This window comes from Aquila chrysaetos, chromosome 21, assembly GCF_900496995.4.
Source record: "Aquila chrysaetos chrysaetos chromosome 21, bAquChr1.4, whole genome shotgun sequence".
Taxonomy (NCBI): Eukaryota; Metazoa; Chordata; class Aves; order Accipitriformes; family Accipitridae; genus Aquila; species Aquila chrysaetos.
In genome coordinates, this window is record NC_044024.1 from 10,519,788 (window position 1) to 10,643,683 (window position 123,896).

At 46.6% G+C, this 123,896-nt stretch overlaps 2 protein-coding genes across 11 annotated transcripts; both read right to left on the reverse strand.

Moving 5' to 3' along the window:
* Positions 1-914: 914 nt before the first annotated feature.
* PLS3 (plastin 3) lies at positions 915-56,335 on the reverse strand. Of its 7 annotated transcripts, none has more exons than XM_029997076.1 (17): positions 56,239-56,335; positions 24,295-24,381; positions 15,501-15,664; positions 12,988-13,117; positions 12,403-12,535; positions 11,008-11,089; positions 10,176-10,341; positions 8,889-9,031; positions 7,527-7,553; positions 7,319-7,414; positions 6,608-6,803; positions 5,857-5,935; positions 5,080-5,194; positions 4,828-4,961; positions 3,809-3,932; positions 3,078-3,202; positions 915-2,249 (listed from the first exon to the last, which is right to left on the reverse strand). In XM_029997076.1, the coding sequence occupies exons 2-17, from the start codon at positions 24,359-24,361 to the stop codon at positions 2,117-2,119; spliced, it is 1,914 nt and encodes a 637-aa protein (XP_029852936.1). In that variant the 5' UTR covers positions 24,362-24,381; positions 56,239-56,335; the 3' UTR covers positions 915-2,116. The 7 variants fall into 7 exon arrangements, with proteins under 7 accessions (XP_029852936.1, XP_029852941.1, XP_029852939.1 ...); XM_029997081.2 differs by lacking the exon at positions 56,239-56,335 and adding an exon at positions 56,163-56,185; XM_029997079.1 differs by lacking the exon at positions 56,239-56,335 and adding an exon at positions 48,449-48,538.
* Positions 56,336-105,516: 49,181 nt separating this feature from the next.
* On the reverse strand, positions 105,517-119,920 carry LOC115333727 (UAP56-interacting factor-like). 4 transcript variants are annotated; one of them, XM_029997074.1, is made up of 9 exons: positions 119,799-119,920; positions 115,560-115,703; positions 112,078-112,220; positions 109,941-110,068; positions 109,003-109,084; positions 108,527-108,567; positions 108,366-108,440; positions 107,580-107,691; positions 105,517-106,822 (listed from the first exon to the last, which is right to left on the reverse strand). In XM_029997074.1, the coding sequence occupies exons 1-9, from the start codon at positions 119,878-119,880 to the stop codon at positions 106,727-106,729; spliced, it is 903 nt and encodes a 300-aa protein (XP_029852934.1). In that variant the 5' UTR covers positions 119,881-119,920; the 3' UTR covers positions 105,517-106,726. The 4 variants fall into 4 exon arrangements, with proteins under 4 accessions (XP_029852934.1, XP_029852932.1, XP_029852933.1 ...); XM_029997072.1 differs by having other exon boundaries at positions 108,527-108,570; XM_029997073.1 differs by having other exon boundaries at positions 109,003-109,087.
* Between the last annotated feature and the right edge of the window lie 3,976 nt (positions 119,921-123,896).

Sequence of the window (123,896 nt, forward strand, 5' to 3'; positions counted from 1 at the left end):
GCCTGGCCCAAAGAGAAGGCCAGGCACCAGCCTGTAATCTGGGTTAATCCACAAACTCATCCCCATTCCATCAGCAGACAAGCTGCAACATGCCTCTTGCACAAAACATACCAAACTGTTTTCATCACTGAAAAAAAAAAAAAAAAAAAAATAATTGGAGGGGGACATCCAGACCAGGTTTATGTAGTTAAGGTCAAAGAAGGTTGTTTACATGACACCAGTCTCACACAAATTTTTCTTGATTTTCATGAAAGCCACTGGTGGTTCTGGGGACTTCTGCACTGTCAGGCCACTGTTTTGGCAAAGCTCACCAGACACCCAGGCTCTCACCCAGGGGCTGCACAAGTGAAGGAACTGGTGCATTGGCAACACCACATCCCGCCAGCACCCACAGCCCTGTTCCAGACTTGCTGGACACAGCAAGGAGGGAAATCCCCCCCCAACAGCCAGTGGCTGCTGGACACCCCCTCTCCCACCACAGCCCCCCAAGACTCAAATCATGCCAGACTCATGTCAGCTGCCACTATACCCCCAGACCTGTGGTTTCTGGAAAAGAGCCTGGATGGCAAGTCCCTGACACAGGGAACAACTTTGCTTCCTCCTCCTGGGTTTTGCCCTAAGGGGGCTCTTCCCCTACACCCGCTGACATCATCTTTGGGCACACAAGACTTCAAGAGCAAGGTTTTACAGAAGCTACCATAAAGGCAAAGCTTCACTAAAACACAGGTTGAGAATAACTGCACTGCCAGTGCCCTTTCTAAAAAACAAGAGCTCCTCAAGCACACCCTGATTCTAGGGTATCTTACAGACGGATCAACGGATCTGGCACAAAACAAAAACATCAACCAAAGCAAAGCTAAAAGCAACTGAGGACAGCCTGCCATGCTGGGTCTGTGTAAATAAGGAAAGAAGCATGTATTTAAATGTTTTTATTTCAACTAATGCTTTGCCACCATATTACATCACTTTGAATAGCTTGGAATAGCAATACGATCTCAAAATATAGCAAACAGCTTGCCAAAGCAAGATAATATTAAATCCTATGGATACAGCATCTTCCTTCTTTGGCGACAACGCTTCCTTTTATCTGTAAAAATAGTTTTATGTTCCAGCACACTTGCTGCTCAGTTTATTGAACCCTGCTGTTTATAACATTTGTCTCTTCCCTGCACAAACCTCCCCACAATGTAGTATGGTTTTATATCCAACAGCATTTTAAATAAAAAAGTTATAGTTTTCATGCAGATTTTTGTAAAAATTATTTTCTAGGTGCACAGAACTGAACCAAGATGCATACAAAAATGCATTCACTTCCATTCTCGGGTGTAACCGTGCCATCAGCAACATGATATCATACATTACTGCGAGAGGTCCAAGGATGGTGGTATTCTCATATATAGTATAACTTTTAAAAAAAACCAAAACAAAATAACAAAAAAACCCCCTTTTTATAAGCAGCAAGAGAAAAAACTGCCATGCTTTATTGGTAAAGTAATCAAAATAGTTAGATGTATAAAAAAAGCACCATGTACAAAGAATACCAGAGGAAGATCCATCTTCCTAATTACACATTTCTCATTTAGCATTGCGAGCTGGCCTGCAGGTCCCAACTTGTACTGTAGCTTTATTTGCAAAGTTAAGGAAGTGGTCAAACCTAGAATATGCTTTGACTGTATGACAGAAATTAAACTGGATTGCAGATAGAAATTACATTTTTTTTTTCCATTACAACTCATACCAACCACCTTATAGCTCTCAGGGGTAAGAAAAACACACACCAAGTATCTGAGAAATAATGGAGTGAAAAACAGCTCCAGAGCAGTATTGCAAGATGCAGGTCTGTTATGAATGCATTTCTATGAGCACTTGGTAAGTTAAACTTTCCTTTGGGAAAAGAGCACGTCTGTTGGTTAAAACTCCTCTCCCTGAGAATTTTGATAAGAGTTTGTCTTGCAAAGCAAAACAAAGTCCTTTGAACTTCAATAGTTCCTAGGCCAACAGCATTTCAACGTGGTCACAGCTGATCTGCTACTCATGCACCCAGGGTGGCAGGTTGGGTTTTTGTTGCGTTTCATTTTTTGTTATTTTTTTTTTTCCTTTATATGGATCAACCCTTTTATACTCGCTTCATTCCTCTGCCCATCAAGCAGGCAAACACGGTCATGACCATCTTCGGTTTCACCTCCACAAGATCTTCTGGAAGAGCATAAACTCTGGCACCAATTCTTCTTGCCATGGACACAGCATACCTATTCACCATGGAAAGATGAGTGGGTGAGCACTGAGACTGCTACCAATAAATGACAAGTCAGCTCCTGCCCTATCCAACACAATTTCACTTATTATCCTCTTTATTAAGATTCAAGATGTACAACAGTCCAATCACACCACATCTGTTTGTTTTAGATACGGTTTTTTGATTTTTTGCTGTATTCCTTTTCCACAGTAGAGGAAAGTGTCTTTAATGCGCAAATTGACCTTTGAATGTCAAGCCCACTTTACCAACAGTTAAAACAAATTGTAATTAATATTTGTTAGGGCTAATAGATAGCATGTATAACCCAGGATTAATCAGTTAACATTTACATTTCCCCTTCTGTTTGCTCTTTAAGAATAATCAAGCGAGACTATTATCTGCAAGAAACTTTGCTGTCATTCTGCCACCGTGGAATAGTCACAGAACACACAGTTCAAAGGCATGTTTTAATAGGCATACTCTAAACTTGACAACCTATGATGATTCAACAAGACATGAGACATACAAGGGCTCAATTTCAAAACCCTCAGCCACTGGCTGAGCACTTCACGTGCCTGAACAAACAGGTGAGAAACAGAATACCATTGCTAAGATCTGCTTGGGCTGTTCTGTGTTTCTCTCAATAAGCAAGAGAGTCCAGCCAACTACTCCCTCCAGCGTTACAGGCAAGGACAGCAATTAGATTTCAAGAAGTGCTGCCTGTCTAAAAGGGATTGAAAACCACAGCAATAAACTACGGTAAAAACACTTGCAGCTTAAGGGCAGCACATAGAAGGTGCACTCTTTCAATGCAAAACAGCTTTTGACAAAGCAAACTTACTTAGCATTATTTTGTTTGTCATCTTCTGATAGATGACCCGTCTTTACAAGGTCATAGTTGATACAACCAGGCTGTATAGCATCAATTAAATCCACAACTGCCAAGCTTGTGCTGATAGTCTTGTCCTAGAGAACACAGGGACAGACAAGTAAAGATGAATGTCTAATCCTTAAAGCATACTTCTCACCTCAATCCAGCTCCTCTACAACGTGCAACAAAACAAGCTTTAAACAAGCGATTTCAAAGCAGCAGTGTTAGTGATTATTCCTAGCTGGACCACAGGGAAAACCAAACTGCTGCTTCTCCTTTGGTAATAGTACAAGATCACTACTCCAGTTTACTGCAAGTGCTCTGAAAATACGAAGCAGTAACTGATGTGCGGGCAGCAGGTCTGCCCCACTGACCAGACCCCAAGGGACAACGTTCACCTACGAATGCTTGCCAGCTCCAGCCCCTATGCTTGCCAGCATCTTAGCCTCCACCTCTGCCCCAGAGCCCAACCACCCTCCCCTCCTCTGCTACCCCATCAGCTCTCTTGCCCCACTGCTATTCCCCACCATGGGCGGTCCTAAAATGTCTCCTTTCTGGTAGCTTGAAGCCACTTTGCTCCCAGCACAGACTGAACCCTGTCCTGTTTAAACCCCTTTCTAAGATGCCCCTGCTGTTCCCCCAGCCAAGGAAATACTTTTTGAGCACCGCTCTCCTTTTGGATGCAAGAGGGGAACCTGCACCTTGAAGTTCTGGATGGATGTGGACTTGCCAGCTTCTTTCAGGGTCTGGTTTACCCAGCTGACTATAATGTCATCATTAGCTTTCTGACCGTCACCCAGGTCCTCAAGGACATTCAGCGTGTACCTGAGAACCAGCAGAGAGAACAAGATTAGGCACAGAGTCTGGGCAAAGCCCTGTTGAGCGTGCAGCCAGGATGCAATGTGAGCCCATGGCAGCTTGGAAAGTCTTCACATAATCACAGCTCGGGTTTTTTGTTTTTGTTTTTGTTTTTAAACTCGTTTAGCAAAAAAGAATCATATATCTTATCTGAAGTGTGATTTCTGTTAAAGCATTTAGTCTTTCTAGACTTTCAAGTCCTTTAATATGAGTTCACAAAAGTGCCTGAGCTCAGGACATTGTTAAACTGTTTCACCCTTGACCATTTTCTCCATAGGGGTAACACATTACTTGAAAGGTGTGGATCAGCTCATGAGTTAGCATTCTGACCTCTAATGCCAAATAAGGAGCTACCATGCTGCTATTTTACACATATATATTATATACTTGCATCACCTTAGAATTCTTCAGAAATAGATAAGAAAAAGGATGATTAACTTCATCTGATATTACGTTTCTCCTTCCCCCCATTCCTATGCAGAAGGGGGTTATAAAGCAGCCCTGTAATGTTTCTCTCTCAATTTCCAATTAAAAATTAGAACATAAAAGTTGTGTAAATGTTCTTGCTTAGGGTTTCTGCATGTGGGCCAGACTCGAGCAGGTGAGATAGAGGTGATCCTGGTCAGCAGGATGTTCACAGATCCACCAGCGGGTTCTCCGGAGGTCTCTGCTCCAGCCTCCTATGTGCAGCAGGATCAGCTCTGCCACAGTTTTGTCCAGCTGTGTCTCAGAAACCCCTCGAGGACAGAGGTTTTACAATCTTTCTGGGTGACCTGTTCCATTGCTGCAGTGCTCTCCCAGCAAAAAAGTTCCCAAAATCTGTACTCCATTCACAAGTTTTACATGTTTGAGACGGTCCTACCTTCTCATCAACTGCCAGACTAAGGCTAGTGTCAGTGTTGGGTTTCCATCATTCAGATCCTGTCCTCCAATGCCAACCAGGGAGAATTTAGCTGGATGCTTTCCCAAGTCTACAGCGTAGTTACAGTTTTCTAGCTACACAGGAAAAGAGTTTAAACAGAAAATCACTCACAAATAAACTCACTTGACTGGATGCCTCACATAGGAATTTTTAGTGTCCATGGCTTCTTTTAAAGTCTTTTGAAATGCTTACCTTTTTCATATTTGCTCCAAGCTTAGGGTACGGAGGCTTGTTAACCTTATTCCAGTCAACAGGAACTTTGATCTTTTCATATAATTGTAGTATTACCAGTGCATCTTGGAGATCGCTAAAGTGGAAAATATTCATTAAGCCTAATGTTTCAAGATTTAAATGCACTCTTTGTCACACCATGAATAATTACTACTCTACAGGTTGCTGCAATTTCAACAACCCTAAAAAGAAAAAAATTCAAAACGTTTTGTAGTTTTCAGGGCAGCAGAAATGCTCTATGCTTAACATCAGCTAGCTACTAAGCTGAAGCAGGTTTTAGCATGGTAGTCATCAACAGATCCAGGGAAGAATTTTGCTACATAGAATCCAAAGGTAGCCACTTCTTTCCACTGACTACAGGGACCCAGAGTATCTTGCCTCTTAACTATGATGTCTTGGTTAAGCCCTAAAATCAGGTGACAAGGAATTTAATTCCAGTTGCTCTAATGCAGTTGCTCAAGCATATATAAATGTACTGGGATCTCAGGGTACCAATTTACACAAGATAGAGGAAAATAAACAAACTGTCTTCAGCCCTTAAAGCCAATTGCTGGTGTGCCAAGTGCTGCCTCAGAAATCCCTAAGCTACAGACTGCAGGGAGGGTACAGTGAGCATCTCCCGCTCTCTACATCACCCTTTCTCAAGCTCTTTGCTCGGCATTGTGGGCAGCAGGACACTGGTATGGGCACATCTCTAGTCTGATCTAGTTGGGTCTCTCCCAAGAGTCTAATGCTTACCCGTAGAGGTGATTTACATGGGGGTTCACACCAAGGGAGTTCATCCAGTTGCGGAAGGTCCGTTCCTCACGCGTCTCTCCTAGATGAGAGAAAAGAGATTCATGCAACTTCTGCAAGCTCAAAGCTGCGCAGGGTTTTCCACCTTGCAAGGCAGGGAGCTTTGAGCAGCATAGCTTATCAGTTAGGTTTTCGAGCAAAAAAAGGGGGTGTTTTTTCTGCCATAATTTTTTTCAAAGGAAGAGGGTTGCCCTGGTATCTAGTTTTGGATATCAGTTTGATTTCTCCAGGCCTCAGAAGAACATGACTTTTGCATTTTCTGCAAGAAAAAGTGGCAGGAAGGTCTTTCACACGGGTATTAGCTAACTGCTGTCTGGGAGCCAGGCAGCCAAAGCCCTAATCCCAGTTCTGCCAAGAATTAGTGCTTCCATGAACATCTCATTGCATTACTGAGCTGCTCCTGCCTATCACAGGAAATGGCAAAACCAAATTCCCAGCCCTGGCACGGGGACTGACAGGCTGCTGGCAGTGCTCCTACAGGTTCAGGCTCCACATCAGGGTCAGAAAGCTGAACAGGCTGTCAAGTACCCTTCTCATCTGCCACAAATGAGTAAACAACCACTGCAGCACTGAAGCCTCAAATAATAGGTGTTACTTCAATGGAGATACCTCCACTGGGCACAGCCTCTTGTGACATAAGTGTTTACTTTAGATTTTTCCCTCCTGCTAATTTTGTGACTGATACGGCCATCACCTTCTAGTAGGGTCCAGTCGATGTCCTGGTTTTCAGGCTTGGTAAGTGCTGGGTACTTGTTGAACAGGTTGGCAACGAAGGCCAGGTTCAGTTTGGGGTTGCCACTGACCACATCAGCTGGTGTGACGAACTGCCGGCAGCCAAGCCGATCTGCCTGCTGAAGCATGTACTCTGCTCTCCGCAAGTCATCCTTTTCCTGCCAGGGATGCAATGGACAAGAGCTGTTATGGAAGAGATCGGGCTACAAAGCAGATGGGAAGTTTCTGATGGTACCTGGGGCAATGTCACAACTCCACTCATTAGCATGAGTCGCTAATCAAACAGAGATGAAACATGCACACTAATTCCTGCTGCTCTGGATGTAATAGTCCTGGTTTGTCTTGGTATTTTTCCTAGCATGGTGCTTTCCAAATTTATATGCTTTCCAACTTTTATGCTTTTTGAACTTGGTGGTTCAAAAGCAGAAGTCCGCATGCTCCCAAATAGAGCAAAACCACAACTGATCTCAATCATGTATGTTAATAGGTGGGTAGTGATCAGGCCTGCAACAACCGCTCATTTAAGCACATACCCAAGGTGCACACATGCCCACTGACACTTTACATGCCCTAGAAATTAAGATACCAGATTACCTAAATGTCACAGGGCAATTATAGGGTACAGGTGCAGCATGATTGTACAGCATGAGGACACAACAGCCTGAATACTTACATTGAAACCCGACATGTTAATATCGATCAGAGGCTCTCCTTCTTTCTGCCCTTTAGGTGCAATTTGATTGAGGAGGTGGAAATAAGCTCTGGAATCCTGAAATGGATGAAAAAGAAAATTCAGGTTTCCCGCACAACAGTGAATACACCGTAACAATTAATTTCAGGTTCATCTTTAACAAGTCACTGTGCATAATTGGCTTATGTACCTTTACTGAATTACCAAAATCTGTAAGCTTAAAAGAGAGCATAATGGCAGAAATCCAGGCAGCAGAAAAGGAAACAGAAAGAGAAAAGGTTAGAAATATTTAAGATTAAAATTATGGAGTTTAACTGTTTGAAAGGTGCCTTTGCTGCAAGCTCTAGTGTCACAGCCTCCTCTCCAACGGCTGGAGGAGGCAGTGACCCCGTGCTGCTCACTCTCATGGCCCCCACACCAGATGCCCCAAGGCAGCCCTTTCTACTGCCACAGCAACAATGAGAATGGCTTAGCAAAGGCAAAGTCCAAGCAAAAAGCTGATTATAAGAAGTCTGAATATCTTCTCCTGTGCCTGCCCATTAGGTAGAATAACTTAAAGGAGAGAGGCCAGGGATGGTCACAAACCAGGAGGAGCAAATAGCTGCAGTAATTAATTATCAACCACAAGTCCTTTTAGTCCTCAGCACTAAGAAGGACCTCAAGCATATCCTGGCAGCCTATGGGTTGCACCAGACAAGCCAACAGCTATCAGCAAAGCTGTAAGTAATTTTGAAGTTGTAAATAAGAGTGACTGTGTGTGTGCACGCATGCACACACACAGGGGACCTCTGAGCTCCCCATGTACCTCATTTGTCAATTTTTTTTTTCCACCCAACAGTCCTTTAACCTGGAATCCACTTCGGTCCTCTTTCTCCTCCTCGAAACTGCTGGGCATGTGAATAAATTCCAGAAACCTGCTGAAACCAGTGTCCAAAAACCCTACACTGACCAGGAGTCACCATCCTCCACTTCTCACTAGTGCTGAGAGAAGACAGCCACCCCCCCACATCTGAAAAACAGCTGTAAGACTCCCTGCTCCCATTTCTACTCAGCCCAGCGTAGAGAATAACAGGTCTTGTTTCCCTTCCTCTCTCCAGCCCATCACATTTTGGCTTAAATGCCATCGCCAGCCAAGAGTGTGTGGAAGTCACGCTCTCCAGGGACGCAGTTAAGCATTTCACCCTGAGTGAGCTGCATGCCATTGAAAAATTATTTCCATAAAAAAAGATGGATTAAGAACATTTGAAAACACATGAGTAATATCAGTTTCCTACTCAATTAAAACGTGAAACAGCTTTGCAGCAGGATCCTACTAGCACTGGAGGAAACATTCAGACAGTTCAACACTGGACTCAACCTCATGGCAAGAGAGAACAGCACTGCGGTACCTTAAATATACCATCCATAAAACCCCTGTTAAGCCCGCTCAGTGTATTAAGGCTAAGCAAGGTCCTGTCCGCAGATGGAGGGCTTCATTTACGCATGCAAACACTGCCCTGGCTGGCTCCCAACCTTTTCCCAGGCACGTGCAGGCCAGGAGAGCTCTCAGTACCTTGATATCTGAGCTGAAGTTATTGATTTTGTGCCAGCCTGCGTTTTCCAAGTGGAAGTTGGCCCATCGTAGGAGCAGCTCTTCTGGGGATAGTTTCATAAGGTCCTCCAGATTTTCACCATCACGAAGTAAGGCAGCCAGTGCTAGAAGAAAAACGCTTGTGAGGGGAATGAAGGAGTTTTCAAGAGCCAAACCTGCATGCCAGAATTAGAGCTGCAGCAATATTTCAGGGGAGGAAGGGGGGGACAATACCAACTACTGATTAAGTCAAAATAATCTGGGTATTAGTGGAGTTTTCCTGAGTTGGTTGTTACACAGAGAAGAGTATGAATGATCTAGAAAACTGTGCAAAAAGTATTTTCTATTTTCTTGTATCACAAAATTCTCTGGATTTTATGTGCAGTCTTTTAAGCTGATGACAGTAAGCTAAATGTAAATGTACTTTTATCTCAATTAAAAAGTGCTTCCAAGCAGTTTCATATGCACTGTTAAAAAAACCCAGAGAAGCCAAAATAAGCACCCTTTGAGCTGGCCGCTGCTTCCCTTGCCATGAATTTTCAATCCAAGCCAAACAATGTTACCACTTCACAACTGAGAAATTTAAATAAAAGACACTGAAGCCCCTCCATCCATCTGGGTGCTCTGATAGCCCATGCACAAATAACAGAGCTCTTTGAATGACTTGAAAATTTTAAATTTTGGAGGCTGTCGTGCAGGACCAAGCAAGCACAAGGGGAGAGCACTGTCAAGAACGAAGTGAGAGCTCAGCTGCACCACTGACAGTAGAAGGAGGATTTTAGGAGAACCAAGTCATTGTGAGCATATTCTCAAAGAGCTGAATCCTTTTTTTTTTTTGAGGAGATGTGCAGTTGACTATAATCTGAAAAGGATGCAAGCAGCTTTTGCCACCTCCCAACACCGTTACATACCTTTGGCCGAAGCACACCGGGAGAGCCTGCCCAGCCTGAGGCATCACAAAGCAACACACTCATTCTCACCACAAGGCTTGAGCCATGATGCATCTTGACTTACAGACTTGTGTTCAGCCAGTTCTCCAAGGCTGACACACATTACCAGGATGGCACAACCCACCCGGCCTGAACCTGCTTCACAGCTATAAACAGGCTGGAGAGCACTCAGCTTGGCACATGCCCTGATGAACGTGAAGACGAGTACCCCCCTTTTCAGCAGAGAGGAGGGGAGGGAAGAAGCAGCGACGGGGCTGGAGCTGACAGTGCAAGCAATGCCATGTTCATGCTTTAAAAGTAATCACTTAGTTTCGCTTACCTTCATTTCTGCTAAGCTCGATGTCGGCAAACAAGCCAATCTTAATGATCTGCCAAAGAAGCCCAAGGACCAGGTGGGGTTTCCCTTCTCTCAAGTCCTCTGCACCAATATTGACAACATGACACCCGATGGCAGATGCAGAATTCAATGCCAGGTTCAGGTTCTCCTGCGAACAGCACAGGTGAGTGAGACACAGCCAGGGGAGATGCTGCTTTGCCTTTCATCCAGCACCAGCGAAGTGGAGAAATTTCCCCCTCGTCCTTGCTCCAACAGCAGCAGCTTGGAGGAAACACTCCCAGCCGCTCTCCGGCTGAAGTTTTAATGGAGCTGTGGTGGCAGCAGGCTGAATCAATAAGAACTGAACTAAGCACGAGGGTTTAATTTCAGCCTCTGGTATTTAGTTTCAGCCTCTGAGTTGCATCTAGAGGTGTCAACAAGAATAAGGCTAGAGAAGTGTTAAGTTATACGCACACACACGCAGAGGCATCCTCGCAAAAACAACCTGTCGTACTGTGAAATGATTCATAGACAACGTCAATAACCATACTGTTTTAAAAAGACAGCACTGTATATAATCACCGCAGCAATATCAGGTGCGCACAGCGTTTCAGCCATTTTACCCATTTTGTCATTAAGTTAGCATTTTTGTCTTTTGAACTGTATTCACAGCACTGTCAACTATGCACAGTACAAAACTGCCTTTAATAATTAAATGTAAGTTATAAAACCCGCTCCTTTCCAGAGTTCCACAATAATGCCTCGAGCCACCATGCTGTTTTCATTAATTCTATCTGAATATGAATTTCAGCAAAAATACAGAAATTTATTATACCTGAATTATGAACGGTGTGAGTTTCTTCTTGTTAATTGCTCTTTCATCAATCGTGTCCGGAACAGAAAGATTGATCATTTTGCTGGTAGGAGGAAAAACAATAATATCTGAACAACATTTAGTATTTAATCTCAATAAAACTCAATGCACTGTTACAATACTCACCACAGTACATTTCCTTTTGCCTGTTTGGTTTTGTGGTGGTTTTTTTTTTTTTTTTAAATCAAGGTTGTGTAAATCAGAAGTTATTATTTACGTTATCAAGAATGTATTTGTAACTAATAGCTAAGCCTGAAACCTTAAACATGTTACTGGCCACTACTGATCTCAGCTACTGTAGCTAAAAGAGCACATGAATTATTCACAGGACAGTCACTGAACTAGCGAAGACTCGCTGCTCTGTTGACATCCACTGCAGATGCTAGTAAGACAACACGCTTCCTCCTATTGTAAAGGTGTACTACTGCTGGCAAGAAAAAACTGCCCCAGAAAAGCACAAACACTTTGAGAGCTCAGTGGGGAGCACGCGAGCGCAATGAACTTTTAGTCAACAGAAAACACGGCAAGTTTTTACTTTACATTATAAGCTACTTCCTACTCAGTTCAGTCTTCACCTGAAGACCTGAATTACTTGAAACTGGGGAAATAAAAAACAAAAAAATTGCAAGCTAAAGAAAAAAAAAAAGAAAACAAATGCAAGGCAATGGGCAGACCACTAAACATCTTTTTTGTATTTATAGAGTGACTGAAATTCTAGGCTGATCCAGTTCTCTGCTATATTAATTCACTTACATTTAAAAAACAAACCAAAAACACAAAACCAAAAGAAATCCCATACATAGAAGGTGGCTGGTGTTTAGCAGCCCTGGGTACCTTCTGTTTTCAGTGTGCAGCAAAGTAAGTTACTAACTTGTGCAGCTATTACCAAAAGCAACAAGAGGATTCCCAGAAAATCCATTTTTGGGTTAATTAATAAGGTCACTAACATTCCCACAGAGGTTACCATCTGTCTAAACAACCAAGAAAATGGCTATTTAACACATCTGCCTTCCCCCAAGCTACCTAGCATCAGGCTGAGTTTGCACCAGGACAACTTCTGCTCCTGCAAGGCACCTTCTCCCCTTCAGCGAACTCAGTCTCAAGCCCAAGCAAAAACACTAGACAAAAATACCAGCTTGTGAAGTTGGCATCAAAGCTGAAGCATCACACAATGACAATGAAAGCCTGGGTGACTGAGGCCCTTTTTATACGTCAAAGCATTATGCACACACACTAGTCAAAAAACCAGCCTAGAACAGGATGAAAAATCCCCTAACTACAGTTTTGGGAATTTATTTTGGTGATTTTTTTTTTTTTTTTTTTTTTTTTTTTTATTCAGGAGCCATCATGACTTACCATAGCACAATCCCATCTCCCACAGCTTTGAACAGGTCATCTGTATTTGGGTTCATTGGAATAACGTGCCTACAGTCGGGATCATTTTCCAGGGCTTTGTTTATCCAGTTTACAAAGGCATATTTTTCTTCCTCTAAGATAACCAATTGTAAATTTAATACAGGTTTTTCATAACATAGCAAAGATTTTCCCAAAAGAATCAGTGTACAATAGCCCAGGGAAATAAAAGCCCCACTATCATTACGACACTATTTTATTAGTCACACAAAGTTTAAAGAAATATGACTTTCACTTCCAATTACCAGAATATTCCTGTTACTTACTCGTTACTCAACAACTTTATTATATTCAAGTGTGGCACAAGGACTTCAACAGCAAGCACAGTTAAAACAAATAAGCACACAATTAATCTACACACTGCTAATCTTGCATTACCCTCTAATTCTGTCCTGATCTCACCTTGACGTGAGATCATTCAGCTATCAGAAAACAAAAGCATAGCACACGGCAAGGCAGTAGAAATCTGCTATTTTTAGCATACAGCCTCCACTCACCCAAGAGAGGAGCTGAAAGGCAGAGCATTACCTGAGTAGGAGTGCTGCGTCCCCTCACTGGAGAGCTCCGAGGTCCCCCCGATCGCACAGATTCCTTCCTTCCTGTTAATTGCTTTTCTGAATGTTTTAGCGATATCGCTGCTTTTCACCTCTTGGAAAATCTACAATTTAAAGTGCTCTGTTAGACAAGAAAAACTTCATAAAATGAAAGGACCACAGAAGCAGCTATTTCTTCTCGACTTTAAAGCAAACCTTGTAGTAAAATCAGCAAATGTGAAGGACCCATCAAGGGTGTAGTGGTATTAAATTTAACATGGATAGTGGGCAGAGAGTCGTCCCACTCTCTCAAACACATATTGCAAGTGCCTGTTGAAACAGAAGCACTAGGCATGAAGTACCTTGCATACATTTACCTTCTCAAGTAGATTTCAAGACACCACAAGAAAAAAAAAAAAAAGTGAAACCTTTGCAGTCTGAGAGCAGGTACACATGCAGCAGTTTCCGCAGGACCAAAGTTGATAAAGCTGTTGTGCAATTTTAACCTTTCTGTGTAAGCCAGATGCTCATGTGACTGTGACTTTAGTTCACACAAAACACTTTGTCCACAACTCAAGAAACAATTCTTTTTAAGTGTGTAACAGTCAAATCTGCAATAATGTGTAACAACGTGCGCTCCAGATAAGGATTCCCCCTTCCCCAACAGCAGGCTTGGGCTGACAAAACACCCTCACGTTTGAGGGCAGAAGAGAAGCTTTAGCACAGAAAGATTACACGTACCATTTGCGCAGGTTGTATATTGCTATTAGTGGCCCTGAGGTCCTACAGCACTGAGCAACTGTTAGAAAAAAATACATTCGATGGCTTGAAAGCCTACTGTAACTCCCTCAAAACCTAACCAAATTAGTTTCAACCACGCTGAAAACACAAATGAAACATATACAGAAACATAACCAGAAAAAGGCAATGAAACAGCACTGTAAAGCAGAACAAAGTGCTTCTGTTAAAAAGAGAGGAGGGGACTTGCCCACCTGGCTGCAGAGGTGTCACTGCAGGGTCAGCCTGCTGGCTGTCATGCCTTACCTTCCCCGTCCCTTAAACACAGGGAAGGTGGAGAGTCAAGATGATGATGCCAGTGCAGTTAAACCATCTCCTGATGGCACACAGAGGTTTTGCTCACCCCAGCAATCAGCTAGAGCTGAGCGAAGACTCAAGAGCCCAAAAGTTTTGGGTTTTCTGGTTGGTTGGTTTAAAACTTAAGGATTTTGATACAGATTTATTTATTTTAAAATTTGCTGGACTAATTACTGGTATTGCATACCCTCTTTGAAAATATGTGCTTTAATGCTGAGGTACCACTAAGTCACTGGCCCCAACTTCAAGTCAGTTCATGTCACCCTTTGTACCATAAACCCCAGCAAAAGTTCTGTTTGTAAAAATCCTACAACTAACCATTGCTTCTACTGTATAGCTTAGTTGCCTGTAAGACATTTCATGTTTACTTGATCATTGATACCATTCAAATGTGACAGAAGAGATTTATTTCTTCTTTCCTAGTGCAAAGTTAAAGTTATGGACCAGCTCAAACCAACAGCTGAAACATGCACCCAGCATGCAAGTGTTCACAAACTGCAAACAAACTCCAACTTACTAGTTGACTCCGAACTCAAAAGTTCAGAGGGTCTGAAAACAATTAAGGAACAGAAGGTGAAGATAAATTAAGAAATATCAAGAAAAATAGTTGACATGAAAACAGCTCCCCCAATGTACTGCAAATACTTTTATTACTCTTTCAGCAGTCAGTCATCAGAGTATAAAAAGGATGAAGGGATGGATATCGAACCAGTATCTCTGAAATAGTGCTGTGCTTTTGTAAAAATAATTAAAAAAAAAAAAATCTCACCTATTTCTACAGAAAAAGACTGAAGGTTAGACCCATCCTCCAGCTTCTCCTATCTCCTTGCTCCTGTTCTTCCCTTTTAAGGCAACAAACGGATCTGAATTTTCCTAGATCAGCATCAAGGACTAATCTCCAAGTGTGTCTTGAAATGCCCTCTCAAGTCTTTAATAATACTTGTAGTCCCATTAAATTGAGAAAGGAAATTATACTGCTTCACTGGGAAAACAAGCATTCATCTATGTGCCTGGAAAAACTGAGTAGCTTCCAGTCAATACTGCAAGTGTGGAGAACTGGAAGTCTTTTTTCCACTTGTCACCTCATGTGGAAATGGTCTTTTGGCCTCCAACAAAGTTTTCATATAAGAAAAGCATGTGGATTCTTTTTGGGTTTTGTTTAAAAACCAACATGTTTCCCCTCTGTCCAAATCTAACAGCTGGCAGTGACAGCACAAAAGACTGGTCATATGCAGAGATCTATACAAAGAACTGATTTTTACATGACAAGTCCTCAAAAGTGATGAGTTTGTAGAAAGAAAACTAGGATTAGGGTAAGTGGCCGAGAAGCCAGGTTCAACCTCTTCTACCCCTTCCTTAGCTTTGTCTAAAAGGGGTCCCCCAGGCTGCCGGAAATTCAGAAATACCACTTACATAGACAAACTCTTCAAAACTAATCTTCCCATCTTTATTCTTGTCGCTGTCAATCATGAGCTTCTGGATGATCTCTCTCACTTTGTATCCGGGGAGAGGCAGGTTGGCTTCCTTGAAGAGCTCGTGCAACTCATAGTCGCAGATGAACCCATTGCTGTTGAGGTCTGAGGAAGAGAAGGGGCAGGAGAAGGTTTTAGAAACATGCCAGTACCCTGACAGGCCCAGGCCCAGACAGCAGAGCAGAAACACAGCCCCACAGCCCCCATGCTCCAAAGTGCTTTATGGAGAGCAGCCTGAGCACTGGGGATGTCGACAAGACATGGAGGTAAGGAGGAATCTCCTAGCATGGCCCATCGTAGCACACCTGTTTTGGGGCTGCATTGCGCAGAGCATTCATCTTTGCTGAAAGCAAAATCCATGCAGGACACAGACACTGTGGCGGGTTGACCCTGGCTGAACACCAGGTGCCCACCAAAGCCGTTCTATCACTTCCCCCTCCTCAGCTGCACAGGGGAGAGAAAATATAACAAAGGGCTCGTGGGTCAAAATAAGAACAGGAAAGATCACTCACCAATTACTGTCACAGGCAAAACAGACTCAACTTGGGGAAAATTAACTCAATTTATTACCAATCAACCAGAGTAGGGTAATGAGAAATAAACCCAAATCTCAGACCACCTTCCCTCCACCCCTCCCTTCTTCCCGGGCACAGCTTCACACCCGGATTCTCTACCTACCCCCGCAGTGGCGCAGGGGGACGGGGAATGGGGGTTACGGTCAGTTCATCACACGTTATTTCTGCCGCTTCATCCTCCTCAAGGGCAGGACTCATCACACTCTTCCCCTGCTCCAGCGTGGGGTCCCTCCCACGGGAGACAGTCCTCCATGAACTTCTCCAACGTGGGTCCTAGCCACGGGCTGCAGTTCTTCACGAACTGCTCCAGCATGGGTCCCTGCCACGGGGTGCAGTCCTTCAGGAGCACACTGCTCCAGCGTGGGTCCCCCACGGGGTCACAAGTCCTGCCAGGAGCCTGCTCCGGCGTGGGCTCCTCTCTCCACACGTCTGCAGGTCCTGCCAGGAGCCTGCTCCAGCGCGGGCTTCCCACAGGGTCACAGCTTCCTTCGGGCACCCACCTGCTCCGGCGTGGGGTCCTCCCCGGGCTGCAGGTGGAGATCTGCTCCGGCGCCTGGAGCATCTCCTCCCTCTCCTTCTTCACTGACCTTGGGGTCTGCAGGGTTGTTTCTCTTACAGGTCCTCTCTCCGGCTGCTGTTTCTCTGTGCCCCGCAACTTTTTTTTCCTTCTTAAATATGTTCTCCCAGAGGCGCTACCACTATCGCTGATGGGCTCCGCCTTGGCCGGTGGCGGGTCCGTCTTAGAGCCGGCTGGTATTGGCTCTTTCGGACACAGGGGAAGCTTCCAGCAGCTTCTTACAGAAGCCAACCCTGTAACCCCCCCCTGCTACCAAAACCTTGCCACACAAACCCAATACACACAGAGCAGGATGCCCACGCCAAAAATACCAAGCCCAAGTAGTACACTATTTGAAGGACACCACCAAGAATACACCAGGCACATGGTAAATAAAACACAGCGCAACCTCAGAGACAGTCCCAGCACAAGCCATGAGATCTCTCTGGCTTTGGGCAATGGCAGCTTTGAAGCAGAGCTGACCAGGATGGCTCTAGGCACACATGACCCAAGTCTGGTGTAAAAGTTTCACAACAGAGCATCTGCATTTTCATAAATGATCTCCGGAGCATTTCTTTTTACATCTAACTGCAGCTGGCTTTGCATGTTAAAAATAGATGGTAGTGAAATACAGCACTTCTTACTTTCTGAACTGAAAACACTAAGTCAGCTCTCCATTTACATTTTTTTTATGATGTTGATAATGATGTTATCCATTTATTGCTGATAGAAAATTGCAGCCAGATATTTTAATGCTGCCCAAGAATGCTCTGCAAGGACACTTGCTTTGACAGTCAAGCACCAAACCACAGCAGCAGTACATGCTTAGTGAAATGCTATTGCCTATTAGATTTGGGAAGAACGAAAACAAGAATCTAGTGTGAATCTGGAGCTTTTCACATCAACAGATCCCAGCCCCCTTGGGGACGTCATCACATCCATTGAATGCACAGGGCAAATCCAGCAGCCCTCGCCTTTCTTTAGGCAAGTGAGGCTTTGCAGCCACCATGGACAACCACAGGTTGGGTGCCTCCTTCCTCAGGCTAACTAGGATGAGCAGACAGTGTGGTTCACAGCACAGCTGGTACCCAGGCTTCAGCAGTCAGGTCCACGAGCAGCCTGATCATTTGAAGCTGTCAGATGGCCCAGATTCACATCCCAAGACATAAGCATGACCCTCCAGCATGTTTGGAGAGGCAGGGATTCAGGGCATGTTGTCCTGTTACTGCCTCAGTAGTGATGTTAAAATCCTTTTGCTGTAGGCAAGTGGTACAGCTGGCCCCGGGAAGTTAATTCAGTGCCTCAGCTGCCATCTCTTCCCCAGGGCTGGGGCTGTAGGGAGATACCAGCCCTGGATTACCACTGCTGGTGGGGCATACCTGGATGGGCTGGGAAGGTAGAGATTTGGCAGTCTCCTATGATCATCATGCAACCACAGGCTCTGCAAATTCAACACAGTGCCTGTACTAAAGACATCAGCTGAGCCCTGTATGGCTAAACAAGAGCAGTCTCTGCATTTAAGCAGCTGTGTTACCCTCTCCTCCATCTCCAGAGCTCCTGGCACTGTGATGGTGCACTGCCAAGCGCAGCTCGCCACCACCGGCTGCCAAAATCACGCCGTGCAGCTTCACCCAGCCACCGTTCTGCCCATATCCCACATGGGAGGATTTTTCTGCTATTTATAAGGCGGCAGCCTCTCTCTACGGCCCTAGAGTTCAATTCCACTCAAGCAACAGCTTCTACTGCCCAAACACCCTCGCAGACTGCAGGCTGCTGCTGGCTCCCCAGGCTGCATCACAGAAGAGCTGCGCCAGCCCCAGTATTTGGTTTTGTTCAAGAGGGAATCCCACACCACAGCCACTGGGGTCAGTGTTTATGCTTAAAGGGAGATACTTTCAAGAATAAAAGAAAACAATCAGGATAGGTCTAAAGTCCTTTTTTTTTTTTTTTTAAGCAAATTTTGAAAGTCAATTTACTTTTAATGAGGTGTCAGTGGTGGTTTTTAGGTTTTATTTCACAGCAATATTCCAGCAAGCAGCATGTCCGCACCACCACTCCAACCTTCCTCATTTTCCAGATCCATATGGGATTTTAAAATTGTTTTTATAAGTTAGCAAGAAAGTGAAATTCAAATGTTTAGTGGCAAACATCCAAAGTAACACAGAACAAAGCTGTACTCCCTCCTACACCCCAGTCCCTAGGTCTCAAACTAAAGAGCAGCATCAATTCCAGTGGATTAATAAGTATCTTAAATGAAATGTCAGTGTTTACAATAATGCTGATGAAATAAAGTGGTTTGGGCCAATGATTAATGACAGCAACAGGCTGCTGTCTGGCCTTTAATTTTAGAATTTTATTCCGAAAAAATATAAGCCTACAAAGGCAAGCTTTATTAAACAGTCCAGCCTGAGATGTCATCAGCAAACTATTTCCCCTCTAGATAAATCACAGCTTCTTCTGTTACAGATTTCTTATTACTAAATCTAACTCCACAACATGCATCTTCTCCCTGCCTCTCAGCCAGTGAAGAAAATCAGACGAGAAGGGATTCGCTAGTTTCCAGGGCCTATGCACCCAAAACAAAGCTTTGCTTTCACCCTCAGCATGCCTACAGCCAACACCCACTGCTTTAGCCTATGCTTGACTGAACCGACCACAATCCTTTGCCATGCTGCCAAATTAAGCAGGTAAATCCAGAAACACCTGTTCATCACTTCTTCCAACCAATCCACCACCTAAAAAACCCCCTAAGTTTTACATCTACCCAAATGTTAGTAGACAAAGGACAGAGAAAAATAAGACTTCAAAATACATATTGTATCCTTGATAGGATCACGGGTGTGATTTTTATTCAGATTTGGTAAAGGTTTTCCTCTTGGTATGTCTAGCTTAAGCATTCAGAAGTGTTTCTGGACCAAGCTTGCATGTACCATGTCTGAGTCTATTCAGAAGTGAAAGGGAAAAGCACAATATATGGTACTTCGTGAGGCAGAAGCGTGTTGGGTGAGACAGCAAGGAACCGAGCTCCAAAGTCCCCATCTCCAATACATTGGAGTGATGCATGGGTAAAAGGATGCTTAAACCTGTTTAGAGCTCAGTTTTACATATGAAGCCCTTCATGTCTTTTAAGGGTACAATCTAATGCAAGGAATTAATCCCCAGCCTTGCATTTATATCGGTTTGCTTGCAAAACAGAAACCACAACTTAAAAACACTGACTGAAATGCAACTGAGGAGTTAACACAGGCCATTGTCTGGTCCATCCACACTTGCTCAGCAGACCTCAATCTCAGCCGGAAAGCATCAAACCTGGCTGCAGGGCAGATATCAGGTATTTACTGCAGTCTGGCTCAACACGTGCCCATTTTGAGGGTTTCATTCACCCCTGCAAAGCAGCATCTTCCCAGTCTTCTGTGTGTGCCTAGCTCAAAAAAGATTCACCTCTGCTCACTGAGGGAAAAAAAAAAAATCAGTAGCTCTGCTGCACAAAGAGCCATCTGAAATGCACACTGACATGTGAGCGCGTGCAACTCGGGAGCATGGCACCAGGAAAGGTGCTGCCCATCAGGAGGGGCTGCACACCAGCAGCTCTCAGCCTCTACATTGGGCTCAGACAGACAGCACATAATCAAGCGTGAAGGATACACACTGTTGAGTAATGTGCCTTAACTCACTCAAAACACTTGGGTCTCAGGACCTAAGTTCTTCCAACTCTTAATGACATCCCAAACACCCACTTGTAAGAGTTACTCTTCCATAGTATCCTGGGAAAAAAAATTAATCACTGATTTACTGCATACATTAAAAGGGCATCTATGTCCCAGACACTTTGGGAGTGGGATTTACAAGCAAGACAGGTCTGTTGGCTCAACTGCAAGACCCCACACCAAGTTACTGGTCTTGCAGTAAAGATGCTCTCATTTCAAGTTTTAGCTTCTTGGCAGCTTTAAGTGTCAAAGCCTGGTGGATGTGCTAGCCCGTGGTTTTGGCTTGGTAGCAGAGTCGAGTAACCCTAACTAGTGATTGACTATGTGATGGAATATGGACTCATTCCTCTCTTAACATGTCAAAAAGCCTTTAGCCCTGTAAACATGACAAATATGCCTGAGAACCCTACTCCACAGGGCAGCTGCTTCCCTTCCTGCTGTCTCTGTTCCCCCTCTGGCATCACAGTCAAATGTACAAAGTAGCAGCATTAAAAAAAAAGCAGTCACCTTTGCAGCACCAGCAAGTTCCATAATTATTTCCAGCATTACTGCAAGCCCACCATATGGTGCCTTGCTGGATGTCCTGCGACAGGGCCAGACTTCAGATGGAAGGTGGTCTACAGTCCCTCTCTAACAAAATCTGAAATGGTATTCAACAGCTGAAGAGGCTGTCAAAATAGAAGCTATCCCAAATGAAATCCTTCGGCGTACAGCCCAGAATTACTAATGGAAGAAAGCAAAATTGCTTTAACAGACAAACTACAGCCTGGATTCATTATAATCTGCCTGATGGAAAGGAAACTACAGCACATCTGAAGTTTCCTATTTCTACTGAAAGTTGCGTGCATGCCAGCTTACTAAACCTGGGAAAGGTCACTGCAGTGATGTACGGCACCATCTTCTGCCCATATGCAGGTGGCGCAGCAAAGCCACAATAAACAAAACCTAAAAGCTGCTTCAAGCTCTGGCTCAGCTTCCTCCTGACAAATACTTAAAATAGCTTAAATAACAGGATGCGAGAGGGGAAAGTAACCCACACGTTTCCTTTTAAGGATATATGCTCAGCAGGACACACTCTAGCAGGATCACAGATCCCTATTTGCCTTAAGCTTAACATTTCAGTGCATTGTTTTACCACCTTGCAGCAGTGAACAAAGTGTTCGGCTGGGTTACAATTTTTAAGTACTTTGTGTTTCCAGAAAAGATGCTTATCTCTGCTATTAGAAGCAGGGAGAAGGAAGACAAACAGAGCAAGTTCGCAGATTTTGTTCTGCCATGCCTCCCCTATGAAGGGCCACTGTTTAGCCAAGTACATACATACACACATCTGTTATACTGAACAAATTCAGAGATCAGCTGAGACTTGGGGCAACCTACTCTTCTCCCACTAACCTGCGGGTCATTCAAAGCCTTGATAGTTCTTATGCCTCACTTCATTACTTTTTTCAGATGTTAAAATGCTTTTCTGAACCACTGCTGTTTACCACTTGGATCACTTCCAATACAAATACCTGGTTATAGGATGCTGGGAGCTGCTTGTCTGAGCTGTAGCTGACTTCAGTGCTAACCTTAAACCATGGTTTCTATCCGTGGACTGCTTCTAGTAAGCAGTAGGTAGTCTATGGAACTCTTGCCTTTTGCTGGCTGTCAGAGAACAGCACACCAGCTGCATGGGAGAGAGGGAAATACCTTCAAGTGGCATAGAAGGCTGGTGGTGACAGAGTGTATAGTAACACACCTCACTGCCTTCCAGCATCACCAGATGTCTCAATCTAGTTCAGCTGCACACAGAAAAGCTGGTCAAACACACACCTTTGAACTCCCATCAACCTACACATCCAGAGCAGCAACTTGCCCCATGCTAGAGTTAAAGCAGGCCTCCAGGAAGCCCATGCAGCTAGCTGCACATTGGAGCAGGGCACATCTTGGTAAGCAGAAACCACCCTGAGAGATACTTCCTCCTCCCCACATCTCCTTTACAACATCCTAGAAGCCAATCTGCTGAGCTTTGCTATAACCATGCTTCTCATCTGCGTTCCAAGTCTTCCAGGTAGCTGGGAGACGAAAGAAAAACTTCATTTTAAATAGCAGCCTTAATCCAACTTTCCTTCGCATTCACTAGAGACGGCATTAGAAGTTGCCAGCGAAAGTCAGTCACCCAGTTAGTGACCAGTTCTATATCCCAGGGCAAATATGGGTCCTTTAAGCAAGAATAAAAGGAATAAGAGCATTAAAGACACTCATGACAGGCGTGTCCCACCACAATGCTTGCAGGCTGTACCATGCCTAAAGCGCACAAAACAGAAGACAGCTGAAAAGGACTAGCAGATCCCATCTCACTTGTGGGTATGTCCTGGCTAATTATCACATTTCTCAATAACACCTAATTTTTGACACTGCTTTTATAATTTAATACCAAACAGGAACCAGAGCGAGCTGGTTTCCTAAAACAAACCAGGATCTGACTTGGGTTTCTCCATGTTTCCAGTGCAAAGGCAGCCAGTCAACCTAATCTTGCCAATTTCCCCCCACACTAATGACAAAAAGCCACCACATTCCAGCCAGGTTAATCATTTTAAGTTTATCCAAGGACAGAACAGGCTGTCTGCATCCCAGCCTTATTGAGGTTTGCGCTCAGAGGCACATTAGGCAGCAAGAAGCACAATAGTCACTCATCTTCCTCTGTGGCAGCTCACTTCCACCTGCTGGAAAAGTCTCAGGAAGAGCGAGACAGGAGAGGGAACTGCCAAAATTGCGCCTTGCTTCAAGTCCCAACAGGGAATACTACTCCATGAGAATCAGTTGTCTTTGAAATTTGTATGTCCCTCTGCAGACTGCAAATTTAGAGCAAGTGAGAGTTTTAAGAGCCACTCTGCTCTAGAGGGCAGTTTACCCGATACAGATGCGAGGCAACTACCAATTTGTATTTATAACCAGTGCTTGAGCGATGCCGATGTCCAGTTAGGAAAATGAAACACTGGCTCTGATCACTTGTGCAACTCATTCCCAGCCAGTGCCAGTCCCGGGTGTGGTTCCCCAGCTGCATTCGCTGACCTCAGTCCACACTGCTGCGGTCCAGCTCCCATCCTGCCCCTCCCTGGCGTTTCTCTGATCCTCCAGTAAACCATATCAGGAAACTAAACCAGCAGAAAACAGTTTTCTCCATGATGTCAGTTTTCTGCCCGTTTCAGCTTCCCAAAGCAGCCTGCCAGAGGCTTCTGCAATGCCAGTGCAGGTGGAAAGCTGGAAGGCAGGCAGAGCAGCTTGGGCTGTGCAACCCCTTGAGCATCGTAGGCTGTTAGGGAGGTGAGAACCAGAGAAGAAACAGAGCCACCAGAGGGCAATGCATATGCACTGCAGCCGCAAAGCATTTTATTATCACTGCAAGTTGTTCCATAATGGCCAGGTAAACAGACACTAATTAGGTTTTGCCTACAAGCTCACCAAACACAGTGCCTCAAATACACCCGCACAAACCAGAAACATAGTACCTACATTTACCATCTGCACTGCTCAGCCAATCTGACAAAACCAACATCATCAGAACCAAGCACTGTGCAAGCCCTGAAGCACTGCCTGGGCTGAAGTAACACAGTACCTGTTTGGATATTTCTTCTGCCATCAGGAACCAACAAAGCCTACCCTGGAGCAACAGGGCAAGGCTGTCTGCCAGTGCTCACTGACAGCCAGACTGCCCATGTCCCTTCCTTTGTGCTCCTTGGCTAGAAGTGACAAGCCAGAAGCAACAAGGCTGCCAAGGGACTCCTTGGCATGGAGAAGATCACGAGAGCAGCAGACTGCCCACATCCTGCTGCCACTGCTGCTCACAGGGCTAGGATAAATTCATTTCAAATGTACAGCAGACAGGAGCGTGGTGCCCTCCTCACTGTGACTTACCAACTTTTGCAAAGGCCTCCTTGAGTTCCTCCAGCTCATCTTTGGAGATTTGCGTGGTGTTGGCCATCTCATTAATTTAGGGAGTACCTAAAGAGAGAAAAAGGACACTGTGTGAAATCAGGCTGCATTCAAATGCATGCAGTTTTGAACAGCAGTATAGTAACAATCAATACCAAGGTCACTACAGTTCTCAAAGCCACGTTTATCTTTCCACTAATAAAACAGATGTGTGAAAGTCAGAAGGCGGCAAATTCACTCCTTAACAAGTCAAAAATCCCATTAGCCTTGTTAATATTTAGCTTTGTGTATTTATTTTATGGGCTATGCTGTTCTGCACACATTAAGGTACCTGCTACCAGTGTGTTCTGCAGGTCAGAAAAGCTCACATCTCCAGGGATTTTCCACAACTTTGAACAAAATCAGAATCCAGAGTTAAAACATCAAAGCAAAATATACTGAACACTCTGCCTGCTGGTCTGCCCCCAAGAGCACACAGCCACCAAACCCAAATAATAAAGATTCTGAACAGTACCTGAAAAAGGTCTTTTCGCACAAAGTAGTATACCTGGTACTGTTTGCAAAAAAGAAATAGTCTGCTTTTCTACAGGAAACTGTTCGAATAAACACCTGCCTATTTCCCCAGAGCCAGTCTCTCAATAAACCATGTAAGCAACAGGCTGTTTGCACTGCCACTGACCCCCTCAACCCTCCTGAGCAAGGCACAGCAGGAACACCGCAAGCAAGTCTGGAACAGCAGGCATCAGCCGCACTCAAACCCCAAGTACACAGAAACTTCGCATTGATCAGACCTGCTTGGTGTTTAAGAAACAGAGAGGATGAAGCATACAGTTCCTACACCCATCTGCTATAATCCTCCTTTCCAAGCACTGATTAGGTGCCACCCAGCCAGCCTGGACAGGAGGCATCACCATAAGGATGGTAAAAGGCCAGTGACGTACCCACGTCCCCCTTACATGACATTCATGACAGCAGCATCAGATGCCCTGTTCGCACTTTGGCCAATACGACCAAGAGAGATCAGTGATTGATGGAACAACGCAAACGGGGGAATCCCTGTGCATGAACAAAAAGGTAGGCACTGACAAGCACATTCCAGCACACGTGCTAGCTCTACCTCAGGGTCTTTAAAACATGGATCTGGGCAGGCTCAGTGCAACTTCAAATGAGACTTGCATTCCAAGATTTTCCAGCTCCCACAGTTAGCTACAATCACCAAGTTGAGAAACAAAAGGTTCCTCCTCTGCCTATGGGAACAGACACAGCTGCCGCCTCCTCTGTAAGCAAAAGGATGAGCAGTGAATTCAGGTTTACAGATTGTCAGAAGGCAGGATCGTGAACAGGCTGGCTCACTGCTCAAGCGACAAGAGGCTCAGTTTCACAAATGCCTGTGCTCTGAGCAAGCCTCTTTTGTCTGAGGCTCCCAGCTGCCTTCACAAGCACTCGTTAGCTTAAGAACACAAGTTTGCCTGTAGCTGTAAATATTCATTTTCTGTAACACTTTACTCAGTCCGGGAAGAAAGAAGTCGTTAGAGATGAGAGCAATGGGCAGGTGTGCCAGCATGGGAAACCAGCTCAGACAGGTGCTAGCAGCAGAGACAGTCAACAAGAAGTTGCATCACTGCAGAGGCAAGAAGGAAAGCACATCAGACCCCACCTCCAAAAACATCTGCAGAGCTGCCAGCAGACACAAGATGTTTAACAGTCAGTAAAAGGTAAAAGCCACCAACAGCAAGACAGCCAACTTTATCATTGGACTTGTACTGCAAGAATGGCGCAGTGGGAGGAATTGTGGCAAAGCTGCATCAGACTGACTGAGGGGGGGAAGCACCATAGTAAATGTTTTATACCATTTCAGAAATAACAAGTTAGGCTAGTTGACCAAGGAAATGCTACCATGCAGGTCCTTGCAAGATGCAGGAATGCTGTGTGCAGCGCTGCCCGTCTTGCAGGACGCCCAGCCTGAGACCTACCCCTGTTCCTGAAGCAGCCCCTTCCCTGCAGCACTCCTACAGGTGCCCCAGCAGCCTGAGCCTCAGTGCCACCAAAACCTGGCTGTTTTTTCCAGGGGATGAAGGAGTTGCTCAGCAAGAAAGTCAGCTCTGAGCAAGCTTGGTGCATGCTACAGGAGGTGGATTTCACAACTGGCAGAAACACTTGGGGAACACTATTGGGAACGGAGACAATTTTGGCTACGCGGGCAGGCAGGTGGCATGAGCTCCAGGCAGGAGAGGCCAGGCCTACGAGACTGAAATTTCAGTCAACCCTCCTTCATAAATTCTGCCTTCTTCCTAAACCTCACTTGCACCTATTCGTTTTCAAACCATGAGGATTTCCTGCAAAAAGGGATTTCCAAAAGCATCATTATCTAACCACTTCATTGAAATTTAATTAGCTGCTGACTATCTCTAACATCTTTAAAAGCAAAACAAGCAGCAAACACCACCATAAGCTGATAGCTTTTAAAAAAGCTGCTCTGTTTGACTTTAACAGGGAAATATTACACTCTGGATATGCCCTGCAGTTGTTTGTGTGGGTCTTCACTTAAAAAAAATTTTCCCTTCCAGCTCCTATGCTGTTCAGCTCAGTCAGTAAGTCTACAAAACAGGTTTACCTCTCAGTTTTCATACTGCTTCCTCCTTCTCTGTTTCTCTGCTTGAGAGGAGAGAGGGAGAATTTGAACCAACAGAGAAAAAGCAGACACCTGACCTTGTTATAGCTGTCTGGGAAGGGGAAAAGTATGTTATAACAAAACAGTGTATGAAAAGGGTAGTGGGCCACAAAGTTACAAGCCAACAGAGACTACTAAGCTCCCAAAGCAATTTTACAGAGGTTTTTTGCAATAGAGAGGTATTACACCAACATTGGCACACTCATCTGGGGGACAGGAGAGCTTTTCAGTTTTTTGTTGTGTGGGGGTTTTTTGTTTGTTTTTAATAGCTGAGTCTAGGGCATTCAAAATCATGTTTTTCATTCAGTTGCATTTTTAAACAAGAGGCTTTGTCTTCACGGACATAAAAAGCCCTTTTATCACACTGGCATAGGGATCACACATCAGCTGCCTCACTCAAAGCCCTGTGGGGACACGGCACCACGCTGCTCACGCCTCACCACGTCACATTCACTTCTACCACAAGCAAAGTCTCTGCCAGGGCACGCAATGAGAGCCAGAGACAAACTCACATTTAAAGACCTATTTTAGAGGGAGGAAGAGAGAACAAGGGGAAAAGAGGAGACAGAAGTGAGCTACTGATCCCACACCCATTTTACACCCTGGTGACAGATGGTCCATCGGTCAATACACAGATAAACAGAGTGTATAAGGAAGCAATTCCTGCTCCACAGCCCGTTTGGTCCTGCCTTCATCCCTCACCCCACAGAAGAAAAGCAAAGGCAGCTCCATAACACACGGCTGCACAAAAGCAGCTTCACAGAAGAGAGTGGCTGGCAGACTGTGCAGCCCGTTTCTGTGCTCTGAAGACTTCACTTTGGGCTGCAGATCAGAGCTGCTTTAAGTGCGTCTCAGGTTTTCGAATATCACTCCCGTCCCAGAGAGGGGCTGTATAAAGTTTCTGTGCAAACAAGTTTTATAGCTTCTAAACACACTGCAGTCACTGAATCGGGATTAGTTTATTTGCTCTCCAGACAGAACTGCAATACAGGCAGGTCAAATAAAGCTGCCCCAGCCCATGTGTTTTAACAGCTGTAAACCACCTGGAGACACACCATTGCAGTGGGGACTGCCACCAGAGGGATGCCTCCTCTGTGGTGCTCAGCACTTCCAGCACAAGTGCCAGAAGCTAACCAGGGCACTTGGTGGATTAACTGCTCAGACAGCAACTTAAAAACACTCAAGCCCAGAGAAAAAGTCCCCAAGATTCTTCCCCAAGAGGAGAAGCCCTGGGAGCTGCATCCTGTACAGAGGATGGGTGGAAATTGGGGGGGGGGGAAGCATCCAGGCATTTGCACATCTCCTTGAAAGCTAGAGGATTAATTCAATTTTGAAAGCACTGGGCAACCAAATATTTCCCAACAGCCACTTGAACACTTCCAACAGAAACAGAGCTGGAATTTGCTGCTGATCCAAATGGAAGAATTTGCTTTCTTAGCAGCTCCGTGTTAGTTTGAAAACCGAGTCGCTCCGTCCCTCCCAGGCCCGCCCTGTTTTAATATCTCTAGAACTGACTGATTAACAGCATCAATTTGTTTACTCAAATGGGCAAATGCAGAGACACATTAAAGTGTCAACAAAAAGGTATTAATATGTACTTTTTTCATCCGATTAAAAAAAAAAAAAAAAAAAAGAGCGAGCTAGGCCTAGTCTGGAGCAGTGACTCACCCCGTATGTATTCCTCTGAAAAAAGGAACCTGTGGTTTTGCTGCCTTTTCATGACAAAGGCTCCAGACATGAGAAGGCAAGTCAGTCAGCATTAACTAATTAAAAATACTTCAAAACCCGCATATCTCTGACCACTAACCCAGCACGTATCAGTCTTCCTTTAGGAATAATGAGCCAGACAGCCAGGCACTCGGTCCCCCCCCAACCCATGGCAAGTGCCAGAGCCCCCGGGCTTGCAGCACAGGGCACTGACGCAGCCACCTTGCTAATTTGGAGGGAATCCTGGTGATTCAGCTGAGGTAGGATCTGGCCCCCAGGCTTCCTGTGGCTCACCCCATCCTCCTCTTCCTCCCTGTTTCGCAGGTAGGGGGCTTGGCCCTGCCAAGAGCCGCATCAGAGAATGGGGTGGCCATCCGCACTCCCCTGCTTCCCTTGCCTCATTCACCCACCCCCCAGCTCCTTTTGCAAGACGTGTGAATCTTGGTCACCACAAAGTCCTTCCAAGCCCACTGCTGCAAGGGCATCTCCCCCACTGCCACGCAGACCCCCTCCGCAGGGCCAGCAGCATCATGCCCATCCTGGCATGGCTGTGCAAGCTTCAGAGCTGCTGGACAGCCTGGGGCAGCCACTCTGCTCAGAGCAAAGCAGCGAGGGAAGTGAGTCACTGGTAAGGGCTGAAAGCCTGAGTTTTCTTTGCATCCCTTCACAGGTGATTGGGATGCCGCAAAGGATGCTGCAGGGATCTCCTGATGCTGCAGGAACCCTCCTCCACAGGCACCGGCCAGCCCTAGGCTCATGCTGCATTTGGAAATGCTTGCAGGCAGGAGAGGGCACACATACTCTCCCATCATCAGGTGCACCCAGCAGCTCTGCTGGCTCCTTTTTTTGGTCCAGTCCAAGCAAAGCCACTGGGGTTTTACAGACAACATCTTCAAACTTGACAGCAACAGGAAGAAGCAAAAGTTTGTGGTGCGCAGTCTTCGTCTGACGAGTCCTCCAAGATAAACACTTACTGCTGCTTTGGGAGGAGACAGGGAGATTTAGGGATTGATGGCCTGTAAATGAAAACCTATCATGCAATCCATCCTCTCCTGCTCATCATCGGTTTGTGTGTTTCAAACAATGTTTTGTTCATCATATTCCTCCAAGACAGCACCCACTCGTTAGGTGTGGTTATTAGCAAACACCAGGTTGCTAGAAGCATATAAGCTTTTATTTTGGCAATTACCTTCCAGGCAGTCACCCATCAGAGGCACAGGCTGAAACCAGACCTTCGCCACACTTTCGTCTTTCCATATAGCAATAGGTGCCATCCTGATAAGAGCAGTGATTAGGAGATGCTACCCCATCCGCAGGGACTGCACCGCTGTGGTGTCCAACACCTTACCAACAGCATGACGCCACTACAAACCACTGTCCCCCGGAAATTACTTTGCTGTTGCTCTTTGCATGAAAGCTGTACTCAGGATCACCTCCATGTTTTGTGTCCGTATCAACTCAGCTGCTTCCCCTGCCTCGGGAGGAAAGGGGCATGCGAAGCTTCGAGTGGGTATTTCTTTGCAGTGCCAGACTTGGGCGAGTAGCTGCATCTCTCATCTGTGGCTCTTCCCTTCAGCCAAGCTTTCCCAGCCCCATGCACACCAGGCTCAACACTAATGAAACTACAGCTCTGCTCTCAAGGTCTGCAGTGCTTTAACTATTGAACAGCACTGGGCTGTAAAGCCTGCAAAGCAATCACCCAAACCCAGCTTTATTTCGTTATTAAGCCAGCTTTCCTCATGCATGCACAGCACCAAACAACTTGCCTCAACAGGCCAATGACCAACTACACACAAATTCAATTTTAATACTGAATTTCTTTAAGCATGTCTTGCTGTTTGAATTTACTACCTCCCACCTCCCAGTTCTCCAGCTTCCTCGAGCTACTGCCTTTACACACAGTACATCCAGTACACACAGAGTACACACTTGGACTCGTCCATGCTGGTTGCGTAGCCCACCAGCTGTTATACAGCCACTTGTTGCATCGCAGGGAAAGGACACAGGACAGCAGATAGTGATTGCCACCTTATGGCTCACCTCTTCCCAATCCCAGACAGAGATTACCTCCAGCTGCTGTTTTTGAAGCATCTCTAAATCAGCAAAAGTCCCATTAGTGGGTTTTCCTTTATATTATTTCAAATCCCTGAAACTGTCATGCTGGGAGAGACAGGCTCCCTGCTACGCTTACTTTCACCTGGGAGTGGACTGTAAGAGTTTGCTCCTGTTGTTACCCAACTCACTGCTGCTGCGGGGGAAAAAATCTGTCAAATCCATCAGGAGCAGACACACATCCTGCGAGTTAGTCACTGCACTTGGCTTGCCAGCAGCTCTCTCCAGTTTTGGAGGCATGCCTCTATAGGGTATCCACCTCTGGACATGCACGTTCCTTCAGCAGGTCCAGGTTAAAAACCCAATTTCTCCTAGCTCCACCTGGGTAGAACAATGCCAGAGATTTTTCTGAGCAGCGCTTGGGTAGGTGCCCAGCAGGGATCTGGGCTGCTCAAAGGCAGGGTCACTCCAACGATATGGGAACAACTGCAGCAAACCAGGTTTGCTATGCCTTCTGCTTAGACTTTAACCACTGCCCCAACATCCATGGGCAGCCTGGACAATCTGATCCTTCACTGTTTGCATGCTGGTCAACATGTTTTCTCTTCCTTCAAGACAGAACCAGATTCGCTAGCTTCAATCATCTTAAATCCTTATTAAAAACAATTGCTGACCCATCGCCAATTCACATGCCTCTGACTCCCCTGCACAGCCAAGGAGGCTTTTTGGGGTGCAGCCACACCTGAGTAACAGTCAGCATGTTCAGCACCCTGACCCAGAACCGAGCTGTAGCCAGTACTCCCAGAAAACCCCAAATCAGCATCAAACCTGCTCACAGCACCAAACAGAAATCAGCCCCTTGCTAAAAGGCCAGGAAAGCCATGTCCTTCAGGGCAGCATCCAGAATACTAAAAGCTGGGGACATGACACAGAAATTTGTAGGGATTTGAGTACACAAATCCTTCTGTCTCGCAGACATAGAAAAACAGAAAGATAGCAAGCAGCTGAGGATGCTCAGCCACGTGATATCCAATTGCCCAAAGGCTGGAGGGGAGCACAAGTCTGAGTAACACAAATGCCTCCACTCCAGCTGCACATGGGAGGGGAAAAAAAAAAAACTTCCCCAGTCCTCAGTGCAGTCCCCCCCAACACATCCCCATCCAGCCCTGAAGAACTGTGAGCCAGAGCTGCCTCTGACACACATTAAGGGGTGACATGCAATCCTGGAGTAGAATAGACGGATGCTTCCTTACCCTCATGACCCAGTGTTTACTATGAGGAGGCTGAACTGACAGAAACATAAAACTGGTTTGGGACTCAAATGGAAGAAAGCAGCACAGAAAGCTTTCTGCAGACCTACACTCTTCTCTGAAGGCTCCTGACGCAGAAGACCAGGGCCAAGTGGATTGGATGGACAGTCAAAGCAGGGGCAGTGCTGACTTTCAAGGAGGAGAGCAGCTGCCTCCTAGATCTTGCAGCTGCACCTGCACATACCCAGCACACTGCAGACTCGCAGCTACGGTGTACCGACCACCTCACTGCTCCAGCTCTTATTACATGTATCTACAGAGTACTTATAATCTGCAGGGCACAGTAGAAACCAGATCAAATACTGTTTGAGACAGCAGTGAATCAGTCCTTAAAAGCCTCTTTGCCAAATACTTCTCCTAAACATTGCATTTTGGCACACCTCCAGTTTTAGCAGTACTCCAGGATCAGAGCACATTTGAGATCACAACCTGCTAGATTGGTTTAACTCACTTTTGAATTTCAATAGTTTGTCCACATCAGTGGAAACAGGAACAGCAATATTCCCTGTTAACTAATTAGTACAACATGAAAACAGGTGATCCTTTCAAGACCTCTCAGGAAAGAAAGAGCTGAACACTCATCCTGCCTGGAACTTGCAAAATCAAGTAACATTCAGAGATAATTTAAACCTAAGTATAAGAAGATAAAAGGGGGGGGGGGGGGGCGGGAGAAGGGGGGGGGGTCAGATGTCAGCTAATGGACTGAGACTCATAAGGCTTAATTTAAATGCCTGGCTCAAGCACAGAAAAATCATGCTAGCCTCAGGAAATTCTTATGCTGACAGCAACTCTTATTCTTGCGTAGTTTCCCAAATAAAGAGCAGTATGAAACACTTCCTTTGGCTTATTCTGTATCTTAACCATAAATGACTTCAAGGAAGGACCCACCTCTTACCACCCATTGCAAAACTCAGCATAAGGCATCCCTCATTTTATGACGGGACTCTCAGAGCAATGGTGGGAAAGTCAACGGGTTCCCCACCTGCATAAGTGAGGAGGGATGAGGATCACAAGGCTGAATTAGTGCAGATTTCATTCCCCAGAAGCAGTTGGGACCTGCTTGCTGAGACCTGCAGGTTACCCTCAACATGCTTTAAGCATGTGTGTCTTGATTTCCCAATATTCAGCCCAAAAGGAGCCCAGTTCCTTACAAGGGTGAGCTGCAGACCTCAGCCTGTGCCCTGGCCTCCAGCAGCTGGATAAAACCCTTCAAAGGCTGAAGGGACTTGAGGCCACGCAGTTCAGACCCACCTCCATCCCCCCAGCACCTCCAGCCTCCACTCTCAAGTAACACCTTTGCTTGGCAGGTAAAGCGACTGATATTCAATATGCCATGATAATGTAAGAAGCGTTACTCAGTCTGTAAAACTTCCCTCCCACCCAGGCGGGGGAATCAACCCAATCCGTAAATTAAATCACAGTACAGTCACTGCTTATTCAATGCCAGCAAACAAGCTCCTGCAAGCCAAATACCCAGCATGACGGTGCTGATCCCTGGCGAGCTGGACAATAGGGAGTTTCAGCGATTAATTTTGGGAGGGTGGGTTTCATGCAACCTTTTAGAAGCTACAGCTCCGGTTGAGTGATTTTCCAGACTGTTTTATCAATTTGAAGGTAAACAGAGCTGTCCTGAAATGGCACAGCCAGGGCTGAAATCCCGGCAGCCTGGCAACTGCTGTCCAGATGATAAACATTCAGAGAAGTGTGTCAATGAATGTTTTCTTAAATAAGAAACAAAACACTAGAAACTACAAGCCATACTCTAAGCATTGGAACTATGTTTCAAAAGTCTCTTAAAAAACAGGAATTTCAGCAACTGATCTCTTACTAGATAGAAAGAGCTACTGATAAAAGAAGAAAAACCTTTCTCCATCCTTCCCCTGCTGCCTGTAATCTTGTTTAGAAAGCACTTGGGAAAAAGGGAAAGAAGTCAAAATAATTTGATTCAGAGCAAGAAAGCAACACGAGACTGCAATAAATCAGTGTTGCTGCATAGCTGCCTTAGTGGCTTTTGGAAGTAGAAAAAGCCCTGTAAATTCAACACTCATTTTCTTTAGAGAAGATGGTACAGATCCTATCTACCCTTAACAAAAGCAGAAACATTAATCTCAAAGATTAATGTGAAATGGCTAGAAGAGCAGGAGAGCTGCTGTCTTTGCCTCCCAGGAGGCTGCCATGACAGTGAAATCACGTTTACTCTGACAGCAGGGTGTTCCCCACACTTCTCTATAATTTAACTTAATACAGGGAGGAGCAATAGGGAGCAAAAGATAGCAGTCGCCTGTCCAAGATCAGGCAAGCTCTACTCCGTGACTCTTGGATTTTGGACAAGCATTAATAATCTCTGCAAAATGCACCCTAGTTAGCAGGTTTCAAGGCGAAGCAGGATCTCCAAGATGCATCCAGCACTCCTGGAGCGGAGTACTAACTTCTCGTTGCATCCCTTCAAGCTGCTTTGCCTCCTCCTCCTCCTCCCTTGCTTTAGCCACTCAGCCAGTGCCCAATACCCTTAGGACAGATGTAGTGGTTAAAGAGATGTGTGCACTGTAAACAGCATGCAACCTCATTGCTACTCTGAATTTCAGGAGGGTGTGAGTCCTCCAGCTCTGGAAATCATTCTTTATAGCCAGATGTTTTGCAGAATAAATGCAGGGTAAGCGTAAAATATAACTAAGCAAAACCTCAAAGCAACACATTCAGTATAAACAAAATCAGGACATGAAGAAGCTACACTAGATGTGTTTTACAGGTTTTCGGACAAGTGTAAGTTTTTTCAGCACAAAAAAATTTCAGCATTTCAGTCCAATACTTAAAAGTACTTGGTATATAAGTGTTTTAGCCAGTAGTGACTGCTAAAGCACTTGAAGAGGGTCTATGCCAGCTTCCAGCATCACTTATAGCACTCTTCACCAGAAAACACAGCCAGCAAGATAAACTCCTCAGTCTGGAAACAAACTCCTGCCAGGCTGTGATGCCACACACTATTCCCACCAGAACAGCAAAGCAGCTCAGCCCCAGCCTCTCAGGGCAAACGACTCCAAAAAGTTAGGTAGCCACCACAGCCAGCAGCCTACAGCCATTTCCCCAAAGTACTCAAGGCTCCTCACACTTTCTGCAAGGCAAAGGTTTAAATATTTAACACTTCTAACATGCAAGTTTAAGCAGTTGTGCTTTTTAAAAGCCTGCTGCAGACAGAGATGGGGTAAGATGTGCCCCAGACTGAGATTTCATGGAAGGAACACCCTCAGTCCTCACTTGAAAAATTAAATACCCAGTGATGCAAAGTCAGTCGCAGCACTTGCTGCTGCTGCTTGCATGCGCTGCTCAGTCAGGTGCACGGATAAATTCCAAATTTAAAACGCATTAAAACCTGAAATTCATCTTTTCTAATAGCCATTTACAGCTATTTTCCTTTATCTACTACAGCATCGGGAATCGCTAGACAGTTTGCAGAGAAAATAAAAGCAAAACAAGTCGTTGCAGGGCAATCTCTGGCATGTGCTTGCATCCATGCAGGCAGCCAGAGCCCCGAGCAGCAGCCAGCAGCGTGTGTGGCATCCTAACGCCAGCCCGCAGCAGAAGACACCTTACCTTTCCTTCTCTCCCGGGGAAGGCGAGTCGCTCCCTCGCCCGGCCCGAGCGCTGAAGCTTCTCTCACGCCCACAGCAGGGATCTGGACAGCCAGCATTCCTCCCACCATCCCCGCCCAGCAAATGGGAGGTCGCTTCCCGAGAGCCACAGAAGGGATGCGGTCGTGTCGCAAAAAGATGCATCAGACAGGCTACGGGACAGGCGGCTTGAAGCATCACGTACAAACGGAGCGGGTATCGGGGGATCCTCCCCCAACAACTAGCTTTTGTTCTTTTATTGCTTGGCACTTGGGAACAGGAGGCAGTAAGATATAAAGCTTTTAGGTAAGCAAACTTTTTTTCTTAAAAAAAACCAAAAAAACCCACAACTCTTTTACCTTTAACGTTTTAAATTAAATGCATTTTGCTTTGCTAGCTCTCGGCTTGTCCAGCCAAAGAGCGACATGGGGCTTGTATTTTGGTTTACGTACTTATTTTATGGATGTCTTTAAAACCACCAGAAGCTCACAAACTGAACAATGAGTATGAAGACCTATTTGGCCTCAGTCCACACTGAAGGAGGATGCTGCCCTATTTCACCCCACAGTTCCTCAAAAAAAAAGAAAAAAAAAAAAAGAAAAAAAACCCGAAAGAGTAGTCTGAATGGGTGGTAAATACAGAGCTGGTCCATATTGTAATGTATTGCATTACTTCAACAATTAATCCCTGCCTGCTCTAGATGAAACACGGGTAGACATCTGCTACCAACCAGGAAGACATGAGCAACAGAAACATCATGTACTATGTTGTTGATGATGCAATGCACAGCAGCAGAATCAATCCCCAAAAAGGTTAAGTGGGATTTCCAAACTATAATCACATATTTCAGAAATTTCTATTCCTGTTAAGTCCATAATGTTTGAGCCCTCCCATAGCTAAAAGGAAAGGATGTAACTTACTAATGAACACAATACTTGAATTAGTAAAGAATTTGAAGAACCCATGACCATTCTAAAAATTAAAAATACTTGGCCAATAGGGTCATTGTTTTTTTTGTTTCTTTTTAAAAATTATGTCAGCCAGGAAGGTGAGTCATTGCCTGGTCCCATTTCTTGGGCATCACCTGAAAATTTAGCTTCCAGCTGTAAAGTTTCAAAAGAGGTATAAAAACCAAACCAAACCAAACCAAAACAAAAAAACCCAACCCCAAACCCACAACCTGCCTGCTTCCTCAGGATGGTAAATATAATGGAAACCAAAATAGAGGGTTTTATGCCCAGAACTGCAGCTGCAACTTAAAAGGAAAGAAGTTGGCTTGAAAAACACTTTTGCACTCCACTGAGATCAGGTTGCCTGCACATCAGATGGGGTTTAGGGGAGAGCAACTTTGACTCTGCTCCAACTTGCATCAGCAACCAGCTTCAGCATTGCATCAGCCCCTGGGTGCAAGGAGCCCATCTGGCTGCTCTGATCCAAACCAGTGACTGTGTCCAGCCCACGAATTCTTGGGGCAAACATGCAACCAAATTGAAGAAACTTATTCCAGGAAGTTTAGTCCCTCCACTTTTCACTCTACATGTGAGAATAAATTCATCCTGTAAGGTTTAGGAAGTGCTGAGGCTTTGGGGCTTGGCAGGTCCTGGGAAGAGAGTGTGCCAAAGCCCAGCTCTCAAAATAGGTTGTGACTTCTATCAACAGCAGAGCCCTTGCAGGAGCAATGTCTGCTTTTGGGAGGGAAACGAAAAACCTCCTCTCCTTGTCTCTGGCATCTGTGTTGCTGGGATAGAAAAGTAGCACCTGCAGGTGTGCAGGTGGCAGATTCACACTGCAGAGGCAGACACCTAAAAGCCACCAGCCCACGCATCTTCAAACCTCTGCTTACTCACTTTTTTTTTCAGGTAAGTGTAATGCATCCTACAGGGCTAATAGCTATTACCGTTCTCTCTCCCAGGATGGGAAAGGGCATTGCTACCCACTGTAGTCACTCAACACAGATCCTCAGTGGCTCCACCGCGAGGAGAAGTTTAACTGATGCACACACTGCACATGTGAAATACCCTTCTTCCACATTTGCAAAGGATCAGCGATAGCCAGTTTGTCCACAGTTTTAAGAGCACTCTGCTCTCCAAATACTCCAAATCCAGTCCTGTCAGTCCAACCTGCAATTACACTCAAACCTAAAATAGCACTTCGGCAGTGCCAGCACCACTCATCTCCGCGTCATGCCCCGAGACTCGCCGTGCTGGCGTGCGGTGAAGGCAGGCAGGGGATGCACAGCAAGCCGGGCACTCCCAGCCCACTTCCTCCAGCACAGCTGGTCACACACCGCTCCCCACGCTCTTCCAAAATAGCAAGTTTTACGGTCAAGCCAGTATACCAGTGTATCTTCCTCTTCCTCCCTCTTTAAGAAAGCCTTCTAGGGAAGCACAAGATGCTGGAGGTGCTCAGAAGTTACTCTGCTCAGGTGACATGTCTGCTTCCCTGCATGGAGCATCAGGATGGAGGTTTACGCACAAGGAGGACTTGCAGCACCGACAGGATCCCTCCAGTGCATCATTGCGCAAGGATGCATCTCCTCCCCAGCTCCAGCTGCCAAGTTTCACTGGGAGGCCACTAATAGGTATTTGCCCTCCAGAGGTTACTCAACAACAGCTGTGGGAGTAGCAGCCATTGCCTTCTAGGTGAAGAGGGAACAGAGGGTAAATCCAGGCATCATCTTGTCCTCTCTCACCACTAGCCCTCAAGAATAGACCCTCTGGCAAAGCTCTGAGGGAGGAAGGGAGCACATGCAACTTGCTGGCCTTTGGCTATAGTGTGCTGTGCAGCCCCACTGCTCTCCCCAGTGAGTCCCACTGCCCAGTAGAGGACAACCACCAGCTCCTGGACACCAGGCTTTCCTGCCCACTCCAGAAGTAGTATTCCACCCCTAGTTAGCAATGCCAAGAGATGCCATGCTAATATTGGAAGCTGTACAAGACAACTAACGAAACCCATGGCAATACGCAAGTCCCTAGGCATGCTACACCAGCCCTAGTGATTTTGGGGAAGGGTTTTGCCTGCAGGCACCTCTAGCTCCTGCCTAAAAAAGCTGTTTGCTGGGATATAGCCAGCTCCACTGTCATCCAGCCAAGGGGGTGTAGGGGATGCTGGCCCCCTCCAGCATTCCCATGCTAGAGAAACCCGCATGGCCAGAGGGCTGGGCCACACCAGCCTCAGGAGATCCCAGAGTATAAGCAGACCTCAGTGGGCCTCCAGGAGTGGCAGAGGTGGCTCCTGCCTCTGCCTGGCCCTGCCTGCTCTGGTGCTGCATATCAAGCATTTTCAGGACCATCCCCCTTCCTTCAAGAAAAAAAAAGGAGGGGGGAGGGGGGACGGGACACAGGACAACAGGACCAAAAGAGTAACTAGCTGAAAGAGAAACTGGGTAACCCAAAGTTTACTCCATCAGAAAGAAAGCCCCACACTTTGAGCGAGGGCTTTAGAGAGCAAAGCTGAGTGGCCAGCTACCATCCTATTTTGACTGGGATCAGTGACCATTTACCATGGGCCAGATGCTCCCCTCCTCCAGTTCTGTCCACATTCTCTTTTAAAGATAAGGATTTTAATGAAATTATGCACAGGTGGACAGAAGCACTCTCCCCTGTGCTTCTTCATACAAATTGAGGTTTTATGCACTTCTTGCCTTCACCTTCAGTTGCAACCAACTGTAGAGTACACTCCATCAATGTAAACAGGTATGGAAGGATTTGACAACTGAGGAGCAAGCATTTGACCTTAACTCCTCAATTTATCAGTCTTTTTAAAGAAAAAAGGATCCGTCTTTGCTACATTCCTCCCTAAAAGCTTCCTGAGCTGCTCAGTCAGCGAGCCTGTCATCAGGAAGAAAGCAAGACATTAGTCAGGTTCATGCTTATTTAATAAAAAACTTGCATATGCAAGGGACTGAAAGTTAGTCTTTATTTAAAAAACGCTTGCAAACTAGAGTACGATTTTGCAGTGCAAAACATATCCGAGGACTCGCCCAATTTATCCTGTGCTCCAACAGCGCTCATCTTAGTAATTAACTGACTAGTTATTCACAGCTTAGAGCAGGGAGCTGTGCAGTCACCAAAGAAGTCAGCAAGTATGCCCAGAACATTGTGCAAAGGATATCTCATGTCTCACTATTTCATAAGGAAATCAGAGGCTCCACTGATGTCAGCTCCAGGAAATGAGCCACAGGCAGATGATGCCGGAAGCAGGCTTTATATTTAGTACTGAGTCACCCACTTTATTAAATTCGAGAGACACAAAAGGTGGGTGTGGAGAGGGGATACATGGAAAAAAAAAAATGGACAAGTTATTCCCTTGAGATCATAGGCAATGGGGAGTCTAGGGTTGGGTGGGATTTTTTTGTAAAGGGAAAGAGAAACTAAAGATGACCTGGGAACCCTTTCTGCACTTTCACTGGAAAAGCAGTTGCCAGATCTGCTGCACTTCCCAGGGCAGAAGCCAGCACCGAAAAAGCTGCAGGGGTTTGCGGTACCATTAGGGTTTGCTCTGGTCAGTCCCACAGGCAGGTCTCAGGCCTGAACAGGGCACAGCTAGTTCTGAGGCTCTTTCCCATCCTTTCTGCTATGTTGTCTTTGAGCCAAAACAGAGGTCGCTGGAAGGAACTTGGAGCGGAGAATATTTTTAAGCCAGTTTTGCAGCTCCACCTAACTCACCATTAAGTGCACCTTGCACCTATCACGCCCCAAAGAAAACACTTTTCTTTGGGTGATTACAACAGCGTGAGGTGAAGGCTGATGAAGACCAAAGCATGCAAAGAGGAGCTGACTTGGACATACAGTAAAAGTGCACCCAAGTAGGGCAGACATCACTGCAGGCTGCCATCCAAAGGCCACTCTGTCCCCCTCCACCTCCTCAGCATTTCAGTCCCTCCATCCCAGCTCACCGTGGGGTCAAATGGACATCGGCACAGGGAAGGAGGGGCAGAGTAGAGAGGGACCCTTGAATGGCACCCCAGTTAGACCAGCTCAGCCACACCACAGACCAGGCCACTGGAGGAAGGGTGGCACTAGGTCTGGTAGAAAGGTCTTGCAGGCACAAACATACTTTTCCAGCTTTTACCTCACCTGTCAGGTCTGCCCATCACCCAAGCTACTCCTTGACATGGCTTAGGCAATCCTCTGCTCACCTGGAGAAGATACTCTAGACGACTACCCACCTGAAGTCACTACTCAAGGAAATAGTGTTTTATACTAGAATTGCACTATTGCAGAACACAAGTGACTGTTTGCCCAAGATTTCTGAACAGGGAAGCTGTTCTGATCCATTTTCTGGCAACATCAAGTTTAGACACATTTACAATTGAGACATATAAAGCATTCATGGGGACTGCAACCTCATGGAATAAACTTCAGGTTAATTTGCAAAAGCTGCAATTTAATAGGAATTTAGTTCTTTGTACTAAGGTCTTTTGACAAGCAAAAAAAGGAAGAGACACCAAAAAAAAATCTTAGCTGCAGATTGTACAATATAGATGACAGTATAGATTTGTGAACAAGAGGTTCATATTTTCATACAAGTCCATCATAAGCCTTTTCACTTTCTGTCAATGATAAATACTCTGCAGCCTGAGCAGCAGCAACAGCTTTGCAAAGTTTTCAGCTACTTGAGCCGGACTTTTCCCCTGAGAAGACTCACTTTCCAAATACTAAAACATAAATACTGTTACCAGAGCCAAGCACCATAGCTCATTTTGATATAAAAAGTCAACAGCAAACAAGAGTTCTCTCTAATGCCAAGCACCACCAGCGACTTGCCTACAGAAGCAGCCTATTAGATTACTAATAAAATTGGTGTAATCTTCAAAATAAGATTACTACAGCAAAAAAGGATGTGGCTCAGAAAATAAATCCGTGGATTGTAGCAAGACTGGCAATTATGCAGAACCAGAGGTCAGGGACTGCTTAGTATCTTTCACCCATACGGAAGAAGAGGTTATACCATTGCAGTTACAGCCTGCTCCAACCAGCAAACAGACATTCAGCCAACTCTTGACCACTGTCCAGACCAGTCTGCTGCAAACCGCTCCTGGCTGGTGGGGAGGCTGTGGGAGACTACCACGGGGTGGCTCTTCAGTCCCACACAACTCATCTGCGGGTGACCTACTATCAAAAAGGTTTCGGTGCTGGGGAGTCAAGGCAAAGCTGATACAGTCACAGACCAACCTGGGCAGCAGCCCATATGCCCAGCCCCGCCTAAGAGGATCTTTAAGGAGTCACTGGTATCTCATCTGGATGTCCTGCCAGATGCTGGAAGTAGAAGATTTTGGCATGCGGCTCATCATGTTGTGCAAGTGGGCCTATAAATTCAGCTGCGTTGAACTAGTTCAGAATCTCATCTCAAGGGACCTTGAAGCTTTTCCTGATATTTAGCTTGTGCCTGGTTTTGTTGGCTCCCCCCCCAACGGCTCTTTTTGTCTCAGATCCCAACAGAAAATCTTCTGTAGGATGGACCTGCTGGAGAGGATAACTTCAGGGGCTCCCATGACTACTGCACCCTTTTCAGATGTGTGGAAAGGTGGGGTAGAGCTGGATTACCACTCACACATACACTGCAAGTTGTCACCCATAGCCTTCAGGTCCCCAGACTGCAATCTTCACCGTACGGCTCGTTACACTGTTAATTAGTAAGCTGTCTCACACTTTCCGGACCATAAAAAACAGCTACTAGTAGCAGACTGATCTCTATGCTGTGAACTCAGTCTTTGCTTTGACTGCAGATGTCTTATACTCTCAAGTCTGTTGCTGCTGCTGAGTTTAATGCTTTATGAATTAACATACCCCCCCCATCCTTCCAAATGAAAAAAGAAAAATACATCTACAGATCCTACATAAAGCCAAGACTAAGCAAGACATGCCAATTGAGAGAAGGCACAAAGCAACTTTACAGCTCAGGTTGGAGGGGAAGTTCTATATCTTGGAGCAATAACACCACAAGGTACAACATGGATTACACCAAAGAGGTCCAAATGCTGATCAAGAATATTAGCTATGAGTGTTACACGTGAAAGGGCAATGCACTAAAAGCAAGTGCAATACCTTGCTATATGCCAAGTTGCTATCAACCCGCTGCACAAAGCCTTAATTGCTAAAGTGAATTATTGACTGGTACTGGTTTAAAGGCTCTTGCATAACAGGGGGTTTCAAGGCCATTAGTACAGGGCAGAATCTTACTCCATTTCACAGCTTTCCAAGACCTCTTTATATAGGCCTTCAGAAGACAGGGAGCAAAGGGACTGACTAAAACAAACCTATATAACCCAGAAAAGGGGTATATACCCCTTAGAGAAGGGGGAGGCAGGGAGGAAGGCATAAAAGGTCTTGCCATTAGCAATGGATCTAACTAAAGTAGGCTGGGCGCTGCCATAACCATCGGTCCAGGAGAGCTACAGTAAATTCCAAAAGCTTCTTAGCTGGGCAGAAGCAATGTAAGTTTTTCAAGTTTTCAACAAGAAGTCTGACTGTGCTGCCTTTGCTTGAGCATTTGGTTTATATAAAACAGTGGCAACAGCCCAGCTGGAAATTAGATCAACAAGAATGTTACAAAGGAGTGGGCAACAGAAGGGCAGGATTGCACTGGAACCTCCCATCCATGTCCCCAAGGAAAGCTTAGTCCTGACCTCAGCCAAACTGCAGAAAGCAACAGGCTAAAGTTTAGGTCAGACATTAAGGCCACTTATTCAAAATATTTTCAGTTTTCAGAAGGCCCAGTTCCCCGCCTCTACTTATGGAAAGGTGAATTCTATCTAAGTGAGGATTTCATAAAATTGCTTATTACTTCCAGGAGCACTGAGAAACATGAATGCATTTCTAAATGTCTTTCCATTTGCTCTCTATTGACCTCCTTCAAAGTGTTGCTATCTCAGAAACAGTTCTTAAAAGCAGGGGCCAACCTTCTCCCTTCTTGTCTGCACAATACCAACCATAACAGGATAACTTTACATACACCTGCAACACCCTATATATTCCCTAAAATAAAAGTCCTCACAATCCATTCTTGGAGGCAAAACGTTTTGTGCAGAATTCAGGAAGAAAAAGCTTAATTGCAATATTGTTTCAGAACTCACTTCCTTTATTTCTGTGACCAGGTGGAGACAAGCACCTTGTTCTATGCTGGGTCAAGGAAACGTTTAACTACAGGATTTATAGTGGAAAATATATATATATATATATGCATACAACACCGCAGCACTGCAGCTGCTCAGTAGTTATAGCAGAAGGCAAATACCATTTTAACCCAAGATAAACAGCGACAGTCTGGAGTATCAGCCTGCTCATTAGCGTCCTGCTGCAGAGGCTCCAAGGCAGGAGAGCATCCAAGCCTGTCCCTGGGACGAGACTCAGCATCCTGGAATCTAAAAACCACAGTCCTGCTCCAAACCCAAACAACGCTCCACAGACCCTTCCCAGCTGATTAGCAGGAAGGAACACAAGATTGCAATGGCAGCATAAACAAGGACCCAGGATTTATGATCTTTCAGACGTTATTTAGCAAGCTGAAGCACTGCTTCACAAAATACGAATGCCAATTACAGGGATGGGTAACTTGAATTCAAGTTTCCATTTGGTTAGCGCTGTTCTGGACACACTGAGAACTTTGGTGCTCGCCCAGCAGTTTTGCCTGCCAGGAGGGGCTGCACTGAGCTCTCCCAGAAAAATGGGGACAGCGACTGTGAAAACACATGGGACCTATCCACCATCCCCGTCCTTCCCAGGAGGGCAGAGTCAAAGGCAGCAAGCTCAGTCCTACTGTTTGTGAAAGTAGAGCAAGACACTCTTCTACCTTGCAGCATTGGAGAGACAGTGGGAGAAGCAGATTAGCAACCCCCCTCCACTGTTATTCTGAGCACAGCCCATTGAGCAGAAGTTCTGGCACCGTGGGCTTCTGCAGCCTGGGCTGGGACAGTACCACGTACACTAGCAACATTGCTGGGACAAAGACCAATACAAACATTAAAAAAAAAACAAGACCTGATCAAATTTAGGAAGACACACACACATTGCTATAAATATGGTAACCCAAAGTGCTCCAGTCTCCAGTTTCTGTTGGAAGCTAACAGGTACATCAGAAGTGGGATGGTCTCATGAAGCAAAAACGCTCATCTCACCACTCTATGTTAACACAAACTGCATCACTCGTAGCCACTATTTCTGGCACTAACAATGCAGATTGTTACGTGGTACTTCCAGCATGCAGCAGCAGGATCATACTTCGCTCGTCCGGTCAGCTCCTGTGATGCCAAGCTGCAGAGATACTTTGAGGGTAAGAGCATATAGAAAAGCAGGACTAGCTATGGTTTTCAGATTCCAACACAACAGGCAAGGAAGAACATGTGAATGGCACACAGATGACTGTGCGACCTTGTTTCACTAATTACCCACTGCACATCACCTTCCATCTAATCCAGAGATGGTACAAGCTTCTGTTATCCAAGGTCTTCAACCTGTATTTTAAATACCCTGTGCATTCTGCTCTGGAGAGCCCTAATTTAATCCCTAACACATTGGCAAAAAAATCAGACCCATATATATAAATTGAGTGCAGAATCACATGCCTTCCTATTTTCCTTCTAGTACCAAAATACTTTTCATATATTGATCTTCATATGATCAGGAGGGAGATGAGGGAGAACAAAGGGATTTTTCTTAAGCTTCATTTCCCGCCTCCTCAGCAAGGCACAACAATTTCAGTAGGAATCCAAGAGGATGTCCATAGAACTCTGCAATTAATTTTTTTTTTTTTTCTCTAGCAAGACAGTGTTCCCATCATCTGGAGCCAAGGCAACAGAAGCAGCTCTAGCAAACAAAATTCTGGCAGAAGCTGCACTAACAGGACCCAGGTCAGGGGCAGGATTACCTACTGCAAGCCAGAGGTGAGCCCTCTCCAGCTACTGCACCAGCGGTCACTGATACCTCCTGCAAAACACAGCATCTCCCCAAACCACAGTCTCATTCAGCACCTGATATTAGAAACACTGATACAGGACAGCAGCTCTTCTGATGTTATTCAGCCTGTCATCTCCCAGAGTATCAGATTTTCTTCTTTATGCTTTTTGCCAAATTGGTGTTTTGCAGGATTTTCCTTGTCTTGACCTGACCCTGCAGTGGGCAACAGTCACATTGCCTTAAGTTCCTCTATTTGCACAGTTTTAAAAAGCAGCCTAGCTAGCAGTTTTTTCAAGAAAAATTCAGTTTCCTCTAGCAAAAAAAAGTCTATAATAAAGACATAACTGCAGGAGTCAGTTTTTCCACTTTAAGAAATTGAGATATGAACAAATAGCCCCTTGACTCGCAGCTAGAGTAAAAATATGCAACTGAGTTAACAAAGGCTGAAGGCTCTGTCCCTAGCCTTTGGGAGAAACAAAATACTTCTAGTGTCCTTCTACAGCCATTTTCATGATTGTTTACAAAGGTTTTATGAGAGACAGTTATTTCACATTTTTAATTTTTTTTTTTTTTTTTACAGTCTAGTCTAGAATAGAAGAAACAGAAGAGGCCAAGGCGGAGTCTACAAAAACTGAAGAGAAAAAGGCATTTCAGAGAGACATTTGATCAACAAGGTAAAATAAGCCATTCCAGGCCCACAAAAGCATGCTAGTCATGAAGAATCATGGAACAGGCAATGGGGCAGAGTCTCCCTGCCCTCCTCCCATCGCACTCCCCTGCTCATTTATTCCCACCCCAGCCCTAAACAACTGTAGGAGGCTTATGGCTAAGCTGGAGGCTGCAGTTGCTAGGTACCACTGCCTGCTTCCACAGCCCAGATGAGCCACATGCTGCCTTCCCCTGCAGAGTGGGCAGGAGCCTGCAAGTAGCTGGCATTTGCTACCACCCTGTAAAACAACTTGCTGCCTCACACAAGCATGGCCAAGGACAGTGGAAAACAAATTAAACAATGCAAGAAGTCAACAGCTGAGGTTCACAAGGCAGAGAACAGATGCCCAGAGCAAGGAGACACTCAACTCTTCCCTTCTGCTATCCCATGGCCAAACACTTGGCTTGGCTTTTCCAATAAGCAGTGGGGGAATGAGACCACCACACCAGATACTGGTCAACCTCTTGCCCTTAATGTGTTTTTCTGTTTTATAAGAAGAGGGAGGAGCGTGCAGCTCAAGTCTGGACAGACAGGACTGAGCTGAAGGTTGTGGGGCAGGAGCAGTCTCCTGGCCCTCATACTTCCCCACAGCACTTGAGCTGGGACATACTTAAACAGGCAGGCTAATGCCAGTGCAGCCCCAAAATGTTGCTGTTCTTGCTGGGCATCAAAACACTGGTCAACACGAAGGCAAGAAGATAAAAGGCTGTGTTTTTAGGCCAGGATTGCTATCTTCCCTTGAATGCATGGCCTTCAGCCATCAGGCCTCATGCCATTTTGTCAGGCATTGGGACAGGCTGCCCAGGCAAGTGGTTGAGTTACTATCCCTTGGAGGTATTCAAAAAGCACGTAGACAAGGCACTTCAGGACATGGTTTAGTGGGCATGGTTGACAGTTGGACTCGATGATCTTAAAGGTCTTTTCCAACCTAAACAATTCTATGATTCTATGATCAGAGCAGCACACATGCCCTTTCCCACCCAACTCCCTGCCAAGCTCATACAACCAGGTAGCAGAGCAGTTGTAGGAAGCACTTGCCTTCATTTTCAGCTGGCCAGAGCTCTGTCCTTCCTTCCTATAGCTAGTGACCTGCGAGTCTGCCAGACCTTCCTCCATGAAAGCACCTCCCCATCCAGGAACGTCTTCGACCCCTAAACACTCCCCCAAGAGAGCAGAGCCTCAGGGTCCTCCTCCCACCCATGAGACACCTTGCTATCACACTAAGATGTTACCAACACAGGTAATGAAGCATAAGAGCTTCTGCCAGTGTTTTCTTAACAACTGCCTAAGCCAATATAGGCATTTAAGGAATCAAAAAAGGCCTTGACTGCTTCCTGCCCCTAAGGCTCAGCGATAGAGCATCCATTCATCTTTTCATCACACCCAGCCAACTCTCTCCACTAACAAGGATGGACCAGGGGCTCTTTCCAGGCTACTGGACTACAGAGCCTGTGGTCTACAGTTTTCAACTCTTTCAGGTCCTGCAAAAAGCATGGCTAAAACTTCACTCAATATCTACTATAACTACATGGCCGGCAGTCAGACACTTGGCTGTACACCTCCCCAACACTGGTCACCTTAGTACTTTTGGATGAATTAGCAGCAAACAGATTTTCTGAGGTATTTTATAGCTGAAGGGCTTCCTGTGGCTGCCAGCGCCCCAGAAACCAAGACGTGAATGTGTTGTGTACAGTTTTCAGCCTGCTGAAAAGAAAGGCTATTTTTAATCCAAGCCTACGTAGGGTGGGGCTCAGTCTCCTACCAGGCCAAAAAGCCACTATAATCCACAAGACCAATGTCTGGCAACCTTTGCTTGCAGGCTGATGTCTGTTCTATTTTGGGGATGGGAGGAATTTAGAATAAAAAGATATATAAATTTAAAAACAAAGGAGGCTATGAAAAGTGAATAGAGGGAAGGGCCAGACTTATCCTGTGTATTTTGGTATAAAGAGCAGGGCTCTGAAAGAACACAAATCAGAATGACTTTCTTTTCTATTTCCTACAGCAGTTTATAAAGTATCATTTATAACATGGGCTGAGTACAACCCCACTATATTTTGTACAGGAGGAAGGGCCAACCTGTGGCTCCCTGCACAGCACTGAGACCCTTGGGAAGATGAAGCAGGAAAATGGTCACCAGCCATGGACATACCACTGGGATCCTATACAGGAAAGTTTCCTATCTCAAACTCCAATACAACAGCTGTTGGGACGCCTTGTGGTTTTGTGATGTTGGGACTGCAAAAAAGGCAAAGCAGAGCCACCAAAGCAACCTGAGGATTGGAAAATAAGAGAAGTTTTGCTTATTTAGGGTTTATGGCCAACAGGCAACCAACCCACTAAGAGCAGAGATGTTCTATATGCTCTCAGAACCTAAATGAACCCAAGATCACACAGACTTCCTACATAAACATACCACTAGGTTTTATTTGTTACAGGCACTGTCTCAACTTGGCATTCAAGCCAACTCAACACAGCCATTTACTTCACCATATTAACTCCAATTTTCTTGCACTACACAGGTCACCAGTCTAAAAGAGGGTACATAAAGCTTCTCTCACTGTCTTCAGATGCCTCTTTAACATCCATCCATCCATAAACTGTGAAACACTCACATAGGCATCAGCATCTCTAGAGCTCCTTTTTCACCTTATCAGGACTGGATTATTAACCCCACTACGGAAGTCTGTAATTACTTCTCTTGGCAGAATGCAAAAAGGGCAGAACAGAAGAGATTGTACACCGAGCTAAGTGGAGGACCAGCAATGATGAACCTCACGCACTGCTATCATTTTGGTCATGGACTTCTTAGAAAAAAAGCCAACACCTAAGCAACACTGTGAAGTTCAACCCAGATTTTATAAGCATAGCAGCAAGACTGAATGCTGAACGCCTCTTAACACTAGACAATACGTTCATGGGCAACATCACTTCTTCCTTCCTTGTTCCACCCATAAGTGACAGCACCAACTACCTGCTCTTTTACTTCCATCACTAAGGGCAGTATGTGATGGGGAAACAGTGAATGAGACAGCAAACTATTTTCAGCTTTATAAAGAAAAAACAAAAAAGCTTACTTCGAAACATCAGAAATTAGGCCTCCTGCAGAGACACTACACCTTATCTTCTCTTGAAGATCACAGTAATAGTCTCTCTTCCCAGCTATGCAGTGGGGACTCTCAGCAACATCTGTGAGCTGTCACTCTTTTTACAAGAACAAAAAACCTACTGAAGAGGCAGGAAAAACAGCTGTAAGCATTTCAGAGGAGGAAATGAGACAAGGAGACTGGTTAGAAGCATATGGCCCATATGGATTGACATGAGCAATCGGCAGCCGTCCTAACCAGAGCTTCCCATTTCAGACAGTTGTCCTGCTCCCCACATCCTCAGATGCATGTCAAACCAATAATTATTTTATTTCTTCCATACTGAGTCCCAAATGTCAGTAGTGCACAGGCCACCATGCCCCGCGGGCACAGTCTGGATGTTGCAGGTGGAGCCAATACACCCCCAGGAACGCGCACCTTGCCCTGCAGCACAGGGCATTGGAAAGCACAGACCAGCCGGCACAGGGTGACACAAGGAAGGGGACCCAAGGCAAGCAGCCCACCTGCCGGTGATGCTGCATTTCCACAGGCAGCCGTGAGGTCACCCTCATGGCTCACGGCTGCTGAAAGGTAGAGATAAACTAACAGGGCAAAAGGGAAAGAATGGCTCTCAATAGCTCGGCCTCTGCTGCTAGCAACCCTTCTGGGGACATGGAGGCTACCTCTTCATCATCACGCCACTCACAAACCCAGTGACAAAACTAGCTTTGAGTAGCCCAAGCATTAACCCACAAAACCCAGACGTGAAACACTAGCTGTTAGAGGAGCACACATGATGTAATTCTTCCAAGCAGGCCAGACAGGACTTGCTTGTCATTCTCAGCATTTTTAATCTATTACCAAAAAAGCCAACAGATTACAGATTCCCAGGAGACTGGCAGATGCCACAATGACTGAGCGCATTGGCCATGCACGGCACTGGCCACCACAGCTCAGCACCCTGTCCATGGAGGTCCACCCCTCTCTGATGGGAACAGACCTGCCAGAAGAGGGTGGACCAGGCCAAGCAGGCAGTCCTGCTGTCAGGGCAGCTGCCTGCTAGCAGCACTGACGTCAGACATGCCTGCCGCAAGGAAGAGCTCGATTACCTCCAATGCCACCACCTCTGGATCAAACAGTGTGGTATTAGCAGAGGGCAGATTGGCATGTCCTCTCCTCCCACCCCACTCTCCAGCCCTCTTACATGGAGACTTCTGTCTCCCAGCTCCATCAATTCATCACGTTTTCTCACTCAGCCGGTACAAACCAGGTTGCTCTTTACGTGGCTGGCAGACCACAGAGGGTACACCAACACCTTATCACAGAGGGTCGCACCAAATACCTGAAATCTCCAACACAGCGCCTGTTGTCCAGGGTTGGGCTCTGCAGCCACAAACACTCATGAGGCCCATCTTTTGGCTGTAATCAAATCATCTCTTCAATCACCAATTAAAAGGGTGGACATCCATCACCCTCCAGAGTCAGCACATATTCAGTGCCGCAGCACACCCACCCCGGGAGGTGTGCTGGTGCGATGTGCTAAGGGAGACTGGGTGTGCTGGGGGCTGCAGCACAGTGAGACAGGGCAGGAGGATTTCTGACAGCTGGGATTCCCTGTCCCCAAGCTGATGGCACAGTGTGGCAATGTCACCCAGCCAGGCTCATGTCACTTGCTGGTAAAGCAGAGGAAATCTACACCTAACCTAGCCCTTCACTCAGGAAAGGGATCTGCACAAACCAGGAGACTTCTCACAGGCCACACTGCAGCACCCCAAGTGAATCTCACAGCACAGAACATGATGGAGAGGTGTTATTGAAGTCTCTTCTTCAGAAAAACCTGACCTAGAGGCAGGAAGAACATCCAGGGCAGGAAAGACTAGTGAGGATGGACAGGACAAGCCTGACCTGTCACCTACAGCTTCAGCATTGAAGAGCACAAAGTAGGCAGCTACAGCTAAGACTGAAGCTGTACTAAATGCTGCTGTTTCCAAGTACCACCCACCCCATACCCACTCCCAGCACAGACCACGCTGGGGATACCTACTTTTAATTCCTTGCCATCCAATAAATCCAAGAGAGACAGTACACCCACATAAACACCCAAACGCGAGTGTGTGGAGCAGGGGACACAACAACAGCGCATTCATGGGCAGTAGTTACGTGGCTGAAAGCGATTACAGCCACCCAGTCACTGTCAGCTGAGCTGCTGCTGCTCAGAGGACCTCCAGGATGGCCGGTTAGCACCATTTCTCCCAGCCATACCACCCAGAGCTCAGATGTTAGACCATCACCCAACTGCCTTCAACCATGAGACCACACCTCTCACCCTTCCAACCTACTCATCTACCAGCAGCAAGACTAGCAGGTACCTCTGGGCTGGAAAAGGGTTTTAATGGTGCAAGCAGGGAAAGCTGATTCTGTGTTAAGAGCCCTCTCTGGGATGGTCAGAGGGGAAACAGTCCTTCCACGCACCCCCCCACCAGCAGCACTGCAGGCAGAGCTTAGCCAGGTCCTACTCACCATAGACGTAGCTGCTGCTGCTTGTGCAATAATCCAATTCCCAAAGTGCCAACAGGAATGTACGTGCAAAGATGACAACAGATGCCTATCGAAGGGTTTGGGTACCATGGATAGGAAAGAGGAAGGTGATAGTGTGACATTCATTAGAGTAACCCAACAAATACTGATTTAATACAACCTTGCATCACCCTTATTAGAAGGGTTGGTCTCAGTTTTGCAACGTACTTGAAATGGAAAAATATTCAGGAATGCTTTGCTCTGCATATGCATTAAGGTTATTTGGTAAACTTTTTAAATTCAATATTTAACTTTACTTTTCACAGAGATCTGGTGGTAGAAGTTTCTGGATTCATGTTTGGCTTTTTTGGTGTAATTAGCAACTTTCAGTTACTGCATGAGCTCAATGTCCAAAAAGATACACAGAATACTTAATACACAATAGTACTTCGTTCAAAAAGTGTTGAGTATGCAACAGTCAGTAATTAGTTAATATTTATTAACACATCATATTGTGGCTATTCCCAATATGACAAGGAACTCAGTAGTAAGTGATAAGTTAAAAATTAATATCTGTTATTGCACCATGCAGGTCAATAGCTTGTCAGTCAATGTTAAACAGCTGTCCCTCAGAGAGGAGAATCTGCTTTACTGTGCTGAATTACTGCTTTAACGTACAGGGAGGCAAAGATAATATTCAAAGCGTGAACAAAACACCAACTTAAACCATGTTTCTTTTGCTGTTTATTGCTACTCTGTGGCACACAGATAAAAAACAAGTTGTAGCCACGTAAATTTCACCTGTCCAGCTCTCTGCAAACTGCAAAGCAACACCGTAGCAGGTGAGATCTCTGTCCTTCCTTCTCCACATTTGCTTTATAACTCTCTTCTTGATCAGAAGCATCACCATGTCCCTGCACAGGGTTAACCTGCCTCCCAACATGGCAGGTCGAGAGCCACCCTCGAACACCATCGTCAACACCATTAGCAAGCTGGGACTGCGCTTTGCAGGGCACCACTGGATCTATACAAAACCCGTGCCGGAATAATGCAAACAGGTCAGACACTGCTTTACCGTCACTTCCTCTGCCACAGGCAGTTCACATGCAAGAAAATCAAGTTAACGGGCCCATATCTAAAGAGGGACAAATGTCCCCAGAGGATTCTGGTCCACAGCACTCAGCATTTTAAGAAGGAAAGAGATGCAAGACATTGTAACTTAAAAAAACACCCACAAAACAAAACAACAACAACCACCAAACAAACCTGAAAAATTTGCTATAAAGCAGAACTCACTCAGTCTTCGGTTTTGCTGAAAACACAGCCTCATTGTGTTTCGCCACCTATCATTTAATGCTATGTAAAATAGGTTACCAAGAACACAGATAGGGTGTACTTGGGCAACATCATCAAATAAACTACTACCACCTGAAATATCACCACCAAGACAACCTCAAGCGGTAAATTAAGCTCTCGTAAGTGATGAAGTGTACTTACTACTGATCACTACTATCTACTTTGATAAGGAAGTGGATTAAAATATCTATATAGAAAGATTATGGGTACACCTTTCCTAAACTCACTGCCAATCACATAAAAAGAACAGCATTTCTCTTCTCCCAATGCATTACGCTATACACATTAGCAAAAACGCAACTCCTGCACTGATGCTCCAAGAAGTGGAGCACTTGCAGTTTTACTACACAAAAGACACAGACAGTACTTCCAACATGAAGTTTACCTATAAAAGCTATTCACAAGGCACTCGGACCACTTAGATCACTGGCAGCTGCTTAAGCAAAATTACTGAATTACTGTCCCTCACACCCTTTTCAATCAATCATCGCGTAGCATTCTCATTTGCTTCCTTCAAGTCCGAACTGATGTATTTCCACTTCTCCAAAGCCAGTTAAGCTGCTGCACTAGACAGCCAAGTAAACACAGGAAAGAGTTACTAGAAGATCCCGCATGAGTGAATTCAGTGGCAAACCCATTTAACAAGGCTGCAATTCCTTCACTCACCATCTTAATCTCACAACAATTGAAACCTGGAGCAGAGAAATCAGTAAAGGAGCCCCAGGGGAAGGAGTTCCTCTGCATTTATCCCAAATCCGAGCATCCATCAGTCGAATACCTAATGAAGTCGTCAGTCCCCAAAGCACTCCCCACTGTGAAGCTAATCTAGCCAAAACCAGTAAAATGGGTTTCTGGAGTTTTGGGCATTCTTTAATCTGGGGAGATGTTTGCCTACTTTATAGGAGGGGAAACTTGGTCAGATTAGCTTTGATAAGAGAACAAAGACCCTGGTTAAGCATAATTCTTTATATCTAGCACTGAATAACTGAGTTTAATAATCACATTATGATCTCTTAACCCAGACAAAGAACGAGTAATTCATCTTTCACAAGCAGAGAATTCCTTCAAAGGAGCCTGGTTACAACCAAGCAACATCCTCAAATTGTTAAATGTTTGGCAAGATTAACGGGTTGTGATAACAGCAGTGTTTCAAAAAGATTTTTCTTAGTAAATTATTTTATAATGTACTTTTTTTTTTTAAAGAGTTATTCAGATGCAAACCAGCAGATCTGGAATTTAAGTTCTCTGCATGCACACACCCCACGGAAGGCCATCAAACACCCCTGGGACAGAAATCAGCTGCAGAGTATTGCACCCAGGGGACTTGCCTTGTGTCCACTAATCCCCCCAAAACACTGCACTCCACTGACAAATTACCAGCAGCTCCTCTTTGCACAAGGTTTCTTTTCAAAACAGATTGAATTTCTATACATCACTATGCACAGCACTAACATATGTTGATCTCTGTAACTATTCCGTCTTAATAACCAGGTTCCAGCTGTTGTCTTTAAAGTTACTCTGAGCAAGTCTCCCAACATTAAAAGGAGTTTTTCTTCTCAGGTTACCAGGCTCACTGGAGAAGTCACAAGTGTTACCGGTTGAACAATGGCTCCAAGTTCTCATGCAAAAGCAATTTATCTGAGATATCTATTATCTTTTATAGTCTCTTCTACAGACTGACCAAAAACAGGAAGCCCAGCTCTCGTGTGCACACGCATTCCACTGGGATTGTGTAACAGCAATAACAACCTCGGAGGCTGATTCGATGGCATTTGCTCAGAGCTATACCAACAGCTCTCCTGAAAAGAAATAAATGAGTTCAAGTGATGCCCTGCTTGAAGGTATGGATGCTATTACAGAGCAGACACATGCAGCCTGTCCCAAGGAAGCATTAACTGGAGGTTAGATTCCCATCCACACATCTCACTGCTATTTCCACTTAGATAAAAACTTACAACTGGAGAACAGTCATGCCGGCAGAGTTTGTTACCTCTATAAGCAGCGGGACTTGATGCTATCCATTAGAATACTTACAGCCAGTGCCAGGGTGCCCCAGCCTTTCCTATGCAAAGGCAAGTCTAAAGCTTCACCTCCTGAAAAATTCCGTGCTCTTCCCCTTCCCTTTGCAGGCTCCCAACAAGAAGCCATTGTTCGGGGGAGCAGGGTGACACTTCCTCTCCCAGCCCAAATTAGAGATGTATAAAAATAAACCCACACTGCTGCCCCACTAATTCATTTTATTTCACCCCGCTTCAATTAGATGAGAAGTCGGCTCCAATTTCCTCACTTTTTCTGCTTTTAGGAACACTGTCCTGCACAAAAGATAAAAGTTAAATGCAGACCGAATCCCCTTTTCGGTACTGCTCTGCGGGAACCCGCAGCGGGAAGCAGCACCTCCCCTCCCCTGCAGCCGGGCTCTGCTTCTACCAACTCGCACAAAGCCTGAAGTTCTGCAGCAGCCGGGGCTTTCGCTGCGCGCCCCTCTCCATCCCGGCGGCGGAGCTCACGGCCCGGCCGCACCAAACCCGCTCACAGCGGCCACGGGGCAGCGTATCTCCCGCGCCCGCCCCGGCTCAGCCCGCGGGTGAAGTTTTCCATGGGAATGAATCAGACGAGTGCCTTTTCCTCGCCGCGGGGAGGCTGGAAGGGCCGGCCGGAGCGCGCCCAGCGGACACGTACTCCGCGTCCCGGCGGGCACCGATGCGCGCCGGGCTCCGCGCGCGCTCTCCCGCTCCGCGGGGGGGGGGGGGGGGGCTCCGCGCCCGTCCCGCCGCCCCACTGTCCCGGGACCTCCCCCACCCCGGGGACACGCCTGACCGGGAGCGGAGCCGGGCGGCAGCGAGGGCCGGGCCGGGCCCCGCGGAGCCGCTGGGGCCGGTCGGCGCCTCCCGCCCCGCCGCCGCCGGCGGGATGCTCCGGGATGCCCGGGCCGGCGCACCTCTGGGCGGCGGGGCGACTGCCGGCGACTTTCCCCAAGTCGGAGCCGCGCTGGAAGAGCTGCCGGGAGCACTCACCGCCCGAGCGCCGCGCCGAGCCGAGGCGAGCCGTCCTGCCGAGCCGTGCCGTGCCGTGCCCCAGCCCCGCTGCCCGCGCTCGGCGCGCCCCAGCCCCGCCGCCCCGGCCGGATTGGGCCGCGCGCCTGCACATCACGGCGTCCCGGCGCGGCGATTAGGCGGGCGCGGAGTCACTCAGGGCGGGGAGGAGCCGCGGCCCCAGCCAGGGCGCGCCCCCGTCTCCGCCGTCGCCGGGCGGCTCTGCCGTGCGTTCCCCTGCCCGCATCCCCCGTGCGTCCCACCTCCCGCGCATGCATTCCGCCTGTCCTGCAAGCATCCCTCGTTCTTCCCCGGCACGCAACTCTCCTCGAGCAGGCATCCCTTCTTCCCTACAAGCATCCCTGCCTCCTCCTGTGCTTGCGTCCCTCCTCCCATGCAAGACTGCATCCTTTCTCCCATGCATGGGCAGCTCTGGCTCCCTCAGCCCTGCCACACAGACAGAGGAGCTCTGGGCTCCCCTTGCAGTCTCCCCTTGTCTCCCCAGGAGCAACCCCGCTGGCTGGCGCTGAGGATGCCCACGGGCAGCTGGTGCTGGTGGGCACCCCGGGCAAGGAGCTCCCCACGAAGAGGAGCCAGGGGCTGGCCCAGAGCCACGAGGAGCGTGGGGGGCGTGGGTGCCTAGGCCCTTGCACCCTGTACTCTGTGCTCCTGGGCAGGGAGCGTTGCCACGGCCTTTCCCCACCTGGCCTCCGGCTGTCCGATTTGGGATAGGTGGCCTCATAACTGTCCTAATTTCTACATTTGCCACACAGACATTCACACCGAAAATTGCTAGAAGGGCTCGGGAAACCAAGGGCCTTAGGGACGCTTTTGCGTAGAAGTGGTGGAGAACTGAAGTTACTTCAAAAGAGGCCTTGAACTGAGAAAGAAAAAGCAAAAACCTGCTGTGGGAAGAAGGAGGTGAACGGAGAGAAGGAGCCGGGGGGCCAGAGCTGTACCGCGGAGCTGGGCCAGAGAAGGGGGAAGCCGTTCCCCCAAATGAGGAACCTCACACTCCCCAGCAGCCTAACACTGCCACCTCCACCAGGACCAGGCGAACACATGGGTTCAGGTATTAATACCTTCTTCTGGTTTTAGGACAAAAGCAAATACGCATTCAGGCCCACAAGACCCTTTTCAGGTCAGAAAGATGAGCCATTCCCGTGCCTGGAGGTGAGAACAGCACAAAGTAATAAATTCAGACACAAACCAGGAACATTAAGGCAAGGTGCTAGCTCTTGTATAAAGTAATAGCACATGTCCCATTTTTTTGTGTTTAACTACTTTCCACCACTGTCAGAAAAATTAAACTTGCAGAAAGGCGACAATTACCTAACAAACTTTTAATAGATAAGGTGCACACCAATATTAGATCATTCTTTCTCTCCTCTTTAAAAATTAAATAAATGTAGGACATATTTAAGTAGAACTGTCCAGTGAGTAGAACTGTCCATAGTGAAATCCACTATGAGTAATGAGTATTTATTTCTCTATGTTGCCAATGTTACAGGCGCATGCATATCTGGAGCTGAATTACATAGTCACACGTTATGAGGCTTTGTATGAATTATTTACAGAAAGACTGTCAGTCCGATCATTACAGAATAAAGCAAAACATATTTCGTTGTCAAAAAGGTCAGGAAAAATTCATTTTGCAGTTAATTTTCCAAAGCTACAAAATGACAAGGTCTCACAGAGTGGTCCCACATGATGGAAGTGACACGGTTCACAGTGGGAGTTTCCTCATCACATTAGCAGGAGCAGCTTCCTGAGAAGAATTAGACTCTCTTCCCTTCGTCCTTTTATTCTTTTTATACAGTTGGATTTCTCATTGGATGTCAGAAACTCTTACATATTCATCAGTTTATTAGACTAGCTCTCAGGAGATAGGAGTAGTAATTTTATACTGATTTAAAAGATTAGTTCAATTTCATGCTCTATGGTGGTAGTCTTCTGTTCAGATTAGGCCAATGCTTCACATTGCATTACAAACACAACAGAACTGTGAATATTTCTGATTCTGGTTGCAAATTTTAGCAAAAAAAATATACTTTAGATTATTGTTTGTCAGATTTTGCCAGCATGCCAACATAAAAGAGCTAGAGACATGAAATCATCTTTGTAGATCTTGACTATTCAGAAAATGCAGATTACACGTTTCTGTGCCCTGCTTTTGTCCAAACCAGTAGTATGAAACAGGCAACTCTTTGTTCTCCAAATGAGGGAGCAAAGTATTAAACATATTGAACATTTACCAGTTGCCTCTTTATTAGGATTTCCCCATGTCTTCATGCACAAAGAAAGTTAAGCTATAGTAGTGTGGCGGGTTGACCCTGGCTGAACACCAGGTGCCCACCAAAGCCGTTCTATCACTTCCCCCTCCTCAGCTGCACAGGGGAGAGAAAATATAACAAAGGGCTTGTGGGTTGAGATAAGGACAGGAAAGATCACTCACCAATTACCGTCACGGGCAAAACAGACTCAACTTGGGGAAAATTAACTCAATTTATTACCAATCAACCAGAGTAGGGTAATGAGAAATAAAACCAAATCTCAGACCACCTTCCCTCCATCCCTCCCTTCTTCCCGGGCACAGCTTCACTCCCGGATTCTCTACCTACCCCCCCAGCGGCGCAGGGGGACGGGGAATGGGGGTTACGGTCAGTTCATCATACGTTATTTCTGCCGCTTCATCCTCCTCAAGGGCAGGACTCATCACACTCTTCCCCTGCTCCAGCGTGGGGTCCCTCCCACGGGACACAGTCTTCCATGAAATTCTCCAACGTGGGTCCTTCCCACGGGCTGCGGTTCTTCACGAACTGCTCCAGCGTGGGGCCCTTCCACAGGCTGCAGTCCTTCAGGAGCACACTGCTCCAGCGTGGGTCCCCCACGGGGTCACAAGTCCTGCCAGGAGCCTGCTCCGGTGTGGGCTCCTCTCTCCACACGTCTGCAGGTCCTGCCAGGAGCCTGCTCCAGCGCAGGCTTCCCATGGGGTCACAGCCTCCTTCGGGCAACCCCCTGCTCCGGCGTGGGGTCCTGCCCGGGCTGCAGGTGGAGATCTCCTCCACCGTGGACCTCCCTGGGCTGCAGGGGGACAGCCTGCCTCACCATGGTCTTCCCCACGGGCCGCAGGGGAATCTCTGCTCCGGCGCCTGGAGCATCTCCTCCCTCTCCTTCTTCACTGACCTCGGGGTCTGCAGGGTTGTTTCTCTTACATGTTCTCACTCCTCTCTCCGGCTGCCGTTTCTGTCTGTCCCAGCAACTTTTTTTTCCTTTTTAAATATGTTCTCCCAGAGGCGCTACCACTATCGCTGGTGGGCTCTGCCTTGGCCGGTGGCAGGTCCATCTTAGAGCCGGCTGGTATTGGCTCTGTCGGACACAGGGGAAGCTTTCAGCAGCTTCTCACAGAAGGCAGCCCTGTAACAACCCCCCCGCCCCGCTACCAAAACCTTGCCACACAAAGCCAATACAAGTAGACAAATCCATTAATTCAGCTAAAACCACCGCTTAGTACCCTGATATAGTCATCAGGCTCAGTTTAAGATTTTTATTGTGTACTCAATGTAATTGCTATATTCTGAGTGAGATGTCAAAATGTGGATATTCATTTACACATAACTAGCAAACACCTTCTTTGCAAAAACACACAACTGCACATTCTTAGGTGACTCTTTATGGGTACAAACACTCATTAACACAGGTACGAGTTTCCCTTTCTCACAAAAAATAAACACAAGGCTCAGCAATAACTGCTTTGTGAAACAGTGAACAAACTTTTTCAAGAGCACCTGACAGCAAGCAGTTGGGTTCTTATTTCACGGCATCCACAGGTGATGTGGCTGGAGGAGGAAAGGTGAAATTTTGGCAAAGGTCTTTGGGGAAAACCGGTGCCCTTATAAAAAGTTTCATGGAGATGCTAAACAGAGACTGAAGCACAGCGTGGGTCTGGAATATCAGCGTTGGCCAATGTCTGAAACGTTCCGGACATTTTTAAAGCCCTTTCAAAAAGATTGCTATTTAGAAAATGGCAAAGAGCACTGTTTACACAGAGGGACTTTCCGCATAATGTCATGCATGAACAAAGAGGTTAGGGCCAGACAGGCAACAGGTATTTCCAACCTGACTTACGAGATGAATAGTTTTATTTAATATGAATTTTAAATAAAGCTGTAGTGAAATATTTTTGTAGAAAATATGCACTTACAAGATGCTGACTTCAGAAACTACTAGCATATAGCAACTTAGGAGAAAGGAAACAGGCCATACTTTTTGAAGATGAGTTTAAACAGTGCTTCAGTAATTCTCTTCTTCAGCAGAGTATGGTGAATTTAACAGGTATCAGAAAATGCCCTGGCTATAAAGCCACAAAGGAAGGACTGCCTACTGGATTTTTGTGTTGAACATTTTTAACTGTAAGGATATGAATTTCCATAAATGTAGTTTATTGTAATAGTCATCACCAGACAGATGAAGGGCTGAGCCTGTCTCCAGTACAACTTTGCCACTGACTTCAGCGGAAGCTGGACCAGCCCTTAAGAGACTTTGCCACTGCCAGATTAATGTTAGTGTGAATCTGTGCCTACAGAAGTAAAATGAATTTTAATTATGTCTGTTTAAATCTAAGCTTCTTATCTGGCAGCTTAGTGATACATCTCCTGTACTGTTTTTCCACTGTATAAAAGTTACATCTTTGCTCTTGGCTGGGTATTGAATAATATGTGGGTTTAGCATATAATTATGGTCACTTATCTGTGAGAGTGTCTTACTGAGCCAATGCTTGGATGAAATAAAAATAGAGAGGGACCATGAGGATAAATAATGCTTGTCTGCTCAGTGGCAAATCTAACTGATTTCTGATTGAGAGCTCCTGCCAACATCACTAACAAGAAAAAAGCCCATTATCTGTTAAAGAGGAGGCAGTGCCTTTTGGAAAGGGTATGCAAGAAACAATATGGTCCTAAGAGATGCTGTGAAACATCATATGGCATGCATCTTTGCAAGGTATGCCTGATATCCCGCGTATAAGCTAGCTACTTTAAGATCAAGATCATCATAGACCATAAGTGAGGGGTGGTGACAATCATGAAGAAGGGGAGGAAGCCTGACAGGGTAATTAAAAACTTGTGTCTCTGATGCATGGTATGCCAAAGAGACAGAAAAACTGCAAAACATACTGAGGGAGTGGTGAGCATACAGGTTCAGAAGTGGCCTTTAAAGAAATGGGCTTTAAAGGAGTTGGTGTGAAGTTCTTCCATTAGAATTAGGGCATCTGTTCTCAACTAGACTTTTGTTGTGTTTTCTGCAAATACTTATCCACAACATTAACAGAATCTAAGAACCAGGACATTAACATCAAAACACTTGTCATCAATCAAGGAGAACAACTGAGTGGCGCTATGAATAGATTAATAAGCTGGAACTCTTTTTTTTCCATTGCAAGAAAGCAGATGGAAATCTGCATAATATTTTGAACTACAGCAAATTGAATTTACCTCCTGCTAGAAACATTTATTCAAGTAATTCATGGCACTTCTTTACTTAAAAACAACTTTTGGGTAATAAATATCAGTAAGTTTATCCAGCAAGGTTGGCCCATGCAAGGCATCCAAGTCTGTGAGACTCCTCACGTGAATGTAGATTACCCACCAAAGTTATTGGCCTGCCAGGCTGTAGACAAGCTGCCTGGCAGCTGCCTTCTGTCTCACTGTCCTGACTGCCAGATAACAGATCACCTCGTGGGACTCTGGACTGTGTTGTGAAACCACCAGTGCCTCCTGTTTATTCTGCTGTAAGGCATGCTCATGCTTTGGTGAACTGGTTGCCCAGGGTTTCGTGCTGCCTCTGTTCAGCAGCATAGGTTTTATTTGTTTAAAATTGTGCTTTCCTGTCAAGGGGAGTTTTTCAGTGATTGCCCATGCAGCATAAGGAGAGCTTTGCACTTCCAACCGGGCAGTGGCAAGCCCAAGTTATTCACGTTATGTCTTTGTACAACCCTTAACTACAGTTTTTTTATGGGCCGAGCTTCTAGAGGACTCATTGACCTTTGAAGCATGCAGGAGAGTGGGTGACTTGAGACTATTTCCAGTTCAAATCAACAGGGTGAACTTCCCTCCTTCATTGTTGTGGACCAAAAAAAAAAAGCAACTGTATTGGCTTTGTGTGGCAAGGTTTTGGTAGAGGGGGGTGTTACAGGGTTGGCTTCTGTGAGAAGCTGCTGGAAGCTTCCCCTGTGTCCGACAGAGCCAATACCAGCCGGCTCTAAGATGGACCTGCCACCGGCCAAGGCAGAGCCCACCAGCGATAGTGGTAGCGCCTCTGGGAGAACATATTTAAAAAGGAAAAAAAAGTTGCTGGGACAGACAGAAACGGCAGCCGGAGAGAGGAGTGAGAACATGTAAGAGAAACAACCCTGCAGACCCCGAGGTCAGTGAAGAAGGAGAGGGAGGAGATGCTCCAGGCACCAGAGCAGAGATTCCCCTGCGGCCCGTGGGGAAGACCATGGTGAGGCAGGCTGTCCCCCTGCAGCCCAGGGAGGTCCACGGCGGAGCAGATCTCCACCTGCAGCCCGTGCAGGACCCCACGCCGGAGCAGGGGGTTGCCCGAAGGAGGCTGTGACCCCATGGGAAGCCCGCGCTGGAGCAGGCTCCTGGCAGGACCTGCAGACATGTGGAGAGAGGAGCCCACGCCGGAGCAGGCTCCTGGCAGGACTTGTGACCTCATGGGGGACCCGCGCTGGAGCAGTGTGCTCCTGAAGGACTGCAGCCTGTGGAAGGGCCCCATGCTGGAGCAGTTCGTGAAGAACCGCAGCCCGTGGGAAGGACCCACGTTGGAGAAGTTCATGGAAGACTGTCTCCCGTGGGAGGGACCCCACGCTGGAGCAGGGGAAGAGTGTGATGAGTCCTGCCCCTGAGGAGGATGAAGTGGCAGAAATAACGTGTGATGAACTGACCGTAACCCCCATTCCCCGTCCCCCTGCGCCACTGCGGGGGTAGGTAGAGAATCCGGGAGTGAAGCTGTGCCCGGGAAGAAGGGAGGGATGGAGGGAAGGTGGTCTGAGATTTGGTTTTATTTCTCATTACCCTACTCTGGTTGATTGGTAATAAATTGAGTTAATTTTCCCCAAGTTGAGTCTGTTTTGCCCGTGACGGTAATTGGTGAGTGATCTTTCCTGTCCTTATCTCAACCCACAAGCCCTTTGTTATATTTTCTCTCCCCTGTGCAGCTGAGGAGGGGGGAGTGATAGAACGGCTTTGGTGGGCACCTGGTGTTCAGCCAGGGTCAACCCGCCACAGCAACATGGCAATGAGAATGCATTTTTGTCTCTTGTCTTTACTTAATTTATCAACCCATCAACACCAGACTCTCAAAAGCTACTGAATCCACACTCCCTTTTTCCTAGCTACGGTTCAAACAACTGTCTCCAAAGAAAATTATGCTTCCAGAGAGCATGAGATGCAGAAGGTCAGACATAGGTAGTTTCAGGCAGAAGAACCAAGCAGAGTTAGCTGCAGACTGTGGAAAATACAGTCACTGCCCATGCAGCTGATAGTCGGTCATTTTGGTCATTTATCTAGGTTGACAATTTGGCGTGCAGTAACCTGGTTATTACTGCGGCCTGACATTCTGTGTGCAGCTTCTTATTATTAAATCCTGGCAATCTGCTCAGAGCTGGACAACATTACCCTGGAATGAGTTTTTAGGAAGGGTTTGAAGGGGGAAAAGCCTGGTGGTTTGGCAAGCTAGGACAGGGTCGATATTTCATGCAGTTGGTTCTGCGTTGGGACAAGACTGGAGGCAGGAAACAAAAAAGCTGCTGACGCAGGCAATTCTGCATGGTATAGAGAGCTTGGGATGGGATGAACTGGAAAGTGTACAGGGCCTCCAGGGAGGACTTTTGTCTGCACAGCGCAGGCCTTCCTGCTGGTCAGGCTTGGCAGCAGTGGCCTTGCTTTCCTCTTTCTCTCCACTCTGCCTTCCTTTAGCTCAACTCAGGTTAAAATGAGGTATACAGAGACTGCATGGCAGCTAATGAATAATATTCATCTGCTACAGGATGAGAGCGGGAGGCTGTGCTTGATAACTGAGGAAGTGTTCTTGCTGCTCAAAGACACTATTTCTACAGTTCCTAATATTTCCCCATTTGCTAGCAACTAATTTGGACTTATTTGTCTTTCTAGTCCATAATATATTTGTGAATATTTTGTTCTCGTTTTCTCTGAACTTTCTTCTTGCTTTTCTTATTTTTTTCCCCCTCTACCTTTTGCCTCCTCCTCAATTTTACCCATGCTGGCACAAAGTTCCCCAAGCTCATACAAAACTCAGCCATCCCACAGACTCCAAAATCCACGGTGAGCGGAAGCAGAGCAGGGCTGTCTACATTCCTGCAAGCCCAGGGCTTGGGAGATGGTGTGGATATGTGCCAGTGCTAATAAATAGGGAACTATTAGTGACTGTGTAAAGCAGGAAAATTGCAGAACAAGATAAGACTCACAGAATTCCCATAAGCTGATTTTGGATAAGGATATTTACCAAGGGGAAAAAATAGGTTATCCTTAAATGCATATCTCTCTATCCAGCCATATGCGTGTTGTGCAGGCGCTACACCATGAATAAAAGGCAGCAGGATCATGTGTTGAAGTATATCTGTGACACATGCTCAGCTCCTTTGCACCCTGCCCAGTACAGAAGTTGCTTTGCAGTTTTGCAGCCAGGCCATGGTTGGGGGTGACCATTCCCAGCTCTGAGGCCAGGCTGCACCCCACCTGCCAAACTAAACACCCCGTGTAGCTCCAGTTGGGCCCAGCATGCACAAAATCCAACGCAGTGGCTGGGACAAACTGAGTGGAGCAGTTTCTCTTACAGGTCTAGTAACCGCAAGGCTTTATTGCCTCCTCCTGTGTCCTGCAGAGCAGAGATCAGCCCAGGCATACTGATCTTGCAGGCTTGCATTGCAGCAAGGCAGTTCTGCAGATCCAAGGAAGCTGCTTCACCCTCCTGGGCTGAATTGCATCTCCAGGTAGCTCAGTGCTGCTGGGGCAGGGCTGATCCTGCTGCGTTAAAACTGGGAGGCTCTGGTGGGTGCCAGCCCCCCCCAGCACAGGTGGGGTGCATCGATGGGTGCTGGCACATCAGTTAACATTTACATACCACTGCTTTGCATTCTCTAAGCTTTATTGCTACCATCAGGGCAGGAAAGAGAGAAGTGGCTGAAAATAATGTGACTTTTGTGGTAAATGATGTGCGGGACAGGGCAGAGAGCAGAGGAACTGCTTGTGATGGATGAGAAGAACATGAGGAACTGTAGAGACAGGGCAAACAAAAATCAATCTAGGGTGGTTCAGGTTCAGGTCATTCTGCTGTGGAGCATGGAACAGACTAGCTACCTTCTCCAAGGCCCTTCCAGCCTTATCTCCTGCTATTGCAGTTCCTGTTTGTTGCAGGAAAGCACCTTAATGCCAGTCATGCTGGGATTTCTCTCCTTTCCCGTCTGGGCAGGACACCAAGCAGCACGCAGCATGCAGGTACAGTGCATGGAGCAGCTGCAGGATGTAGGTGCAATGGGGTTAGCCTCATCGTCAGCCCCATAAATGGTGCTCAGCTCCATCCCCCCTGGCACAGAAGCATGGATCAGTCCTCAGGGCAGCAGTGTGCAGAGTGCTGGATCCAGCTGGCAGCAATGCTTTCTCTTCCTGACCCCATCACTGTGCTCCCTGTGTTTAGCTCTTGCTGTTCTAGTTTTTGCTGATCTAGATGTGTTAAAATTAATTTTTCTCTTGGTGCCTGACTCTAGGCAGGGTTATTGGGTAGCTGGGGTCATTGCAGTATGTGACTGTCAGCTGCTGAAATAATTTGCATTGGGCTGCGGGTTGGTAACCCACTAAAGACCTCATTTGGAATGATGACTAATCAGCATCAAAACTCCTGCAAGCTTTGTTTTAAAAGCAAGGAATATTTTCTTCAAAAAGAACAAGAAAACAGCATTTCCATGCTATAAACCGATTGGCCTTCACATGGCAAGAGCCCAGCTCATTTCCCCTCCGGTCTGCATCCTGAAATCATTACTACACTTATTTCCAGTAGTACAGAAAGTCTTTTCCATATGCCTCCTCTTCAGCTAGTAGTCTGTAGCTAATGTTTAATGTTTCCTAGGCAGGAGGAGATGAGGACAAACCAACAGTGCTACTGTGATGACAAACACCTTAGAAAGCGTAAAACCTTTCTCTAAAAGCAGTCACCAGCTCTGAGAGCAAGCCCAGTCCTGCAGACAGCACTTCAACAACGCCTCCGAGGAACATGCTGCCTTGGGACAGTCTGTGCGAGGAGTTTGCAGAAAGCTCCTGTGTCCCAAAAAAAACCTCTTTGGCCAGAGCAGGATTGTACCTTGTCCTGGCTGAGGGGAGAGTGCTCAGCAATGAAGAAGCTGCATAAAGTTAAAAATTCATTTGGACAGGCAATTCTTTATGAATTCATAACAAAATGTGTTTTGCATGGATATTTGCTTTCACTGACATTGAAGAGCATTTGCACCAATTAAGATGGGTGAGCAGAACCTTGTCTTCTGGACTCACATAACTTCCATCACAGCAACTTTTAACTGGACACTGTCCTGGCATTTCACATTCCAGCCTGACAACAGTCTGCAGGTTTTGACCAATGTGCTCTGTAAAAAAAGCCATTTACTGGAAAAGGACAGTAAACAGCTCATAAAAAGTGTTTCTTAGCGTCAGCTCCAGAAAGGAATTCCTCCCAGAAGCTCATCTCGCTCTCTTTGTTAGAGCTGATAGGGACGTGCAGGATGGAAGGGTATTCATAGCTGCAACGTGGCTTAAAAACAGAAGAAAATAATACTCTTGTGGAAAAAAATGGTTCTCTAGTGGGCTGGGCACAGGCAGAATTAGAAAACAGGCTGTGTTGTCCTCAAGCAAGGGCACTCCACGTCCTCCTGCTTCTGCAGCAGGCACTGAAGGTCTTTTAAGGATGGCAGATGATATCAGTGAGAGCTCCTCGGCTCCCACACGTGGAGGGTACCTGAGATAACCAGGCCCTGACCATACTGACCTATACAGGAAGGGCAAACCCATTCTCCGAAGGGCACTGTGGGCCCCTGCTCCCAGTCTCGCCAAGCCAAGGATTTTCTCCAAAGCGTCTGCCCTAGGCGTTTCATCACTCTGAGGTTTAAGGGCTGGGTGTCTGCACCTCTTTTGTGTCCCTGCCCCAGCTGGCACTCCAATGGAAGAGCCCAAAGCTGCATTTCTTTAGAGATCCAGCTTTTTTGACAAGGGGTGGATGGTCCAAGACATTTCTGAGGGCCACACTTGCAGGAGAGGTGCCCATGTGCTCACCAGCTTGCAGCCCAGCTGCCTGCCTCCAGGCACCGGAGCTGGCTTGGGCGGGTGGTGTCTGTGGTTACAGCTCTCCCGACTTCAGCATCTCCTGTGCTCCAGATGGAGACAAAACACAGTGTTAAGAGCTACCAGCACCAAATGCCCCAGATGGAGTAAGAAGCTCCTCCGAAGGACAGAGTAACACATATCAGGCCAACAGAGATCTCATCTCATGTTTAAACTCAGCAGTGTGAAGAGTTTTCATCTCTTCCTACACTTTTTGTTGCTGTTTTAGCATTATCTGTCCTCACTTTTCACATTTTTGGTGCTCCTATCCAGACCAACATAAACTGGTGTGAAAGCCATGAACAAAAGGCACTTCTTCTAGAAGGAGGGCAAGGAACATTTAGCTTTAGGTTTGATTTTGCCCCGAATATTTTTACAATTGACTTAGTTTTGTGTTCACACATGTATCTCATAAGAAATTTGAGACTGAAGCACTGCCAAAGGCATTAACACATAAAAACATTTTTCAGCAACTAAATAAACCCTCCTGATCTGCAAAAAGAGGCTTTTCCAATCATTATATACTTATGGTCCATCAAATTGGTACTGGAAGAAAATCTGAGGTAGCTTTCTCTGTCACATAGGTGCTAAGTAGCTTGCTTTATCTTTTGAAACACACTTTCTGCAGTGGTGATGACTACTATATTGTCTGATGGATTTGTCAGGCCAGATAACCATGAAGGCAGCTTGGAAAATCTGGCCTCGTTTACAGATGATTTTAAAGGCCTGTGTTCACTGCAGGTTTCATTTCTTTATTAATGCAATTATTTAAAGATTATATTGAAAGAGTTGTTTTACAAAGAGTTGGAAATCACTCAGTGTGAAAGGTCCTGATGAGCTCCCTGGTGAGGTTGGCTGGCAGATGTGTGCCCACAGGGACCCAATGCTGGCAGATGTATCCCCGCTCGCCTTCCCCAGGCTCACAGCTATACCTTCCTGATTTCTTTTTTCATCACTGAGGCCCCACGCTGAGGGTGGCTGCTGTAAGCCCAGAGGTCCTGCTCATACTTACCAACTTGCTGCAAAAGGGGAGGCTGACTCCTCTGAGCTGAGATGCTGTGGTGGGTTGATGCTGGCTGGATGACAGGTGCCCACCAAAGCTGCTCTATCACCCCTTTTCTCAGTTGGTCAGGGGAGAGAAAATATAACAAAGGGCTTGTGAGTTGAGATAAGGACAGGAGAGATCACTCACCAATTACTGTCACGGGCAAAACAGACTTGACTTGGGGAAATTAGTTTAATATATTACCAATCAAATCAGAGTAGGATAATGAGAAATAAAAACTAAATCTTAAAACACCTTCCCCCCACCCCTCCCTCCTTCCCAGCTCAACTCCACTCCCGATTTTCTCTACCTCCTCCCCCCCAGCAGCACAGGGGGACAGGGAATGGGGGTTACGGTCAGTTCATCACATGTTATTTCTGCTGCTCCTTCCTCCTCGGAGGGGGACTCCTCACTCTTCCCCTGCTCCAGCATGGGGTCCCTCCCATGGGAGACAGTCCTCCATGAACTTCTCCAACGTGGGTCCTTCCCACGGGCTGCAGTTTTTCACAAAGTGCTCCAGCGTGGGTCCCTTCCACAGGCTGCAGTCCTTCAGGCACAGACTGCTCCAGCGTGGGTCCCCCGCGGGGTCACAAGTCCTGCCAGAAAACCTGCTCCAGCGTGGGCTCCTCTCTCCACAGATCCACAGGTCCTGCCAGGAGCCTGCTCCAGCGTGGGCTTCCCACGGGGTCACAGCCTCCTTCGGGCTGTGGGGTCCTGCCCGGGCTGCAGGTGGAGATCTGCTCCACCGTGGACCTCCCTGGGCTGCAGGGGGACAGCCTGCCTCACCATGGTCTTCCCCACGGGCTGCAGGGGAATCTCTGCTCTGGTGCCTGGAGCATCTCCTCCCCCTCCTTCTTCACTGACCTTGGGGTCTGTGGGGTTGTTTCTCTCACATATTCCCACTCCTCTCTTTGGCTTCAGTTGCACAGGTTTCCCCCCCCCCCCTTCTTAAATATGTTCTCCCAGAGGCACTACCACCGTCGTTGATGGGCTCAGCCTTGGCCAGAGGCGGGTCCAACTTGGAGCCAGCTGGCATGGGCTCTGTCGGACATAGGAGAAGCTTCTAGCACCTTCTCACAGAAGCCCCCTGCTACCAAAACCTGGCCACGCAAACCTAACACAGGTGTAGAGTTGTGGTTCTGTTTCACAGCCCTATGGGTCCTGGTTCACCCTTCTGTGCTGCTCTGCTATTGCCTCTGGGCTCCTACTTAACCACAAACAGCATCAGACCAGCTCTTCTCATGAAAGCTGGGTGTAAGCTGTTCAGTGGATAGTGAACTTCCCCCAACAGGTCAGCTTTGGTGAGTGACAGGAAGCGTCAAACTTAGCAAATTGCCCCAAAATCCTGGGGAATAAAAATTCTAACAACAGATTCAAGTACAACATTTTAAAGCAACATCACTTGACACTTCATTCTGAATGTGAGGTTAAATGTTTAAAGGAGGCTGGAAGCATTGAAAGTGTTCAAGTCAACGCAAAATGAAGCATTTATTTTCGCTCCAGCTATAACTGATCCTTTTCCTGTTGTTTCACCAGCCAAACCCTTATTTTCCCATCTTGTAACTGGGAAAAAGAATCTAACTTCCCCACTGGGGACCAGCCTCACAGACCTGGGAGGTGGAAGATGTGCTGTGTATAACACATACCAAATAAACCTTTTGCCCCACAATGCAGATAATCCTGTAAGAGTTTTACATCCCCAGCTGGGAGGAAGGTTTTTCCACATACATCCATCTTTCTGGTGCATGCACAGCTCCTCAGATTTAAATCTCAGCTTGAGACCCTGGCACCTTCTTCTCATCGTGGTAATGATCTCCCAGTGAGCAAAACAGGATTCTTAAACCTTCCCCCATCAAGTCCCAGCCTAGCTAATGCCACCTAGCTGCTGAATCCTTCAGGCTGGTGAGTTGGATATTCCCCTTGGCACAGCCCATCTTTTTTTTTAAGGCTTGCAATATTTTGCATGATTTTTAAAACTTTGAACCCTCCTCCACAATGCCACCTCCTTGAATATACCACTCTGTGTGTCTATCTGCCGCCTTTCATTCTTTATTTGGAGTATTTAGATGCTTTGGTATAAAGATGATCATGTCCAGTGCCTATGTGCCATCTAGCACAGTGGGGTGCTGGTCCACACGCGGGATTTCTCAGAGCTGTGATTATGAAGGCAGTAGTGATATCACCAAGGGATACAGGAGGGTGATGGGCTTGGAAAGGCCATGGCAATGCAAACTCATATTTTCTACAGACAAGCCCTTGGGTGACACATATGCTGTGATCTAAATGACCTTTAATGACAACTTTACTTTCTGGACACAAATCCGCCAGGGGCTAACAGTCCCTCTGTCCCAAACTGCCCTTTGCGATTTGCCCTCAGCGTCACGTGCAGCCCTGCCTTATCGGTGTGGCAGCTGCCTTCACCCCGGGAGAGATCACTCAGTTCCCAAGCGAGCTCTCCTCCCCAGCCGGGAACTGCCATGAAACCGTGGAGAGAAAAACTTTGATCTATATCAGCATGAAAATAAAGACTTCAAGGAGGCCACCCTTCCCCACACTCCCAGCTGCTTCAGCCAAGCAGAGCTGCAGTCATTGCCGGTAGCGCCAAGCATGCCAAGGGAACACTAACACGTAGCAGGGGGGATTAAGAAGACACAACTGCTAAAACAACAGCCTGGGCAGATCGAGCCCTGGGTGCAGGCAGCTGCCTGCGGTGTGGGCGGCTTATGGAATCACCTGTTGCATGGGGTGCAGCTCCTGTCAGCACTCTCGCACATCCTTGTGTGTGCAAAACTGATTTTCAGCCTCATTACTATTATTAAAAGCATAATTTATTCAGTGGCACACATGCAAGAGCATAGTAGTTCCTCATTTGCCGTATGAACAGCATGATTCAGCTGGGGACAGTCCACGCTCTTGCTTGCACCTGCATCTGCTTCCTCTTCTCTTTTCCTTGTAAAATGCTCAGTGTGGAAGAAAACAGCCAGAGGGAGAAGTCATACATGGTCGGTCCATGGCCTGTTTCAGCAGGATGGTTGGGACCAGAGGACTGCAGTTGTCTCTAAGGGACCACAAATGCAGATCTACCCAACAGGGTTCCGGCTGTCAGCACATCATCCCCGAGTTCTCCTTTACCGCTTCTCTGGCCTTGACCATGAAGTAGTTGATACAAACTGCTCCCTGCTTCCTCTGGCAGCCTGCTGCAAGTCCACAAGCTGCTGGGCAAACACTCATTGTTTGCATTTTACTGCCCATGCTATCTCTCTCCTAGCAGTGCCGTTATCTGCAGCATGTACAATATGCCAGCTTTCCTGTAAAGCTGCCCATGTTTATGGTTTTGTCAATGAGGACTCTCTCCTATGACATTTCTGTACCCTAAGCAGGCGTTGGCAGGAGGATCAGGGATGGCAATATTCCGTGCTAGGGGATCGGGAAGGAGAATTAGGCAAGCCACCGATGCAGATGTTGAAACTTCCACATATCAAACTGACGGTCTGGATAAAGTGGCTGTCCCTGATGAGTTGGAGACAGGCTTTAAGTGTGTGATAAATACCCATCCTAAAGTGAACACTGTTGGGAATCCATGTGAAATGAAGTGCAGAAAGCAAAGGAACTACAAACCAAGGAATCTTACTATGCCACGATGCATCTCCGAAATGCTTTGCCAAGCTCAAAATCCTCTGAATCCTCATGTCTCACAAAGTAAGGATGCTTTCAGCAGTGACAGCTGACCTGCAGTGTGGCAAGGGACGGCCACCCGTGTAGCTGGGCACTGTCATTGTGGCAAGGCAGCCACCGGCTCAGCTGGGGGTGAGAGCTGGAGCTGCTCCCATGCTGCCCCTCCATGTGGGAAGATGGGAATGGGGATGGGGTTGCTTCCTCTGCTGCCCATCCATTTAGGCTGACAGTGGAGGTTGTTCTGACAGAGCAGATGAACAGATGATATAAAACTCACGAAGAAAGAAGTCTGTGTCCCCGTCTGCCACTGGAGTACTCCCAAGAAAGGTATGAAGGGTAACGCAGGTCCATGGCCTTGGCTCTGCCCAAAGTGAGATATGCAAGAGGACCTGTTGAGGTCAGACTGGCTCTTTCACAAATAAAAAAATCCACCAAGGGAAAGTGTAAGCATCCTTCCTTTCTCATAAGTGAAACCTTGATGCTGGCACTCAGGGGCACAGCAGGTTTCTGCAGCTCCCCATGAGCCTGCTCTGCCACAGCCCTCGCCCGCAGGGCTCAGCGTGGCTGCCTCCACCGTCACAGTGCTGAACATGCCTCTTCTCAGCTGGCAGAGGGGGAAGTGTGCTGGAAAGCAGAGATGAAGGCTTCAAATTCAAAGAGCTCAAGGCAAATGAGAACACCAGGGGAAGAAACACGAAATGTACTACAAGGTGCACCTACTGCACTTGTGTTACAGCTACCCTCGAGCAGGCACAGGAGGGGAAGCATTTGTCAGCTCAAAGGTCAAAACAAACCAAAAAGAGAACAAGTCTGGGTTAGCAAGATGGGGAGGAGAAAAATATTTCATCTTGAGCAATCAAAAGCATTTAGTTCAACCTGAACATTGCTGTGTTTCCTAACCCTATATTTAACTCCCCTTATACTTAAGGTCACTTGTAATGGAAAAAAATGCATTTTGAAAACTTCCATTGGAAATTCAAATAGTTGCAGATGTCCTAAGGTGAAACAAATGGGAAAACAGAAGATGTTGAAACAAACATGTTTTTCAGCTGTATCTGTTGTTGAAATCATGAGAATTCATTTCTCCTCAAATGCCTTTGTGCATTCATTTTGTGAAGAGGAGATGTGTGAACTACTCATGGGCAGCAGCTCAGGGACTGTCCGGCAGAAGAGAAAATCGTTAAAGAATTTAAGAAGAAGGAGGCAGCTCAAGCCTGTACCTGTGCCCTGGTGCACACGCGATGAAACATGTTCCTGATCGCACTGAACTGATTGCATATTTGTTATGAACATACAATCACCTGGCTGCAAATAGCAGTGGGTGCCATCGTTCATCAGCCCTTGAGCCTGGCATCTGGCTCATACCTGATAAGCCTCCTCTGGCTTAGTTTTTGGTGTATCCAGCACTGGAGGCAGTGATGAGAAAACGGAGCTTCCTTGCCATAGAGCAAGACAGGCTCAGCAGCTCAGAGGCTGTGGGTACCAAGGGTGCTGCCAAGCAGGGAAGCCTGGGGTTTTTGTCTTCTGTGGTTTTTAGGGTAGGATGGTGCCAGACACAGCTTTTGGAGCCAAATCTCCTTGAGTGTTTATGTGGGACTTGTCCCTTAGTGCTGGCAAAGTCGGGGTGGCTCAGCTTGAGGGTGGCAGTCCAGCAAGTGGGCAAAGGGTGCAATATAGGGCACCTTTTCTTCCCACCTCCCTGCCCGGACACCTGCCAGCCTGCGGACTTTGTAGCGGTGTTTTGTGGGTTCCCTGAATGGGAGCATTTGGACCTCAGTGTATGGTACTTTTCCCCCTGTTCTGAAATGGGATATGACTTTTCCAACAGCTAAAGCATGAAGCAAACAACTGATTTCAGGGGGATCGTTGGTTATTAAGAGTTTTGGAGACCCACTTTTCAATTCAGGAGTTTATTACCCAGAGTAGGGATGAGAAAAGCAAGCATGGCTGTGCAGAGGGGCTGCTCTGCTGGGCTCTGGCATGGCAGATCCTGGCACAACATGCTTTTTCTGTTTCCCTTCCCAGAGGCATTGCCCCTGCCAGCCATGCATCCCAAGGACCCTGGTGCCCAGTGGGGAGCACTCAGGAAAGATCCTGTCCCACCCTGCGACAGCAACAGTGACAGTGGCTCATTTTTCGGAGTTAGCATCTACCCCCACAGCAAAGTTTCAGATGCATTAGAAAAGTGGTGTCAGCATTAGCAAAAAGAGTGTCCCTCAGCTAGTGTGACAGTCTCAAGTTTGGCCTTTACTTTGGACTGTATTCACTGCAGAGCAAAGGAAGTCAAGCCCTTAAAAAAAACTTTGTAACGGCTTTTTATATCAGAGGCATTTTGATCCTGATAAGATTTTAAGTTATCATATGCTACATGCCAGAATTTCTTTGAAACGTTATCTTTCAGCTTCAGCAACACCCTTCAGTAGGAGGACAAACTCCTGCCCGTGGTACCGAAGTAGCAGAGAGGAGAAATCACCCACAGCAGCGTCTGTCTCTTCTGCCTGTCTGACACAGCGATGCTGGGAGCACAACCTACGGGCTGGCTCCCACGTGGTGGGGAGCTCCCACGCTCCTGTACTGCTGCTGGAGAACTGGCCCCCAAAATCCATTACATGCACAAACCTGGCACACAGCCCAAGCGCTGCCACCCAGTTTCCCTTTCTGCAGTCTGAGAAGCTTTTCCTGCCGTGTCCTTTCCTTAGCTCTACAGAAGGCTTTATGCCGTGACCACGGCTTCTATCGTAAGGAAGGTGTCTGATCCCCAAAACAACATGCATGTATCAGCTAAATAAGGATGCACTCTGTGCTGTTTAAGGTGGATCTTCCTGATACAGTAGGTTGGCTTTTGGATCAGAAACACAGGTGAGCAATGCCCTACCTAGCACCCAGCACCGAAGCAGATGAGGTCCTTGCAGTCTTTACCATGTTACACTCCTGATGCTCTCAGACCATAGGTGAAGACACCTTGTTCAAGGGCTTTGTAGGCTGATGCTGTGATGCTCTTTGGACATGGGCCACAGTACCAAGAACCTGCAGTCCTTACTCACAGTTTTGTCAGCAGGCACCACCATCCCTGCAGCACAGCAGGGCCCACTCCTGGGCTGGGGGATGAGAGCCGGTGAGCACTGCCTTTTCCCTTTAACCCTACAAAGGTTTCCCACAGCACTACAGAGAAAGCTGGTGGTCAAGCAGCACTGCTTGGCCTGATGTTCTGCAGAAATGCCACACGACTTTCAGGCTGCTGAGGCTGAAGTTATCACAGCAGTCGTGATGCTCTCCCCCTTTTTCTTTCTTTTGTTTACCCTGTACTTACTGCTTCCATTTAAATAATAACCCCCCTGTTACCCAGCATAGCCAGAAAAATCAAACAAACGTGTGTCTGAGAAGCAAAGGCCTGATTCCTCCACAGGATTTTGGATGTCAATGGCAGTAAATCAGTGTCATTTCCCTAAAATGAGCTGCCAGAACAAGGACCGGGCGGCAGCCTGTTTCAGCTGTGTCTGTTGATTCCTTTGTTATGATTCACCTTCCACAAATATCCAAAAAACAAGTTTGCTGGCAGGAATATTCTGGTGAGAGGCAAAAAGCTGCAAAAAAATCACTGAACTCTCACTTTGAAGGGAGAAACCTCCTCCTGACAATTTGATCATTGAAGATGCCCTGTCCCCACAACTCTGTGCCGAAGGCAGGTACTCACACCGCGCGCTTGGCATGGTGCGCAGTCACATCAGGAATATTCACAGCGCTCTTTTGGCACGTCTCAAGGAAATGCATATTTTTCCGCTGTGCTGTCTTTCTGAATCCTTACATAGAAAAGTATCATTAAATGCTGTTCCAATATTCTTGGTTTTGCTGATCTTGGTATCTGGAAGCAGATGATGTTGTTACCAGGACTTCACCACTACAACAAGGATTTCTCCCTTATCAGAGATTTCCACAGCCTCTTTTATTTCTTGATAGATTCTGTGTTCCTAAAAAGAAAGCTAATTTCCCAACTATAGTGTCCAATGTATCAGTAGATCTAGTGATTTCAGTAGATCAATGGATATCTAGTATTGCTTTTACTTATGTGGACAAAATCCCTAGAATTTTTGTGCATATTACATAAATCAAAATTATTATTTTTATGCATATTGAACATGTCTCTGCCTGCTGCCATGTTTTTAAGAATCAAATAATGATCATCTGAACTGGCAAAGAACCATTTTTGGAGGAGAGAGAAGTAAATCACAAAAACTGTTCTCTAATATATATGGTTATAATAGATTTATTTCCCTCTCTGTTCCAAGAAGGAAAGAAATGATCAAAACCCTTCACTTACTTAGCTCATCTCTATAACTGGTCACATATAGTTTTTGGCTTCGGTGTCAACAGTATCATCCAGACAATGTACGGAGTCCCTCCCCAGGATTTCAGCATGTGCAGCAGTGCCAGGCTTACAGTGTGACAGTAATGAAGCGTAACACGGCCTCCTTACCCAGACTGAAGCCACCACGGTCGTGTCTGCAAAAATGTAGTACAGTTGCATGAGACAGCAGCTTGCAAAATATTTGAGATGCTGAAATATATCCAGAAGACAACTGCTTTGGACAGGCTGACAAATGAGCCTGTTATCCTCTGTCCTTCAGCAGATCTCGTGCCATATATTAACTCCTGTCAAAAATGGCTCAGGGCTGATCCCCTGAGTGCAATGCTCTAATTTTTTTGGTTATGCATATGGGTCACGCAGAAGTCCAAGGCCTGGAGCACGCACAGAGGCTTGCATCTCGCCATATTCTCCCTCTTAAGAAAGAATTCACCGAGCATTTCTGAGCTTGGGCTGTTTGTATGTTTGCATTAATACACAGTTAAGTTGCTACTTAATAGGTATTCCAGAAAAAGAAAAGAAACGACAGGCCAAGGTAATTTTAAATGTACTTAGATGTCTAAATCCTTTCACTAAAGCTAAGCTCAAAACTAAAACTATTCCTTCCCATTTTCTCCAGACACTGCACACTTTCAGGATACAGAAATAGCCCAGCATCCCTTTTCAATAGTTTATGAGTTGTCAATTGATGCTCACTGTGTTCTGTGTTTAGAAATCATCCAGAGCAGCAGGATGTATGTACCAGGCCCAAGAAGTCTGTTTGTATTTCATACACATAGTTATTTAGACCAGCTGTGCTTGTGAGATTTCTTCATATTACTGCTATTGTGCAAAGAGCAAAAGACATTGAAATACTGTATTTCAGAAGGCTGCTAAATGGCAATGTTTGAAGTCTTGACTGTGGAGCAAAGCCTCTCTGTTTCGGATCTCTGGAGCTTTTCCTGGAGCCGTGTGGATATTTCGGGAAGTCATTCAAAGGAGCAGTTTTTGGGAAGGGAGGTGGTTCACAGGAGGATCTTTTCCTCCCAAACCAGTCCAGGTCTTGAGTACTTCTGAAGAAAGAGCAATGTGTTATTTGAGTTGTGTGCTGTCTATTTTTGTACTATTTCATAAGATATGTGCCCTGAGGACTGCCATGAGAAGCCGATGTGTTCGAGGAAGGGGTGCGCAGGAGCACACACACACATGCCTGGCCCCACCCAGCAGGGAAACTCAGCGTCCTTCCCTGCTGACAAATGGCACAAGGAGATAATGTGCAGAAATAACGACCACAAAAGAAGCTGGGGAAGGGGCAGGAGCAGATAAACATGCAGAGACACTGGACAGCACCATCCTTTCTCTAACAAAAGAGAAGTTTGCATTTATACGATGCCATCTTTGCTGCCTGCAAATGGCTAGAAATGTACAATGAAAATATTACAATAGCCAACATAGACTAATGCAGAAATAATTATTAAATGATTGTGGATCTGCTGTTGAGGTATGCAGCTCCATGTGGTCCAGGCTGTGAAGCTCAGCTGTGCTGCTGGCTGCCCTGAAGGACAAATCCTGCTCCGGCTGCAGCTCCCCAGCCATGAGCCATGCCTGCTGCTGCAAAGAGCGAAGAAATTTGTCTCTTCCAAAGCTCTTGAAACTAGAAACTCATCTGCCACCGTGATTCAAAATATTCCAGGAAACTTATTTTTTCATACATAATTATTCTTTGCTTTTTTAAAAAAAAAAAAAATTAAAGTGGTCAGCATTTTTCAAAAATCAGAAATGTAATTGCAAAGGATGCTAAAAATGTCAGTCTATTTTCTCTAAATCTCCAGATTCGCTCCAACAGGACTGTGTTCATTTGGCCAGATGTAAAAAGATTTTGATAAAAAAACAGAATTTCCCTAATCCTGCAAATCTAGTGAATTTTGTCTGTTCAAACAGCAAATATTTTTTTTCTTTGCTTTTTGTTGGGCAAGCAAGGGATGAGCTGAGAGGCTTATTTTGCCCCTGTATCCTGCCTGCTATAGGCAGCACGCTGCAGAAGACCTGCTAAAGTGGGAGCAGAGGGATGCAGGCATATGTGCGAGGGAGTCAGAACTGCCCCACAAGTGCTGTCGCTATAGGAGCTGTTGCCTAAGAGCAGCTCTACCTGCTGCATTCCTAAGACACCTAAACAGAAGAGGAACGGGGTGTTTCCACACAGGTATGGCCAAGCGTCTCCCTAGGTTGCTCCCTCAGTGTGTAAGAAGAGGTGGCAAAGCCTGGGTGTAGCCCAGCGCAGAAAGCATCTGTCTGGACAGGAGGAAAGATGCTCCCCGGGGCATTGCCTTTCACATCCAGCACTCTGCAGCAGCCAGCGCTGTTGCAAATAACCTCCAGGCAGGCGGGAACTTTCCAAGTGAGGCAGAGTTTGCCTGGAAATGCCCATCGGGTGCGATACGCGGTGACAGCCCCTGGCCCGAGGATGCAGACTCAGGGTCCAGGTGCGAAGCCATGCGTGGGGATGGAGTCATCCCAGCCCTCCTGGGACTTGCTTTGAAAAACCTTTTAAACCCAAAAAGCAAATAGGATCCTCATTTTCATGTGAAAAATCCATTCTACCATCTTGCTACTATCCACATTTCCTCTGTGAAAGGATGGCAGAAGGTGAGCTCTCCTTCCTTGCCAGATATGTATATTTAGGAGACCAAACCCCATCCAGTCTGGGGTGGGAGCACAAGCCAAACTGTTCATGAAGCGATGCCCTGTGTCATTTGTGACATGATTACGAGTTACTAAACTAAGCTCAACTGAGTAACTAAACTAAGCTCGACCGAGTAACGGTTCCCCACACACCTTCCCTGCCCCCCTTCCCTGAAGAGCCGTTTCCCCTCCGCGCTCCAGATCTACCCTCCGCAGCCCGGAGGCGTTCGAGGTGAGGAAGAAGAGGCCGTGCCTGTCCCAGTCCCGCCGTATCTCTCCGCTCGCCGCCGGCACCGCTGCTCCCCCCTTCCCTTCAGGGCAGACCTGTTGCCGTAAAAGAGCTGCCTGCAGGCAGCGCAGGCAGCGCAGGCAGCTGCCGGGGTCGCACCGGCAGCACGGCACTGCTTCTGCTGCTCCTCAGCTGCCTTCGCGGGTGACCCACCCCATGCTGTGTGCCGTCTCATGGCTTCCCCCCCCCTTCTTTCTCTTCTCTCATTGCAGTACAGAAAAATCTGCAGATTAATGTTCCCCCAGCAGAGTTGTTTTCCTTTCTGAACGCTTTTTGGGCAGGAGTGGATGGGGTGCGTGTGAGAAAGAGACAGCGAGACAGGCTGATGTTATGGAAAGGCAGTGCTCTAACCCAGGAGGGCCAAAGGAAAACTTCTTTTGTTGTTTTTGGATTAGTTCACCCAGAGTTTCTCTTTGTTTTGCTGCCAGGGCTGCTCTTAAACGTCTGACTATACACTTTTCAGTGGTAATTGAAAGATCATTGCTTCCCACAGCTCAACATTTTTTCCACCCGGCTTGTAAGCACTCAAGTGCCATGCAGCTCCGACAAACTGTGCTCTGCCTCTCTGCCGCCCTTGTGCCTGGCCCCCGGGGTGGCTCGTGGATGTGGGGAGCAGGCCAGCGAGAAGGAGGGCATCTCTGCAAAAAACATCCTGTACAGATTTGATCAGCTACAAACCTGGGAAAGTTCAGAGGAAAAGTCAGGAACAGCATTAGGTGCTAACCATTGGCAGGGCAGGGTGTGAGGGAACTGCTTCCAGCTGGGAAATTGCCGTGGGGTTAACTGAAGGAAATAGCAGAGCAGAGGTGGTGTCCGGAGGAGCAGGGGAACACCGTGTACTTGTCCTGCAGGCAGTCCTGGCACATGGCTGTGATGGGCTTACCAGTGGGACATCGGCTCCGCAGCCCACGCCACCACAGCGAGCCGGTGCCATCCTGCTCCCCCCGAGGACATGCGGATGGGGGGTAGCACTGGATGTCAGGGTGCTGCGCTGTCCCTGCCGATTCCTAGTGCAAATCAACCTCTTCGCAGCAGCCTTGTCCTCAGGCTTAGGTTAGGCAAGTGGCTCAGGCCAGCAGCTTGTCCTGAGCTAAGAGTTTGAGGCAGTAAGTTTTGATGCTCTGGAAAGAGTCTGCTTCACTGGGCTGTCTCAAAGGCAAATAGGGACACAGTATTTTGCAGGCCTAGAGGGAATATGCTGTCCTGCCATAACTTTCTTCCTTAGCCAGTATAATAGATGCTGAATGCTCTCTTCTTTGCTGTCACCCTTACAGGCCCCTTAATTTGAATGGTGACAGAGAAAGCAGAGGCCAAGCAACGAGCATGACAGGTACGTAAATCCTGACTGAGGACAAGTGCACCATAACAAGGTTTGAAATCTTACTCCAGCAGATCACCTTGACCCCCATCTGCCTGAAAGGAGCACCAAGCAGTGTGGAAAGGCAGCTGGGGAAATGGGATGCTATGGGTGGAGGGAGCTGAGCAACCCAGTCCTCGGGGCTGGGTACCATGCCCTGTGCAGCAAGGTCAGGGATGGCCCCAAATGAGGCTGGTGAGACACTGACTCTTGCAAGGCATGAGCCAGGATCTGCTGCCCATCTCCTGGAAGCAGTTAAATTGACAGCCTTGTGTTGCACACAAGGCTGATGTCTCTTTCCTTGCCTCTGACTGCGATTCTGTTTCAAAAGTGGTTTGTTATTTCTGGCTCTCACAACAGCAACCTGTGTTCGGTCACCAAATGAACTGGCCTCCTTTTGTTGCTCTTAAGTGCTTTCAATCCCTGTGCCCTGCAAGGACAAAAACTAGCTCCCATAAGAAAGAAATACATACGGTAAATTCAGAAGCATTTTAGGCATCCCGGCAGTGCACTAAGATGTTTAAGATGCGTTTGAGGAAAGCTGCCCTTTGTTGAACTGTTTCACCGTACTCTGTTTAATGCAACTTCTGTCTCCTTCCCTTGAGTGACGTATATAATAACCACCGCTAGTTTTGGTCTCTGGTGTGTGAATAACAAACAGCAACAATGGTCAGAGGCCGGCTATGGTGAGAAGACACAGTGCTTCCACTCTCATCTCCGCAGGAGAGGAAGTCAGCAAACACGGCCAGCCCTCATAAAATAAAGAATTAACGCACACCACTGTGCACACAGTGCATTACTCACTGGACAGACATATATGCGTCCTCTGCCCAAAACAGTCAGCAGTCAGTATTACCACCCAGCTGAGATCGCATGTGCTGAAATGCACCATCAGCCATGAGAGGGCCTGCAGCATTTGGGAACGGGGCAGCAAGAAACAAGGCAGAGGAGTTCCTGCCCCGGGAAGGCAAACAGAATTGCTCCAGCCATTGCCAGGTATCAGGATGAGAACTGGAGGAGAAGAGGTCTTTTCCCAAGTGATATTTTATTCTAGTGGCAATCCTAGAGCAAGGATCACATAGGAAAAATTGACACATCCATATGGTTAGGTGGCCCATGGAGTACATAGGTAACAGTGAACTGCGGTGGTGGGTTACAGAAGGAGATTGGAGCATGAAGGGGAAAGTATTAAAGCAAGGACCTGGGGCTGCAGCAGAGCAGCCAAGAGAAGAAAGAGGCATTAATAAACATTATTCCACTGTGTTGCAAAGCAGGGTTTGAAAACAGTCATGGAGGAATTTAAAATGTTTTAATAACAACCTCTCATCTTATCAAGGGGATTTCCTCGGTGGATCTCAAACACTTTACCAACGAGGTTAATACCCCTTGTGCCCAAAGAACAGATAAGATGACTGAGGCTCAGCTAGGGAAAAACACCTAGCCATCAGCTACGGAGAGAGCTCTGCCTGAACTCCTGTCCCACACCAAGGTCTGCCCCATATCACACTCCCCATTGCAGAGGTGTGTGTAGCAAAATGCTCCTTCTCAACACATATGGCCCAAAGTGTGATGAAAATAGCAGTGTTCCTCAGTTATGTAGTCCTCATATTCCCCCGCTGCCCAGCTGCCACTGCCCCCAGCACCATGAGCTGTGATAGTGGAAGCACATTGTCCTGAGGAAGGTGACAGTGCAGCGCACTGGATACACAAAGATTATTCTTTGCATCTTTTGAGACTGAGATGTAACACACACACAGAAAGGTCCCTTCTGACTTAGCTGAAGCGTCCCCTGAATTATCTGATTATCCTAAATATTACAGCTCAAGCGAAAGTTGAAAAGAGGAAAAAGAAAAGCCTGGAAGCTTTTCTGTAAAACTGTCAGCTCTCCACACTGCTTTCTTCGCAGGCCAGGCATGCTGTCCTGCAGATGCCCAGCCAGTTTTGCTAATATTCATTTCTAAGTGGAGGCAGGATCTTGACCAGCACTGGGTCAAAAATGTGCAGCATCCCTTACGCTAACAATGGCCTCGGCCGATTCAGCTGGTGGGCAGCATGCCGCGTCCAGCTGATAACGTCACACAGGGCAGTAAGAAACCTGTTGTGATAATTCCATCCTCTTAATCACCAGCTGCTCCTAAATTTCTCTGGAGCATGTTTGAAATCAGTTAGTGTTTGCATAATCCTGCTGCTGGGCTGAAACTTGACAGCTGCAGAGAGGGCAGGTCTCACCAGTTGCTGGTGCGCACAGCCGTCATGTTCACCGGTCACTCTTAGCCTCAGCGGCTTCAGGGGGAGATGCTGCTCAGCCCCTCATGCGGCATGAGCCAGCCCCACCGGAGCCTTTGGGCACCATCTCAATGGAAACGTGTAATAACAGAAATGATGTATTTGTGCATGCTCCAGAATCCCAAGGTAGGAACGGTATGACACGGTGCCCTCTCTTTTATTTCTGGAGTTTCCTGCCAGAGTGCAAAGCTCTTTGGCTTTCAAAGGCTCTAAACTTTCTTGGGTATTAATGCAGGGGAGAGAGGGAAGGCAGCAGAGTGCCCTGCTTCTTGCTTTCGTTTTCATCTTGGCTTGACAACACATTGCTGCCGCTAGCACATCTCCTTTCCCATTCTTTTTTCATTAGCAAATGCACTTTGACTGATTGAATTATTCATTGCAAACAATTTACCAGGCCACATAAGACCATCTTTTCTCTGCCTGTGAGTTATCTACAAATGAACATGTACTTTTTTGTTGATGTATTTGTTGTTGGTAACTGTCCAGTAAAAAGCCTGTACATATTTGAAATGGTGAGTTGTTTGTGAGCTGCTGTTTGCTTGGACTGGCCTGTCTCTGGGTAAGAGGTTTCTGGGAGAGAAGGGAGCAGCCAGGCATGGAGCGAACATGGAGCAGTCTGACCCCATTTATACTGGAAGACATCTAATAACCATCGTCCCTTCTGTCTCACAAGTGCCCTGATTTGTCAGAGCAGCAGCCACCGTGAGCATTAATGCTAGCAAAGCCCTGTGTGCATGAATGTCTGCACAAATGGGACAAGACAAGGTGACGCACTTAGTTGAACATATCACCTCAAGTGAACATTTTGCAGCATTAGGTCAGGCCAATTGCTCATACACCATCAATTTATGCTGTAGGAGAGATTTGAGTCGAATGAAAATCCCAAACTTCCTAGACTCATTGTGCAATATTCATAGTAGTTCTGTGTAGCCAGAACTAGGACCTACCACAAGTTTAGGCAGTCTTACTCTGGTTACCATACCAACTGGATTTTCTCCAAGTGTTACATTTTTCTAGCAGCTTACCCATCTACTATGACATTTTTTATTTTTAAGATGAGATTCAGTGCTGGTTGTGCAAAACTTAACCGTGTCATCAGGTCTGGAGGCTCTTTGTAGTATACAAGTACAAGTATTCATCTGCTGTAGAAGAGAAAAACTTTGCTTGAGGCAATGAAGCAGCACCAGTTTACACTAGAGAAACATTCCCAGCGTATACCACATCATCATCCAGCTATTTCTTTTATGGAGATGTCATAAGTCTGCCAAGACTGGAAAATGCTGAATATATTCTGCTGGAATACAGTCTACTGTAAAGAGCATTTCTCACCAAGGAGGGTGCCATGCTCCAGGAGATAAAGACAATACAGCCTGTGGTGGCTGCTAGATCCACCTGTATCACTGGAAACAACTAGAAACCATCAAGGATGCTTCTGTGACTGATAGTCTGAGAACAAACTGTGTTATGTTATTGGGAAAAAAAGATGCATTGAGAAATGCTCTTTGCAATACAAACTTTCTGTCTTGGTTTAGCTTGATGTAATGAAAGTGTTCCAGTTTTTCCTATTCTTACCACATTTTTGATACCACGCTGTTTGTTACCTTGCAGAATATCTTTGCACACTTTCCTCCTTCCATAGAAAAAAAGTTTAGGGCAGAGAGAGGAGGAGCTACAAGGGATTGCTCACCATTGCCTGCATGAACTACAGACAGGCTTGCTACTGTCCTAATTGTGCTATGCTGCTGTAAATCCTGCTGGACATTATGTTTTATTCACAAATTCAGGGTCAGGCTTGAGCATTAAGCTTTCATGGGCATATCTCATCTTGACATCTGCAAGTGGGGAAAAAAATCATTGCTGTGCAACTCCGTTCCGTAGCAAGATAAATGTGAGCTTTGAATTTACAGTTGCTCACAGCTCTGTCCACAGCGGCACGCTCCCAGTTTCCTGCCTCCACACAGACTTTGTATAAAGAAAAATGTCCTCTTTTCATATAGTCCACGAACAAGCCTGATGAGGGTTGAAATTGGGCTGCTGAATGCCTGAAGTTCCATCTCTATGACCTAGAGAGTGCAAAGGAAGAAATGTTATCATACTGAAATTTATCCTAAAACCAAGCTAAAGTGTCCTCAAAAATGGAGAATTACTGCAGAAAAAACTATAGGGATACTACCACTGCAAGTAATATCTATGAATTTTTGCTAAAAAGTAAAATGAAATGAGATTTAAAAGTGATGGAAGATCAGTATTAACTAATCCTGCAGATGCCAGTATAGTCATCTTCTTACTAATGAGCTGAAAAGTTTTAAAATATGCTGTCAAATAGCTAAGATTTTTTTTGTCTCAGTGGAGCCCTTTTCCTGAAAACTTAGCAACCTCTTGACTAGTTTCACTTTTCCTCAAGAACATGGGCTGTTGGAAATGACCAGAACTGTCTCCTCTTCAGTTTACCCTCTCCATCTGCCTGTACTAGGCAGCAATGCAAAAAAGCGGTACAAGGAGACTAAAAAAGTACTCAATCAGCATTTCTAATTCCTGAAATCCAGGAATGAAATAACAGAGGACATTGAGTCATCAGCCCCATTCAGCCTGGGGCAGTCACTCCCTGCCCATTGCCATCAGTCCCAGTGGGCTGAGACTGGAGCGGCTGAGTTTACCCCATCACTGAGGTTTTGTGGCTGCCCAACCAGCTCCATCGCATGTGTAATTGAGAACAGGTTATTAGTAAAGCAGGCAAATGACAGAGGAGCTGACAAATGGTGCTCAAGGCGCAGGTGATTTGTTAGACCTGGGTAAATTTCATTGTTCCAAAATATTTCCTTGGGTAATGGGATGAAAAAAAAGTCAAATTGGTGACTGCTGGTGGCTTGTTCTGGTTTGAGGGCACGGTGCTTTCCAGCCACCCTCGCAAGATGTGGCGGCTGCTGTCTAGACTGCTGCAAACCCAGACCTTGTGCTGGTGCAGTTTGAAACCTCATTGTCAGCCTCTGGTCCTGCTTTAAAATGCTTTTCCCCTTTTTCAGTGGAAACTCCTTAGAAAACAAAATGGCTCCCTGCTAGGCATACAAGTGACGCAGATCATGCTCAGACAGCTTTTCTCACACAAATTAATTCATGGTGACTTGAACTTGAGATCCATGCAGGATCGTCACTTGTGCATATGAAGCAGAAGTTTGCTCTACAAAGCTGAGGGAGTGGAAGGGGTGGAAATAGGCAAACAAAGTCCAGCACCTCCCATTCTGATGTAAATACATTCCAGGATGCTCAATGCTTGGCAGAGGTTCAAGGGAGAGCCACAAAAATTACTTGCAATCTAGAAAAATACCTTTAGCATGAGAGCATGGAGCTGAGCAGTCTATTTATCCCCGAGAAGAAAAGAGGGTGACTTGATCACAGTCTGCCTACATAAGGACACATTCTCAAGAACAAGCACTTTAAAAATTGACCTAAAATGTGAAAATTGAAATTAAGATGCAAATAGCTAAGTGATGAAGCTAGGTCATCATTAAGACAATTCAGAAAAAAGGTAAGATTTCCCATCACATTAATAACAACAGAAAGAGTGGCTGTTGGCCTTTTACAAAATATTCTGCAGCACAATCAGCAGTGACAGGCTGGATGCAGGAGCTGCTCAATGAGAATGTACAGCCCACGTTAATGTCTTCCAAGGGATGTCATCCTGTATCCTTTCCTTTTGCTTGGAATATATCCATGTGTAGCATTCCCAGATGTGAGTGATGCCAACTGTTTGGCTCAGGGAATTCTCAGCCATTTGGCATCCTCCTTTTAATAGCAATAAGACTTGCATAATTTATTATTATTAACATTAATGAGACTTTTCTTCACATGCCTCAAAGAGCAAGGGAGAACTCCTGGGCTGATCTGGATTCTGCAGCACTGGTGACAGATTTTTCTCTAAATACTTTAAGTAAGGACTTCTCAGGAGCCAGGCCATCACAGGCAGGTTGATGGTATGAGTCTGTGCAGGTAGTAATTACACCTAGGTAAAATGTGCCAAGGCTGAAAGTAGGAACAACTCATTGTGTTCATCACAACGAAAGGGCAACGAAGCTGGTGAATTGTCTAGAGAACAAGTCCTATGAGGAGTGGCTGAGGGAACTTTAGTCTGGAGAAAAGGAGGCTGAGGGGAGACCTTATCACTCTCTACAACTACCTGACAAGGGGTTGTAGCGTGGTGGGTGTTGGCCTCTTCTCCCAAGTAGCAAGTGATAGGATGAGACGAAATGGCCTCAAGTTGTGCCGGGGAAGGTTTAGATTGGATATTAGGAAAAACTTCTTCACCAGAAGGGTTGCCAAGCACTGGAACAGGCTGCCCAGGGAAGTGGTTGAGTCACCATCCCTGGAGGTATTTAAAAGACATGTAGAGGTGGCACTTAGGGATATGGTTTAGTGGTGGACTTGGCAGTTGGACTCAATCTTAAAGGTCTTTTCCAACCCAAACAATTCTATGATTCTATCAGACCATCCCAGAACTTTTGGAGAAACTCTGGACCCCATTTGGGGTTGGAGCAAGTCATACAAAACTAGAGAGAGTGTTTATTCCAGCAACATTTCCAAGATGGTTGTGCCAGCTGAATTTTTCTTCAAATTCACAGTTCCTAGGACCTGGAGCCCAAAAACCATGTGACAGTGACACAGCAATTCTGGGAAGAAATGATACAAGCAGGAGAAAAATTTTTCCCATCCTATTGCAAAATGATGCAGCATCTCTAGTAATGTTGAACTGTGCTTTTGCTATACAGCTCTGAGCTTCTTTTCCAACCCACATTCTCTGGAAAATCTCTCTGCTAAAACATACTAGTTTGTGGTGACATTCTTTGCTGGATCTGCTCTGTCTTGACAAAGATACAGCACAGGCCAGGAATTAATTGGCTGAGATGAACTTGGTGGCTATCTTAGATCTTGCTGATACAATTCTTCTTTGTTGAATCCAGCTTTTTAAAACTGGGTTTTTTATTGACTTCATGCAGTAGCTATGAGACCTTCTGAAGAAGCATGTGGGATGATGGCGCTATGGAGAAAACAAGACAGCAATCTGCCGTCTGGCTGGTCCTGGAGCCAGCTCAGGCCTCGCCCTGGCATTCGTGGGACCAGGAGAAGGTGGCCAGGGTACATGGTCTCACTTTAGCCTGGCACCCACAGAAGGGCACAGGAGCCCATGGAGCATCTGGGCTGGGATGTGGCACAGGGAGCTCTTGGTGGCTTATCCGTCCTCCCCACTTGGGGATAACCACAAGCAGAGCTGTGGGGTCAGTGCCAGGCAGTGTTAGCCATGATCCCATGTGCTCCTCTACCTGAAGGTGGCTCATCTCACTAGTCTGGATGCGGCTCAGGGTATATTCAGTTGTGTGTCATAGCCTTTGGCATCCCTAAGACCCATCGCCCTGAGCCTTAGCAAGACCCTCCTGTCACTGCTTTTCCTCCACAGCATCAGCTTTTCCTGTAGGACTTGCCATTGCAAGTGATGCTGATGTGGCGGTTCAGGCTCCAAGCGCCAGGCATGGCGCTGGACTCTCTGCAAGCCAGCTTGTTTCCACTGCTCAGATTGATCCCTGAAGTACCTTCCCAGAGCACTGAGGGAGTATTCCTGCAAAAATGCAGAAGTATTTTAACACTTACAGTCTTGGTATGTGCGATGGCAAAGGCACAAAGACAGTATTACTGTTACACATTACAGACTTATACTGACCAAATTATAACAGTTAAACACGGAACTAGCTGGACACTGGACTAAAGTGTCTCCACTGTGAAAATAAGGTTCAGTTGTAAAAACTTATATTTGGTTTTAAAATATGAAATAAAGTTCTTAGTTTGCAGTTTGTTGCTATATGATTTGGTTCTTTTTTGTTATTTTTAAAAAGGAAAAAGGAGTCCGAGATGCAAATAACATTTCCTGATACGAAAAGCAGAAAATACTCCTAACACATTTTCCAAGGTCAGCTCAGAAGAGGAAGCTGCTTCCAGACTATAGCTACAAAAATTAACAAGCCAAAAGTTAGAATCCTCTTCTATAGTTAGTCTGTTTATAAAAAACAGACAGAGCATGTTGGTCCTCTCTTCACCCCAGAAACATCCTGTCTGACCTCAGTGAGAGATTCCGGGTATTTGGTACTCTTAACATTTGAGCAAGTGTCTAAATATGGACTCAGGAGCCAACATTTGAATCTGTTATGTAAAAAACCCTCGAAGTCTGTCATTTCAAGCAATGAGACAGCAGAACAGTAATCTGTAGTTTCCATGTCTTCACATAAATGAAGTCTGAATCTATTCTCTCTCCTCTTTGTTTACTGTGCAAAATGCTTCCCCACAAAAAGAAATGAGCTTCTCAATCCAAATGTCACTTTATTTAAAGCAGAGGGTAAGGAGTTTACCCTGGGAGGTGGTGAGCACACTGCAGTGCTCACTGACCTCCCAACAGGCTCCTGAGCAAACAGAAACCAAAGTGCTGCTCACAGCAATGCAGCCATGAAATGATTCAGTAGCAAGCTAAGTACGTTCAAGGATCAGCAGCCAGGCAAAGCACTGTAATGAGTTTTAACTTGCTTTTGCTTGAGAAGCACACACAGTTACTTGCTGTAACTCAGCAGATCTGCAGTATCTCAAGAAGGTGCAAGATGTGTCCAAGTATTCACATTTGCAATGAATGAATAAAGGACATGTGCCCATAAACACTTGCAGCTCCCCAAATGGGAGTCCACCTTACTCAGGATGGGTCAAACGCACCAGTTGTCTTCCCACTGTTGCTTAGAGCAGCCCTAAGGACAGGCTGCAAACCAGATCAGCTGCTTCTCCATAGCCCTTGCAGAGATGCCCATGAGGGCACCCAGCAGCGGCTCTGGAGGAAGAAGGGGCAGGTATCTGCTCTGTGGCTGGGCCTGGCATGTTGTACACCTGCAAATCAGAGCATTATCCCATCTGTTTTCTGGGTGACAGTGTCAGGCAGGATCAGTGCTCAGAGGGTCTCTGTGGATCTTCCACTTACAAGGTAGAGACATTAAGAGGCAGGACAACACATCAGGCAAGGATGCGTTAAAAATAACCAAAAAATACAAAAGCAGAAGTGTGACTTTGTGTATTTTTGTTGACCTGTGATCATACTGAAATAGCATGTGTGATTCAGAAGCAAGCCCAAAGCCACAGTCACTCTCCTGACACCTCCCTACCAACCTGCTCACAGCAGCCACAAGACCCTACTGCCCAAAGGCTGTTGTTCAACTGTCCTGGCTCCGAGTTTGAACAATCCTGGGCTGTACTCGCTGTAATGAGTATGATCAAGTCTAAGCACATGGGACATAAATAATCTAAAGGCAAGTTATACTCACAGCCTAATCCAGTTACAGCTTTAATTTGCACATTTTCTCTTTGAAAGCAGTTCTTTTATCTTCTATATAGAGCTGAATCTCTCTCGAATGCCATTTGCAAGGCAAGAGAGGTGCTTTGCATCAGAGCCAAGGCAACACAGAGACCTGCAGTAGCCTTTCTGACCTATCCACCGTGCTCTCCATGTGAAGTGCAGGACAGAGTCCTTCCATCAGCTCTGTTCATCAGCAGTTCCTCAGCCTCCCCCAGCTTTCCAGTTAGCATTGGGTCCAGATGGGAGAAAAACTCCAGAGCTTAACAACAGTCCTTAGCTGAGCTTCCCACTCAGTTACTTACTGCAAACAGCTATAGCGCAAAGCAGGAGTAGCTACCAAGAGCTGGTGTTACTAAAGCAGTACCTGTGGCTCTCAGTTTATAAAACCTGCTCCTCATTTGCATCCCTGGCACCCCATTATAAAGCAGAACAGGCTACCAGCTACTTTTCTCTTCTAATTCCTCCCCCAGTTCTCTGCTCCTTTCCAGGTCAGCGGTGTAGCTGTAGGTGTGCCTGTGTAGTTCTCTTCGGGCAGAGCAGCAGCGTGCCATGGAGCAGAGCTGCAGTTTTCTATCCCTGTGCAGCAGGAAAGAAGTATGTGCATAGAGATGGCTTGTAATCCATTCTGAATCTGGGCTAAAAAAATCCCAGCTTGTTAAAAAGCATCAGGAAAAGCACCCTAGCACAGCTCGGTGTTGTCTGGTCAGCCCAGGAAAGAGATGTGGGTGTTTCCAGTTTCTGTGGATAGCTCTGTTATCATGTTATTGCCGCCTTTGATGTTATTTGTAATGCTCATGTAGAAACTGGTGTCATCCTAGCAATCATAGGCACCCGGCCCCTGTGAGGACGTGCTGTTGGGGCTGTCATAGCCTGGGCACATACTCTTAGGCTTTTGTCTCTGTTTACAGATCTTTGGCTGTACTTGTCAAAGAGCAAAGTATCACAAAAGCATACTATTTAAGAAACCTTGTAGATGAGGTCTGCCAGCTGCAGACAATGACAGAGGGAGAGCACAACATATAGCCTGCTTTTATGAAAATATTTTTTATTTACCATTCCAGCATTTCCTGCAGTTTGGGGATGTTATGGCTGAAAGGTTTCATTAAAAACACTTTCCTGAGACTGTCCTGTTCTCTAAGATATCTCATATGTATAAAAACAAATAAAACATGAGGAATATCTTCGGGAGACCTGGCTTGGCCTTTGAAACACCTAAAACGAATTCCAGAGCAAACCTGTGTTTGTATAATCCGAACTGGTTATACTGCTCTGAGAGCCTAGGTGCCAGCTGAGCTGGCTCTCTCTTGGCAGCTCTGCCCTTACCCCACTCCTGCCCACGCGACAGGGTCTACCTGCCACCACCTTCCCACCCATGGGAGGAAGCCTGACCTTATGTGCTCTTAAGCAAGGCTTCTCCCATGGCAATCATGGCTTTAATCCCCAAGTGAAGCTATTTTCGTGTATTTGGTGGGGTGACACAAGTTTACAGCACTGTATAGGGGAGTTACCCAGGACAACAGGGTCAGGCTTGTCAGCAGCAAAGCGAGGAGAAATGCCAGCGTGACTCCTTTAGAGCTCCAGACAGAGGGCTGGGAATTGCTACAAAAGGCAGTTCAGACATTATGGGTCCTGCTGCTCCATCTGCACGGCCTCTGAGGCACAGCTTACCGGAGAGGAAAGTGTCATCTCACATCAGAGCTCCTCTGTTCAGCAAAAGCTTGGATTGAGCAGTACTTTACAGCTAATGATGATCTTTCCTGGTGGCAGAATTAAAAATTACCATTACCCACAGAAAAGAGATTTTTACCAACTAAGGAGAAGCTTGTATTTTCCTGTGTGAATAAATGGAAGGTTTTCATATTCACAAGTGGAAAAAAAGCAAAACAAAAACCTGGAAGTGACAGTTTTGTCAAAGAACCATGAGCCTGGCTTGGCAAGAAAGTTCAGCAACAAAATTTGAATCTCAAACTCCTATGCTAAGATGATGTTTAGCAAGTCTATTGTTTAGAATAATTACTTTAGCTTCCTTTTTGAGAGCAAATGCCAGCCGAGACTGGGGAAAAGGGTTTTGTAAGAAAAGTAACAGGATAATTCAGTCATGGCCTCCCAGCAAAACATGTTTGTATTTACTCAATAGAAGCAAGTAATTTTCTGGATCAATATTTGGACTAGATCAAATTATTCACTGTTAAGCCAAAAAAATGGGACAAATCCACTAAGAAATGTTATTTATTTGGAAATTGGTAGTGGTTATTATAAATCAACTTCAACTGGCCCTGATTCAGCTTAACATTTAGCTTCTGGGATTTTTTATTTATTCTCCTGAATTCCTTAAACCCATTCAGTTCCAGCTCTTTGCTTCCAAGGCCTGACCTGATGTACCTTTCTCCACCAGGTAACTGTGAGTGTTGCTGGATGGCAGATGCAGGTCTTGGAGGAGCAGGAGGTCAGTGAGCTCAGGACACTAGTGGTGGTAGTTGTTGCTGTGAGAGACACTGATTTCTCCAAGGAAAGTGTAATGAGCGGCTCAGTTCTGATCATTAAAGTCCCTCAGACTATTATATCAGAGAATTCATGAGGATGTTGACATAATTCTCTGGTTAGGAGTATTTGCCACAGGAGATTAACCCTTTCCTACTCAGCTTCTGTAGAATATGTCAGCTAGAAATTACTCTGTAGTTTGCAGCAGCAGTAAAATGGTAAGTGTAGTTAATACAGCATCTAAACCCATACATTTAATAGAGATGCACATGGCATGGCCAAAATCTTCAAAAGGCTGTATATAGATGAAGCTGCCTCCCTGGAGGAGCTGCTGGTCTGGAATTAAAGCAATGGTATGTATTTGGTCTTGCCCAGAAGCAAGTGGCATGGGGGAAGGGAGCACACTGCCTAATCCCAAGTGATTAGTTGCCTGGGTTTGATGTGAAGTCGTACTTAATAAGCTTGTTCAGGACATGGACTTGAGAAAGAATGTGCTGTCTGGAGAACTACACTGAGCATGCTTTATTCTGTGTTGATCATGAGGCAGAGCAGCAAGCCCAAATAGCTCTGCCTCCTGAAACCTCAAGCACGATGATCTACGTGTGTTGGGAAACCAGAGCTTTGCATGGTGGTAAGAGACTGCACTGCAGTTTGCACAGAGATAACCAGCAGGGTTAGGAAAGTTAGAGTTTCTCTCCCACAGGAATTTGACATTTCAACCTTTCCAGTCTTTCTGTTTAGGGGAAGACTTACTGGCTTTAAACAAAGCTTCCACACTAATGATGCATTTAATATTGTGCATCTCCGCTCATGCAGGGTTTCTTTATCATTCATGCTACGTTACCTTCTTTCAAGCCTAACTATTCATGTAACTGCAGACTGTGGGACTCTGAGGGTGACTCTGAGCACCACCTGATCGATTAGATGTCACCTTCCTTGTGGCAAAGGACCGAACTCTGCCTAGCGGTTCCCATGCCATAAGCTGTAGCCCCATGGGTCCCAGATGCCATTTGCAAGCCAGGAGAGGTGCTCTGCATCAGAGTCAAGGCAACACAGAGCCCTGCAGCTTGTGTATTATTTTCTGCCCTGGGTGCTACAGGGACTGAAACCACTCCTGGCAGACCTGGCTGCTACCCAACTTCCTTCCATTGATTAGATGAAACAAATAAACTCATGCAACTGCTGTAACAAGGTATCTGAAGGCAAACAGGGCTGCCAAGCAATTAGTCTCCAAACCATGCCTAATTAGTCCCTTGGGTACATCTTATTACAGAACAAAGCAGAAGATGTCTTTGTCTGTGTATTATATTGGGAGTGTGCGATTCTGATCTGATTTGGGCTGGTGCAAGGCAAGTGGAGTAGGGCTGTTAGATGATCATTTCCAGGACATGTCTGGGGAGAGACCATCTCTTGCTCTCACTGCAGTGATGACAGTTCTGGCTCGTGCAGGCGGTTTGTGCTGGCAGGGGAGGGCAGGAGAAGGGCTGTCAGTTTGTAAGTGGTGCAATATAGAGAGCTGCAGTTTTTATTCTGGATTAGCTGTAAAAGATAAGAGACAGATATAAAAGCAGTTTTGTGTAGGTTGTTAGACACACACTGTAGATTTAAAGACTTTGATACACAGTATATTTTACAATGCAAGTACTGCAAAATGCTTACATGTTGGTTTGGGGCGTAGTCATGAGAAATAAATGGTCTGCTTCTAATAGATAACAAGAAATTTCTTAGCTAAAATCAGCCAGACATTCAATGCCGACCGAATGTTACCATTAAATTCTAGATCCAAAAATAGACAGAATCTGAATGGGGACCGAAATCCTGCTCAGTAACTGTTGGTAAATCCCAGCAAACCACACTTCTGTGTTGAAAGGAAAACACAGGGATGCATCGGTTGGCTTTGGCAAAGCAGAAACAAATTTGCTTTCTCAAATCTGCTGACATGTTTATCGGGATAACGTGAATGAATGCATTGCACTTGCCAATACAGCACACAGTGGCAGCAGAAGATAGAAAATGATTTGAAAAGAGATGACAAACTATTTGGATGCACACACGGCGTTGTTACTTGCCCTTCCTGCATAATGAATTACACTTCTGAGGAAGATGCAACCTAGCAGCAAAGCTGGCTGCTGACTATAGCTCTGGGAAAAGATTCGTAGGGGAAGTCTGGGGGATAAACTGGTCACCCATGCCCTGCAGCAGCAGTGAACTCTTCCTGCTGTCCCCATGGCCCTGGACCTCTGCAGAAGCAGAGTGGGTCTTTGGCCTTAATGGGTATTTATTTTTTTAAAGCCTGAAAAATATTTTCATCCAATTTGCTTTAATTCTTATGTACAGTTTGGGCTCTGTATTGCCTGGGTGGAACAAAGAACATGCAACAAAAGGGACAGGAGCTAATTATGAAAAATACCCTTTGCTTTCAGCTTTCTGCCTCTGTGTTTGCTGGAAAATAACAGATTTTCTTGGCAAATATCAAGAGAATATTTGTGACTGAGCTTGCTCTAATGGACATGAACTGTGCTGTGCCTCTCAGGCCTGTTGCACTTTCAGATGATTTCACCACTTTACAATTCAGCTCTTATGATAACATTTAACACACACTTGTTAAACCGTTCAGTGCAAAGGCGGCATAAAGTCCGGAGAAGGGTAGCATTGTGCACAATCCATTTCTAGATGGTCTCCCTCTTACAAAAAATGCAAGCAAACAACACAAAGGGCTGAGACGTTGTAACTTTTTAGGGTAGGGAGTAGAAATTTATTGACAGTGCTGATGCCATTTAGCAAATTGAGCAAAATAATACGTGGAACTATCTTTTAGTTCTCTTGCATTGTGTGGGTTTTACTTTGTCAGTTGTTTTAAAAACCAACCAGCAATTGCTGGGAATGCTGAGTTTAAAAAAAAAAAGGGGGGGGGGGAGAAAAAACTTATCAAGCATTTCTATAGCTTAGTAAACACGATTAATCCAACTCAGCAAGACTGGACCAAAGAGAATTCATTGACCAGTTGATATTCAGAAACATTTTTGTTTAAATATGGCTTTAAATGCCACAAAAAATTGGATCTAGTCCTGAAACCCTGACACATGCGAAGTTCTTATTGTCTGTACATCTGGGCTTATGGTCAGATCTATTTCAATGTCTTCAAAAAATACAAGTGCTAGTAGAAAAGCAGAGAGTCATCAGGGCTTTTTCAGGGCTTAACGGAATGCAGAGCAAAAACCAGTTTGAAATTAAAGTGCCTGGCCCAAAATATGTTCTGCACATCCCCTTTTACCTGCTCCTCTGCATAGTTGCATAGTACTTCACAGATCCGCTGCTAGCAGGGTGAAGGATGGGACTCCCGTCGGGTGTCTCTTAATCTGCCTTTAGACAAAGGAGTTGAATGTGCTGCTCATCCATCAGCGTAAGATACCAAGCAACCCTGAGGAGCAGCAGGCACAGGGACAGGTGGCTGCGGTGCTGTAAATGTGATGGGTCACCCAGATCTGCAGAAGTGGGGGACGGCAGATGAGCTACGTTCCTTGGCCCCACAGCCTACCCTCAGTGGTGCCCCCCATCCTTCCCCTGCTCCAGGGGAGCCCCTCACTGGAGTGTGACAATGCAGCAGCTCGGCCAAAGGGCCAGCCAGCACTCAGCAGTGCATGTTCGGGTCTGAATTGTGGAAAAGGCAAGGCTTATGTAGCTGTGGGCAGAATCATCGGTCATTTTTGCGCTATCCAAGTTTGGGCAGGATGAAATTCATTGCTGCTGTAAAATGATGCAGCATCTCTGAGCAGGCACTCCCTCATCCCATCTGACCCTGACATACAGGTCACATTAACTCCTATAATTTGCTGAATATTCTTTGAAAAACGTTTTAAAGATTTTCCTTCACTGTATCCAGAGTTATAGCTTACAGTTCCCAGAGACTATCGGGAAGGAGAGGACAGACGGGCACAGACAATAGCAGCTGTTGGAAGGGAGACTTGTTATAATGGCACCTGCAGAGACTGATATGATGTGGAAAGGAGCCCACAAATTGTTGAATGGTTCTGGGACTTGATTTAGTGTATACACAAGAACCGGAAAAAAGACTGAATAGCTCCTATCTTGTCAGGACACTGGTACGTAATAAATAACCCCTATAAAAATGTTTACCTCCTTTATTCCCAGCAGTGAGAGCTTCTTGATGAAACACATCATTTTCATGAAAACATTTCTAGTTCTCCTCAAGAGCTAGGGGGAGGTTCACCTGAAGAGCTGAAAATGTAATTTGTCCACCTTTTCCACCAAAATGATCAAGTTTAATATTTGAATGAAATCCAGAATTCCCTTTCCTGGTTCTGTCATCTGTAGGGATTTTCTATGTAGATGATGACTGCTTTCTAGCTGTTCCTAGAGACCCACATGAGGGCATTCAAGGAAAAATGCTGTTTTGTTGGCAGTTTGTTGCAAGTTACTCAGTGGTGTAGGTCTGGGATGCAATAACTTCCCACAGCCCTTCCATCACCCAGCCAGCCATCTCTGATGGAAACATCTTTGGGAATCATGAATGACTGTGAGCTGGTTTTAGCAGCACCAGGCTTTCTCAGCTCGACCTCCCTCCAGCTTTCCATGGTGGTTGGAAGTTGCCAACGTGTGTGGCTGAGCAGAGCAGGATGCCAGCAGCTGAGATAACAGAGGGTCTGGCCCTGAGGTAGCCAAAGTCCTCAGCAGCCCAGATGAGCAGGAAATTACCCAGCTACAAATCAGCAACCAGGCAAATATACCAAAGATTTCTGGTTAGATGGAGCAAGTGCTGGAGTGGAGACTTCTGCAAGGGTTTTCTGCACATGGATCTGGGATGGAGTTGGTCTCTGACGACTCCATCACAGTAAAACCCTCCATGGCAGCAGTCAGGCTGGTGGAGCATGGGCCTGACAAGTCCCGGGTGGGCAGCAGCCATGGGCACTTTTATGCTATGAGCTTGATTCTGCCTTTTCCAGGACACTGCAAGCACTGTGCCGGAGCAGGGACTGCACTCTGCCCAGGACCAGCTGCATAGCAGCTAAAGAGGTCAAGGTCCTCACAGCATACATGGGGATGGATCAAGAGCAAAGGAGAAGGTGAGGAGCTAGTTAAAGGAGGTGAAGTGTGGTCAGCAGCTGCATGCATTATGGTCTGTGTGCGTACCACAGTCTGTGCAGAGCTCGTTTCTAACACAGACTGTGGCAGGATGGCTTAGAGAGAGGAAAAACTCTGCCCTGGCCCTGCCTAGGCTCTGCGTGGCTGCCTGGAGAAATCCTGCCTACCCCACCAGTATACCAGTTAGCCCTCAATTCATGACATTTTGAGTATTTATTTCCTGGCTGGCCCTAGTAAGAGAGCATCTCAGCAAAGACCCAGCTTGTAATTTGAAATGGATATAAAAATGCACTTCTCTAAATACATACTATCTGTACCACCTAGCCTATTTTCAAGCAAAGACAACCACACATAGAAAGATGTGATTGGGGACTCTAATTAGAAGAAAAAACCTTGCATTAAAGCTAGGTGCTGGGTGGAAGTTGCTACATTTTCACATTCTGTTTGTGGCTACATTCTGTTATCGCTCTGCTTTGAAAGTGCTGCAATTACTGTCTATTTTAATGAACACTGCTGGAGCTGATATAAATACATCACCAGAACATCTTGTATGCAGTACACAAAAGTCCCTTTTCCTTCCAGAAGTGCTGTAGTGTTCATTTGCATCATAGATTCATGACCAGGCACATTTAACAGCATGAATCAAAGTGCTTCTAAATGCAGTGTTTGTTAGATCGATTGCACCCAACGAGGCTCTACATGCCCATCACTAAATCCAGGGCAACTCCAGAATCAGACCAGGTGTAGCCATACCTGGGGCTGATGGTGGGTATGTTTCTGGATTGCTGTAGAAACATAACAACCCCAAAGGCTCCCTTTTTCCCTTACTGGGGTCGCTTAGCAGGGATTGCAACCACAAGCTGCAGCAAGCAGGGTGCTGGTCATCCAAATGCTCGGACAGTGCTGGGGACTCCCTGCCTGAGAATACCCTGGGAACAAGGGTGTCTTTGGCACTTGCTAACAGTCAGATGCACCCTCCAGTGTTTCATGGCTGTGATGGGGTGCAAAATGCCTCTGTCTCACCAGCTTCCTTCCCCCTGTCAGCGTTTCCAAGCCTTGGAGGAGGTGATCAGGGAGCACAGATACGCAACAGAGGCGAGCTTTGTGCCAGCAGCTGGAGGGTCCCCCCTTGAGCAAAAGAGATCTCCGCAGTTCCCACAGGGCTTTGTCTCCTTTTTGCTTCTTCTTGCAGTCTCTCCATCTTCCCCAACCCTTCTCAGCTGTTTGATGCCAAGGTCCAAGCAGGGTACTTTCTTGATGGTGCCATCAGGAAGAGGAACAAACATATATTCATATATTTTTTCCCCTCGTGTAGAGCTGGTGAACTCTTAAAAGGCTGGGTTTGTTTCTCCAGGAACCAAGATCCCTGAGGAATCTGCCTCCCCTTCATCATTCTTGTTTTGAGGTGGAATTCGTCAAATTTTTTGCAGATGATAGCAGTTTCTCAGAAAAAGGAGTAAGTTGTGGACAATTTATGCAAAACAGAAGGCTTATGCAAAAAAAAAGGCTTATGCAAAAAAAAAGTAAATCAATCTTGTTCTAGTCTCTAGCTGTTTGGACTGTGTTCTCTTTTCATTGCACACAAGCAACTACCATCACCACTAATATGCAAATAAAAATATTTGACCTCAGTCTTTCCTACAGGGAGAAAACCCTCAGCCATGCCACGTATCCTACAGCCAAGGCTTGTTGCATGTCAGGCCATATTTTCTTCCCTAGCCTGAGTCCATGCAGGCTAAGAAACCCACAGGCTCCTTCATAGCCATAGTTATTAGAGAAGACCCAGACCTCTAAGGATGTTTCAGCTCAGTCCTTCTTCAGGTAAGGTTTTTCACAAGCTATTTTCCATATCGCAGAAGTGTTATAACTACAAAACTGTAGTGATGGAAACTGGGACTCAACTGGCAAGAGCTGTTTAGTCTCTTGTTAATATATAGCAGGCAGCTCGCAGACACTGAAACTGCAGCTAGATTCCTGTCTTTACCCAGGCATTTTCTGCATACCAAAATTAACTGTGGTCAACAAAGGAACCTGGGATTGGTTGACAGTGAAATCCTTTAAGCAAATGCACAGATGAATCATTGTGCCAGGTCTAGGGCAGGAGGGAAATCTGAATTTGGGATGCATGCTCTCTACAGGCCCAGAGGAGGTGTGAAACACATGAGCTCCTGCAGATACCTCCCTGGCAAGGCTGACTTAGTGTGGTGCAAAAGTATTGGTGTTAAACATTGCTGTCTTGACTGGGTATGTGGTTGTGCTCCCCATCAGAGCTGCATTCCGTGGTATGATACAGAAGAGATGCGAGGTCCCCACATGGCGTCAGGAGTGCCATTCGGTGAGTGAAGTTCTCGGTGCACTGCCAGGGCGTCCATGGGGTGGGTTTTTGCATGAAGCTATGAAAAATTCAAAAACTGAAGGGCTGTCCATCTACGGCAGTAGCCTTCCTTATGTCTCATAGGTAAGACAACTTATTCAGCTACGGTGCATTTGAGAATGGGATGTTAGGACTGGGAATTTTCTATTTGTGGGCTTTGAGAAGGACTCTTAATAGGGCTGTGCTGAAAAAGGCAACTGCAAGTGCTCAGCAAAATGCAGGCTGGGAAGGGACTTCTCCCTCTATACACTCCTGGGGGCACACAGGACAGCAGGGAGGGGAAAGCCATTTCAGCAGAGGACAAGGCTGACTCAAGAACAGGCAGAGATGGCCACAAACTTATTTAGGCTGGAAAACTGAAGCTAGGAAGGGTCTTCAGAGCAGGAGGTGCTAGATGCCCCTGGCAGAAGGGGAGGGAGAGCCTGCCTGCCCCAGGTCCTGTGGGTTGCCAAACCCCTTGGCTCTGGCAGCCCCTTATTTCTCCAATGACAGTCACTGGGAGGACAAAATATGTGCAGAGCTTCACCTGTTCCTGGCATTGCTAGTAACACAGTAGGCTCCACAAGGTTTATAAATGCTCCCAGCAAGAATGACAAAAAGCTCTATTCCTGGAACAGCTGGGGGAGACATTACCAGCTGCAAATAAACTCATAGATAACATAAAGCAGCCTCCCTCCCTCCTCGGCGCTTGGCTTCGCTTCCCATCCCAGACTGGGTTCCCCTTGGACATCCTGCCAGTCACCACACTCCATCTTCACCCCACGGTACACCTCCTCAATCCATGGCCAGAGTCAGGGACATCCTCAGCCTCCGGGGATGGGTGGCAGGAGAGTGACAGTGCCATTGCTCATCTGAAGGCACAGGGTGGGGGGCCTGCACCTTGTTGTCTTCCTCCTGGAGCCAGGCAAGAGGAGGGTTAATAATTGCAGCCTGGTGTGATTTAGAGATGAACATCCCCTTCTCCAGTCTTGACCTATGGAAAGAGCAAATCTCATGTTTCTCAGGCATACGTGCTTCTGCAACAAGCTGGGGTTATTACTGCAGTGCAACAAAGTGCTGCCGCAATGAGGGATGCGAGGACAAAGGTCTCCAAATGCTGGCGGTGGCACAGAGATTCCCATTCACAATGAGACACGACTGTGGATTAATTCTGGCCCAGCCGTTGCTCTGAGCGTTTCAGTCACGAGTCAAGCTCCAAACATCATGAGGTTGACTTAAACATGACATTCAAGAAAAATAATTAAGAGTTTCCTTGGTTTTTTGGCATCTGACACCCAAGCTTTTAAGTTACTCTTGGGTCACGGTCTTCCCCACACAGCCACAGCATGGCAAATTGACTTTTAATACAGGCAAGCCAAGATTTTCACCTCCTGACCTGCCTCCAGGAACCGGGGTTTTAACTTGCACCATTAAACATCACAAGACTTTCAGTAAAATCATGAAAGCTGGCAGCAGTCCTGACATAGCTAGGAAGGATCTGCTTTAGTACATGGCTTAATACTAAATCCTAAACCTCTGGTCTTGAGTGGATAAAGCCCAAATCTGATTTTTCTGTTCCTCCTGCCTCCACATTTTAGCACTTTATGTTATGTTGCCTATAAAAGTGGTCAGAGTTGATCCAGATGAACAGTGGGAATAAGACTTCAGCAAATGAAACCTGCAATGGGGAAAAATAACTCTCTGTCTTGCAAATGGAAGTTAAAGGCCCATTAGTTGAACTTGGAAAGAGGCTATCCCTTTTCCAGGGTACAAAGCGGAGCCAAGTTTCTGCACCTAGCGTGGGGCGCGGGTTCCTGACAAAACTAATGCTGGCTTGGAGCAGGGCTAGCTGTGAAAGCTGGGCATCCTGCCCATTGCAATGCCTCAACTGGAGGGGCTGGGATTGCCCAGTGCTGTCTGGGGGGATGTTGTTAAGTTTTTACGGTCCTCTAGGAAATTGTGGTAAATCCTTCAGGTCTGTAGCACTTTCCTACAGCCCTTTCTCACCTAGCGCTGTGATGGGGTAGCACACTGGTTTGTTCAGAAATGATATGAGATTTCTGGAAATAAGTGAGTTGGTAAAGTACCATTCGACCTTCCACAGACTGCTTCCCCCCTCCAGGCTGTTTGTCTGTCTGGGGTCCAGTTTGGGGCACCCCTCACATTTCAGTCTAGGGGTTTGCATGTCTTTTCTCAGCTTGTTGTGACACTCTTCTACTGGGTTGCTGCCTGGCGAATGCTCTACTTGTAGCTCAGTTTATCCCAGCCCCTGAGGGAACCACAGTGCCTGAGATGCTGTTTGGATCTCAGGTTTCTGTTTAAATATTTTGTCTGTGGTTTCTGGCTGTCCGAGTCCCTCCAAGGACCCCTAAAAACTAACAACTCCTGCTGCTGACAGTGGACTCCACCTCCACTGATGCTTCCCCCTGCACCTTTGAGTCCGGGCAGGGAGTTCCTGCCCTGCCTGACTCCGTTTTGCAGCCAGTCTGACAAAATGCCGGTGCAAGGACCCCTGTGCAATGCAGGAGAGGCTGCAGTCCCCGTGTGTGATGCCTTGGCTGCTGCTTTGTTACCAGGATGGATTTGACCAACGGGTCTGCCCCAAACCACACATTTTTCTTCTTGAGGCCCCTACTGCCATGCTGCTCCTGGGGCACCACTTTAGGACCCTGCCCTGTGCTAGCTTAGCAATACGCGTGCCCCAAAATCCTGGGGAGTAACCTGATGCACATCTCCTCCTGGTCATACGACACTAAAATCAGCAAGAACTGACAAACGGGGAAATTCGCAGGGAAAGCTGGCCTTCTACCCCCTATCTGTTAAGTTCATTAAAGGTAGCTTTTAGCATCAAACCAGACATCCCGTGAACAGCTAAGAAAATACTGAACGTCAGCTTAGATGGGAAAGTGCACCCTTGGGCACGTCCTCTTGCAACCAGCCTTTCCAGATGCCCTCTCTACCACCAATATGTGGGCTGCGAGACTGGCTTCTGCAGAAACCGTTCCCTGGAAACTTGTTTCATTAAACCAGTATAAATGTGCCTTACCATTTCCTGCTCCAAGTGGCTATTCTGGGTTCAAAAGCAACTGGAATGTTAGGAATTATTAGGAGAGGAACAGAAAACAAAGCAGAGCCTCTGTATAAATCCATCTCAAATATCGTGTCTGCTTCAGCCCTGCTCTCTCAGGCAGATGTAGCAGAGCTAGGAAAGGTACAAAGGTGACCAGAGGGATGGATCAGCTTCGAGGCCACGGACAAGTAGATACACCGAGGCTCTTCTGCCAGAAAGGAGGTGTGGGCAAGGGAGAACACAGTACAGGTCTATAAATTACAAAGGGCGTAAAGCAATGTTCATTCACTTGTAATACCGGCCGTTGGAGGCATAGACAAATGGTGAGAAAGCAAACAGCAAAAAGCATCAGTGGAAGAAAACCCCACCAAATGCTGTGAAACACAGTGACACAAGTGGCTCAGGACAGAAACCACCGGTACTGTGGGGTCAGTGCAGTGACCGACCGGGGCCACCCGCATGTGCTGGTGTCCCCCCTACGGGGACCCTCTTCTGGCCCCGTACAGCTGCCCCTACGTTTTTAAACCTCCCGGCCCCCGTCAGAGGTGTTACCCTGCGGACGGCTTTGGCTGGCCTGAACCGGCGTAGAAACGTTCTCCGGGTCGCAGAGCTGCCCCTCGCTGCCGGCCCCAGCCCGAGAGCAGCCGCCCCGGCGGGGGGCTCGGCCCGCAGCCGCCTGCTGCCACCTCCCGGGGAGGGGAGGGAGGGGAGAGCCGGGCCGGGCCGGGCCGGGCCGCCCCTGCGGCACCGGGCACCGCTGGGGGACAAACCCATCTCCCGGGCGGTGGCTAAAGAAGCGGGCTGGACTGCCGCACGCAAACACCCTCCCCGAGGAGCAGCCGGGCTCTGCGCAGCAGTCCGCCCTACGCACGGCAGCAGGGATAATTTTAGAGATAATTATCCCCTGGTTTTAGTTTAGGGGTATTTTATGCCTGTTGGAGTGAACTGACTCTGTGCCCTCTCCCGGTATGTTTTTAGCACGACGGTTATGCTTTTTTGCTACTTATAAATTCAGCGCCCTTTCTGTGTAAAGCCTGTTCCGTCTCTTGCTGCGTGCAAAGTGTCACCCAGCCCTGGGGGGGGGAATCAAGCTAGGAAAAGAGTGCGTTTTACCATTAAGCCCTCAATTTTATTTAAGGAGTACTTAAAAAAATTATAAGGTACAGACTGCTGAAAAACGTTTATTTGGAGCATAGTATCAGGGCGTGCTCTGAACACTGAGGGGATGCTGCACACTCAGCTGTTCTTTCAGGACTGAACGGCTCCATCCCTTTGCAAGCTGGTTTAAGAAGTGATCAGGTTTTCTTAGCAAGTCTACCATCTTTTGCCAATATTTACAGTGGAGGCGCAACTGAAATGAGGGATACCGCCATTTGTGACAGTGTTTCTTGTTCATCTTCCATAACATCCAGATTATTTGCATGAAGCGGTGATGTCTTCTCCCGAGTTCATTAACCTGGAAGTCAGTTTGCATTCGTTTTCATTTGGACATACGTGGAGCCAGGTTTGCTCTGACAATTTTGCTGATAATGTTAAAGGCAAAAGAGATCACAGCAAAGATTTTACGCAATACCTGTTGAAAACCTCCCACTGCTTTGGCTGTGCTTTGGAGCCAGCTTTGTGAGCCGCAAACTGCCTGCGTGGCCAGGCCACTGCCCCACTGCCTAGGGGTGGGCACTGACGGGGACCACGGCCTCCGCCAAAGCACCAAGGCAGCAGCCCATGCAGCCATGCATACTGTGCCCCGCACTGCCACGCTGCGAGGCTGAACTTGCACCAAAAGCCTGTTGAAGGAAGGGAAATAAACGGAGGTGACATTTGACAAGTTAGTCTTTTATTCAGTGCATTGGACTCGTACATCACCACGTCAGCTAACAATTCACACATTCCTGTAAAACCAACGTCGAGTCCAGTCTCTTGTTAAAGATGCTCAGTGTAAAATGTAAAGCAGTCTATCAAATATTTACTTTAATAAGTATAGCTTGGAGCCCAGTAACAGGCTGTGTCCAGCACTTTCGGCGCTGGGTTACAGCAGTGGGTGGAGAATGGATCAGTGACTCATGGTTGGTGCAGGGCTTCATTAACAAACGTCTAGACCCACCTCATTAACATCTCAGCCAATGTTCATCAGACTGCTGTGGAGCCTGGCCTCTCTCCTGCAGCTGCTAGTTCAATTATGCCAGTGCTTTGAGCATGGGTGGAGCTGCACCTATGAAATCCCTAATGCAGCACTGGAAAACCTGATTTGGGCTGGGGCAGCCTGTCTGTGCTCCGCACTGAGGACAGTCACTCCAGAGGCATGGCACGGCACGTCTCACCCCATCCCCACAACTGGGCCAGCAGCAGCAGTCAGAACAGCACGGCAAACCAAAGAGAAATGCGAGGTGCTCAGGCCTGACTATTGGGGCAGAGCGAGACATTTTCAGGATGGAGGGGTCTTACACTGCAAACCTCCAGGCAGGGATGCCTGCACACACAACAAATGGGGCAATTAGATGGATGCTAGGGAACATGGGCAGTTGGAGCATCCCCACTGGTGCCACTGCTGGGGCACGTCCCTCTGCCCGCACATGCTCCACTTCCCGCTCTGTCTCCCACGCAGGCAGGCACAGTGTCCTCAACCCTTTCCCACCCATGGGACAACACCGGGAAGGCTCGTCGGGTATGGCTTGGAGATGGTCCCCCCTCCCTCTTGCAGGAGTCACCCCAGGCAGCACAGGGTGCCCTGGCAGGGGGACAGGGCTGGTGCCAGCCCCACGGCTCCCCTGCAGAGCGCTCCCAGCAAATCCATCTTCGCTCGTCCCCCTCTGCCACCCTGCCCATGTCCCACCTGCCCTGTGCTCTGGCCCCAACTCTTGTCCTGCCTCATCCCTGCCCTCAATCGCTCATTCATTCTGCGTGTAAGGAAGGAGACGGCACATTGCCAAATTAGCTATCTCAGAGGAAATCTATCGAGTTTTATTGAGCTGCCCATTACAGGGCCTGGACTGTTATGGGCAGTCCCTGTGACGAGCATGCGGTGCTAAGGCATGGTGACTGTCCGGCCGGCGCTCCTGGCTGCTGTAAAGCGCCTCTTATTCCTCAGACCAGAGAATCTCTCATCCAGCGTCAGGCTGGTCTGCAGGGGAAAGGGAGAGCGAGTCAGTCCCACGTCTCATGGCAAAGCATGGCCAAACTTGTAGCGGGGTATTGATTAGAGCCCATCAGTCAGGACGGTGCTTCACAGCCAGTTAGTCAATTAAACCACTCAGCACATGGAGACAAGGAGCTCGACAGACTGTGTGTGGCTGGAAAACCTCCAAGCAGCACCCAGCCCCAAGACACTGGGCGTCCTCGGCAAGAACAGGAACAAGCAGATGGCATTTGAGCACAAGGCATCAAGTAAAACCAAACCGTCCAGACAAGAAACGCCGGCAATGAAGAAGGTGGAGCAGGATTTCTGACCTGCCTCGGGGCTCTTGGACCATACTTCAGCATAAAACAAGGCACCAAGAAGGTCACCAAAGCAAAGAGAGAGCAAAGCCCAGAAGTGCTGTGTGTCTCTGAGGAGTGGGGAGCACCGACAGTGAAACGGTCCCCCCCCGGCCAGGACCACTCACAAGCAGCATCTCCCCGCTCCGAGAAAGCACATGGACAGGCCAAGAAGGGCCAAGAGAGTGGGGAAAACTGGGCTGAGTCTGTAGTTGCAGAACAGTCTTCTCAGGTGCTTTCAGTGTTGTGAGCAACCTAGCCAACACGGCTACAGGACTTTCCTCCCGGGTTATGCTAGATAAACCCAACTGGCAGCCCCAAAAACCTCAGCGTGATGTTAACAGCTTAGTGGCAGGGCTGCTGCAGGGTGCAAGGCGCTGCCTGTCCTGTCGACAATCCTCTACCTGGTTGGCCATCGCGCGGAAGTTGAATCTCAGCAGCACTCCCTTGGGCTGGGGCTTGGCCACCCGCGGCGGGGGCCTCTGGCTTCGCAGGAACGGGCGCTTGGATCCGGGCCTGGGGAAAGCACAGATCTGAAGTCACTCAGGATGCTAAGGCAGCTCGCTTCCTATCGTCTGCAAACCAGCAAGGAGTAAAGGAGACACCCGCATGCCCCATACATCCCATGGCGTGTCTCACGGCAGCTTGGGAGAGTCTGAAGGGTGCCAGGAGAGCTGCCATGCAGGCAGAGTTCCAGCACTGGGGACTGTGTCACATCAAGGCTATCATGGGGTGCTCTCTGCACCCAGGACATGCCAAATGCCCTCACCCACCCTTCTTTCTACCCCTGGGTGGGTGCCGGGTCTGGCAGCTGCACTGGCTCAGCCCACGGGTGAAGCTGCCCCCTTCCAGCGTCTGTGCTCCTCTGACACAGCAAGCATGCAGTGTCCCTTTGGGGCACGCGGCATTTCCCCCGCGACACCTCACAGCGAGCACAGCCATCCTGCCACCTCCCACACGCTGCTGGCGCTTCCATTTCTCCTTACTCTGGATAGCAAACAAGCTGCATGGTAATTACCGTCTCCTTTCAGATATGCCGGGAAGGGAACGAGACATCATTTGCTAACCATTTTGGGCCTGAACCATTCATTGCGCACTCTAATAGAAGAAGCGAAGCTGCAATAATGCTAAAAGGATTTGCAATGGCTTTTGTAGGGCTCCCATCCTAACAAATCACCTCATTTACTTACGCGCCGGTCTGGCCCGCCTGGGGATTAGCCACAGAAACCGTCAGAACTGCTCCGGGGCTGGGTTTCACTTGCCACCTGCCGAGACAGGGAGATGTATCCAGCTTCAATTCGAGCATGAAAGAGCACGTCATGTTTGCAGCATGCCTTTGTTCACCAATTACCTTCTCATCCTTGGTGGTTTCCCTTCTCCATTAGCATCCATCTGCTGTGAAATATATTTAAAAAAAAATGACTTAAAGAATTAGCTCTCAGAAACAATGATTCCTTTTCCAGTATTTCATTTGGTATATCTGAATAGCGCTTTCTTTGCATGTTGTCAAGAAATTCGCTAATTTTGGGTTTCCTGCTGGCACAGCGATCTGTACGGGGTGGCTTTACTTTGCCCTGCTTGTGCTGCTGTATAAGCTGCAAGGTTTACTTTTATCACCTGCCCAGGTTTTATTTTCCAGCTGTCAGAATATTAAGCTGCATTAAAAATTGCCTGTCCTGCAAATACTTTCCTAGGAATATATTCATTGTTAAAGTCATCCATCTCTCCCAGTTACTTTTGGAAGCAAAGATACAACTGGGCAAAGGCTGGTAAAACTGAAGGCTTGTCACCATCAGCAGGTTGCAGAAAAAAAGTCTCGATACTGACCCCTCTCTGAAAGTTGGCTTTGGAGAACCGCTGCTGCATCCGCTTCTGCTGGAAGGCTGGTCCCCTGTTTAGCAGGAAAGGCCTGCTGATAAAGGAGGAGAGAGAAAAGGACATAGGTGAATATGATGCCAGGTCCCTCCTAAAGTTTAATGCTGAAATACCTAACCCAGCGTGGTATTAAAAAGCAGTATGAGAAGCAAGTGAGGCTACGGGTTACCAAGTTCAGCCCAACAAGTTCTTCTGCCAGCAAAGGATTTCAGAGGAACTCGTTTTTCTGCTCAAATAAAACAACAGCTTGTGTTTGTTCTGAACTCTGCTTGTTAAAAAAAAAAAATCATGGAAGAAAATTGTAGAAAAAAATTTGGTCAGAAGGGACCTCTGGAGGTCATTCAGTCCCTGCTCTACTCAAAGCAGAGAAAGACGGGATTGCAACGGAGCTTCCTTTCGAGCTCGGAGAACACAAGGACCACAATGAGACAGGCACCAAGACTGTGCCCAGTACGCGGCAGCCTGCCTTTGTCACAGCTCCTGGGGTGCAGCATCTGCTCCTGCAGCCCTTCACCAGGACAGACTCCCTCTCCCTGCCTATCCCTTACGGCTGGAGTCTGTATTTCCTGCCTTTATGAAAATAAATGCTATTTCACCCTTCAAAAGTTTTCCCCAAAGTGACAGAGGAGAAGTTTAATAAAAACACAAAGGTCACATTTTCCGTGCTTTCTAAAATAAAATGACAGATCTAATACCTGAATTATTAACTATCAGCACGAGGTTATTTTATTTCCAGGTGCTTTCCTAACATACCCAAGGGTATTTTTCTCACGTTGCATGAACAGACGGCTGTAGCCACTCCCAGCTGGCGCAGACCAAGAGCAGAGCCCCAGGAGCTGCACAAGGAATCGCTGAAAACCAAAGAAGCCCACAGTCACCAAAGATTTTACCTTCTCCCTGGGGCGTGGGTGCTGGCAGCAGCTGCTCTAAATCTCTTTGGGCCTGGGGGTGGCCGTCGCCGTCCCTCTGGCTGCCCGCTGCTGCTGCTTTTGGCGAAAGCATCGCTGTTCTTGTTGCCCTGAAAGAGCAGCGAGAGCTCAACAGTTGCCACCCGTGCCGTAATCTCAGTGCACAAAGAGGGAGTGAGCGCGAGCGACAGCACACAACAGCCCTTCCCTCCACCGACTGACGCTGCCTGAAAAGCCGGTGCATTTATTTGGCATTTTCTATGGCTCTGTCTAGGAGGAAATCCAGCCTGCTCCTAAGTGCAGGTGGTGATTGCTGACACTGCAGAGGTTCCCTCACTGCTCTTGGACGCGTTCAGCACCACTTGCAATTGCTTCAAAGGGGGCTCAGCCCCGCGCTGTGTGCTCTGCATTCCCCCTATTCTCATTCCCAACTGTTTTTCCTTTGCAACTTCTGCAGTCTTGCAACAGAACAACCCTGCTCTGCAAGTGCTTTTTTTCCTCCTTTGATATTTTCATGATGGGAAACTGATTCCTCGCTATATCTGTTAAAACCTGGTCTCTTCCGTGGTCTTTTGTATTTATGGCAGAAATATTTCTACCAAGCAGTGTTGCTGTAGTCCCAACGTTTGGACTTAGTATACACTGTTGTCAACAATCAGTATGTGTGTCTTGGTTCCTGGGCATGAAACTACAAGTACCAGGAAGAATGCTTCATTCTAATAGTGCAGAAATACCAAAAAAAATTAGTCCATGGAGTGCAAATCTCGCACAAGCCTAGCATTATAGTTTTGCTCAGGTTTCTTTTCGGTCATTGACTCTTTCTTGTTTGGACACGTACGTTGCCCAGTCCAAGCCCTGAAGCATGAAGCACATCAGAAGACCCCTCAGCAGCGTAGGTCCTCCTGCAGTTACTTATACAAATTGCCACAGACTTTTATTTCTGTGGGACAACCACCATCACTGTTACTACCCACTAACTGAGATGTGTTTCCACATTCTTCCCACTTGGTTTATTTCTGCAAAATGGAAGCTACTGTAGAATTATGCCTCCTAGCAACTGCTTATTACTTTCTGTTAATACCCAGCCACACTCAATATCTGAGTCATCGCAGTCTTTATTTTCAGGAATAACCACACTCCATGCACATGCATGCTTAGTTTAGGGCTCTCTTATTTATACCCACAGGACACAGCCATTAAATCTGCCATCATGTTTGCCACTTTGGTGTTTTTTTAAAAGCTTACTGAGCATACGTGACCTCCTAATTGAGTGGATTTCCATCAGTGAGGATAAAAACAACCCCCTCTCACAGAGGACTATCTACCCGCCTGATTTCCACCTTCTACACCAAGCCAGTTTAATGTTAGTGACACTCAGAAGAAAGCTGTAAGAATTACTTTAATGGTGAATATGTACCTTCCTTCCGATCTCTTGAGTCTTAAAAATAACTCAAAACCCAAATGAAAATATTTCAATCTTTTTTTTTTAAAGTGTTTTTGAGCAGAGATAAGACGTAAACATTTAAACTTGAAAAAGGGAAAGCCATGGATGAAAAAAATGCATTTTACACTGAAGCATGTGGGCGATCTGACCCATGGCTGTCACAATAGTGGGAATCAGTGTCTCTGGGGGGTATACCCACTTGCTAGTCAAAAATATGTCTCTAAACCAAAGCCACCTGAAGTCAACAACAGTCTGTCCTTTGACTTTACTGAACTTTGGTAAGTGCTCTGGGTGGAGGACAAATAATGGTGAATCTTAACACACCTCCTCTAAACGATAATAGTAAGATGAGATGACATGGAATTTGCTTTTATGGAAATATTTTAAAATCTTTTAACAACACATTTTTAAAAAATCTTGTTTGTAAAACCCATGGGAACTGATCCAGTAAAATTATGCCAAGTCATAAGCTTATAAAACCAACTGGAAAATTGCTCGTTTATATGCATATGTGTCTGTACCCACCTATGCCTGCAAATGCTATGCAAGGGCATACAAAAGATAGTGCCTGTAAATTTTTTATGTAGATTGTTCTTTGGGGTGATCCAGGATCATAATATCCAGCAGATTTCTACATGACATTTGGGAACAGCTGTACCTTCCTTACCGCCCTACCTCTTGAGGCGATGCCTGGCGATTTAAAGGGCTCACTCCATTTAATGCAGCAGCTGGTCTTCTCCTGGGACTGGGCACAGTATTCCTGAACTGCCTCCGATTGTATTGCTGTTGTCCAAACCCTCTTCTAAAACGGTTAGGTCCTACAAAAATAAACTCTTATTTTAGCATCCTTAAAAACTCAATTTATGATTACAGTTTTGCAAATTAATTACAAGGTTAACTTAATATGATATAGGAGTATCTACATAACTAGTAATGCAAGAATCACATCAATTTATTCCAGAAAAGTAATTTTGCAGAATATTAAATAATTTATCTTTCCAATGTCTCATTAACATTCTTATTATATGTAGGACTGACAAACACATTATTTGATTTGAAAGAATATGGAAGAGAAAAGCCTTCCATAATTCTGATTCCTAATAAAGGCAGGAACACTCACATCAGGAAACCTGTCAATCTGTTGTCAGAGCTCACATTGCTATGAATTAACTGTGAAATGGAAAAAGCCTTTTGATACAGATATGCAAGTGACTCGAGCATCCAGAAGCCAACACCACAACAGCCTGGAATAGCTCTGAGTGCCCACATTATAGCACTTCATAAGTGAAGACTGGACCATAATTTTTTTTATATATATATGGGTTTTTTTTCAGCTTGACATATCCTTACCACATATATTGAAGGGGGCACCTTCTGCTGCTGTTTTACGTAACTGCACAGTACATACACACCAACAGCTCATCTTGCATTTAACATTTTCCCCTAAGCCTGTTTATGATTTTCAGGTGTGCTGAAGTGTCGAGCGAGAGGAAAGCACTCCATCAGATAGAGGCATAGTGTATTGAAGCCTAATTACTCCACATGATAAACTTCTGTAGTCATAACGAAGTAGACATTTTCTGAGTCGCTGTACCAGTGAAATGTACACGCATACTCAGAGGGGTGTATAAATCAGGCATAAAGCAGTGCATGGCAGAGGGCAGCAAGACTGCAATTAAACCCTGGACCATATAGCAGAACCTCACTGATACCAACCACAGAGCAGTTAGATGCATGTATTGATCCTATACCATCGATTCCTACACCACAGCAATTTATAATGACTTGGAGCAATTAGAAATGAAGTGTTCTGAGGCAGCGGTGACATCGCTGTCAGAGGCCACCACCGCAGTGATTAATGAAGGCTCCAGCCCCAGGGTGTAACACCGGTCGGCGTCAGCGTGGGCTGGTTACACTGGAATACAAGTGCAGACGATTTGAGCTGCTCTGGCTCTAAAACAAAAGGGCACCAAGGCACGTCCGTGGGAAGCACCTCCTGAACAGCACGTCGGGGTTGCTTCGCTCCCTATGGCCAGAGGTGCTGGTTGGGAACACTCACAAAAATGCAATACTATTCACAGGCTCTGTGGGGCCAGTCGTTATCTTCTTTGCAAACAATGCCCTCTCACCGCAGAAGCGCAGGTGTGTAAATGTTCCTCTCCAAACACTTGAATTTTGGCAATCCGTGTCTTTTTGACCAGATGTGGTCTCGCTGTGTTTAACGGCCCTTTCTTCCCTCCTGGTTCTGTTCCCACGGTTTGTTTTTCCCTTTCTTGTTCCTTTCAATGCCCACCCTGGGCTTGCCCCTCTCTTGCCCGTTTGCCAGACCGTTCTCCTGCAGGCCACCAAGCCTTGCAACATAGCTCTCCTGCACCCTGGAGAGGGCATCTCCTCTGCGGCAAGACAGACCGAGCTCAGCTGCCTTTCCTGGTACTTCATCGGTGCAATGGGAGGGACTGATGCAAAAGGCAGCCCTGACTAGAAAATCATGCCCCTGTCAGTCAGTTTGCGTTAGAGAGCCTCTGCTCAGCAGTGCACTCAGGCACGCCTCAGCCGGCGTAAATAACTAATGCCGGAGCCATCAGCCTCCGAGGGGTACCCCGTGTACACCAGCTGGGGACCAAGGCCTCGGTCCGTTGTGTATCCTGAAGTGTGACACATGGGAGGCTCCATCTCTGCAAAAAGTCTGGCAGATATTTAGTAATGAAAGAACATTTGAATAAAACCCCACAGCATCAGCAGCCGGGGAAGACCCCCACCGTGTTTGGGTGCACGCTCAGAGCCTGGTGCCGAGCACACCTGCGTTGGCCAAGAGGCACCTCTGCCCAGCAAGTCCAGTCTGGGGAGAAGCCCCGATGTCTGACAGACTCTTTTTCCAAGGATATTTGAAATTCAAATTTCTTGTCATTAAAAATCATCTTTCCCTCACTGGGGAGATGGTTTAAGCCATATTCTAGGAGGGATAACAGCACTTAGCTTGCACGAATTCTCTTGCTGGTTTAATCAGCATAATACCCTTCTCCAGCCTCTGTCATTACAGTGCTGGGCTGTTCTGATCGTCATTTTGATAAGGGTCATCACGTCTCAGCCCAGAAGGGACTGCATTTCAGCCCCTGAAGAATTATGGGCTAAATTCCCAGTCGTGCTGAGCTTCCCAAAATTGCTACTGACATCAGCACCACACAGCATGGTGGGTCTCTGCACTTGGCAGGGCTGAATTCAGACTCAGTTAAAACCTATGAAATACTAAGACTAGCAGAAATAATTCTATAAATGAACAGAAAAGTTCTCCTTTCTAAGGAATAGCTAAAAAAATATTTTGTTTGATTTATTTGACTCTGCATGCAGTAGTCACTTGAGTGTGGAAGAATATCAAAGCCTGTGTTTTTGACAGAAAAATCAATTTGCAAAAGGCAATTATCATCATTCTGTTTTGAACTGAAATGATTCTCGGTAAGGCAATATGTGGTGGAGACCAAGAACATGAGAGTGGGAGGCAGACCAGAGACAAGCAGGATTGCTCCTAGCAATCCCACTGGCCTGATGTGCCATTGGCACTCCAAGGCAAGACTGCAACGACATTGCTGCAAAATGTCACTAAAATCTTCAATGAAGTGATTTAGCAGTAGTTAAAAAAAAAAAGCAAAATTTTGATAGAGATGGCATTTCATGCAGCAGATCACTTTGGTTTTGTAGATAAAAGCTAGTAGAACCAAACATAGATTAGTGTGAGATCACTCGGTAGTATAAAAAAACTCATCATAAAAATAGCATGGTTGGCAAAAGAGACAAATTAGCTCCAATAACTGAGCTATCAAAGACAGTTACTGAAGGGGTAATTTAAGTGTGTTCTGGGAAAAAGAGGATTAGGAAGAGGCATAATTAAAATATGCAAAGCCAAAAGGGAATAGAGACTAGATATTAAGTCACTTTGAATTAGTAATTCATGAGAGGGTGGAAGGGAGAGAAATGGATGAATTTATGCTCTGAAAGGGCCCTGATATTCCATTGTTGCAGACAGAAAAGCTATTCAGAGCCCGAGTACATCTTATACGCACACAGGAATTAGACAGGAGAAGGATTTAAGAGCTGTATTTTGTTACACAAATGTGTTTTCCAGCTTGGCAGGCCTCCACCGTCCCAAGGCGCTCACCTACCTTGCAAATTCCTCTGCATCCAGGCGCGGAAACGGGGCCGTCCATACCCGTATGCCGAATTCCTGTTCTTGACCTGCTGCCTTCGCCCATCCCCTGCAGAACTGGCATCTGTTTGCTCTTTCCTGTGGCGTTTTATGATATCATCTAGATTGAAATGGCAAAGAGGAAACCCATAAAACCTGCGCTTTCTACCAACAGTGATTCCCACTTTCAGTGCTTGCAATTGTCCGCAGTAAAAATGGAGCTTGCGGTTCTGTAAGCTACGCTGGCCGAACAATAAAAGACTAAGCTTAGCTCAGAAAGTATAGGATCAATTTACTCGGCTCCTGCGGGCTGGAGATTAGAGTGCAGCAAATTATTTAAAAATGTGCTACCATCCAGCACGTATCCACCATGTGCAGGACAGAGATTTCAGACTCACGTCCCACCAAGGGATCTGATCCTGCAGATTTCCCACAAGCATAAGGGAATATGTTTTTGCTGCAGCACCGGGAGCTCAGTGCTGGGCAAAGAACATTTTTTGAGAAGGTCTGACTTGGAAGGCTGCGGGATAGGTGGTCAAAGGGGGGAGAATGGGCAGAAGCACCCATGGGTGCACCCATGCTGTGACGGCTGCTCCAAGGCGCTTCCCCTGCCATGCACGGGACATGGGCACTGCCCCGTGCAGAGGACGTGTCCCTGATGTATAAACAACACAAATGCTGTTCAAGTGTCATGCAAACACAAGTGGTATGAATGTTCCCCTAGCCTCTAAATTTGTAAAGGGGAGAACTGAAGCTTGGTGCAGTAAAGGCTGCGATGTGAGGGCTGCGGGGAAGGAATCTCACTTGTACAGAGTGACTGTCAAGAAAGGTGACATCATGGTCTGCAAACACTCATGGCTCACCAGGCAGTTGCAGGACGGTTTCCTTTCAAGTCCCATCTCCTGGAGTCAGCTACCTGCATGTCTTTCCTCAGTGCTTTAAAAAAACAAAGCAAGTTTCTAGCCCTTGGCGGTATGAGATGAAGCTTGAAGCCATAAACCTTTATGGCTCAAAAACTAGTAAGCAAATAGATGCAACATGCACAATGAATATCACCAGTACTTTGTATTTTAAGTTCCAGTCTTCAGGACCTAACTCTTGATTTTCTGACTATCTGGGGTAGATGCTCCTGCTTAATTACTCAATATAGCTAACCTAGAAACAGCTGGATAAGGATGTGTCCACCACAGAGCAAGAACCTCTCAGCTTCTGCCATTGTCTGGTGAAGCAGAGAAGAATAATATCCGAAATACAAGAGGACTGTGAGGGGGATGCCCGCTCTCCCCTGCAAAACTTGGGTTGTCCCGTATAGACCTGTCTACACCGCACCAAGGGAACCAGCTCTCGTACTTCACATTGAACACATCGATTTGATTTCCATGCTTGCCCCACTGCCAGCAGCAGTAAGATATTTTGGGAACCCTGCACAGCTCTCTGCAGACAGGAGGGAGGGCAACCAGCCCGCTCCTGTGCTGCTGCAGTATGAGCACTGGGACCAGGCACAGCTGCCTCTCGCCTCTGAATCCCAATTGCCACCCCACCAGGTTTTATACCCCAAAAGGGGTATAAAACAGCCTGAATGCAGCAAAACTGACCCAGGATGTGCTGCCAACGTCCCTGGACTCCCCTCACCCAAACTTATTAGGCAGCTCTGAAAATGTACTTTACTGAGCTCTTCCATGAACTATGACATGTTTCTCGCATTCTTTGCAAGACACCATCCAAATGCAGTTCCCAACGCGCAGAGCCTGTATGAAACAACCAATTACTTTCCCTGTGATTTAGACACTTTTGGTTTAAAACTATTAGTAGCACTGAGAAGATCACACAAAATTTCTCCCAAGGACATTTTGCCACTGGGCTTCACCAGTTCAGACCCAGCCAAGAATCCTGGGTGCTTCCCTAGGCACTGCTGCTGTAACCAGCTGCACACACCCTGAGCTGCACTAAACTGCTGTGCTTTACGAGAGAGGACAGAGAGAGCACAAGGGACACAGAGGAAGGTGATGATCCACTTGCAGTATCCAGAGTATACCTGACAGGGTTTTGAAAGCTTATGCCCAACCTCAGCAAGTGTTTTTAACTCTTTAAAAGATGGCACTGGAAGCTGAGGTACCTAGACCATGAGCAAACTACTTTTAGATGCAGAGCTCTATAAAGAAACAGCTCAAAGCCCCCCAGTTCTCAATGAGTTTATCTGAAATCAAGGGGATTTTCTTAATTCAAGCTGTTCTGATAAAGAGGAAAGGCAAAGGCAAAGGGACACCTCCTCATTAATTTGTATTTTCCAACAATTTCTTCTTTTAACCTCAAACCTTCCAGAAAATATTCAGCAAGTAATAAAGCTACATCTGTTAAGCTCCAAGCAGAATGTTTTAACATCCCTTTAACGAATCAGTGAGGAAAAAAGTGTCCAAATCAGCCCTTTTCCCAGGCAGTGGCTAGTCCAGCTCCTTAATGAATCGCTGGAGTGAAAGCACAGAAGTGCCATTAGCTTTCAATGGGTGATTATCACAAACAGCACATCATACCTCCAGTGCTTGTCACTTGTCATTTTCTATCAAGAAACTCCTGTGTCCAAATTAATACAAAGCCCAGGGAAAACAAATGAAAGCAGAGGTAAGAATAGGCTGCGTGACTGCTTTTGTGATTTCTCTATCAAGTCTGCCAGGAAGAGAGCACGCTGGGAGACGCTGGACGAGATTCTTGGTATGAATGCGCTGATGTTCTCAGCTAAGTGTGCCTTTGGGACATGTGCTATTTGGGGCACAGGCTGCTTTGAAGTGTATCGACAGCATCCCTGCTTGCTCTGCGGGGAGGTGGATGCAGGCATCCAAGGGTGGGCTATCTACAGTGCGAGGAAGAGCTTGCTGGGAACGGAGAGGAGATGAATGCTCAGGTGTCTGGTCTATCACCATTCAGTGTCTTTTTTTGTTTGGGTACAAGTTGTCTTTTGCACCCACAAATATGATAGGGTTAACAAAGCAATGTAATGGAGTACTACATAAGGCTGGAAGGGATCCTGAGAGGTCATTTAAGGTACCCCTATGCCCTCAAGACAGAATTAGATCTATCAGGACGGCTTTAGAGTAACTCCTGCAGTTTCCTGTGACTGCTAACTCAAGTAAGACCCAACGCATCTGGAAGCACAGAAACAAGCACCTGACACTAAAAGTATCCATTCTTCGCCAAGGTTCTTGTTTTCCATTTCTCTCTTCTGCCCCGAGTAAGGTGTATTCTGGATTGAATATGGAGGTGGACCACAGGAGGTCTGACCGGGGGAAGCACCAAGGGAGAGCAAAAGCAAAGGGAGTATTGCACATCAGCAAACAGAAAAAGGGTGTGCAACACCATGGGGAAAAAACTAAATGAAAAATTAGGGACCCACTATTGCTGTAAATCCTCATAGCACCATTAAAATAAAGGTGCATCAGACAAGGGATCTGTTTGAATTTGCAGTGGAAAATGTTCTGCTATTCCTGAGAAGTGGCTCACTGCTGGGAAGAAATGACACAAGATTTTGGTTAGGAAGCTGACCCAATAATAAAACGTGCTAGTGAACTTTCCTTCCACAGCAGAGATGTCAACCCGATAATCCACCAAGATCTATCGTCCAAGTGTCGGAGTCCAAGCCTTCGGAGTTAATAAAAGGGCAGTTGTTTATGCACAGTTCACATATCCAGTGCCAGAGGAATGGCGAGCATCACGAGCAAGCAGCTATAAATAGCCTGCACACCCGAGGACATGTCTCATATCTTTATTTCAATAGAGGGCTCATTTACGTAAGCCTCTCCCAACCCGCAGCGCTTGATACTCTGCCCTCTGAAGTTACGGGGTGCTGCCAGCAAAGCACAGAGATGGGTCTGAAGCCGTGATTCTCTCCCACCACCCGCCCACCACTCCCGGCTATTTCTTCGCCTTCTCCTGCCCGGTCCCCTTCCACCGCAACAGGGTGCAGGCCGACCGGGGGGCACCGGCACTGCGGGGCCACACCACGCTCCTCTGCCCGACTCTACCCACCCCGCCACGACGCATACGAGCACAAACCAGACCCCCGGGCCCGGCCGGGGGCACGGAGCCCCGCGCCGGGACCGGCCCCGGGGGCGCACGGAGCCCCGGGCCGGGCCGGGCCGGGCCCCTCCCCGAGCGCCCTCGGGCCGGCCCCGCCGCCCGCCGCCCGCCGCCCGGGCAGGGACCCTCGCCCCGCCGGACCTACCCAGGGACATGTCAATCTCCTCGGCTCCCGGCTGCGGCCCCGCCGCGGGGCCCGGCCCCGGCTGCGGCCCCGCCGCCTCCATGGGCTCCGAGCGCGCACTGCCGCCGCCGCCGCCCCGCGCCGCCCAGTGCGCCTGCCCGGAATGTGCCGGCACCCGCCGGCGGCACCCCGCGGCGGCACCGCCACCGGCACCCCGCCCCGGCACCCCCCCGCCAGCCCTGCCCCGGCACCCCCCCGCCAGCACCTGCGCTCTGTGCCCCGACACCCCCTCTCCCCGCAAGCTCCCCGCCCGGCCCCACCGCCCCCCGGCATCCCCCCAAACTGGCTCCGCAAGCACCCCCTCCAGCCCCCCCCCCTCTCCGGCCAGCTCTGCCCTCTGCGCCCCGGGGCACTCTCTCTTTGCTCAGCCCTGCCCCCCCGCCCTCGCAGCCTCCCCACTTATTCGGGGGACCCTTTCCGTCAGCACTCCCCCTCTAGCTCTCTGCTAAGCACTATTCCCCAGCCTCTGAGCCAACACTCTTCCTCTTCTCCTCCCCGAATCCTCCTCCTCTGGGGTTTATGCCAGGAGCAGGTATATCTTAAAACCCCACCAGTCATTTCTGAGCGATGTAAAAGAAGGAATAACTTTGCCTCATTTTGAAGACTAGAAAAACAAGGTAGCTTTACAAACGGAGGCACTCTTGCTTGTATTCAGGCGTGAAGTCTGTCTGTAGTTGTGAGATTCATGAGGAGGAAGCATCCGTTTGGGATTGGTCTTTCAGCACCATCCCGATCGCTCGCAGAAGTCAGGTTCTTCAGGGGATCTTTCAGTCGCTGTGTCACACGAGCTGTGGCACTGGTGCTATTCTGCAGTTTGAACACAAAATGTGAGCTTCCTCTACTTTTAATGCCAGATGAAAAAAAAACCCACCAAAGCAAACAAAATGGAAGAGAAGAACTGGGAGAACAATCACTCCTCTTCCAAAGGGCTACCGTGCATTAGGTGAATAGCACGTTTTTTCTAAAGTTTCTATATAATAACTGCTCTGACATGATCTTCCACATCACATGCATAATAAAGGTCACATAAAACTCAGAACAAAGTCTGCATGTTCTGTGTTTTCAAGACTGTTTCTCGTGTTTTCAAGACAGTTTCTTTTTTACAGCTTGCACTTCAAATGGGAGAGAAATTTCTACAGGCAAATAAATGAGGGCAAAGATTGCCTCCTGGTATGTGTATAGCTCTTAGCAAGATCAAGTGCTTCTGAAAGTGTTGGTTTAGGGAACTGTTCTTTCATGAAAGAAAAGAGCAGAACAGTGTTGAGAAAGCAACAAATAACTTTAGCTGTCTTTTGCAATGACACTGCAGGATGATCATTAAAGCATTTTAACGTGAAATGTTAGGAACTAAGGTCATGATATCCCGTTTGCAATTTTCTGTGATATCCAAGGTGTCCTGGGGGTGCTGCTGCTCTTTGGGGAGCCCTGGCTCTAATGCCCCCCTATTCCAAGAGCTTTCCTTCAAAAGGAATCATTACAATTTCCCAGCAATTTAGTCAGACCAGCCAGGGAAGCTGTGGCTGCTGGGAAAGGGCTGGAAGTATCCATATAAGCCAAGCCTTTAGCAATGGACAGGGAGAGGAGCTCTATAGCAGTGTCATTTTCTAGCACCTAATGAGGGTGTTGGAGAAGGGCTCTGGGAGGTGTCCTGGAGCCAGCTGTGAAGTAGCAGCTGTCAGGAGCCACGAGGGAAGGACTGCAGGAGGGTCTGGAGTGTCCTTGGGGTACAGGCCAGCCGTGTGTTGAATGACCCAGGTTTCTGCACTGGGAAGAAGCTGGAGTTGGTCCCGCTGTGAGAACAATGTAATGAAAGGTTTTGTGGCTTTCTCCAAAATCATACATGCTTGTATCTTCAGAAAACCTGAAAGCAATAGCTGAGAGATTTCCAGTAGTGTTTCCATTTGATCACATCTTAGTGAAAGAAACATTTGAGACAAAACAAGACAAAGGCAGAGTTTAGAAATGCCAAGACCAACTTCTAAAATAGTAGGTATTTTCAAATGACAGGTTTTTTATTGAACTACAAGACAGCTTTTGCAGCAAATTCTACTTCACCAGGTGAGAGGTTTAATTATCTGTTTTTATCTAAGAGCATAGCTTTGAAGGCATGGACAAAACCTTTCCGAGCCATATTTCTGCATCTGGGAAGTATGAGCTGATAGATACTCTGTTATCTCTCAACTGCCAGTCTGTGACCTCTTAATGTCTTGGCAAGTGTCCCATTTGCTTAGTATGTCTAAGCACTGCCATTAACTCAGTTCTGAGTAATTTCTCACATTAACAGTGTAGGTGACACATGCTGGAGTTGGTGAAAAGGCCTTAAGAGCCAGAACCTCCTCTAAAGCACAATCCCCCTGCACTGGAGAGGACTGCAGGTGTCTGGCAGACGGACTTGACCCTGCATCCTAAGAAAGGAATGTCAGTAATGTGACTTTCTAAAGATTAAAGTGGGATTATTTAAAAAAGAAAAGAAAAGAAAAGGAAAGGAAAGAAAAGAAAAGAAAAGAAAAGAAAAGAAAAGGAAAGAAAAGAAAAGAAAAGAAAAGAAAAGAAAAGAAAGGAACAAAGAAAAAAAACATTATTTTTGTCATGCTTTCCTCTAGAACTGGTTCCCATTGACTAAATGATACTGTGGCGACAAGCCGTCAAGCTAAGCCCTCAAAGAAAACTGGGGCACCTCTGCCAAAAGGTGCCAGGTATTCCTTCCCTGGAAGGCACATGCATAATGGACTTTTTCACAAAGAGCAAGCGTTATTTTGGGCCACTGAGCCTTTCAATTTATCAGGTGCTCTTCTTGTCACATAATCAAACCCCAAGAAACGCTAGAAGGCTTTTAGCTAAAAACAAATTAAAATAGAACTCAGTGGGAGAAGGGAACACATGCCAGCATTCAAACACTTGTATTATCTGAAATGTTTTCTGTCTTTTAGTAGATTTAGTGTATCTTCTGCATGTTAAATAACTTGTGATGATTTGTTGTTGTAATAAATCTTATGCTGTGAAATAAAAATATGTATCTTAAAACTAATGTTGACCACTTTGTCAGTTGTTCCCAGGGGTACCTCATATCAGTTATTTCAAACAAAATAACAAAAAATATGACTGCTCACTTTCAGTGAAATGGACCCAAAACTACATGATGCAATTGCAAATAAATGTTTTTACTTGGGAAGTAAGCCTGAGTGGCTGTAGGCATATGTGTCAAGGAAATGCTTAGCATCTGCATGCGTACATTTGTATCTGTGGGTATGGAAGCACTCCACCCTATGTCAGAATTGCTCAAAGCATAAACAATTGCTTATCTCAATGGGCCAAAAATCCGTTTACTTTTGTGATGTTTTGCATTTTGCCCACAAGGGGGGGTGTTTAGGCCCTTTGATTGGTGAGAATTACGGGAGCATAATTCTCAGCTCTTAATGAGGAACACTGGTAGCAGTACAGCTTTGTTAGCTTGCTCCAAAATTGGTGCACCACCACCAACGAGCTTATGTTTTATTGTTAGATGCTGAACATGGCCTTTTAACCATATGTTCCTACTTGAAAATCATCTTCTCGAGAAGATGGAAGAGAACAAAACTGTTCTTCAGGCTTTTTGAGAAAAGAAAACTCCAGATTATGCCAATATTTCTCTACATTACTCATTCCCAGAATGTGAGCTACATTGATGATAATACTTCAGTTTTTATGCAGAAGTTCTTACTGGATGCAATAAAGTGGCTGAGGTGCACATAACGTTGAGTTCTGCTCAGTGAAAACAACTGTTCACTGACAGGTCAACCACTTCTTGTTAACAGTTAATGACAAATTCCTTTATTTGCTTCTTATGTATTTAGCAGATGCAGCCTGTATACTATAAGACTGCAAGGTATTTAGAAAAGTGTTGTTGTGTTGGTTTTTTTTCTCTCTCTCTCTGTATGTATATTAAAATTGAGATCTCAGCCTGGTACATGCAAAACTACTCTTACAATACCCTTTAGCTATATCTCTGGACTATGCAGAACATCCTTAAAGTCATCCCATAAAAGTGCACATCTAGATCTAGAGATCTGCAGAATGATT

Excerpts from the sequence above, each read along its gene's own strand:
- PLS3 (XM_029997076.1), bottom strand. The coding sequence starts at position 24,361 with ATGGCCAACACCACGCAAATCTCCAAAGATGAGCTGGAGGAACTCAAG. Across the intron at positions 6,804-7,318 it reads TTAACATGTCGGGTTTCAAT|GAAAAGGATGACTTGCGGAG; the intron begins GTAAGTATTCAG and ends CATCCCTGGCAG. Across the intron at positions 4,962-5,079 it reads TTGGAGCAAATATGAAAAAG|CTAGAAAACTGTAACTACGC; the intron begins GTAAGCATTTCA and ends TTTCCTGTGTAG.
- LOC115333727 (XM_029997071.1), bottom strand. The coding sequence starts at position 119,880 with ATGGAGGCGGCGGGGCCGCAGCCGGGGCCGGGCCCCGCGGCGGGGCCG. Across the intron at positions 109,088-109,940 it reads ACCCACGCCCCAGGGAGAAG|CAGGCCTTTCCTGCTAAACA; the intron begins GTAAAATCTTTG and ends CTCCTTTATCAG. Across the intron at positions 106,823-107,579 it reads TCCGCGCGATGGCCAACCAG|ACCAGCCTGACGCTGGATGA; the intron begins GTAGAGGATTGT and ends TTTCCCCTGCAG.